This window comes from Anopheles marshallii, chromosome 3 (assembly GCF_943734725.1).
Source record: "Anopheles marshallii chromosome 3, idAnoMarsDA_429_01, whole genome shotgun sequence".
Classification (NCBI taxonomy): domain Eukaryota; kingdom Metazoa; phylum Arthropoda; class Insecta; order Diptera; family Culicidae; genus Anopheles; species Anopheles marshallii.
Genome location: NC_071327.1, coordinates 14006069 through 14142121, shown reverse-complemented (window position 1 = coordinate 14142121; position 136053 = coordinate 14006069). Strand labels below are relative to the sequence as shown.

General features: G+C 43.9%; 27 protein-coding genes, 3 non-coding genes and 1 pseudogene across 31 annotated transcripts; 17 read left to right on the top strand and 14 right to left on the bottom strand.

Moving 5' to 3' along the window:
- Positions 1-10008: 10008 nt before the first annotated feature.
- LOC128712283 (dyslexia-associated protein KIAA0319-like protein) lies at positions 10009-15522 on the bottom strand. The gene is made up of 7 exons (XM_053807178.1): positions 15330-15522; positions 13356-15256; positions 12991-13290; positions 12627-12932; positions 12321-12555; positions 12072-12239; positions 10009-10202 (listed from the first exon to the last, which is right to left on the bottom strand). Exons 1-7 carry the CDS (start codon positions 15520-15522, stop codon positions 10009-10011), a joined length of 3297 nt encoding a protein of 1098 aa, XP_053663153.1.
- On the bottom strand, positions 10318-10439 carry LOC128716562 (U5 spliceosomal RNA). The gene has a single exon (XR_008410045.1). It is a non-coding gene; the product is annotated as a U5 spliceosomal RNA (small nuclear RNA).
- Positions 11496-11617, bottom strand: LOC128716561 (U5 spliceosomal RNA). The gene has a single exon (XR_008410044.1). It is a non-coding gene; the product is annotated as a U5 spliceosomal RNA (small nuclear RNA).
- Positions 15523-16305: 783 nt separating the features above from the next.
- On the top strand, positions 16306-17094 carry LOC128711015 (histone H1-like). Its single transcript, XM_053805881.1, has one exon. It carries the CDS (start codon positions 16306-16308, stop codon positions 17092-17094), a length of 789 nt encoding a protein of 262 aa, XP_053661856.1.
- Positions 17095-17416: 322 nt separating this feature from the next.
- LOC128711761 (SUMO-activating enzyme subunit 2) lies at positions 17417-19733 on the bottom strand. Its single transcript, XM_053806647.1, has 5 exons — positions 19590-19733; positions 19300-19454; positions 18936-19223; positions 18339-18871; positions 17417-18273 (listed from the first exon to the last, which is right to left on the bottom strand). The coding sequence occupies exons 1-5, from the start codon at positions 19731-19733 to the stop codon at positions 17417-17419; spliced, it is 1977 nt and encodes a 658-aa protein (XP_053662622.1).
- Positions 19734-21419: 1686 nt separating this feature from the next.
- LOC128711524 (protein pigeon) lies at positions 21420-25325 on the top strand. The gene is made up of 4 exons (XM_053806404.1): positions 21420-21483; positions 21553-22991; positions 23078-24323; positions 24655-25325. The coding sequence occupies exons 1-4, from the start codon at positions 21420-21422 to the stop codon at positions 25323-25325; spliced, it is 3420 nt and encodes a 1139-aa protein (XP_053662379.1).
- Positions 25326-26998: 1673 nt separating this feature from the next.
- LOC128715135 (uncharacterized) lies at positions 26999-28780 on the bottom strand. Its single transcript, XM_053810015.1, has one exon. The coding sequence runs from the start codon at positions 28778-28780 to the stop codon at positions 26999-27001; it is 1782 nt and encodes a 593-aa protein (XP_053665990.1).
- A 430-nt stretch (positions 28781-29210) lies between these two features.
- On the bottom strand, positions 29211-31601 carry LOC128714112 (protein SDA1 homolog). Its single transcript, XM_053808987.1, has 4 exons — positions 30579-31601; positions 29976-30504; positions 29788-29882; positions 29211-29670 (listed from the first exon to the last, which is right to left on the bottom strand). The coding sequence occupies exons 1-4, from the start codon at positions 31598-31600 to the stop codon at positions 29211-29213; spliced, it is 2106 nt and encodes a 701-aa protein (XP_053664962.1). The 5' UTR covers position 31601.
- Positions 31602-32175: 574 nt separating this feature from the next.
- On the top strand, positions 32176-33695 carry LOC128712970 (zinc finger CCCH domain-containing protein 15 homolog). Its single transcript, XM_053807835.1, has 4 exons — positions 32176-32244; positions 32342-32785; positions 32860-33351; positions 33429-33695. Exons 1-4 carry the CDS (start codon positions 32176-32178, stop codon positions 33693-33695), a joined length of 1272 nt encoding a protein of 423 aa, XP_053663810.1.
- Positions 33696-35320: 1625 nt separating this feature from the next.
- On the bottom strand, positions 35321-39351 carry LOC128714268 (uncharacterized). Its single transcript, XM_053809142.1, has 4 exons — positions 39226-39351; positions 36756-37246; positions 35908-36618; positions 35321-35825 (listed from the first exon to the last, which is right to left on the bottom strand). The coding sequence occupies exons 1-4, from the start codon at positions 39349-39351 to the stop codon at positions 35321-35323; spliced, it is 1833 nt and encodes a 610-aa protein (XP_053665117.1).
- A 3342-nt stretch (positions 39352-42693) lies between these two features.
- On the top strand, positions 42694-48074 carry LOC128710837 (alpha-aminoadipic semialdehyde synthase, mitochondrial). The gene is made up of 6 exons (XM_053805692.1): positions 42694-42756; positions 42927-43073; positions 45250-45579; positions 45649-47599; positions 47670-47855; positions 47959-48074. Exons 1-6 carry the CDS (start codon positions 42694-42696, stop codon positions 48072-48074), a joined length of 2793 nt encoding a protein of 930 aa, XP_053661667.1.
- A 2020-nt stretch (positions 48075-50094) lies between these two features.
- LOC128712161 (ethanolaminephosphotransferase 1) lies at positions 50095-55470 on the top strand. 2 transcript variants are annotated; one of them, XM_053807056.1, is made up of 7 exons: positions 50095-50151; positions 53149-53401; positions 53482-53738; positions 53817-53971; positions 54041-54221; positions 54294-54542; positions 55399-55470. In XM_053807056.1, the coding sequence occupies exons 1-7, from the start codon at positions 50095-50097 to the stop codon at positions 55468-55470; spliced, it is 1224 nt and encodes a 407-aa protein (XP_053663031.1). The 2 variants fall into 2 exon arrangements, with proteins under 2 accessions (XP_053663031.1, XP_053663030.1); XM_053807055.1 differs by lacking the exon at positions 55399-55470 and having other exon boundaries at positions 54294-54656.
- Positions 55471-56665: 1195 nt separating this feature from the next.
- Positions 56666-62485, top strand: LOC128711012 (uncharacterized). The gene is made up of 2 exons (XM_053805878.1): positions 56666-56884; positions 61838-62485. Exons 1-2 carry the CDS (start codon positions 56678-56680, stop codon positions 62483-62485), a joined length of 855 nt encoding a protein of 284 aa, XP_053661853.1. The 5' UTR covers positions 56666-56677.
- Positions 62486-63748: 1263 nt separating this feature from the next.
- LOC128711009 (uncharacterized) lies at positions 63749-64686 on the top strand. The gene is made up of 2 exons (XM_053805874.1): positions 63749-63955; positions 64039-64686. Exons 1-2 carry the CDS (start codon positions 63749-63751, stop codon positions 64684-64686), a joined length of 855 nt encoding a protein of 284 aa, XP_053661849.1.
- A 194-nt stretch (positions 64687-64880) lies between these two features.
- On the top strand, positions 64881-65713 carry LOC128711005 (uncharacterized; annotated as a pseudogene).
- Positions 65714-65999: 286 nt separating this feature from the next.
- LOC128712193 (uncharacterized) lies at positions 66000-66952 on the top strand. Its single transcript, XM_053807089.1, has 2 exons — positions 66000-66209; positions 66299-66952. The coding sequence occupies exons 1-2, from the start codon at positions 66000-66002 to the stop codon at positions 66950-66952; spliced, it is 864 nt and encodes a 287-aa protein (XP_053663064.1).
- A 49-nt stretch (positions 66953-67001) lies between these two features.
- Positions 67002-71849, bottom strand: LOC128711004 (uncharacterized). Its single transcript, XM_053805871.1, has 4 exons — positions 71678-71849; positions 67771-68006; positions 67301-67710; positions 67002-67236 (listed from the first exon to the last, which is right to left on the bottom strand). The coding sequence occupies exons 1-4, from the start codon at positions 71847-71849 to the stop codon at positions 67002-67004; spliced, it is 1053 nt and encodes a 350-aa protein (XP_053661846.1).
- On the bottom strand, positions 68770-69190 carry LOC128713941 (uncharacterized). Its single transcript, XM_053808814.1, has 2 exons — positions 69078-69190; positions 68770-68998 (listed from the first exon to the last, which is right to left on the bottom strand). Exons 1-2 carry the CDS (start codon positions 69188-69190, stop codon positions 68770-68772), a joined length of 342 nt encoding a protein of 113 aa, XP_053664789.1.
- Positions 71850-72140: 291 nt separating the features above from the next.
- Positions 72141-73062, bottom strand: LOC128712615 (uncharacterized). Its single transcript, XM_053807505.1, has 2 exons — positions 72850-73062; positions 72141-72788 (listed from the first exon to the last, which is right to left on the bottom strand). The coding sequence occupies exons 1-2, from the start codon at positions 73057-73059 to the stop codon at positions 72141-72143; spliced, it is 858 nt and encodes a 285-aa protein (XP_053663480.1). The 5' UTR covers positions 73060-73062.
- Positions 73063-81327: 8265 nt separating this feature from the next.
- LOC128711266 (androgen-induced gene 1 protein-like) lies at positions 81328-82915 on the top strand. The gene is made up of 4 exons (XM_053806132.1): positions 81328-81525; positions 81626-81846; positions 81929-82260; positions 82854-82915. Exons 1-4 carry the CDS (start codon positions 81328-81330, stop codon positions 82913-82915), a joined length of 813 nt encoding a protein of 270 aa, XP_053662107.1.
- Positions 82916-84830: 1915 nt separating this feature from the next.
- LOC128712261 (protein smoothened) lies at positions 84831-88332 on the bottom strand. Its single transcript, XM_053807156.1, has 3 exons — positions 87666-88332; positions 87387-87600; positions 84831-87315 (listed from the first exon to the last, which is right to left on the bottom strand). The coding sequence occupies exons 1-3, from the start codon at positions 88330-88332 to the stop codon at positions 84831-84833; spliced, it is 3366 nt and encodes a 1121-aa protein (XP_053663131.1).
- Positions 88333-90301: 1969 nt separating this feature from the next.
- Positions 90302-93559, top strand: LOC128714805 (uncharacterized). Its single transcript, XM_053809685.1, has 8 exons — positions 90302-90352; positions 90415-90588; positions 90653-91320; positions 91398-92172; positions 92237-92744; positions 92811-93070; positions 93156-93373; positions 93457-93559. The coding sequence occupies exons 1-8, from the start codon at positions 90302-90304 to the stop codon at positions 93557-93559; spliced, it is 2757 nt and encodes a 918-aa protein (XP_053665660.1).
- A 627-nt stretch (positions 93560-94186) lies between these two features.
- LOC128715845 (tubulin beta chain-like) lies at positions 94187-95527 on the top strand. The gene has a single exon (XM_053810763.1). It carries the CDS (start codon positions 94187-94189, stop codon positions 95525-95527), a length of 1341 nt encoding a protein of 446 aa, XP_053666738.1.
- Positions 95528-96101: 574 nt separating this feature from the next.
- LOC128713614 (UDP-galactose transporter senju) lies at positions 96102-97582 on the bottom strand. The gene is made up of 4 exons (XM_053808474.1): positions 97489-97582; positions 97295-97412; positions 97014-97200; positions 96102-96950 (listed from the first exon to the last, which is right to left on the bottom strand). The coding sequence occupies exons 1-4, from the start codon at positions 97580-97582 to the stop codon at positions 96102-96104; spliced, it is 1248 nt and encodes a 415-aa protein (XP_053664449.1).
- A 796-nt stretch (positions 97583-98378) lies between these two features.
- Positions 98379-100944, top strand: LOC128713445 (phospholipase A-2-activating protein). The gene is made up of 3 exons (XM_053808305.1): positions 98379-98515; positions 98585-100147; positions 100212-100944. Exons 1-3 carry the CDS (start codon positions 98379-98381, stop codon positions 100942-100944), a joined length of 2433 nt encoding a protein of 810 aa, XP_053664280.1.
- A 271-nt stretch (positions 100945-101215) lies between these two features.
- On the bottom strand, positions 101216-102379 carry LOC128714319 (nucleoporin Nup35). Its single transcript, XM_053809195.1, has one exon. It carries the CDS (start codon positions 102377-102379, stop codon positions 101216-101218), a length of 1164 nt encoding a protein of 387 aa, XP_053665170.1.
- Positions 102380-102805: 426 nt separating this feature from the next.
- Trnad-guc (transfer RNA aspartic acid (anticodon GUC)) lies at positions 102806-102877 on the top strand. The gene has a single exon. It is a non-coding gene; the product is annotated as a tRNA-Asp (tRNA).
- A 347-nt stretch (positions 102878-103224) lies between these two features.
- Positions 103225-104301, bottom strand: LOC128711046 (26S proteasome non-ATPase regulatory subunit 14). Its single transcript, XM_053805913.1, has 3 exons — positions 104124-104301; positions 103449-104044; positions 103225-103386 (listed from the first exon to the last, which is right to left on the bottom strand). The coding sequence occupies exons 1-3, from the start codon at positions 104299-104301 to the stop codon at positions 103225-103227; spliced, it is 936 nt and encodes a 311-aa protein (XP_053661888.1).
- A 406-nt stretch (positions 104302-104707) lies between these two features.
- Positions 104708-105805, top strand: LOC128711001 (zinc finger and SCAN domain-containing protein 12-like). Its single transcript, XM_053805868.1, has 3 exons — positions 104708-104730; positions 104803-105433; positions 105500-105805. The coding sequence occupies exons 1-3, from the start codon at positions 104708-104710 to the stop codon at positions 105803-105805; spliced, it is 960 nt and encodes a 319-aa protein (XP_053661843.1).
- Positions 105806-106645: 840 nt separating this feature from the next.
- LOC128711984 (protein seele) lies at positions 106646-107272 on the top strand. Its single transcript, XM_053806877.1, has one exon. It carries the CDS (start codon positions 106646-106648, stop codon positions 107270-107272), a length of 627 nt encoding a protein of 208 aa, XP_053662852.1.
- Positions 107273-127964: 20692 nt separating this feature from the next.
- LOC128715665 (protein quick-to-court) lies at positions 127965-135463 on the top strand. Its single transcript, XM_053810573.1, has 5 exons — positions 127965-128552; positions 131853-132848; positions 132912-133151; positions 134414-134503; positions 135234-135463. The coding sequence occupies exons 1-5, from the start codon at positions 127965-127967 to the stop codon at positions 135435-135437; spliced, it is 2118 nt and encodes a 705-aa protein (XP_053666548.1). The 3' UTR covers positions 135438-135463.
- Positions 135464-136053: the final 590 nt, after the last annotated feature.

The following is a 136053-nucleotide window of genomic DNA, read 5'->3' as shown; positions in this document are numbered from 1 at the left end:
CGAACCTTAGAACAGACGACGCTTGCGGCGGAAAGCAGCATTACCCGGCGACAGCAACCGCATCGCATCTCCGGGTCGCCCATGTTTTTACGCAGGGCAACATGAATTTGGCGGAACAGTAGCAAAGGGAAAGGAAAAACAAACACACATCGAGGAAATCAACTTTCCCGCGCACAACATTGTACAACTTTCCGAAAACGTTTTGTTTGGAGCCGGCCGGGCGAGGCCGTGTCTTCGCACATTACGCCTTTAATGTTGGCAATAAGATGGCACGCTGGTTCGGGTATGTGTTTGGTGGGTGGGAGGGCAGAAAATTAACCTTCTTCCCACACCTACGAGCCGTCTCATCGCAAGGAAATTGGAAAAAGGGGGAAAAACCCCCGTTTAGGCAAAACGATTAAGACAGCTTCTAAGGTGTGGCTAATCGTCCCCACACCGTTAAACATGGTTTAGACACGCGATGGAAGCGATGCCATCTTTATTATCGCTGGCCTAGATTTTACGTGCCATAATCGTACCTTTAATCGATGCGAATCCAATCACGACCACCAAGAATAAAGTATGGAATCAATCATAATTTAGAATGTACACATGGCCGTCTCCCATCTCCCTGTGTGCCGCGCGGTAATTAAAAGCCTCACAAAACATGCAACTGTCCTCGTTGATAGGCGATCGGCCCGCCAGCCGGTGGTGGCCACGTGTGCCATGTCCCACATTCTTTTGTTCGTGGCGCTTCAATGCCAGCAAACAACCGATCGGCTTCATCTTCGCGCCACCTGATACCGACATTGCCCGATCGTTGATTTATGCCATACGCGATCGGTGATTGTGTGAGGTGGCCGCATTCCAAACCCAGAACCGTTCGATCCACACACACACCGTGCGTGCCGCGTAAGGGAGTCTCGGAGGCGCATTTGCGAGCCAAGCCGTCGCCAATTCGCCGACAAGTGTCCTGCGATGAGCTCATCGTACGCATTATTTACACCTCCCGCTCGGGAGCGGTGTTGGGGTGTTGGGGTGTTGGGGTTCCAACACAGGCGACACGTGTGGTGTGGACAAACAGTTCGCGTTCGTTATGGACTTCAAGCATCATCCAGACTAGCCAGCTGAACAATGCGCGTATGGAAGCAAGGAGAAGAACTTCTTCAAGGTTGTACTTCTAATTTACGCGCACTTCGAACCGTGGGTGACAATTTTGACGACGTTCGGGAGGTAAACAATAGGATTACACCTTTTTGTGCACCTTCATTCAGTTGCGCACGGTACGGCAACCGCACGAAACAATCACAACACGATCATTTGGGGGAAAAATCCATACCAAACCGGAAATGAGAAGAGCTTTAACAATTTGTGCCGAAGACAAACAAAAAAAAACCTTACTTTTCACTTAATCGGTAAGCATCTCATTGTGCCGTGGGTAGCAAATTGTCGCCCATACATTTATCGCCGGCTGCCGAGTGTGTCCAAACCGGCAGCCCCGGACCAAAACATCCATCATCGTTTGTTAGCCCCCAGCATTGGGGTCACACGGGTGACATCATCAGCAGCGTGTGTGATCGTTGTCATCACGCCGTGTCATGTGTCGGCCAAGGGCTCACCCGGTGGACGGTGTCCTTCGGCGTTAGAGGTTAGCATTGTGTAACGCTCTCCGTTCAAAAAAGGCTGTTTGTGAGAAATAATGCGTTATCAAATGACGCGCCACGCGACTAGGCGTTTCCTTCCTATTTTTTTTGGTTTGTACTTATCCAGCGATCTCGTGGGGTGGGTGGAATAAATTGGCATCATTTTCTAAAACAATAGGTCATTGTGAACACAGCGGAGCAGTATCACCGAAGCTTAATTGTTGGATGATTTTTAGACGCTGCAAACACACAAAACTTTTTGAATTCCAACTACTTCCCGCAATACTTCGCACACGCGGGTTTGGAATTAAAGTGAAGAATTTCGAAAGATGTGATAAGGATGTAACTGACAATAAGATTTGAGAAAAATATAGATAATAACGATCTTCGAGAGTACTAAAAGATAATTCTTTGCTCCATAACTTCAGGCTTGAGATCTTCGTCGTATGAAGATATTCTGTGGCACTAAAACCTCCAGAGATCTTGGCCTGCGTTATTGAAGGTAAAATGAAAGTAAATGTTTTTTTATCTCATAAGAGGAATTAAACAATATTCATAAATCCCTAAAGTAGACAACAAACATCTAGAGAAGGCCATCCGCGACTCGGAGGTGGAAACTTCTGAGACCATCTTCTATTAGGTCAATCCAGATATTGGCATACGCTGATGACGTAGACATCATTGGTTTACGGCTCTCCTACGTAGTGGATGCTTACCAAAGGATTGAGCAGGCAACACAAAAACCTCGGTTTGAAGATTAACGAGGCAAAACCCAAGATGATGGTGGCACAACCAGAGGCTCTGCTAACAAATCCTAACTTGCGCACTGCTGACGTACAAATAGGTGAGCTTCAGGTTGTTGGCGATTTACCGGGGGTTCTAACAACTCTCCCATTCCCAATTGGAGAAAAGGTCCCATTGCGTTGATCATTGACATTGACACCCATTGACCATTGAGGTGATCCAAATAGCCTCCTTAAGCTTGAGACGAATTGTATCCCAAACCGGTTGATCGTGATCGTGAACGGACTTGCATCCGAACTGGCACGGGAAAACGGGATTGGCTTAGATCTCGCAGTAGCACTGAATATCCAACAACCGGTAAAAAAGGTCAAGGAAAGCTAGAACTGTCAGACCAAGTCCACCAGATAAAGCAAATAAGATTACACTAGAGATTTGCAAAACGTCCATTAAGAATGAGTACAAACATGTGATTCGTCTTACTCATTTGATAAACAATACTTAAAACAAGTTATCTAACCACGCTTTATCTTAGGGAGATATTCATTAGTTAAATAAGGCTGAGCTAATGATTACATGGCCATATTTAATAACATTTTATCTTGAAGTCATCAACAGTCTTACACTATTCTGAACCATCTACCATTACTACTACCAACCTTATTACTTCCAGACGCACCCAACCAATGTGTGCGACACTGGATCAAAAACACTCGGCACACACCTTCGTTGGCCATAGTGTCACCAAGCTAGAGCAGAAGCGAGAAGACAAAATCCTATTTGATGCCCTTGCAACGCCGGAACGGTACACAACAAGTGGTAACCATTTACCCTGGCCACCCCATTAACCACCCGGAGACCCGGAGTGAAATTATTCCAGCAAAGCACAACCGCACCCACACCAGCCGACCATGCGATCGCGACCGGCAGTTAATTGCATCACCTACAGGCACAATTAATGCCGACCGCCGTGTGCAGCTGTATCAATCGGCTTAGTCATGCAGGTCCACCGGGCAGCGGTGGGAACACGGGGTGAATGTGAAGCGCTAACTGATTGCCGTTACCGTTCTAGTGCTGGCTGGAATTCCACATAGCCACCAGTCCTGGGTCTGTATTGTATTGTGTGTGTTTGATCCATATGGTACGTGGTGTCCCCCGAAGCCCCAAGTTGTCCAACGGTCAGACGCACAACTACACCGGTCCGGATGGGGGGGAGAAGGTACAAGAATTCAATCATTCACAAGACTGACGTTGATCTTTTGATCTTGAATTTTAGCTAATTGAATTCATAAATACTCGCCTTTCGTTCCTGCAACGACACAAGCGAGCATAAACGAAACTATTCTGACCATGGACGCTAACTACACGAAACAAGTATCTCAACCCCGTTGTTACCCGTTTGTTTATGTTTTCGCTGTCGCTCGCACATCCACAGCAGCTTGCGCGCAAACGGGGAATGCTCGCTGGAATGTGCACAGCGCCCAACAGCGAGTGTGATAGATTAAATTTATCGTTAATTAATGTCGCACTCTCGTGACATATAATCCACTTGGATGTCGTTTTGTGTCGATTCCGGGCAACGTTAACGGCCCGTTCCCGGGTTTGGGGGGGGGGGGGGGGGGGGGGGAGGTGACCTTTGTCTTCCGGGATGGGTCACCCTAGGTTCTGGCAGTACCATGCCATCCCATGCCAAGACCGTTGCATCTTGAGCACATTGGCGAGAACAGTCGGTGGAGTGATGCGTTTTTAATTGAGGCTCTGCAAGAAGATGCTGCAACGGGTTTTTGTCAATTGGCATCCCATCCTCAAGAGTGGTTGGAAACAATAAACACATTCGGGCAGATGTTGTTCTTGTAATAGGCACCGATTTTCGTAACCACTGCACCAAGCTGCTTACTTAACAAGGCTTTGGCAGATCCGGAGATGATCCTATCTGTCAGCATTGCGTTGAATTGAATTGCAGCACTCTAAGCGCCAGTGGAGTGCGCAATGAATCGTTCTTAATCGGCTGTCTAAACGTCGAAAGTGTTCTCAATTTCGGCACATTAAGCAAGAGCAGAACTTCCACCCCACAGGAGTACAACGCCAATCCAACGGTGGTGCTGTTGCCACTTCCAAACAAACACTCGACAAACAGCTTATTAACGCGCTGACATAGCTGGGCCGGGTTCTCCTCCGAAAACAATATTTGTCCCAATACAAACTGGGTACTGTTTGTTCGCAAAAGGTTGAAGTTAAGTGGAGAGAAGCGTTCCAGTTAGCAGAGGCAACCGCTCGGAAAACACTCGCGACGCAAGTGGCCTCCTGACAATCGCCATTTATTGTGATCCAACGTTTGTTTTACCTTCAAACGATCTACTGGGTGCTGTAGAATGGCAGTTTATTTGCTTTCATTAGACACGAGTTCCAACGTGCTATAAACCGGTACCCCTTCTAATTTCAGCCCGTAGTGATCCTCTCCTTCGCGTGGTGTGCATTTTATCATTTTTGTTTGGAAATTTTGTTAAAATTCCACCCCTAATTGCACACACTTGAAGATCAAGCTCCGGCTGTATGCGTCCAACTTTCAAATCAACCCACTTGTTTTTTTTTTTTTGGGAGTTCCAATTTATCTGTCCATTATTTATCAATAATTCAATGCGAAACTAATGCCATGGAAAGTCCGTGAGCGTTTCCTTCCCTTTTCGATTTCATCACGCGGTTTGATCGCATCGTGATTACACCGTTGGCCCCGAAGGTGATGCTCTCGGTAAACTATCTTCACGTCCGGCTCCACCCCTAGCACACCTACCTGCTTCGAAGCTAACCACCAGCAGGAAAGCTGAAACCAGCAGCACTGACACGAATTTGTTGGCCATCACGTTTGTTGGTGCTATTTTATTTTTTGTCTTGAATTTCCTTTCCTTTGGGGTCACACCGATGGTTGGGACGGTATTACACTGTGCACTGAAACCACCAACAGTTGTTAGTGTGTGTGTGTTTTTTTTTTGCTTCACGGTTGATCCTTGGGGGTTCGACACACAATCAACAGCAGCCGAAAATTGCACTCAAAACTTGAAACTGCAAGGAACGAGTATTGCCGCACAGTGCCGCTCGAATCCGAAGCTCGAAATGGGAGTTGCACACGAACAACAAATTTCACTGCAAGCGTGCTCACACGGTGTATTTCCGTTTTGCAAAGGTGTCAAACCCGTAACGGTTGGGATCGTAGCAAGCGTGAACGGGAGCGCGAATATACGTGCGTACGAGCGTAGATCTGTCAAGAGACTAAACATGGCGCGCTAAACACTTTTCCTAAGCAAACGCGCGCCCAGCAAGCTTGAAAGGGGGTTGGGAGGAGGCGTACGCGCACGCGCAACCCCTGTTCCCCCCGCTTCGCGCCGCACCCGTACGAACGCTGAATCGCAAACCCGTACGCGAAGCTTTCGCATGGTGGTTGAAAACAAAAGAGAGACGGAGAGATAGAGAGAGAGAGAGAAAAAGTGTCACACACACACACACACGCATGTCGGTTGTGTAGCGAGTGACGGTGAGTTACAAATGGACGCTGATCGATGTATAAACGGGGTGGCCGCAACCCGCTGGCGTTGTTATGACGCGTGATTTTTGTTTGCTTTCAAGTACACGCATACACAACAGCATCGAAAAATGCGCCAATGGAATGGGCAGCGCGTCCCTAGTAACGCGCGTGGTTTGCGGTGATCGTGCCAATCTACCACTACACAGGGAAGGGCGAATATTTATAGCGGGAGTTGCAAAGATTGGACGCAAAATTGTGGCAGATTTTTGTTTATTTTCTGGTTTTAAACTAGGGAAACTTTGATAAATTGCAATTATTTTTAGTAACAGTGAACGTTAACCATACTTTAATGTGGGTTTTCATAAAATTTATATGAATTTTTAATATTTTTATATTTCATTAACTATAGTTGAAATTACGTGCATAAAACTAATGCATTTATAAAACTTTATTAAAGAAAGCTATTTGTCCTGGACCTGTTGGGGGGCTTGAGCATTGAAATGAAAATAAAATCTCAAAATGGTCACTTTTGAAGACAACATTTGTTGCTTCTTTTACCTGCCCCCTTTACAGAGCCAAATTCCTCTACATCATACGGCTGGTCCGTTCCACAGCGCTCCCAGCGATGCCCGGGCCCAACCTGGGTCGTCGTACACGCACAAGTTTTGACGTCGTCTGTGCGTGGTTCGTAAATCATTTGACGATGATGTAATTTATGTGGTTAGAGCAGGACGCAAGAACAACAACGCGCTGGCACGTGCATCGGCAGAAGAACGCTAGAGCGAAGAGGAAAGCGTGGAACGAAACGCGTTCCTGCACGGCTGTATTAGAGGGGCACGAAACAAAGAGCTACAGTATCGATGGTAACAAAACCGAGATCGAAGCGCTGCCCAACCGTTGGCATCGTGCCAGCAAACAGTCTCCCTCACGATCATCCCTACAGATCGCAGTACCAAGGGTGCGATCGTTGACGATCGCGCGAAGGTCAAGAGGTATCCCAAAAAAAAGGGGCGAACAAACCACCTCACACACACACACACAAATGATGTTTTTAAATAAATGTAACAAACTGCATACCACGATGAAGTTATTCCACGATTGATGAAGTTGGTTTGATTTTCGGTTGTGCTCACAGTTGTGTTTTGACCCATTTGGGAAGCTGCGTGAAGCCACAACATACGGGCAATAAGTGTCGGAAGCAGAAGGAACTCAGAACGCCAGAACTCACAACAAATTGGGGAAACGTTCGCGTGCAACAGATCTGTTTGCTTGCGGGGTTAGTAATGTCTTTGCTGAAACAACATTTCTGCTTGCGCATACTAACTAGGCCAAGGGGCTGTGTATACCAGAATACCGTCCGAGGTTACAATTTCAGTGGGTGGGGGTGGGTGGTCTACTAATGAGTCACTGCTATAAAGAGGGGTTTAATTCAAAAAAATATGCACATGAACATGAAAATCGTTATTTTTGACCCATTTTTGTCGATTTAGACAGTGAAGATGACTACAAACATTAACTGCAATAATTCTGTAGCTTTACATCGAGTCGATAGCATGAATTTGATATGAACGTGAATTTGGTTTTAGCATCTTACTTACTTGCTTGCTTACTTATCTGGTGGTTAAACTCATCCACGGTCTTGGCCTGCTGCAGGAATCCTCTAAATCGCTCACAGGCGTACTTTCTTTTTCGGAGAAAGAACTTTAGGGGTTGGGTTGTCCGGTGTTATTCTCACGACATGATCTTACCACCGGACCCTGGCAAGTTCAATTCGTTGTACGACAGTGTCCATTCTCCTTCCGACACATACGGGACCAAAAATCCTTCTGTGCATCTTCCTTCATGTCTCCACAAAGTCCATGTCCCAGTGACGTGTGTGATTACCGGGACTATATAAGTTCTATATGGTCAAAATCCGGTTTTAGAATTCATTTTGCTTTCCGTAGTCAATTGAATAATTGAGACAGGTACCCCAGGAAGCAACAGGTAGTCCAGTCGTTCGCTTCAGGTAGCCCAAAAACTGGACTACACTTTCTGTTATGCCATCCGCACCCATTCGCCCAAGGGGTTGGGACTAGCCCGTGTACCCAAGCTTGGATACTCATGTTATCACTCTGCACGACGAGGACGTAACGGAATAGGAGTTGAAGAGCCTGTGGGAATTTAAAATAGCTTCGGATCCAACCCCATTGCATAGCTAAACTAAAACTATTTGAGCACATTCCTTCCAACATCAATAGAGTAAATCTGCAGTTTGGTCTAATAAAAAAGTGCTCAAAAAGAAGCTCAAGGCGAAATGTTCCAAAACTGTTTGAATTGCCCAAAAACAGGAAGCTCTTGTCGGCGATCCGTAAACAATGAATACGTCATATTCTCACGCGCAGCAATAGAACTACCATTCGACTCGGTTCACTAGTGACCGATATCGATACGATGATGCATTTGTAAGCGGGACGGTTTAATAAACCCAATAAACCATCACTAAAACTAGTACATTCCATCCGTTGGGTTGGAATTGGATGCATAACTATAGTCAGTTCTGCTGGCAAAACCTTGAGCGTAGTCCACTTCGTGTGCAGCTATGCGAACCCCTAGCTACAGAGCAATATTAACCAGTGCTAATTGATCATGAGCAGTTTAATTCGATGCTGGCTGGACGATCTATGTTTGCTTTTGGGTGGTTGAGGTTTAAAGTTACGCCGCGTAGAGCTTAAAACCACTGATAATTACCCCAATTACCATCGAAGCGCTTCCGTTTGATTGTGAGTGATGCGAAATGAGGGTAAGATTTATGCAAAACTATATGAACCGCACCGCGGTATGATTTTGGTTTAATTTGAAAGGTTGTACATTTAAGTACCCGTATGCAATGGGGTAGAACTAATGTTTAATTGAATTAATGGTTAATAGTTGAAAGATTCCTTCAACTTGAAAAGCGTTGGAGTTCGAATATTTGATGACATGCCCTGCAAATAGTCCGGAATGCTCTTCTTCGTGTGGTGATATAATCACTTTCCAGCTCGATTAATAATAATATAATGATAATATTTCTCGTCCTTTATTATCCTTTATCGCAACGTCCTTCACTCGTTCCTTATACCCAAATGACAGACGACACATAAGTACATCATTACTGCATTTCCGAATCGGTCAGACGCCAATTCGATCGCTTTGTTACCAATTTTAATACTGACCACACTGACTGATCCCCGGAGTTCGGGCAAATGCTTCTAATGCTCCCCCGCTACGCATCTCCACCGCCCCAGCATCTGATTCGGTTGTGTGTGGCGCCATTTGCTCACAGCCCGGTTTGGTACGGGTACGGCGTTATTCTTATGTATTAATACTTTACTTTTCACCTTTACAATTGCACGCCCCAGATACAATATGTGCGTATTTTGTATTGTGTTGTGGCTCTTACTAAAGGTACGGAATATGTTATGATGGAATACATTACAAAAAAAAAGGAACAACACTCATAAGCAATACCTTCAAAAGTACATACACCCTGTGTTGGCGTGGCTGTGTCGTGAAACAGTGGTAGGATTAATTTAAAATGCTCACCTACTCTCTCGCTATGGTAAATGCAACCACTCATAAGAAAGGAACAAATATTATGCATCGTGCTGGTCAATTATGATATCGTTCCTCTTGTTAATCGTACACACGTTGCATTCCGATACTGTCTTGATTAGTTCGATGGCTTGTGAATCACATTAGGTTATTACAATTACTTATACTTCATAAAGCACGTATCATACTGGCATGCTTGGACAGGAATGCGAAGACAGGTAAGCATAGATTCGACCTAGGTGTAATACAATTAACAGAAACAATTATATTAACAGAAACAACAAAAGCATTAAATATGGAATGGAAAGTAAGTTTTGGGTAGAACGTACCACCTCAAATGAATGTTCGTTATACATACTTCAAAATCACTACAAGCGCATTAGGAACGTATTGGTAAAGAAATTTCTTCAGACTAGCTGTATCCAACGCACCAGGTTTCTAGCCTCATTTCCTCAGCGGTGGCACTGTACTAATTATCGACTCTTCTGACGCGAACGACTTTTCTCGCGTTTGGCCTTACTATTTGTGGTTCGTATTCGTGCTTTCCCGAGCTTAAGCTTTTATGCGTCGTCCCAGGCGCGTAACACCGTACTTAGGGTGACCGCCAGCACCGTTTCGTAGCTCACCGTTCGGCAAGCCCCCATTGCCGGATCGTCCCGGCAAAAGGCCGTTTTGTCGTGAACGGCTCTCGAACAGCACGTCCGAATCGGTTTCGCTGTCGGAAATGGTTGTTCCCGCGCGATTAACTGCAAGAAGAAATAAAAACAATTGTACATTACTTCTATCATACATTTCGACAACTCTATTACGAAGTTAGATCTGTGATTCGATCGCTATATATTTTGTTATTCGATTAGGGCTCGACTCCTGATGGAGTCGAGACGACAAAAATTCAATTTAGACTCATTAGAGTATCCCTCTCCACGGAAATCTTTAGTAAAAGGCGAAAGATTTATTCGACAACTGAAGAGAGATCAGAGTAACCCTCACACGCACTTTCCCAACCACCACACCAACACGCGCCATGCTATGCTAGCGATGCGTGGTTGCCGCTGATGCAGTTGCGTACCTTTCATGTTTTGAAACACATTTTCGTGTGAGAAAAATGCAGTTCTGGACATATCATGTTTCACAATAGAAATAAGTGCTGTACGCTAATAGAATCGCTGTATGAAATAGTTTCCTTCCGTTAAATATTATCAATTTTACTTTTTAACTTCCCATATCGATGTAAACAACCGCACTGCCGGTTGTATTCTCATTTTGCTGCTCTTCTTCGCGTTTTATATTTCTGACAGCGTATGAACAAATGACAGCCCACGTGCAAGCATAAAACATTTGTAGGGCTTTGCACACGGATGAAAAATGTCTGTGGACAGGCGAAACACCCATACAGTGCTGTGTGCAAGTTTAACCCAACTCAATATGAAATGGAATTGCATTATGAAACATCGTTTAGTACAAACATTATCGTTAGTTTGTTTGAGAGTAAATAAATATCGTTGCAGATACATTTTTCTACAATTTAAAAGATTAAAATAAAAAATACTTTTTATCACTGATATCTTTCTACGGTCCCATAATGCGAAAATCGCCTTCATGATGCCTAGAGATTCTTTATGAATGTGAAAAAGATCAAAATTGCTTTTCAAATTTGATGATCTAGTGGACTTATTCTTATTCAATGATATAAACTACAATGTAGCATTTATGTATATCCAATTTTTTTAAATGTCCGTTCGGGATTCATATCTCTATGGTACCATGCCCGCTTCCGCAGGGCTAATTATTGAACTTTGTTATTATTATTATTATTGTCACGGGTAATTCCTGTAATTCCAGTCTGCGATTATCTAACTAATTATCCATGGCATTTCAACATAGACTACGGTTTTAATATTAAATTAGAAGACTAAAATATAATTCACTGTAGCGCAATCGACGAAGCTATCCTCATATTTTCCTTGACTAGTTGCATAATTCCAACATGCAGATTGAGCATCACATGTTTATCCAATTGATTGTTTACGGTTAGGGCTCGACTCCTGATGGAGTCGAGACGACAAAAATTCAATTTAGACTCATTAGAGTATCCCTCTCCACGGAAATCTTTAGTAAAAGGCGAAAGATTTATTCGACAACTGAAGAGAGATCAGAGTAACCCTCACACGCACTTTCCAAACCACCACACCAACACGCGCCATGCTATGCTAGCGATGCGTGGCTACACTGTACGCATGCACATCTCATGTCCTCTTGTCAATGCCGCCTGTTTATCGGGCGGCGGCACATCATCGCAAATAAAACCAACTTTCTTGCACTAAACCTCTCCACAAATCATTGAACTCATCAACACGTAACTGCCCATCCAAGTAATCACACTTTGCACAGGAATTTGCTACATTTTCAATTTCGTCGCTAGAATCTATCGCAACAAAAAACTTGTGTTGTTATCGCTGTTGCAATGACAACCATTAGTTCCCCATTGCGTAGCACAGCAAATGTGCATCACATTTGTAGCGCTTCACAAATGTTTTGTACGGTTTTATCATTGCAGATGTTTGAACCACATTATTCAATCCCTTTAAAATGCATTTTTTTTCATCAATACTCACATGAAGGCAATTCTTCGTCGTGCGTTTGCAGCAGCGAATACTTTTGCGGCTTTGGTCTCGTGCGTGGTTTCGCCGACCGTCGGCAAAAGCAGGTAATACCCCAACAGATTCCGGATAGCACAAAAAACACTATCAGTACACCGACAATCACGTACAGTATGGACCAATCTGTAGCAACAAAACAAACAAACCCGTTTTCCTTAGTTATTCGACTATCCATTACAATCTGCGTGTTCCCCGCATACATACCACAGTTTGCCTCAGCAATACCCCAGAAATAGAAAATATCCGGCATCCAAAAGCTTTGGCAGATGCATTCGCGGGTTTCCGCATTGCAAACCCCATGTCCGGAGCAATCGTTCTGGCATACGGTCGTGCGTATGCCGATTACCGACGTTCCCAGTATCGTATAGTCGCGCCAAAACTTTTCCTTCAGTATTCGCTCAACTTCGAGCGCTGGCATCAGCTCCTGTTTATCCTTTTCCTATCGAACGTAAACAGCAAAAACGTTACATTTATAACTTTCTACATCCTCTCCGGAAAAGTGGCTTTTACCTCGAGGCCGTATTTTTTCTGCACGTAAAATACAATTACCACCTGCCCGGTTCTTGGTTCCACTTTTAGTTCTCTAACGTGCAATTTCGCCATATTGTCACCAATGAGCAGGGTTAGCTTTTGTTCGATCGAATCCAACTCGGTTGCAGTTAGCACGGTCGCTTCCGTTGTAATCGTTACTTCAACCAGGCTCATGAGCAACGGATCGGGATGTACTATGATACTCACGGTATCAGATGCGGACAAGCCTTGTCCATCGTATACAGTCAACTTAAACACGTACCGTCCAGTGACGATGTTCGTTAACTACAAGTACAACATTATATACTGTGTGGCACCTTTGTGTGATTCCTTGTAAACTTACCATCAGAACCGGTTTGTTATCACTATCGCCGATTACAGTGCCCAATGCTAAACTGCTCGGTTCTCGCGTCCAACTGTACCGCGCGATACCAAGATCATCGCTCGATCGACTTCCATTCAGTACGAGTACGTTCGTGGGCAGTGTTACCGTCTGATCGCCACCCGCATTCGCTATCGGAGCTGTATTCTTTTCTTGCACCACCGTAATGCGAACTCGATCGCTTGCATTGTTGTTCGCTTCGTCCGAAACGATCAGCTCGAACACGTAGTCGCCTACCGTCATTGTGGTTGCATTTGCTATCTGCAACAGTTAACATAAAGGGCTCAGATTCATTACATACTTTCCACGGTTAGGAACACACTTACGGAAGCATTCGCATTCTCGATCAACGCCGTATTCGGTCCCGATATCTGCTGCCAGTAGTATGTGCTGATCTTAATATCATCGCTCGATTCACTCCCATTAAGCGCAACCCAGGTTTGGGGCAGATAGATCGTGGTACCGTTTACACCTGCCTTCGCCACCGGTGGACGGTTTGTTGGTGGTTTAACGAACACGTGCACCATCGAGGTGGAACTTTGGTTCTTCGCGTCCGTCACCTTCAACTCGAAGGCGTACACACCCTCCTCTAGGTTGGACAGCTGCAGAAACGGTGTCCTCGTATTCTGCATATCGACCGCCTTCGATTGGTTAGTGCTGATCTTGGTCCACTCCCAGGCCACGATCCCATTATCGTCCTTCGACAGTGACCCATTCAGTGTGACGTTATTGTTCGGAAGGTAAAGAATTACGTTCTTGCCTGCATTCGCTTCCGGTGGGTAATCGATCTCCTTCAGCACCTGTATGATGGCCGTCGTACTATTGCTCAGTCCCTGCTCGTCCACAACGGTCAGATTGAACGTATAGTTGCCAGCGATCGTGAGATCCTTCAGCTGGAGCGTGCTCACTTCGGGCAGCTCGGGTTGATAACCGAGCGGACCCTGCGCTAAAACCCACTGCCAGCGTATAATTTTTACATCGTCGCTTGATGCACTACCATCAAGGATTGCTTCATGGTTGGGCAATCGTACCGGTTGATTTGCTGGTGTTATTACCGCCCGCGGAGGTTTGTTAATTTTCTGCTCCGGCAGTACGGTAATGTTCATGAACGCTTCACCATACGAACCGTTCTGACCGCTGACCGTTACCTTGAACTGATACAATCCTTCCGCCAATCCGGACAACTTGGCGATCGATTTCGTCTGATCTGCTATCGTGCTGTTACTGTCACCTTTCGGTTGCGATACCAACGTCCACAGGTAGTTGTACTTGTCTCCGCTCGTTTTTTCGTCCGGTATTACGTATGCGGACAATGTCGCTTCGTTGGTCGGCAAACGGACATCCTTGGAAGCGACCGAAACGGTGAGTTCTTTCGTAGTGCTCGAACGTATCGGTGACAGTGGAGGTTCCACTTCCGTATCATCATTCCCAATACCCATGGTTAGCTTCTGGGCGGATAACATTTGCGGGACTACTCGGTCCTGTTGCTGCTGGTGCTGCTCCGCTAGTTGTTCTTTCGAGAGACAAACATCCTTTTCGCTTCGTTCGAATCCTTCCGGGCAGGTACATATACCGTGCCGCAGGTTGGGAACAACACGCAAACACACTTCGTTCCGTGGACATGATTCTTCGCGCGCCACATCACACGGTCTCATCGAACCGAGCGCTTTTGACTCGGAATAATACTTGCTCTCTTCCGCTTCTTCATCGTACTGATCGCGAATGTAGTTGTTGGCATACTTTTCAAACCCTGCGCCGGGTGTACCGTAGTCAAGCGATTTGTACGGACCCCGATAAATATCCTCTACCGATGGGAGTCCATACTTCTCCTCACCCCGAGCCCTCGGTACTCCGTTCGCAAGGTTATACATTTCCGTCAGCTTGCCCAACAAGTTTTCCTCCCCTTCGTCCTCCGGTATCCGAACCGGTGGAACTGCTCCATTCGCTAGCAGTCGCTTCTCCTGTGCTTTCTTTAACACCTCCCACCAGCTGGCTTCTACACGCGATGCATCCTCGATCGGGTTTACCAGCACCATGCGCAACGTGGAGGACGTTTCCTTTTTCGCCGGAAGGCACAAATCATTGCTGATGCACTTGACATGATAACAGGTCTGGTTAAATATGAATGCCGTGTGACAGTTTGGCCCCTTCACGCAGCAATCCCGCACACAATCTTCCAGCGTGGTGGCCTTCGAATTTTCAGTAAAGTTTCCGGCATTTTTATTACCTGTAAAAAAAAGAAAACAAACGACACAGGTGTCGTTAGTATTTCCCCGGAAAATAACTACATCGTATCTTACCAATCGGTGCATATCCTTCAAACACGTAATGCATCATGCGAGGACACTTTTCAATGCCGGATAGTTCCGAAGCTTCCGATGCCACTCGTGGGTCTTCCTTCCTTACCTCATCAAGGCCACAGTTGACCCACGGAATGGTGACCAACATCAGACATACGAAACGAACCCATTCGCGTAACGAAATACCATCCATGGCCACCTGTTTTTAATGAAATCCTGTTGCTATGCTTATTCTCCCGCGCTCCAGCCCGGTTGCCACTCTGCCTCCTTGATTGGCGTGTTTTTGCTCGGTACATTCACTTTCTCCGTCGTATTAACGATGCGTGTTGCCTTGGGCCGTGTTGCACTGCAATGCACTTATTTTCAGCTCGTTCGCAAATCTGTCCGGTGCATTGTAATTGCACCTTCATACAGCTCGTTAATGTCCTGGCGGATTCTTTACCAACGTTTTCGGTTCACGGGACGAGTGGATGTGTCGTATTATTGATAAAAAAGGAACTGTGCAAATTCCAGACGGCTGACAAAACACACTCGACAAAAACGTCAAACATCGAACGATTTGTTTTGTTATCATTGGATAATGAGGAAAATGCACAGGGTGACTCTGCGAGATTTGATTTGCAAAACACATGTTCGGTGATTTTTAAAAACAGTTTCATCACATTGCAGAACGTTTAACTTGCTAATATATTCTCGATCACAAAGAGATGTTGTGAAGAATTTAGCTAGACTTTCTACAATTTGAGATAATTTCGTTTTAACAACTTTTACTGAGTGTCGAAACTCCGATACAAAATCTTCATTATTCCTCGATGTGCTGTACACTCTTGGCTTCTTTTTACATTACACTCGTAAACGGTTCGGCTAACGGTGGCCATTACTATAACACGACAGAAACTCTCTTCCACCATTAGTATTCATTTGCCACCCAAGCTCGATGGTTGTGCCTCAACGTTTAACATTCGATTCTCCAGCGATGGCGAAAGAAGTAACACAATCCGTAGCTAAACCAATGGAGGTGAAAAAGATAACTTATGCCGATGAAACCGGCCCAAAAACTATTTCCGCTGAGCTTAAGAAGGAATCCCAATTCATAACGACTACCGTAACCAGTAACCAGCAAAGCAAAGCTACTAAAAAATCCTACGAGCAGATGATCATCGACGCCATCACGGAGAACGATCCACGCCGGAAGGGTATATCGTTTACATTGATTAAAAAGTTCATCAAAGGCAAGTACCAGATCGAAGGGGAAATAACGTCCTACGTAAAGAAGGCATTTGAAAAGCTTAGCAGCAAGAACACTGTCGAACGGGTGTCGGGAATGGCTGGCATGAGTGGAAGCATCCGGCTTACCAAAGCCCACATCGCGGAAGTTAGTAAGCAGCAGAAGCTCGCTGCTAAAGCAAAACCGAAAATTGCCAAACCGCCGAAAAAGCAAGCGACTAAGAACGAAAAGGACAAAAACAATAACGAAAAGAAGAAGGGTAAAGCGGTTAAGACGAAACCGACGCTACATGCTAAGCCAAGCACGAAGAAAACCGCCATTACGAAAACGAAAATTGCAAGATCCGGTGGCAAGGTGCGCCTATCGATCGTTACCAGTACGGATCCATCACCGAGCACGAGCGCAAAGACGGCCAAGGCAAAGAAGAACGGTTCTAAAACGACTGCTGCCGCTGAAAAATCGGCAAAGCCAAAGGGTAAGAAGAATGTTTCGGCTAAACCGAAGCCGGCAAAAGCGCACAGTGAGGAAAAGGAATAGTTTTTCGCATGGAATAACCGTCGATTTGACCAAGTTTTAATGAGTACATTCTATGTTTTGTGTGACTTTTTTACGTAAGATAATGTTTTGAAAAATAAATTAACCATTTCCAAAGGATACCACAATTGATTGCGTTGAACTTATCTCTAGATGTGATTCTTAAACATTTGCCATGTTGATTAAATTTATTATGGAGATTTTCTACTCATACAAAGGATACATTTGTTAGTGTAGTGATATCGATCATTATAATGAGATGGATTGATAAGAACCAGTGGCGCGTTCGCACTTTTACAACTAGTACACCCCTTACCACCTACGTTTAATCCATGATGATCAGGTCATCATCGTCTTCCGTCGCTTGTGGCTCGCGCGGGGACACTTTCGCCTTTTTGAGTGCTGGTTCATCCTCTTCTGGAGCATGCTTTCGTTTCTCCACGCTCTTGCTCGGTGTTGTGTCCGCCTTGGACGTGGACGGTTTATTGACACTATCCTCTTCCACAATTTCGCAAAAGTCATCATCGTCATTTTCAATCCGGTTGACGGTCGTTTTCTTACCATTCGCAGACCCATTCAAACCTTTGGATGTGGATGGTTGCGCATCATCAAGTGCCGGAGCCGATGGCACACTTTCCGTCTCCTCCTTCGGTTTCAGCGATTTAGGATTGGCAACGACTTCGAACGGTAACTCTTCGCGACCCGGATCCTTGTGCAGCACCGTAATGCTCAGCTCGTAGTTTTGCAGAAAATCGTCCACCTTCAGAATGCACCCGTCCACAATTTTCATCTGTTCCAGCGTTTTGTCATTGTTGCAATCGGTTTCTCCCTCTTCGGAAGAAATTACAATCGAATTCATGCCATCGAGCGTGACATCTGGGCTGACCATATTCAGTGCCTTGATCAGGATGTCGTCACGAAGCTCGCGCACGGTTAGCTTTTTAGTGTCGAGCTTCAGGACGACCTCCGGTTTGGCGGCACAGACGTAGCATTTCGGGTTCGGTGGAATGGTATTTACTTCCGGTACGATGAACTGGTTCCATCCATTGACCACTAACCGAACGTACACCGTCTTGCACTTGTCGTACTGTTCCTGCAGCAAACGGAATGCGCGCATTACGACAACACCGGCCGTAATAGCGTTGGTTGTCGCAATTGCCGGTATTATGTTTCCGGCCATAGCTGTAAAAAAAAACCCAATCATTAATTCAACTCCTCGTTTACACATCGCAGAGCCTCTCACTTACATTTGATCTCGAAACGACTCTTTCTTTGAATGTCAAAGATTTGCGCACGAATATTGGCACACGCGGCCACAAAATCCATCGCGTCCTTATCATCCTTATCCCAAACGAGATGATCCCCTTCCGGTAGCTTAGTAAAAGTCGTCTGCAACGCTTTCAGACTCGCAGCAAACAACTTCACTGTGTCCACCGCACTGAGCACTTTTTGATCTCGTACGACGCTATCCTCGATAATGGTACTGTCCGTCGCGTCTTCCTGCACCGTGTCATACTTCACGGGCTTTGGTGGGTTACGGTTCTGCCACAGGTTGGACATACTCAGCAGATAATTGATGTCGTCGTAGAAAAGTTTGTTAAAAATCTTTTCCGGATCGTATTCACATTGCTTCGCCCAGGCGCGCGTATTCACACGATCAACGTTACCCTTTTCGTTTGCATCTTTCTCCAGCGCGGCCTGACCAACCTCGGCCCCCGCTTCCGGATCGGCCGTATCAGGTGAGACGTCTTCATCTTCATTACTTTCTCCAAACAATTGGCTGCAAGTGACAGAAATGTTTTCGTACGTGTTTTTCATAATGCAATAGTGAAGTGAATTCTTACTTGAAGAGGTGTTTGGCCCATACAATGCAGTGAATTGGCTCTGATGGCGTGTTTCTAATCGTACATCCTGGGAAGGTTTTTTGAGTTGCTTTCGGGGAACAATCATAGCATAATGTGAGACCCCGCTTAATCAGCTCCACCTGACCGTTGTATCCGGCTGTACCTGATTCTATTAACGGCACGTCCGCCGTCAAGCACAAACGATTCACATGACTACGGGCAGCATGGTTATCCAGTGCACTCAGTACAACCGAAAAACGTTTAAAAAAATTTACGCCATAATTATTGCTGAAAGGATCATATTTATACGATTAATAAATGAAATGTATCGCGAAATGCGTAGACATTGGTAATTTATACATACGTTGTAATACTGTCATGGTACGCTTTGATGTTTGTATTCGGATTAAACGAGAGCGCACTCTCGCGGGCTACGTTCGCCTTCGATTTTCCGACGTGCTCCTTGTGGAACAAAAATTGCCGATTTAGGTTGCTCACATCAATCGTATCCAAATCGATCTGCAAAGAACGTAGAGAACAACCAGGGTAAACAGGTACGTGTAGATAATCCATCATCATTTTTTCCGTACGAATTGGAATGTAAGGTTATGTTTCCCGTGACGCTCTATTGGTACGACTGCAGCTAATACTTACGATCTCAATGTCCTGGAATCCTGTTAGCACAAGATTTTTCAATACTTCACACCCAATTCCACCGGCACCAACAACCAGCACCTTCGAATCGGTGATTTTCTTCTGCAGTCCCGACTCGAAAACACCATCAAGCTGGGCGGCCATATTTCTATCCGGTGGCAAACAGTCTCACCCTACACGCACGTATCGTTACGGAAATGGTTGCAATTAACAAACTAGTGTCGAAAGCACTACCGTGAGGACGATCGGACGAGGTTTTCAACCTAAAAGAGCGCTGAATTAACAGTAAAATCCTGCTTTTATCAACAAACCGGGTACGTAAACTAACAAACACAAAACAGCGTTCCGATTGTTAATTTTGCTTCTTTCCCCGAATGCCGCTCGTTACCTGTTTGACAGCAATGATGACTGTACTGTTTGACAGCGACCAACAACAGACCGGTTCCCAATTCGAATCCCTCCGTACCCAGGAGACAAACTTTTTAAGCTGAAATAACAAGCCTAGTAATGAACGATAAGGTATTTTAAGCGCCGGTTAATCAATAAAGGACGAGAGCTTCTTATTTTTGCGTTGATATTCGTATAAATAGTCTAAGAATAATGCAGTTTTCCAATGTAGTGCTAGAGAAAGAAATTTAGACCTATCTTGGGTCGAATGGTCTGCACCGACAACCGGTTGTAGTTTGAAGTTGATATACGTATTACCAACCGTTCTTTCTCTTCTCAAAACACCTATCGCGACAAAAAAGCTGGGACTATGTAGAACTTACAACTTACATGTAGAGCTCAAACCCTGTATGCGTGAAAGGGCCATTGAGAAGACCGCTACACGGTCATGGCATTAGAATGACACCGGACAACTCAGTCCGTTATGTCCTTCAAGTCCACATAGACAGAGGAGGCGTGGTAGAACCATATAGAGATGGACTGACGGCGTTGATGCGCCCGAGAGACACGTTATCCAATATCCCACCGGGATACTGGAGAGGCACACCAACTTCGCTCAACTCCGAGCGGATTAAAGGACTCCTGCAGCAGTTCAAGACTGACTGACCGAAAAGCGGAGTCCTTCCATAATCAGAATTCAGCGAGAACGGCGACACACCAGTTATGCCACGATTAGAATCAGGCCTGTGGTTAAGAGATACACACAACATGGCCCTTAGAAAATCTATCCCGAATACCGATGATCCGTTGCATCCAAGTAACCACAATTCCGAAATCAAACCCGTAAATAACCCACCTTTCAACTGTTGTTTACAATTGCATGCGCATGTGCGTTGTTCAAAGGCAAAAAAAAGCGTCGTTCATTGCTCAGTACGACAACGAATGCATACTGATAAGAAAAAGGGTACCGTGGGAAACGGAAGGGGATGTATTGCGCGAGGTGCGGGAAATGCCGACAACGCAAACGCAGTATTTGAGCATGCGACGAAGAAATTTGTAATCAGAAAGGGACCAAAGAAGATACGGGCGAGGTGGGTCTAACCGTAAACTTTATCAGCAGCACCGAATTCCAGCATCATTGACAGAGTGGCACAACGAACGGTGACGGAACAGATTATTGATTTCAGCAATGTGATGTGGAGACAGCAAGGAATTGAGAGCAAATAGCTTTAATCGGTGAATTCTATCGGACCGTAAATGGAATGGTTCGTTTGTGTGTTATGTGTACATGCAGTTTAATGGCTAATGGTTGATTTGTACAGTGAAACACTGCCCGGGAAAAGTGATTTTCGCGGATTTAATCAAATTGCATCTCCGAAAAATTGAACTGGACGGGTGCGTGTGTGCGTATTTTCAATTCGTGTGGCATAGCGGAATAAAACCATGCTAAAGCAGGAAAACTTGGCCGCTAATTTTTGCGGTTTACTATCCGTGAGCGGAAATAAAGGTATTGTCTGGTTTTATCAATTAATCGATTACAGATTCCCTAAATTGACGATTCCTGTTCTTGCTTTAGATGTAGCAATTGAATGGCGCATACTAGGGAAGGAGCAGGACAGTTCCCTGCTCGCCAGTTGGGTGTCATTTGATCCCAAAAAAGGCCGGGAGGAACAGCGTACCAATGTGGGCATTTACACGCCGAAACACAAAACCTTCGCCGTGCTGTACACCTTCCCGGGCAGGGAAAACGTTATTCAGGCTTCGGTCAATCTCACCCACACCCTGCTACTGTACGTAACGAAGGAAATTAAGCAGGACGAATCCGGTCGCAACTGTGACATTTATCGTGCGTTCTTGGTGGAGGTACGCCCCAAGGTGGAATCGATACGGCCCCATCTGCTAGTGGAAGTTGAGCGTAACCGGCAGGTTATGGTTACGTTCCTGTGGCGCAAACTGTCCACCTTCGAGAAGAATTATCAGGACAAATTTTTGCTGCTGGTGCACCACGAGCACGTGCTGTTGTATACAGCGTCGTTGAAGAAAATCGAAACATCCGCAGAAGATGGTAGCTATGAGAATGTCCTCGCTGCGGGCAGCAGTAGCAGGATCGATTACACCAACCCAAACGCCTGGGAGCTCGATCGGGATGCAATGAAAAGTGAAACGATAACAAAAGCGTTCATATGGGCACAGTGGGATCCGACCGTACAAGCGCTGTACTACATACACCTTAAACCAACGACCAGAACCATCTTCGAAAAGGAAGATGAAGCTGCCGGTGAGCAGGGGGAAGCATCCAAGCGGCTTCAACCGACCCTATCCGCGTTTCAGTTTCACGACGATCTACCGACGGAGACGGTACTGAACATACCGTTAAATTTACCCAAAATACCTTCTTCCAGCAGCGAGGACATTTACGAGGATGACACTGTACCATTGCGGATACATGATTCTTCTCTAAATCTGGTAATAGTGAGCGATGAAACGGGGATGCTGTTCGTCTGCCACTACTATCTTTATCAGCCTATCAAGCAGCAGGAAGAGGAAGCACAGCCCTCGAACGGTACGACGCAGAACATTTTCGACGTACACTTTGCCTACTCGGTAACGATTCTGCACCACGGGTGCGTGATACACTGTGTAATGCCGGGCATACCGTGGGAGAAGGCCAAACTGATGAAACCCACGTTCACGCTGCACGGTGATCATCACGTGCTGGTGTTTCAGGCGGATCTGTTTATGCATCTGCTCGATGTGGGACTGTCCCATGAGCCTTCGTGCCATATCGTGTGTGCACCGTTTACTCGTGCACCCATTACGCAGCTGGTTCCGTGTTTCGCCACTAACAACATTTGCTACGATTCGGCCACACTCGATCTGATCTCGATAACGATCCCGAAGTCGCATCTGATCGATGCATTCCGGAATGATACGTCGATCGATAATCGGCTCGCGATCGTGCACTATTTTCTGGCACATTCGAATGGTGGTGATATTATTGAAATATTTTCCGAGGTACGTTTTATAAGTCGTAGAGATTTTTGTTAAGTATTTGGCACACTTTTAAGCATGCGATATTTCTAATTTTCCAATATTTACAGATATTGAGTATCATCATGGAACGGCCACTCCATCTCGACACGGTTCCACTGCTAAAGGAAGCCTTGGTTGCCGGTACGTACGCCTCGGCCAAAAAAGGGCTCACCCAGGATCAGTTGGCCCTGTTCCGTTTGCTTCCACTGACAACCTGCAGCACGGCGAAACCAATCGAGGCCAAAGTGGGCAAGCTAAATGTGGGCCTTTCGCACGAAACGCTCTACAATACCTCGATGATGTTGCTCTCGCCGCAGCAACGGCTATCACCGTTTCGTAAAGACATCTGGACCCAGCTGTGGGATCGGCTCAGTGATAATGGTGGCAGTAGCAAGGAACGACCCCGCTTCCATCAGGATCAGGTGCGCGAAAAGCTAATGTACTCACTGGCCTGCTACCAACCGGAAGCGCTATCCCGCTGCACAACTCCCATGTCACCGGCTAACCCGATCGGTGGATCGTTCGGGGTGGACTTTATAACCGGCGCCAGCTCGTCCGCTGGTCGGGCACGGTTACAGAACGATCTACCGTTCGTCGAAACGGAAGCGTGCACCGCTAACAAACAGGAGCTAGTGCTGAACGTAAATCTGCGCGAACTGAGCATGCATTTGGTGAAGCACAGCGTGAAAGAGGTGACCGGTTTCCGGTGGTTAAAGAATGCTTTCTACGATACGAATCCGGCCACGTCGCACGTGCATGCGGTCGCGACACGATACGTTGCCGCCCAGCTGGAACAATCGCGAGCACTCTGTGTGCTTGTGTGCCGTACGGCGGGTCTTGATCATGCGCTAGCCGTGGAGGGTACCGAAAGCCGCGGGTTCGCACTGATCGATCAGCTCGAACGTGCACTGCAGGTACGATTGTTTGCCATGCTCGAACGGTACTGTTTGGCGGTGGAAACGCTGGCATTTCCGCTCCCGCTTGGGTTTTGCTCGTTCTTCTCGTACCTCGGCTATCGGGCACTGTCGTTCGACAGCTTCATGCAGTACGTGGAGCATCACGTATTCGAGCTGCAGATCGACGTGGTGAAGGTGATCTTTGCCGACATTGAGGATACGCAGGATGGGATTCGGCAGAAGCTGAAGCTGCTCATGATTTTGCCCCGATCGAGAGCTCGAAGGTTGCTGAATAGCTGGAACCATCCGGTGAGCGCGATGCTGCGCGGACGCGAACACGCCATGAACATCTTGTCCGGGAACTCGGTCCATCCACGCGGATCGGCACATCTGAAAAAGCGGGACTATCAACCGAAAGGTAGAGCCAGCAAGTATACAACTCGTTGGGAATGGCGTTTGCATGGATTTCCACGTATTTGTTGCTTGTTTTAAATGTTCCACTTTTGTGTTGTACCGTGAATATTTTCAATGTTTTGCATGTTTCCTACTAAGTGTTACTTGCGGCATGTATTTGAATTATTTTTTTATTTATTATCCCAGTTTTGTTTCTCGTTTCGTATTGTTCTGAATAATTCGTCCTGCCACTGGATCATGTTTTCTTTCCGTAAGTTTATGTATGTTCTTTTTTTCTAAATATTTCATTTTATGCATTTTTTTTTATTTCATTAATTTACTTGCTCTGTTTTCAGTTTGTGAATGCTTGCGTAACTATTGCCATCGTATTTTCATTTCATTTGGTTGCGTTCAATCAGAAGAAAACGAGTGTCTAGCATCATCACCATTCCGCACAAGTCGATCCTTCCGAAAGCCACCATCATGCACCTCATCCTCGGAAGCGTGCTCACCCGCCTCATCATCCGACCTCGATCATATGGAAAATTCATCCCGTTCGCGAAATTTGCGTACATACGCGAGCTTAAACGCTCTCCGTCTCGTAACTTCACCTTCGTCGCTGGTCGACTTGGAGGCCGGACAAACCGGCAGCGGTAGCGATCGTGATCGGGGAGATGACGGCAAAGAAGATCCCAATCCCAATGCTACTATCGGTAGCTGCTCGCCTACGCATTGGGCAAGAGCTCATGTGCAGCGGTTTCGCTGCACCTCCTCTACATCCTCCTTTCTAATGCAACTTTGTCGCGACACTCCGGATAAAGCTGTTCGCTTGTCGAGACGTAATGCCGCAACTGAACACAGTAATCGTGGCCGGGAGGAATCGTTCCGCACGGTAACACTGATGCTTAGTGTTGGTTATTTAATTGTGGCCAGCACGATCGTCGCTTTGGTCGTGTTTGTTATGCTAGAGTTCCGTGTTGCATCTTCCGTTGCCTGGTATACGCAAATGTTGCGAATGCTGTTTTAAATTTCCGTGTGGAATAATTCATTTCCATGTGGCATGTGGCATGTTTGGGCATTTTTTTTAATTGCAATTCTGAGCGAAAAGACATTTCGACGCTCGATACTTTCATTTCGCTTTGCATGTTTTCAATGTTTTAAAGTAATTCTTATCCCTTTTTTTTGTTTAAATCGTTTTTGTTATTAAATTTGCAATGCTTTTTCTTTGGATCAGTGTGGAAAATCGTTCGTTTCTACCAGTGCAACACGTTGTATTTAAAGTATGGTTCACATTTGTTCTAGATCTCAGCCACGGGCTAGGAGCTGCCCGGAAGCTTCAGCAACCGTTGGACAATTTTCTCGACCTGCTTACTGCTAAAGCCAACCTCAACGAACTTGACTTTAACCTGCTGATTGAAACAACGCTCACGTCGGTGGAGAACTTCCACGTGTAGATGACGATGCTTTGACAAACTGGAGCCCACAGTTCCGATACGATTTTGAGTCGTATCCAACTTGCTAAGCTTAACGGGTTGTTCCTGCATGAATTAGATACAATCGTGCAAAAGCACTACCAATGTTCTCATTGACGCATAGATAGGCCCTGTTCGTGTAGTAAAATAACTTAACTGATTAAGCGTAGATTCGTAACGAGTGTGTTCGGGTTTTGCACAAAGCTTGTTCTCTATAAACCCGTGATCAATTGTGTGACCATTATCGAAAGCGATAATTTGCGAATAAAATTCTGCAAATAGCAAGTACAGCCCTACCTAATTACACAGATGATACTCATCTTTCTAATCTCAGCACATAGGTCGGTAATAAAATCATTAAACTATCGGTTTCGGATATTGTCTTTTTTGTAGCATGTGGTTCAACTGTTCTAGGGAAGAAAAGTCGTAAATTAATTTTAGTCGGTAACCTTTGCTTTATTCCGTACTTATCAAGCTGTATGCATTGGAAGGAGAAAGGGCCGAGCTTTCTATCTAAATTAAGCAATACAAAGAATGTTAATTGACACCACTCGAGTGTACGTGCCAAATCTGGGAAGAATTTTGATTGAAGATCTTTTGGTTGAAGTACAACTGTATGCGAGAAAGTCACAAGAATTATGCAAGTTCATTCGATAAACAAACCGAAATAATTCGTACGAAATGTAAACAATACTTTCCCTTAAAAAGTACATCAATTTTTTTGCCTAACAATGGGTCAAAGAAATTTAAAAATAAACACGAAAACAAACAAATAATTTTAAGCCATATGAAAAATATCACTAAACATCGTATTTAATTAAAGGTTAAACTTTTTGTCTGAACCTTTCCGTGAGCAGTATTATCTATTCTCCTAACGGCGTAAATATTGTGCGTTTCTACATTTATATGGCCGGTTTTCGCGTACCATGAGCACGGTACAACAATACTACAGACCATTTTATATCGTTAACAACTGTTTATGTTTATCTGGTCCGTAGCTGGTAAACTTTCGTACAAAAATAAGCTCCCCTATACGTATTCCACCCTCAAGCAAATGTTATCACAATATTTGCACTAATACGCCTTTAAATATGTTGTGCGTATGTAGGTTGATTATCATTCTCGTTATGCAATTACACTTTGGCTACTTTGCGTATATCTTTGCCACAACAAGGCACTAGAACCGTTTGCTAAAGCTAAAATGCAAGGAAATCGTTCCTTAAGCTGCTCACTGACTTTGCAGGGACGAATTCGCTGACGCTAGTTGTGTATTGTCGCACGGAATCCACTGGTGTTGCGATGAATCCATACCTTGAGGATCCTCCTGTTGGTTGGGGCGCAAGCGACGTTTGATCGCAAACTCCCTCAGAAATACGTGCATCGCGGCCAGCAGGACGAAAAACACGGCGAAAACTACTCCCACGATAATCCACGGCGAAAGTTGGGTCGGTTCGCGGTATATGCCTGCGACGTGGGACGATTCACTTAACTGCACCTCGGTGGACTTGCCAACCGGAATGATGCGACTGTTGTCGTTCGAGCTACCTGATATTATTAACGATTGTTCGCGTGTGATCTTCACTGGAAGACTAAAGCCGTCGGAAACGGCGAGGCTTATTTTCGTTCCGCCTAGCTGTGGCACGTACTGTAGCAGCACGTCCATTGAACGCACGTGACACATTTGGAGGAGTTTTAGCATCCCGACACCGTGCAAGGTAAGGACCTTCTGCCGGTTGGATGCGTACTGTACGGTGATGACGGTAAAGTTCGGCATAACGTAAATCCATACGTTCGGATTGGCCAACTGTATCCACAGCTGGTTGCGCAGCTGCACCCGCGACAGACGACAGTCCGAATCGCGTTCCGTGGCGTTGAAGTACGTCGCTACGATACAATCGTCGGTGGTGGAAAGATTGCGCATCAGATGGTGAGCATTGCAGAGCGTAAAGTCCGTCAGATGGGTGCACTGTTTGTACTCATCGAACGTCATTACCATTCCGGTGTGAGATGTCTCATTGAACGCCATAATGTCTCGCTCCAGCAGGTACATTTTCATAACACCCTCGGACAGCATTGGAACGCTCGTTCCCTTTAGCGTACGGTACAGCAAGCGATTGCACAGCGGTATCAGTATGTTGACTACCACCCGGCACCCATCCACATTAGCGATCACCTTCGACAATGGGTACAGTTTGAGCATCTCGCGAAGCTTTAACTCGACGGGAAAGATAAACTCCTCCGGAAGTAATTTTTGCACCTTCTGCAACTCAGCAAGCAGCTGCGTTGGAGAGATTATGCTATCGCTCAATCCCATCGAGGTTGTGGTTTGTAACAGTTCCATGAACAACTTCTTCTTGGCTATAATTTTGTTTAGCAAAATGTCCATTAGCAACAGTTGACCTTCGCGCGTGAAATCAATCGTATGCGGCCGCTTTGGATCGACCTGGAAGGTGTTTCCCGACAATACGGCCAACGCTTCGTTGGTGGTGTTATAGAACATCTTGAGCGAGGTTGACTCAATGGTGAGCTGATGATTCACCTTATCGAAATTGTCACGAATATCGTTTCTATCCTCATCGTCCATCAGTCCGAACCAGGAACGGAAAATGCCTCGCTTCATTCTTGTCGATGTGGTTTTACCGTCTTCACAAAAACTAGCCAGCAGGACGCTAAAGTCATTCAGCTGCTTTGTCAGTCCAAGAATGTTGTTAATTCCATCGCAGTTCCCTATACGTTTTTCTCGCATCTCTGCACAGGCTTTCAACAGGTTAGCCACGGTATTGTTTGCCGTGGCGATTTCCTCTATGAACAACGCAATATCATAATCAGCTCGCAGTGTCCACGAGCTTACCTGCACTTTAATCGTTTTCAGTTCTTCAAAATAGATTCCATCCGTGTAGAGTGGAACGTTCGATACGGGACTGGTGTCATACGTTGGGAAGGCAATGCCATATTTGATCGATAGTATAACGCAGCCCAGCGCCACCACAAGGCTGGACGTCCGATACATGGCCTATATTTAACACTGCCAAGGAAGAAGGAGTTGAAAGTGATCGAAAACAACACGCAATTAGGGAGAACAACCAAAAATCGGAAAGTATAAAGGTAAACAATGCGATTTTTACGGAGAAGTGTCAAATATATGTCAAGGTATGTATACACGTATGCAAACAATCACCAAGGTTACTAGTCATGAGATGTTTTTAATTAATCAATTACACCGTTTTTTCCATTTCAAGACAATTTGGGATCAGAATCTCCGTCAACTCCAAATTGGTAATGCAATTGGGTTTCCGAATGAATGCTAATGTGGTATTAATATCTTCAACCTCCTTGCTCTTCGCGACGTGCGTGATCGCCTTGCATTCTTTACGACATTTATAGTCAACCCCGTAAAACTTCAACTTTGGGTGTACTTTCTAACAAAAGTAGTTCCCAGTTTATTTCATCTTCTTGACATGCAACAAATGTTTCCTCAGCGCTACCTGTTTGTCGCGGAACGACTTCTTTACCTTGCCTCGCACCTTGTGGCGTATCATCGAGAAGTTCTTATTCTTCTGCTTTTCACGGTTCGTCTTGGAACAGTGGGGATTCAACCGATTATCCTTGTAGCCAAACTTTTCCCGATCTTCACGACCCTGTTGCATGCTCTCCACGCGTGCCTGCTTGTCCGCCTTGCGCCGCTTGTAGATCATCTCGATTGCGTCCAGCTTTACAAACTCGCTGCGCTCCGTTTCCAGCTGACGTTTGCGGCTGTGATGCGTAAGCTGCTTCTTCACACGCTCCTGCTCGATGCGTGCAAAGTCGGCATCGGTAAAGATTTTGGTCAACGCCAGCTCCTGCATGGCTTCCGCCGTATTAAGTGTTTGTTCGCCATTTTTGGCCGTTTGTTCCGTGTCACTGCCGGCTGTTGCTGATTCAACGGCGGTTGCTTTCGTGATAGTGGGAATTTTCTTCGTGCGTTTTCTCTTTTCTCTTCGTTTCGCTTGCTTGCTTAGTTTCGGTTGCTCGACTTGCTTCTCTTCTTCAACCTCTTCTTCTTCACTGCACTCTTCCCACTCATCCTCATCCTCATCATCCACGTCCTCATCCTCATCACTCTCCTCATCTTCCTCTTCACTATCTTCTTCCTCCTCCTCTTCTTGGCTATGTTTGGAAGATTTAATCATAACGATACCCTTTTTGCCCCTTGCCTCGCGCAACACGGCATCCGTTTCATCCTCACTGCTGTCCACATCCACCCAGTCCCCATCCGATTCATCTCCTGCCGAACCTTCCTCTTCTTCCAGTTCCGGTGCATCTTCCCGCAACAATGCTTCCGTACCGGGGATGTAATCAGCTGCAACGATCTCACCGTAACGCTTCGGCTTAACCTCCACACTCGCTTCCGTCGGTCGGCCACGATCCTTCTTCGTCAGCATCGTGGGCATTTGTTCGCGGTACAACATTATCAACGCCTTCGATGCCATCATGACCGACTTTTCCTTGTAATTTTTGTACATCGTTAAATCGCGCAGCAAGTCTTCATTCATCGCAAGCGGACATCGGACGCAAATTTCACGGACCGCGTTCAGCCCGATCGCCATGACATCGCTCGAGTTGCGCTCGGTGACGAAATTGTTTACCAACGTTTTTATCACCGGTTCGATGATTTCCGGCGGGATTAGTTCGTGAGATGCCTGCGCGGCAAACTGAAGTATACGAGTAACCTGTCGTTGATGTGGTTGAATAAATCTGCAAGGGAAAGAAGATAAAATGGGTCATATATTAGTTTCTCTAGCGGTGCGGCAACTGTCTGGTCCACTTACCGAGCTATATACGGATAGAAGCTGAACAGGAACAACTCGTGAATACCGATCAAACGCGAAATTACATCCAGATGCATCAATTTCACTTCAAATCGTTCATTCCCATCCTGCAACTGTTTGAACAAATTTTCCGCCATTCCTTGCGGGTTGTGAATCAGGTGAATAGCGGAGAAGTTGAACGCCACCGGCTTTTTCTTCTTCTTTTGGGTCTGCGTGTACAACTTTTTGGCCGCTTCCACCTTCTTCTTGCGCTTCTTAGTTTTTTTGTTCACCTTGGCTGCCATCATGATACCCTTCAGGTCCACTTCGCGATCGCTGTCCTCCTCGTCATCGTCCTCGTCCTGCTGATCGGTTCCCAGGAAAAATTTCAATGACGCCACCGCCACCTTCGTGATCTTCGAAAAGCAACCAACGTTCGCTATCACGTTTACCGTTTTGGCATCGTTCCAAACCTGCTTCCGGTACAGCTCGATCATGATGTCAACCGACATTTTAGCCGCCTTTGGGTTCGTATCCCGCAGCATGGTGTACATGAAGTTTTGCAGCGTAGAGTTCAGCTTCATGTCCTTCTGCTTTGCGTTCATGTTTTTGATATCATTTATGATGTGATTCTCCAGGAAAGTACGTAATGCTTTGTCCGGGCAACGTAACAGCTGAAAGAACAATTCCAGTAGATCGAGCGGCGAAATCAGGTTCTTATTTCGCAGCAATATTAGCGCCCGGCAGAATGTGTTCCGCATCTCCGGATCGAGCGTGGTTGAGTGGGTTTTCAGAAGATCCACCAGCGTTTGTGGAAAAGTTTTCAACTCTTCCAGATAGCACTGTGCCACCTGTGCCAGGAACATGATCGACTCGCAAAGGTTTTTGTTTTCCTTGTCCGGTTCCAGGCGAAAGATGTCGAGCACGCTGTGGAAGTGGTGATACTGCTGCAAAAACTCATCCCGATACGAATCCGGATCGCGCTTGATGAGGTTTTGCAGTTGCGGCAAATTGTCCGGCAGCTGGTTATTGTGGCGCACCATTTTTTCGGCCGAAAGTTACACTTTTGCTAAGCAGGCCGTAAACAAACACGGCCACTTCACAGGCCCGACCACATGGTGAAGAAATACTTCTGCTATGTGTACCAAGGTTAGTATACATTGTCTGTCTCCTACACTAGACCACCCAAGTAACAAAAATACCAATCGCCAAGTCAGCAAACGGAATTTTGTGGCTTCAAAGTGAACGTACATTTGGTATATTTATGTACCCAAGTAAACAAAATCTTCAGAGTTCTACAGCTTCTGCATTCAAACGTTTTCTAGCCTGCTGATCGACGGAAAAATTATTTTTTTCTGTGGGAACAACATCGAATATCGCGGAATCTGTTGTCATCTGGATCGTTGAAAGTGGTCTTGTAAATGTAGGTACGTCAGCTTTAAAAAAACATCGCAAAATGTCAATCGGTTGACGGTCAAATGTCATCTTTCGGCAAGTTGGTCGCCGTGTGTGTTTTTGGCTAAATTGTTGCCATTCCATTGCACATTTGTTTTCTCCCCTTTTCTAATCAATATTTATTCAGTTGGACAAAAGTGTATAGGATTTTCCTAGCCGCAAGATGCCCCCAAAGAAAGCGCCCTCCACGTCGAAGAAAACGGAAACTAAGAAAAAGGAGAAAATCATTGAGGTATTTGATGACGAAGGACGAAGTGAACGCCGCAGTCAGATGTGACGATTCCATTGAATGTAACATTTATCTTCTGTGATTGGTGTTATTTTTGCAGGACAAAACGTTTGGATTGAAGAATAAAAAAGGAGCTAAGCAGCAAAAGTTTATATCCCAAGTGGAAAAGCAGGTGAAGAGCGGTGGACAACATAACCTAAACCAGAATGTAAACGCCAAGAAGGAAGAAAAGGAAAAGAAGCTGAAGGAGCAGAAGGAGCTGGCCAAACTGTTCAAACCGGTGGCGACCCAGAAGCTGGAGGTTGGTGCCGATCCGAAATCGGTACTGTGTGCGTTCTTCAAGCAAGGCACCTGTACCAAAGGGGACAAATGCAAGTTTTCGCACGATCCTGCCGTCGAAAGGAAATCGGAAAAGCGTTCGATTCACGTCGACATACGCGATGCCGATGCGAACGATACGATCGAAAACTGGTCCGAGGAGAAGCTGGCCGAAGTCGTTGCCAAAAAGCACGGCAAAGAGAAAACGATGCCCACTACCACGATCGTAAGTATTGCGCATTATTGCAGACGAAATTATCGCTTCGTTGGTTTACGATCGTTTTTAACCGTTTCCTATAGATTTGCAAATACTTCCTCGATGCCGTTGAACGCTCGCTGTACGGTTGGTTTTGGGAGTGTCCCAATGGCGAAAAGTGTATCTACCGTCATGCCCTGCCACCAGGGTACGTATTGAAGAAGGACAAGAAAAGGGCCGAAGCACAGAAAGAAGAGATATCGCTGGTCGATTTGATTGAACGCGAGCGAGCAGCTCTTGGGCCGAGCCAAACGCGCGTGACACTGGAATCGTTCTTGGCGTGGAAGAAGCGTAAGATACAGGAGAAGAAGGACAAGTTACAGAAGGAGGAAGAACGCAAGCTGAAGGACTTCAAGGCCGGTCGCCAGAATGGGCTGTCCGGTAGGGAAATGTTCAGCTTCAATCCGGATCTGGTCGACGATGGTATGGACGATGGTGAAGTGGCAGTCGAATCGTACGGTCGCAACGAGGATGATGATGATACGATTGAGTACAGGGAGCTGGATTTGAACATGCTTAGTCTGAACATCAAAGATGTGAGTTTCCTTACCGATGGACATCTATTTGCGTTATGGTGGATAAGATTGACTTTTGATTCCCCCTTTACCACCAGGTCGATAATACGGGCACGGTTGCGGAATCCGATCGGTGGGAGAAGATGGCAGCGGAAGCAGCCAGTCGAACTGCCGCGGAAGACGCTGAGGGTGAGAGTGCTGCCGCCGGAACTGCCAACGATGCCGCACCTATCAATGAAAACCTGTTCCTTGAGGAAGATCTCGAAGGATTGGATGACGAGCTTAGCGATGATGACGAAGACGATGACGACGACGAAGCAGATGGAGACGGTGGTGCTTCTAACGAAACGAGTGAAAAATCGTGATAAACCACCTGCGCGATACAGCTCACTCCAGCGAATCGGCCCCACTCGATCCTAGCACAAGAAACTGCACTTTGTCGGCCTCGTTTGTCAGCCTCCGATGTTTTCTTATGCTTCGAAATGCTTCATCGTTGCAAATCCACTCCTTACGTGTGGGTGTACGAGAATGTGTTGTAAAGAAGCTTTAATTAAAGCATAAAGTGTAATAAAGATAATGTTTACCTTTTGCTTCTGTAATTATCAATCCAAAAATATGACTATCTTCTTCAATCGAGAATAACTACATTTTTGGCCAGATTTGTTCCGAGCTATTCAGTAGGAAACCTAAAAGAACAAAAAAAACCTGGATGAAGGTTGGTCCACTTGCTTGTTTAGTAGGTACATCATTTAATGTATTATGTAATATCGTTTATTTTTTTGTATCAAAACACATTATGTTACTTTTTTGAATTTTTATTTTATTTGCATTAATACATCAATCACAAGGATTTAACAAGACGTAAAAATTAGGAAATATGTTAAGGATCGACAACACAATTCATTAACTTATTACACATACCATTTATTGTTTTTGTTTGTTTGTTTTTTTCTGCTAATAGATTTTTTTCTTTTGTTTTTGGTTAGTTCGTGCTAACGAACGAAATCTGTCCACTTTGCTTAAAGCTTTGTAGGTGTAACAGGGTATCGCTAGATCCATCTACTACTATATCCTTCGCCGTTTTAACGATGCGTGTAATGCCAGAAAATGTGAAAAAATCTACCATGCAGAAAGTGTGTTGTTGGATAAATTCAACTCGCTTTTTGTTATCGATTATTTCCCGTTTTCCTGATACTAGAATCGAATTGATAAACTTTCCCTATCCAGCGGGGAAGCAGCAATACACGAAATGCTAACGCAAAAAAAGAACGCAGAAAATGTGTTTAAATATTGTAGCTTTTTGTGTGTGTGATCAAAAGTTCCAACACGGCTTTCCTCAAATAGCACCACGCCACAACGTCTCGTTGCTTTGCTTTGCTCTCCACGATCAATGTTTTTCTACTAGCTTTAGTTTCTAAATAACGACTTTCATTCTACGTGATTGATTCTATACATCTTGCACAACATGCATGGCCGTTATTAACACAGATTAATTAAATAATATACCATGTGTGAAATTTAAAAGAAAAAGGGTAAACATAAACATAATTAGGTTATTAACAGTGAAACTACCGTTCGCTAGTGTCCTTCTTCTGCAAGTGTCCATAATTTACACCAAATCGCTCACATTCTTCATCCCCCAACGACCGTGGGGGAACTACCAACATGCCCTCGTCGGGGTATGGTAGCATCCAGCAAGCGCGCATTTTGTTTTGGCGAAAGTGTGTGTTTCGATGCTATGTGTTTTTTCCTAACCCAAATATTCCCACGTTATATGTAAATCTAACTGTACAAAGCTTCCACTTTTCGTTCAAGTTAATGCATCGGCCTGGACTGTGGACATAGTAATGAACGGAAACGGAACTGTGCTCACGCTCCCTTACTCTCTCTCTCTCTCTCTCTCTGCTAAGATAGGAAATTTTAAAAGCAGCAACACACAGCACCAACGAATTCTTACCGTTTTTTTTTTGCAACACCTTTTGCCCAAGGCTTACGCTGCAGGCGTATCGGGGATTATGGAGGTGAAGAACGTTATCACCAGCGTGCCGAGAAACGAAGTCATATCGTTGAATGTCATCCGCTGACCTTCAGCGGCCGGTTGTTCAGCGGCAGCCCCCGGTTCACCTTCGCTAATCGTCTGCTGCTGCTGTTCCTCCTCTTCAACCGCGTTTGCTGTGGTTGGTTCGGTACTTCGACCGGCAGAGCTAGTCCGTGGGCGCGAGACAACTGAAGCATCGTTACTGCTAGTACTGCTGCTTCCCTGCTGGCCAGACGTTCCAGCCGTTGCGCTATCCGTTTCACTGTTGCGCGTTTTGGCGACATTATCCACACTAGCGGCACCCGATTCGTTCGGTAGCTGCTGGTCTGGATTGTTGTGCTCAGGTACATTGTTGTTGTTTGGTTGAGCCACCGCTGGCTGCTGTTCCCGTTGAGCTGCGACGGCATTAGCATCTTGGTTTGCTTGCAACTGAGGTATACGTCGTAGATGTTTTTTACTAGAAAAAAAAAAACCAAACATATCTCAATAAAGCACGATTTGTGTTATATCATGTTATAATCAAATGGATTGCTACTTACAGATACAACATAAAACCAATGAAAAGTACCGTCAGGCATCGGATCGGAGACGAATAAAGATAAATGACCGTGATCAGAATTCCGAACCGACACAAGCTGAAGAAAACATCCAGCCAATCGTTGTTTTCCTGCTCCTCGACCACAATATTGGGAAACCGACGTGCTCGGGCTGGGGCTGCTGCTGCTGGGGCCGCATCTTGTGGCGTGCCCTGTTCCGCAGGTGCTACAGCAGCCGTTTCTGCACCACTTGCAGCTGCTGCCGGAGTTGTGGCAGCATTTGCCTCACCACCCTCTATCGATGAGCTGGAGGATGTTGGGTTTACCATACCTGGGATGTGTTGTGGTGAGGGAATTGGCTGACCGGAAGCCGATGCCACATCGGTGCTAGGATGCGTGGAAGATGGTAAGAAAGGGTTTGGGCCGGATTGTACGCCTGGGACACTTCCAGCATCGGATGAAGCAGTTGGAATGTTGCTGGTGGATGGAAACCCACTCGCATATGGGGCTGACGTCATGCAGGGATAATAGGCAAGGTTAGGGAAACCTCCAACCAGTGTCGCTGATTGTACGACCGGCACGAATGGAACAGCTGGAAATGGTTGATTTCCCGAAAGGGGATTTAAAGTCGATGGTGCCGTTTCGTTACTTCCATTAGCGCCTGGCAGACCGGTAGCAGAGTATAAAGCATTCGCATTTGTCTGTTCGTTGATTCTGAAAATAAAAAGAAAAATGTAAGTTTTTTTTTATTAAAATTCTTTTTTATGTAGACATAATTGATTACACCGGAGCATTATTATTTAACAAGTTATATAGTGCAACCATTTGGATGGCAAATGCGCAATACTTACAGATTAATATATTGGTTTAGGTATTGCATGTATGTTTGTTGCATGAAATTTTCAAGTGCGACGGTTTGCTCCACAAATTGCGACGGTCTCGGGTTTGTTGTTCTTGCCGTGGACCGAGCCTGCGAAACGGAACGTTGACGGAGCCCATCACCATTCGCTTCTTCGACGTTGTGTACACCTTCACGCGCACTTCTTTCGTAGGAGGATGGGCTAGACCCGAGCGAGGTACTGGAATTGTTGCTACCATTATTGCTGCTGCTCGTCCCGGCAGCGGATGCACTTGCATTCGAAACCATTTTGCTGTTGGCATTCGATTTGCTACCGCCGCTACTACTGCTGCTGCCGCCTCCCCCGTAATAGCTGTTCTTTGGCGTAAACACTAAATGCACCGTGTGTGCCTGCTGACCATCGTACTGGCGAAGGACGTCCTTCAGGACCACACTGTCACCGAGCAGCTGGCCGGAGTAGATCAGCTTCTGTTCATCAGTGCTCTGTAAAAGGGAAGATAAAAAAGCAACCTTTTAGATTGTATCGAAAAATGAAGATATTAATTGGAAACTAACGTTGTTTTCATTGGGTAAACATATTCATAATGAGCGAGAAAATGTTCTTATCTTAACTAACCTGTCAACAGTGAATTTGTGTATACGTGGTATCAATATTAAAAATATTACACTGGCGAAACTTATTGCGATTAATGTTGCGTCAGGTACTTTGAACTCTTGGTACACTCGTGACACGTCCTGTTCGAAGTATCATTTAAATCGCACTGTCCTGATGTGTAAATGTATTTTTCAAACCATTATGCTGCAGTCGACAATTTCTACTGTTCTACTGTGCCTCGTTATCATATGACGAAAACAGCATTATTTTTAAGGCTGTCCCACTACAACAACGGTTTGGGAGCTCAGCGAGCTTCACACAACCACTGCTTTCTGTTTTTGTATACATTCACAACCTCTTATCATTATCCAACTGGAAAGGGACACGTATTCACTGTTTTTGCCCTGTATACTTGTACAGAAAGTGACGAGATTTAAGTCTTTTGTAGTGTGTACGCTAAGGGTTAAGTTCTCACACAATATGCTTTAACAAAATCTGTTCCAAGTCTGGTGGTCTGTTTGCAGTGTCACAAGACATAAATGGGACACTTGAAAATTTTATGAGTTTTTATCAATTACTTCAACGGACACATAAGAAAATTATTAATAATTATTTTAAAGAAATTATATTTAAAACCATATCAACTGGTCGTTAATGATCACCAATTGAAACTGATCCTCCGCCACACCATACGTCTAAAGAGACAAGCAAACCAATCTGGCCCCTAATTAAGACTCTCTGTTGCTCTGGTTTGCGTTCAAACACTACACACAGTGAAAGCGGACTGAGATTAGCATTATCTCAGGGGCTCTATCGGTTTAATTATCAACTCGTCATACATAAACCACCGTAGGACGGGAATTTCCCCCAGTACGTACTACAGATTTTGCACGTAGATGATAATGACAAGTGTTCCTTTTAAAATGTATTCGAGAGTGATGCAAATGAGCAGTAGCCATAGCCGAAGATAAACTTGCAATTTTACGTTGCGTTTTGATTGACTATGTGTTTTTAAGCTTAAATTCAAATGTATTACTATTGCTACGTATCAAGCCACGAGCAGCATCAGGTTTTGAATGCAATAATCGATTTACAAAACAATGACGTGTCCTACCGTCAGCTCTGTAATTGGATAGCTGTAGAGAATTATTTCTTATTCTACCAAACACTGCGGCAATAATGTTGCAAACGGAAAGTCTAATAAATCAATAACATTTCCTTCCAATATGGGAAATTGTCGTCCTTCTTACAAAGAATGCTACATACAAGAAGAATGATGCAATATGACAAAACACTACCAACATTAGATGCGGACAATAAAGCTCCGTCCATCCATAGTTACGATTCTGCTTTCAATAGTCTGATGCAGTGGATGATAGAATTCGGTTGCGTTAAGTATTACAGACTCGTTAGACAAGTGCAATAATAAACACACGTCATCGAGTGTTTACACAACTGGTTTCTTGTCCCATTGCACGTGGCCAAACCAAAACCACATTGTTCGTACTCTTGCGTGGAGGTTATGCATGTGTTTGTGTGTATGAAGACGACCCGTTTGTCCCTTTCCGAAACCCAAACGTTTCTAGAACTGATCAGCTTAATTAAGCATGTAAACATTCCACCGTTCAACGCCAACGCGCTCGGTTTGTATGGTTCCAGCTATTTGTCACATGTACACCGTGCACGACATGCAATCGATACAGCTCTGTGTCTCTGATTCATTCTTGTATTAACTGGCTGCGCGCTAGATCCAAGTAGGCCGAGAGTTTTTGTGGTGCACCCTTTTCAAAATCGATATTACAGTTTCGCTAAAACGGACAGCTCGCAAAGATGAAAATTTAGTTTCGACAGCTACGCTACTACTTACCGGCTTGCCCGGATAGACTTCCGTCAGGTGTCCCTTTAGTCGCCGAATCGTCCAGGATGGTTCGCATTTGATGGTTAGATCTTCGCATTGCTGGTTGGAAGCTTTCACGATCAACGTTACATCCATTTTAGAATTTTGTGTATGTCCCGGGCCTCTGCGAAATGTTGTATTTTGCGTAGTAGGCGATGGTACTACGGGACGATATGATTCTGCGTTTCGTAGGATAAATTGTATGTCGCAGAATTGATGTCGGGGCTCTCTCCCAGCAAAACCTCCCCCCGGTAGTACGGTTCGTGCGACGGGAACTCGTTTGGATGGGAATATTATTTCACAACACTAACCGCCCGCAGTCGCATCCGACGATATGGTTATATGGCGTTTAACCAACACAACGAATACAAATAAACACCACTACTCTTGGTTTGTTTTTACGATGCCGCGATTCACACACCGTACTCCGTTTCTGCGCGAGAGTACGCGTACGCTGTTTGTATGTCTTTTTTTTTATCAAAGTTTGTTGTTTTCAACAATTTATTACGTTGCACAGTACACCTCCACCTTTCAGCGTCCGAAAGAAATCGGACAGGCAGGCAGGCTGATAAAAAGTATGGAAGTTTCCCGAAAATATATCAACGGTCAAATAAGGGCACCCGTGTTGATGGTTGAACGTCTGTGCGTTTACTCTACTGCGGCGTTCCGTGTATATGTGAGAGGAGATGCTCTGCCGATTAGCCCTTGCCACCTCTTGCTGCTCTTGCTGATAGAAAACCACTCTTGCCACCGCAAAAAACGAATCTATCTATTACGACCACCTTCCACCCAAGGTTGCCTGCGATTCGCGATACGGTTTTGTCTCCACTGTAGATTGGTTGGATTTTTTTTTGCTTCCTTATGTGAATGTAGTCGTCCCCAAATGGTTGAGGTATTTGCCAATATTGACCTCGCCTCGGAGATGAACAGCTAGCAGCTAAATTTAGACAACCATAACAAAGTATTTGTCTCGATGGAGTGGTTCTTTTCTCCGCTAGTGCACTACAATTAGTGCGCCGCATTCACGAATAAGAGTCAACGTTGCAGGGCAAACTTTAATTAACACTAACGCACACGTACGCATATACTGAGGCTACTTCCTGTAGTATGCCACGGTCAGCCCGACTTGTGACCGATTAAAGTTCGAGGTAAAAAGTTCGCGTTACAATCCAATTGCTATTTTTCCTTGGCACACACACGCAACACGCACAATGCACAAGATCACGGTGCACTGAGATTCGACTCGATTGTACCGCACAATAAACAATGAATGGCCAGTATGTCTTTCCACGCCACTGCTCCTGTGTGTAGCTTTTCACTTTTCGTGTAGGAAAAACACAAACCCAAAAACAACAACAAATCAAAACCCTCGAAATTTTCCGATCCTTTCACCGTACACCGGACACTCACGGTAGAGGATACTGCGTTTACCGCTAGGGTATATTACGTTTGCGTTTGTTAAGACGGCGCGACACTTTCTTCCCGTTTCGCGTTGATAGCAAAATTGAGAAAGTTATTCGTTCAGCACATCCGACGAGGCCATTGCACACACAAAGTTACTCTTGCTTGGTTCGGGGTTTGGCTCAATGTTTGTATAGTGTGGAAATTGTGGTGCTTCCTGATTGGTTGAAGCGGTTCGTGAACAAAAGGAAAAAAAACCTGTCCGACTTTGACAGCCAGCGTGACAGTTGTGCGCGGCCGATACATATTGGTTCCCTGTTGACAAAAATCGCTACTACAGAGCTTAACAAGGTCTAGTGGGCTCACGGTTTGGTTATTTTGTTTATCGTAAATTTATTGTTTCAATTGTGCGATGTTACTGCCATGCTGAAGAATTTTGTGAGATGTTTTATTATATTTGCTGTGAAACCTTTTTTCCTAGGTAATAAAAGAAAAATAATTTATACAAACAATTTAAAGAGATTCTTTCCTTTGTTTTAACTTTTAAATTCCTGAATTTTGATGGCCATAGTAGATAAATTGACACGAATGCCAAAGGTGTCCTTAACCTTCTCTACAAGCCGAGTGAGTGGGATTGTTCTGTCCTCCTCAATCCAGCGACGTATTTGCTGCGATACGTTCTCATCTATCGGTTTTGGAACCCTGGTGCCACCTCTTCTTGCAGCTGTTGTCTCGAACGTTGTTCTGTACTTTCGTAGAATACCATAAACCGTGGAACGATTGATATCTAGCACGTCGGCTATTTCTTTTATACTATGGCCACTTTCGTAAATCTTTATAACCATTGCTCTGTCCTCGTCGCTCGTGGTATTGAACTTTCTGGGTGGCCTTGCTGGTACCTTCTTTTCAACGGTATTAAGTGTTTCTAGAAGTAAACAGGTGAATTTTTCATTCGTCTCTTGAATTACATTCTTTCAATCTGGTTCTTACCATTTCCAGCAGCATCATTGTTCACTAATTCATCTGTATCCTCGCCTTCCGAAACCATTATTGGTTGCAGGCTCTACGATTAAAGTTTGTTTATATTTATGTTTTCAATGACGTTTCAACGGCTGATAGCAGTAATGTTTAAAACACTCGACTGAAAACTTCAAACAAACACATGTTTAGAAGAATGCATGAACATGTGGGTGAGAAGCATTCGAGATTCGAAAATGTTCGTTGCGCTGAAGCAAAAGCAAGGTAATACATCGCGGATTTCTAATATTTTCAACCTTTTTGATGCATTACCGTAGTGCTGTGCTCAACCTTACAATGCGAAATAATAAGCCATCTGAAAAAAAAAACGATTAACAAGGGTGATCGTAACCTTTATTCAAATATTTCCATAATTATCTAATTGGTGAACTACATTCTAATTCAACTTGTAGGATAGGTTAAAACATGTGAAACATATACTGCTTCCAGTTCCTAATGAGAGCTATACTAAAAGTTATCTCGTAAAAATAAAATTCACGTAAAAATTAATGACAAGACCAACTATCCTAAGCATAATCAAATAATCATTCATTTTGATACAATTCAACGCTGTGAAAAATGTTTGTGATATTTGTTTGTGTTGAACAGTTTTTTAACAATCAAAAATAAATTTAATTAAAAATGATAAAATGCAAACAAGAGTACATACAAATAATTTACAAACAATTCGACATTTACAAGTCTCGTAACGTAGTGAGTAACGTTCCTCAACTGCAAAACAGTTCCACAGCAAACGGTTTCAAGTGCAGTTAGATTTTTCTTATCAATGCATTCCTAAAGCCCACGGGGCCCATTCCTACCAGCGCACCAATGCTCGTACGCAACAGCAAGATGTCGAGCCCAGTGCGAATCTCGGAAGACTATCAATAATTCTCGATTCTACAGTGCTCGATGCCATTATCGCACTAGCGCGACTGCCTCCGGTATCCCTGATACGGTGCTTCAGTTCAGCGTGGCCAGAAACATCGTCAGTCCTGCTTCATCCGCCGAACCGCAAAGATGTTTCGTATTTTAAAATGTAGTGAACACTTATCAGTGCGACAGTTTACTCGTGGCAAACATGTAAGCAATCTTCATAATGGCTTCTCTCTGATTTGGTGCTGCTGCTGTTGGGATAATTTGGTGGACCAATTTCTGGAAAAACGTTTGGTGTTTGATTTTCGCTGTTTAGCATCGCGTGAAAATGAGTGTTTGGAAACCCACGACACCTATCCCTGTGCTCTCTTTTGCAGACTGGAAAAGTGATCGCTATTCGCCGAGAAGATCAATCCGTATGGGAACGGCGAGCTTCCTTCCCACCAGCGGTGGTGAAAAAACTCATCAAGCAGGGCGTCAAGGTGATAGTACAACCGTCCAACAGGCGAGCCTACCCGATGCAGGTAAGTGTCACTATCGCGCTGCTGGTGGTCCACTAGCATCCCATCCCATCGCATCACACTGTTACTAAGGATCTGCAGTATCAGGCGAGCGGTTTAGAAAGTTTTGTACGTCAACGTTTCTGCGTGGCCTTATCTTAATGGGTTGAGGTAATTCAACTTGAAGATCGTGACATGATTGAAGCACTTCAACAACATCTATTACAACCAGCACAAACTTTTCCACTAGACATTTAATGTGGTTCACATGTGTCCGTCTTATCGGCTTAGCTTCACTGATTCTGGTCCACATGGTGCGAGATAATGAGACACAGTAGGAGGAATTTTGTGTTTCTCGGTGGATTCTGGCGTCCTTGTGTACTTTCAACGTAGCATCCCACATTCCTCTATGAAAGGCATCCCGTGTAGGCTTTTCCGATAAGATCGTACTTGTTGCAAGTGTATTTCTTGTTTGTCCACCGTCGTACAAGGTAGTCCAAGATCATTAGGCAATCATACTGCAAGTATACCTTGGGAAATTAACAAATAGCGATAGTGGAACAACTTTCATTTCAACTACACATTGTAGGAAAGCACGTGACAGTAGTCCCTGTCGCTAGTTGCGCTTAGTACTTCATCTACCGAATTTCCTAAGTCTTTTTCCTGTTTTATTGCCTACTATCGACTACTCACTCCCCTCTTACTATGTTATTATCACATGGATTGGTACTTGAAGCCGTATCACCGGCAATATCGACATATCTTCTGAAGCTCATGTTATTATTGCAATTTGATTAAGCGTGATATCGCACAAAGGCAGATAACGATATTGTCTACCGAGTCGTCGGTATTGCTAGTGAGACTGCCAGCGGCGGGCGAAGGTGCGTACATGGCGTCGCCAACAGCGGCACGGACAGATCTGACCACACCAGCTGATAAGCAGGTTGCTGATGGTACCGTACACACCTCCCAGTTGTGTATTTGTTTTTCTTCGTTTCGCTTTTGCTTCTATACCCCGAGTGTGGAAGACCACGCGATCTCGATTGTAGGGCTTCAATGAATGGTCGATTGAATGAGAATGACGGAAAAGGGATTTCTATCAATGGTTGTCATATGCGCCATGATTCCAGATTAACATCAGCTGGATGTTTTGCCGCGAAGGAATTGTTCGATGCGCAGAAAGAATGAGGCAAACAATCTTTTCTCGTAATGCGCAGAACGCTGAAACTCGAACTCATTGGGCAATAGTGACGAAAATATTGACAACATGATTTGTACAAAACAATACGATGAATAACTAGGAGAGGTATTTACTATTGAGTAATATTCTTGAAAGTTGTGTCTATTCCTTGTATCTACATTCATCTTCAACTGACTCGAGCTATTGATCATGATTGTTCTTTTAAACATGACAAGTTTTTCTCGAACTCTTACGTCTACGAATGAGGATGGTGGATTTTGTAGACTTCTTCTTCGTCTTCTTGACCACAGGTTAGCATGCCCCTTCCACTCAGCCTAGGCCTTGGCCACCGTCAGGATTTCGGCTCCGCAAAACACCTCAGCTAGCTCGTGGTTCATTCGCCTTCTGCACACGCCCAATATAATCCCAACAAATAGTCAATAGTCCCGCCAAAGATAGTCCGTAGCATCCGACACTCGAAAAGCTGGTGAGATTATTGGCGTCCTCCGTTCGTATCGTATAAGACTTATGACCGTAATGCTGCATTTTGTGTCTTCTTGGAGTCTCCTGGAACGTAGGAGTTTGTGGAACTTCTAGTAGTGGAGCTCGATATCCCATCACAATTTGCCTCCAGATTTCCTTCAGAGAGTCCTATAGTCTCCAGCAAGCTATAGAAACGTTGAAGTTTCATCATCTATTCGTCGTATTAATCGGCAATCCAATCTTTAAGGCTTCATGGGCAGATGTCCGTCCGATGAAGTCGTCGTCAATCAATGGTCGATGGTCCACGAAGTTTAGAAGTTGAAGTGACCGAGTGAAAATCGTGCCCCGGATATCGAGGGCCGCGCTTCTCATGACACCTTCCAGAGCTACATGAAAGAGCAGAAGAATTTTGTAGAAACGAGCAATAATATCTAAATCAGTCTATTTCGGAAAACTTTCCCAATTCATCACTATCCATCAGACATCTATCACTACATCACAATCAATGTATCACTTTATGCTCCAACTTCTCCATAGGCATATCTCAATGCAGGTGCCACCGTTCAGGAGGACATCAGCGAAGCATCCGTCATCTTCGGTGTGAAGCAAGTGCCCGTTGATGCGCTGATCCCGCAGAAAACGTACTGCTTCTTCTCCCACACGATTAAAGCACAAGAATCGAACATGCCCCTGCTGGATGCATGTCTGGAGAAAAACATTCGGCTAATCGACTACGAGAAGCTGATGGATCGCAACGGCTTACGCTTGGTGGCGTTCGGAAAATACGCCGGTGTTGCCGGCATGATAAACATTTTGCACGGGCTTGGCTTGAGATTACTGGCACTGGGACATCATACGCCTTTTATGGTAAGTCGGAGCCGGATGTGTGAAGTTGTTGGATCTTTTTCATAATCGATTGTTTTCTCTTTGTGATAGCATGTTGGTCCAGCTCATAACTATCGAAACTCGTCAATGGCACGACAAGCCGTACGGGACTGTGGGTACGAAATTTCGCTTGGTATGATGCCCAAGTCGATCGGGCCTATTACGTTCATCTTCACCGGCTCCGGCAATGTTTCGCAGGGAGCACAAGAGGTGTTCCAGGAGTTGCCAGTAGAGTTCGTACCACCGGAGATGCTTCGCAAGGTGGCCGAGCACGGTTCGACTAACAAGCTGTACGGATGCGAGGTGAGCCGTTCCGATCATCTCGAGCGACGCGAGGGCGGTAAATTTGATCCCGTCGAGTATGATCAGTACCCGGAACGGTACACATCCACCTTCAGCAATAACATTGCACCGTACGCGTCCGTGATTGTGAATGGAATTTACTGGGCGGTCGGTGCACCGAAACTAATCACGATTCCCGATGCGAAAAATCTTCTCCGACCAGCAAATACACCCTGGCTGCCCACGAGCCGTGGTTCTCCAGCGCTTCCACATCGAATGCTGGCGATCTGCGATATATCGGCCGATCCGGGCGGTTCGATCGAGTTCATGAACGAATGCACTACGATCGATACGCCCTTCTGCCTGTACGATGCCGATCGTAACAAGGATCAGAAGAGCTTCAAGGGCCCGGGAGTGCTTGTTTGCTCGATCGACAATATGCCGACGCAGCTACCCCGGGAATCAACGGACTTTTTTGGCGATCTGCTTTACCCCTACGCACTGGACATACTGCAGAGCGATGCGTCGAAGCCACTCGCCGAACACAGCTTCTGCCAACCGGTGGAGGGAGCCATTATTTGCAGTAACGGAAGTCTTACGCCAGGCTACGAGTACATTAACGAGCTTCGGGAGTTGAACAGCCGATCGCGGCATAAGACGGAAGGATGTTACGAGGGCAAGAAGCGGGTGTTGGTGCTGGGAGCTGGATTCGTGTCGGCTCCGCTGGTGGAGTACCTTCACCGTGAGTCGAACGTTAGTATTAAGGTAGCGTCTCAGTACAAGGAAGAAGCGGATCGATTGGCACACCGATACCAAGGTGTCGAGTCGGTGTACGTTAACGTGCAGGATGAAAGTGCCAACCTACATAACCTGTGCGAGGAAAGCGATGTCGTGGTGTCGCTGCTGCCATACTCACTGCACAGCGTCATCGCAAAGCACTGCATCGCGGGCAAGACCCATCTCGTGACGGCCAGCTATGTGAACGATGATATCAGTGCGCTGCACGGTGCCGCCCAGGATGCCGGTGTGACGATCATGAACGAGGTCGGGCTTGATCCCGGTATCGATCATCTGCTGGCACTTGAGTGCATTCAGGACGTGCAGGAGAACGGTGGCGTAGTTGAGTCCTTCGTCAGCTTCTGTGGCGGACTTCCCGCACCGGAACACTCGGACAATCCGCTGCGGTACAAATTCTCCTGGTCACCGCGCGGTGTGCTGCTCAACACGGTGTCTGCTGCAAAGTACCTGAGCAAGGGTCAAGTCGTTGAGATATCCGGTGGTGGCGAGCTGATGTCGGCACCGCGAGAACTCGAATTCCTGCCAGGATTTGCACTCGAGGGTTTCCCGAACCGTGATTCTACCAAGTACCAGTCGCTGTATGGATTAACCAACATCAACACACTGCTGCGGGGAACGATCCGTTACAAGGGTTTCTCGGACACGATTAAACCGATGCAGCTGCTCGGACTGATCGATCCCAATCCACATCCGTTGCTGCATCCTCACGGACCGGAGCTGACCTGGAGGCAGCTGATAGTAAACATGCTCGGACTGGCCGATGCGGACATTTTTATCGAAAATCTTAAGTATAAGCTAGCGGAGCGCGTGGGTACAATTGAAGGATTGGAAGAGTTGGGACTGCTGGAAAACGCTCCCGTAGTGAAGATGGGCTCTCCGTTGGATACACTCAGCTATTACCTATCGAAGAAACTAGCCTTTGGTAAGAGGAAAGTACTGTCCGGTTTGTGTATCTCCATCTAACTTTCAAAATTCTGATCTCTCCCCTCCAGCTGACACCGAGCGTGATCTAGTCGTGCTGCGCCATGAAGTCGGAATTCGTTGGAGTGATGGACGACGTGAGGAACGGGGCATAAACTTCGTCGTGTACGGTCAGCCTGGCTCGGAGGGAGGCCACTCAGCGATGGCCAAAACAGTCGGATTTCCGGCAGCGATTGCAGCAAAAATGATTATCGATGGTAGGTATTTGCATTTCCCTCTCTGCACAATTCCGGTTTCCGGTTGACCGGCACAATAGCAAACCAAAACCGACTGATCCCTTCTCGTCCTGTTTTCTTGCAGGTGAAATCCAGCAGCGTGGAGTGGTTTTGCCATTCTCGGCCGATATCTACCGGCCCATGCTGGCCCGTCTGGAGCAGGAAGGACTAACGGCGACAACGACTACGAAGGTTTTATGAAAAAGGAATGCGAATAAACCGAAACTTCCACCAGACAGTGCACAAACGGGAAGGATAAATAGAATGTTTACGCTTTTTCGCAAATTAATTAAAATGTGCGCTGTTGAAACTAATTCTAGCTGTAATAAGTGAACACAAAATTTGTGAAACTGATTGAATGTGACAATAAATTCTTATTAAAATTACGAATGTGTTGACCCGACAGAGACCAAACAGAGACCGAAATGGCGTATAAATAATGAATCTAATCAATGATATAATTGAGCAATTAAGAATAGAAGCGGCCATCGTACTGAAACGCTAAACTTCGTACGTCTCATCGATCGATGTAGTTTGTGAAAAGTTATCATAAATTATAACGAGCTATTTAATGGAGAACAGCTTACTATTGTAAATAACATTAACATTACAGTCGGCTAAAGCTGATATGCACCTTTTTATTTGCCTGCAGTTGTATAGCTCTGCCCGTATACCATCGCAAGCTGTTGCAGGTTCATGCTAATGGGCTACGAAATGCACTTCAACCTCGCTAAGCTAAACTGCATGCATACGTTCATCTGTTTGAACACAACAAAAAAAACACCCATAAATACGCACTTTAAACTTCACGATGCTTATCAGCTCATCCGACGGCCGATGGTTGGTGCACACGACTACTAGTGCAACCGGTTCATTCATTCCTATGCAAACGGAACGTCTACACTTGCCGCGCCAATCGTCGCCGAGCCGAGCTCGCAGCGGAACGAGCGATCGGATTATTTATCGTTTGCAGTTCCGCTGTGCCACGGTAAAACCCGCATTCGTTAGCGAACCGTTGAGTGAAGCGGAAGCCCTCGCACGAACCCTTAGCCCAAGCTGCTGGTTGTGGTGGTGGTGGTTGAGAATTCAGTGCGTCGTACCGGCGGGGTGTGTTGCATTTACGGTTCCTTTTTTTTTGCCAGCTGACTTTTAACTCACACCCAGGTGTCGGACGGCCCACGAGGAAGGCTTCGCAAGCTAAGCTAATTACGTGCGTGGTACGATGTTGTGGTAAGCCGCTTGTGTACAAACAACCGTAACTTCGGCAGTAGCATTCCTGGTGAACTAGTGATTCAGCAGTTGGTGCACCGAAAGTGTGTCTAACTTTGTGTTCAAACGTTTCATCACCGCCGAACGCCTCTCGGGAGCTTTCAATACCCGATTGTGTACTGATACGCTTGTTCAACACCCAAAATAACTTCAACTGACTCCAAAGGTCTCGCACCCGGAATTGCGATAAGCTGCACAGCGGGGTTTGACCCCGGGCTAGTCGTTTTAGTGTGCTGTTCCGCGGTTCTGTGCGACCACTAGAGTGCGTTACTACGATTGCTCTACACGGCATGGATTACTATTAGCCTGCTGTTGAAGTGTGATTGATCCGATGCGATCTGTCAGCAAAACGGTGACGAAACGCGCGCGTATGATTGTGGCTTATCAGTAGGAGTGCCTGTTGCTCCCCGCAGTTTGTGCCGTGACCCCTCGATGTGTGGCGGATTAAAACCCACTCACAGTGCGAGTTCTGCCTGGAGCGTGTGTTTGTTATGCCCCTTATAATCCAACCAGTTGTTCCGATGCGCTGATACGGGCGGAGACCGCCGCATACGACTTTGGTATTGGTATGGTGTGCACATACCGGGTGATTTCAGTACGATGATGATTACGGCTTTTGCCGGGTGTGCGGTGCTGTAATTACTGTGCCATAGCTGAAGCGCCACGACCGTACCGAGGATCGTTCGTCACTCGCGCAAAGCAACGCAACGTGTCGCACGCAAAGTTCGCCGTGTAAACCTGTCCGCTATGCGTTAAGATCGTTTTTTTTTTTGCGAATAGAATACTACACCTGATTGCTTTACGTAAACGTTTGGCCGAAGACGAGCGCGGTACGTGTGCGGCCCGGTGAAAGGTCGCTCGTTTCTCACCAGCCTGTGAGTTGTTTGCTTACACGTGATATTCTGTGCCTTGCAAAGCGTTCGCCGTTGAGTCGTGCCTCATCCGCAACAACATGATCGGCATTAAATATCTCAACGATGCCCACCTTAAGGGGTTCGAAAAGTACAAGGTAGGTAGTTCCGCCGGACGACAGTGAGACACCGTGCTATGCTAACAATCGCTTCACGGGTGAAGGGTATCTACGTTCCGTCGCCCGGACGTACGCCATTTTTCTGCGCTGAATGTGATAAGTGGTTGCATTTGAATTGGATAACACGCGCGGTATCTCGGATGCTGGGCAAAGAGACAAACTCCAACACCGAAGCAATTTGTGTTACGCGGATTTTTTCCCTACCGATGTCTGAAGACGAGTGCTAAGCATGGCGTGATCTGTGACGATTATGAACAATGGATGACCACCACGAAAATCACGTTCGTATATATGAGATTGAAACCGGGGAATATCCCACCCGGTGCAATCGGACAACATTCGATGGATCATTCGTATCGAATGCAGCAACTGAGATCGAGATAAGTGTGATTTGTCGTGACGCAACGACGAATCAAATCGATTTAGAACGGCTGAGCTATTATGTTGTTATCACATCGGTGCCGCAGTACGGCTACGGGTGGTTTTGTTATCGTGTTATTTATTACCGCCAGTGGCGGTAGCAAAGGTCTTTAGATCTCCTCACTGACCCGCCCCGATAGGAAGTTTTTTTGTAAATTAGTGAGAATTTTTTAGGCATTTCATGGGGTGGAATTCGTTTTCCCCTTCATCAACGGATTTGGTGAGCGGGTTTGAAATTGAAAAGATATTCGGTTTCGTGAAGAGACTTGGAGTCGTAGTCGCAGTAGTCGAGTATTGGCAATTATGCTTCCCTCATGTAATGCGTCACTCACTTCCGCTTACCAGAAAGTAAGCAACATCGGTGAGGACTGTTTGTATTTTCACGTCACAACGTGGCCTGTTTTCCTTCTGTCGAGACTCCACGTGTTTGTTATTTGGTGCAGTTTCCCGACCTACTCAGCGCCCAATATACGGCAGTAGACCACCGTACTGTAACAACAGCTTGGAACTCTCCCACCGTTACTGTTTACCGTTCGTGGCACGCTTCATGTAAAACAATCGGCTCGTCTGTTTCTGATTCCATCATTGCTTTTCCAACCGTGCGACCTTATTCTTACACTGCCGGCAAAACGAAGATACAGCGCGTCATTTCACTTTCTATTTTCAAGCCCTTCGACTAGTACGTGTGGAGAGTATGATTTTCTTCCCCCGCTTATCGCTTCATAAAAGATGCCAACTGAGCTATTTGAACCAACCTTCTCCCGTCTGGGTGTCGTCTAAGTCGGTTTAGTGAACTCGGTGCACTCAATTACTGTACAACGAGGGCGCGAGATCCGCGATACGCTTCGTCGTATTAAGTTTAAACGAGCTAAGATTAGTGATGCAATGGTTGATAATGGGCACAAGCTGCTTTAGATTCGTAGCAATTGCTCTTACCGTGCTTCTCGCAGTATCACCAACGAATTGCACGAAATGTTCTGCTTCGTCAAGATAGGTCACGTTCGCAGTTCTGGAAAGCAGCAAAAAAAAACCATCTTGTTCTTTTCGTGATGTTTTATTTCAGTCTTTGCGAACGTCAATCGAAGCAGGAAACATAAACCATAGCAACCAAGCGCGACTCATCCTTGATCTCTCTTCGAATTGATTGTTTCTCCGTGGCCTTCCGTCGTATCGGACAGCAGGCATGTATAATGACCAGCGGACGACCTTTGCCCTATTTCTGCCACTCCAGAACCCTGTAGTAACTCCTTTCAAAATTGATAATCCCACCGCAAGAAGTGTGGAAAACAGGGGCTTGATTATCGTGGGTCGTTGATTGCTTCTCCGTTGGCACACTGAGAGATCACTTTCGAATCGTCCGACATGGGCAGACTACACGAATGGATCAATCAATCGCGTGTGCGTCGACACCAGCGTGCGAACGGTGACGCCTGTTTACAATTCTTTTGCGGCCAAAGGCTGTAACTTTTCCTCATTTGCCTTCCTGGTCCTGCTTCAAGCAAATGATAGAGGTAGAAAAGACAAGTTCTTGTACTCATTTGAATGGCGACTTCCCACTCGGATGGGATGCGAAAGAAAAAGGCCAAGCGAAAGCAGGGCATAAGTTATGAATAAATCAGATGCCATCGGCGCCACTATCGGTGGACCCTTGTGGCGTGACCTTCCTGAGGGAACTCACAATGATAGGGACTGAACTTTCTGAACAACAAAACAAGCATACTAGCGGCATTTATGTACATTATTCTCTCGTAGCAGGAGTATTAATATGCAGTCGATACTCTAGTTATTTTTGTGAATAACTAGAAATGTGGATTGTCTAACATTGTGTATTTTTTTAAACATGTCACAAACAAAAGACAGATTCTTTGGCCTACGATGGAATCGATCTTTAGTGTCGATGGAATTTGTACCTAACCTACTCTTCGCAATTGGTGAAGTGTCTATCGGAAAGCCAGTGTTGTGACGAAATATTAACAATCGACAGAAGCAAAGTTTAAGTCAAAAATCAACTTCACTTTTCAAATTTAAATTTTTAAGTAAAGTTCACTAATGATCTGTACGAAAGGATTAGGCAGCTCATAATACATGACACCCACAGCTGGTCCCACCAAATACTTCTTCGGCACAACAACCTCAATAGGTTGAGAAGTGACATTTTTTACTCGTAACAGGATAGTCAGACCTGCGCGGGTTTGGTCTGGATGGGATTTTGGTCCGGGCCGTTCGTGTGAAGACCGGCGCCACTACTATCATACCCCACCAAATACACAGTGTAATATTATCGTCATGAATATTTGCGATAAATGTGATGGATTATGAGTGAGATGTGAATTATGGCAAAAGGAGCCACTTTTCATCGCCAGCCACACCGTCAATTTAAATGGAAGTGTTGCCAGATCATCAAATGAGCAGAAAGCTAGCAGCGACATCTGTCATCAAATTAGCACACACTTTTTTGTTTAACGCCTACTATTCATTCAGTACTATTTGGTATGAAGAAGCATTTTGAATAGATATTGATTTTCCCCTTTTCCTCTTTTCCATTCTGCAATTTAGTACAACTGCGTCGATACTAGTATTCTTAGCGTTTATGTTATGCACCCGTTCTGGAACAAGGTCGTGCTATACTGTCCCCGATGGATTGCGCCCAACTTGCTTACCTTTACGGGCTTTCTGCTGACGGTGGTGAATTTCTTCCTAATAGCCTATTATGACTACGATTTCCGAGCAGCCACCAAAACTCCCATACCCGTACCGGACTGGGTATGGATCCTAGCGGCAATAAATCTTTTTGTAGCCTACACGTTAGGTAAGCTTACTACATTACTATCCGCATGGGTGATTTTAGCTGTCAACTATTTCTCACTTTCCCTACTTACACACCCACAGACGGTATCGATGGTAAACAGGCACGAAGAACCGGAACCAGTGGACCACTGGGCGAGCTATTCGATCATGGTCTCGATTCGTACTCGGCAGTACTCATACCGATCTACATGTTCACCATATTCGGTGCTGCCGATTTACCACCGGTGCGAATGTACTTCATTACCTTGAACGTGTTCCTTAACTTCTATCTACCACATGTGGAGAAATACCTAACCGGTGTGATGTTCCTACCGTGGGGTTATGACTTTGTCATGTGGGTAAGTAAAGCGGAGCTGCTCTGCGCATTTAGTAGACGCATCTTTCAAACAATTCAATGTTTTTTTTGTCTTTTCCAGGGCGTCTCAATAACGCTAGCGATCACAGGAATTTTTGGTGCAGAGTTTTGGCAAATCCCCGTCTTTGGTGTGAAACCTTGTCACATATTCGAGATGACACTCTACGTGTCTGCCGTCATCACTAGTCATCCTATTATTATACATAATGTCTACAAGTATGTACTGCGGATTGTAAAAACTGAGATTTTATGCCGATAATGCCAATGGCTTACTCCACTTTGTAGATCTTACCGTGACAAAACGGGCAAAATGCGATCATTCAGCGAAGCAATCCGACCATTGGTGCCGCTTAGCAGTCTATTTATTCTGTGCACCGTGTGGGTGCTGTGCTCCCGCAACGGAATAATCGATATGGAACCACGGCTGTACTTCGTGATGTGCGGCACACTGTTTTCCAACATTTGTGTAAGTGACATGTTAAACGTGTTTCGATTATAATTGACAATAATTACCGTTTGGGTTTCTTTTTTTTTGTAGTGTCGTCTCATTGTAGCACAAATGTCTGATACACGGGCAGATCTTTGGAACGGGCTGCTGAACTTGCTATGTGTCGTTGCGTTCTTCTGTATCCTGCCCTATCATTTCCTTGGTTTGCCCGAGTTAAGCATCCAGGTCGAGCGATACCTGCTGTACGGGTTGACATTCTGCGTCACGATCGCGCACATACACTACGGTGCAGGAGTGGTACGCGAAATGTGCCACCATTTCCGGATTCGTTGTTTCAAAGTAAGATCGGATGCTAGTAAGCTTACTGCGCATACTAATAACTTAGATGTTAACCGTAACGGTAGCTATCCTAACAAGCATCATCTTAACCACCGCCAGAACAAATCCAAGTAGAAACCGTGGTCCGTAGTCTGTAGCGTACCATGTGCAACGATAAGACCAATTTGCTAAAACGCTAACCAGAAAATGACTACCCGAATTACTACCACCTTGTTTTGCTTCGAGCAGATCGACCCACTGGAAAAGCGAAAAGCGAAACTAGCTCTGGTTTAGACTACGGTGTTTGGGTCAGAAATGTGTGCGGAATGTGTTGCGTCCACCATCACGTGTGAAGTGTCCGAGTGTGCGCGGAAGATGTGGTGTAAATATTACTATCATTCGCTAAGTAATCTACATACAGTAGTGATACGATCACCGGTAGGCTGTGTTTTATCATGCGTTACTAGGCATGGATTGTGCATAATTGTGCTGATTAACACTAGATACTCGTCGCATGGCGTTGTGTTTTGATTTCTTTAAAGTTCCCTGTACATTAGCCGTGTGTGTGTGTGTCGTCCTTGTTTGTAGATCCTTTTCCTTTACCCTTAGCAAACTTGTACATCCATTAAATTTTACAACAGTTCGAACACACTAATAACTTATGCCTTGATTTCTTTCCAACACTCACAATTAAATGGTCCATACTTCAACGACTACCGTCGACTACTGCTCAAAATACTCTAACTTTCACGCGCATTGAGGATAGATTGCGCCGCACGATAAGCCTTTACTAAGTTACTAAACTTGCTGCAATACTCGCTCTGTCTACGCACCTCAACTCAAACACATGTTTCCCAGAGATCAACTAAACCCTATCGAATTCAGCATGCCGTACAGTCAGATGTTAAGCCCCTATGGTCCCCCTTCCTCAGGAAAAAAGCGAGCTTAGAAACAGCAAACCCGCACTCACCGTCGGCCAGCAGCATGCGTGGTTATCGCGTGGTGATCGCACCCGATAGGATTGTGCACAATAACACTAAACGAATGTATTTCTGATCGCTCAACACGCGTACCCACAGATACCAACCACTCCGTTACCGCAGACAACCCCGCCCGCGGACGATATGGAGGACATCGAGCTGTGAATAGCTGCGGGAGTATAGCTTAACGAGTGCTTTTCGCAAATGGTGCTTTAATAACCTAGAACTACTTATGTTCAATCGCAACTGTTTCAACATCAGCTCAGGACAGGAACTACCTTTGTACATAAATATTCTCCAACCAAAAAGACACATTGAGGGATAGCAGAATGATGAGCAATCGGTGTACATAGTGATGTAATCAATTTAAGTACCGTTTCTTCTACAAATATAGAAAAATGACAGTGAAAAGAGAACATTTGTTCATGTTATATTTGCTTTTCATTTATCTTGGATAGCACTCTGCTCTTTAGAATTCAAGGCCTGGCGTTAGCTACAATTCAAGACAGGGTACAAGAATTTGTGAGAAAATTCCATCAAAAGTAGTTTGTTCTAAGGCAAGATTGTTACTGAGATATCTTCACCAAAGTTACAACAACTGCAAACTAAAAGCTGGTTAATTTAATAATAATAAACTGCTTGTTATAACATGATTCTTTTTTGGTTATTCTATTGCAAAGCATTCGAGGATATTCATCGCTGGATGTAACATTTAATGCTTAGGCCAGTATGAGCCTACAGCAAATGATGTTTGGAAAATCCCAAAATATAGCCTAGTGCTTGATACAATCAGGGTGGATAAGTATTTTATACATACTAAGAGCATATTTTCCTAATTTTACTAGGGTTTTTGCAACAGTAATCAAACAGAGCCACAACATATATTAAACAAATAATCAGGAACGGCCCCGCAAGTAGGTTCTCTAAAGCGTTAGGCTATGATATTATTTCTTCTATTCTAGGGTGTAAGCTATCGGATTTAAAGAAACCAAAAAAGTCAAAATTCGTTATTGATAGGCGACAAAGGGTGCATACACTCGGCAAAAAATAAGCATTCGTTGGTGAATAACATATTTCGCCAAGCTTAACGCTATCTTATCACACTGGTCAGCCAGTTGAGAACATGCTCGCAGCAGAGGCCGAGCCTGACTCGGAGCCAGTGTATCACTAACCGTCATGGCAGAAGATCGTTTGGTTGAAATCCCTCGAAACGATTGGGAAGAGTGGCGTGATTTGTACAAGCGTGATTGGCCGCGCCACGAGATAGCATTTAACTTGGTACAAAACTACATTGACTGGTCGAAGCGCGATCGTAAAATTAAGGACCTGGCACTATACAGCCTCAATGGCACCTGGCGGGAGAACGGAACGTTTGTCATAATCGTAAGTGATCGTGTATGTTGCTAGTAGCATTTGTGTTGGATCTTGTACAAAGCTTATCGATTTATTTTTATCACTATAATTAAAATGTACAAGGTACAATGATACGACCGACTAGGCTGCTGGCTAGGACGAGACAACGCACGATGCTCCCGCACGCATCACTAGGAGACCGATTACTGTCTCTTAAGAGCGGCACTCACTGCTTCGGTTCCAGGGGCAGGCAAGCCCTGATTACTGTATACAACATCTCCCCCTTTTAATACCGGCGGTATGGCTCAATCCACTGAGGCGGTCTACGAATCCTCGTAGAGCGACGTAGAGGCTGTACCGGCGTTGACGATCCGCTGTCGGCTGTGGCAAACCCTGGAGATGTCGCAGATCGTTGTTCTGCTGATGACGGCGATGATAAATAATCGGATGACGACGATGGAGATGATGGAACTGAGGACGTTGACAGCGATACTTGTTCAGATGATCCAGCTACCTGAGTGTTGCGTTCGATGGTCTCTTCTCTGCTTGATGTTGTTCCATCTATATTTATGTCACAAGCGTCGAGTAGCACGTCCAACATGCGAAACGAACGATTCGTTTTAATCTGCTTTCTCGCTCTATCGTCGGGAACACGCGTTCGCAACTGGTTGATGTGAACGCGCAACAATCGATTACCTTCTGTTTTGATCTCATACATCACCGTACCTAACCGTCTCTTTACTGTGCCGGGAACCCACTTCCACTTATTACGGAAATACTGCTTCGCGTACACAATATCGTTTAATTGGTATTCTCTCAAGACTTGACTATCTCTCGCACCTATGCCTAACTTCAACGTTGGTCGCAAAAGTTCCATACACGTACGCATTCTACGACCAAACATCAATTCCGCAGGAGATTGTTTCCGTTCCAACTGCTTGTGTGGTGTACTACGATATGTCATTAGGAAAATATCTAAAACCTCTTGTTCTGTCCTACCTTCCCCCTCCATTTTCCTTAAGGCCCGCTTAAACGTATCTACAAATCTTTCTACCTGCCCGTTTGATTGCGGATGGAAGGGGGCCGTACGCAAATGCTCAATTCCGTTGGTTGTACAAAACATTTCAAAATCCGCACTGGTAAACTGCAACCCATTGTCACTCACTAATACATTCGGCATTCCGAAACGACTGAACAGGCCTCGTAGTATCCTAATGGTTGCATTTGATGTAATAGCCGTGGTCGCCACTATCTCTGGCCATTTAGAAAATGAATCAACTACAAGTAAATAATATGTTCCGTTGATAGGCCCCGCGTAGTCCACATGTACTCGCTGCCATGGAGCAGTTGATTCTGGCCAAGAGATTGGATTACTATGAGCTGATGTCTTCGCAACTGCTGCACATTGTTGGCATTTCCGGACCTTTTCTTCGACATCACGGTCTATCCCGGGCCAATATACATAGCTTCTTGCAAGCGCCTTCATTTTATCCATGCCGGGATGACCTTTATGTAACTGCTGTAAGCATTTCTGCCTCTGAGGACCAGGAATCACTAACCGCTCGCCAAAAAGTAAACATCCGTTTACTGTGGACAAAGACTCGCTTCTGACTTGAAAGTTTCGCAGTTCTAACTTCTCCAATTTCTTCTTTGGCCAACCGTGTAGAACAAAATCTCGTACTTCTCTTAGTAACAGGTCTTTGTTAGTTTCACGCAAGACATCTTCAAACGTCAGTGGCATTATTTGCGTTATGCTGCCTATCACGGCCCGCACATCCCTTTCTATTTCGACGCTCGCAATCACGTATTCTAGATCCGGTTTCTCATGGTTCGCTATCAAGCGAGACAGTACGTCGGCATTTCCGAATTTCTCAGTTGACACATATTCAATGTTAAAATCATACATCAGCAATGTCAGAGCCCAACGTTGCAATCTATTAGCCGTATAGACTGGAATTCCCGTGCGCGATCCAAAAATTCGCAACAAAGGTGCATGATCCGTTTGCAACGTAAATCGTCGTCCGAAAATCATTCGGTGGAACTTAGTAACCGCATATATTATTGCCAATCCTTCGCGATCTGGTTGGCTATAACCCATTTCCGTCTTCGTTAGGGCGCGGGATGCATGCTGAATTATTTTCATAGTTCCGTTCGACATTTTGTGGCTAATTGTGGCTCCTACACCCACTGACGATGCATCGGCCGCTACAATTATCGGCTTCCTCGGATCGTAGTATGTCAACAAAAGATCTGAGGTCAGTATCCGCTTAAACGTTTCGAAGGCTTGTTGACATTCCGGACTCCATTGCCAATGACCATCTTTCTTAAGCAAGTCATCAAGCGGATAACGCAGATTTCTCATCTGGGGCACAAATTTTCCGTAATAATTGATCGCCCCTAAGAATGAACGTACCTCTGATGGATTCTTCGGTGTGGGCATATTCACGATCGCTTCTATCTTAGCGGGATCCGGGCGTTGACCTTCACGATCTAAAATGTGACCAAGATATTTAATCTGTTTTTGTAAAAATTTACACTTCTCTGGTCTGATTTTGAAACCATACTCCCGCAGCTTTGCTAGCACTGCACGCAGGTTCATCATGTGGGTGTGTTCATCCGCTCCGCCGATGACTATATCATCCAAATACACTGCAACATCCTTTATTCCAGCCAGCATGGTCTCCATTAACTGCTGAAAGGCACCTGGTGCAACCTTCACCCCCGGCGGCAGTCGATTGTACGCATACAATCCTCGATGTGTGTTTACTGTTAGCAGCTCTCTGCACTCTTGTTCTACTTCGACCTGAAGAAAAGCATCGGTGAGGTCTATCTGGCTGAACATCGCTGAATTCGCCAACGTTGAGAAAATCTCTTCCGGCAACGGAATTGGATATTGGTGGGGCTGAAGTGCATTATTTAACCCTGTAGAGTAGTCTCCACATATGCGTATACTCCCATTAGCCTTGCGGACTACTACTATAGGCGCCGCCCATGCTGAAAAGTTAACGCGGTTTATGATACCTTCTTTTTCCAGCCGATCTAATTCCTCGTCTATTGCCGGACGCATCGCATAAGAAACTGGTCGTTTCGGCCGAAATACGGGAACAGCTTCTTTCTTCAGCTCCATCCTCACTTTCGCCTTCGTGCAGTGTCCCAAATCATGGGAAAACAGGCTACCGAACTCCCTTCTAACAGATTCCATGCTCTGAGTTGCTACACATACACTATTACACACCGACGCTAGCGGTACATCCCACAACCCGAAAACATCCATCATATCAGCACCTAGCAACATTAATTGTTCCTCAGTAACTCGCACTGTACAATTCTTCGTTTGTTGCTTCAATGTTAACTGTGCACTAAATTCACCTATGATTCGCAGCTTGTTACCCGACGCTGTCTTTGCTTTCACGGATGGTGGACGCAATGGCGGCTCGCCGATTTTTCGCCATTGTTCTCTCGAAATTATAGAGATATCTGCACCAGTGTCCACCATCATCTTCACAGATTCGCCATTTAGCATCACGCTCACATGACCTTTGCCTTTGCTCATGACCCTGTTAACTACAACCGTTCGTACTTTGCCATACGTTTTTGATTTCCTATACCGTTCGGCTGCATTACAATGACCTTCCTTGTGGCCATACTTGTGACATTGCTTGCATCTGTAACCGCCATATGAACACTTCCGAGCAAAATGGCCTTCCCCACAAAGCCAACACTTTATCACAGGTATACTGACTTTACGCTGTGCTCCTTGTTCAACGCGGTTATTTTGCCACTTTTGAGCAATATGGCCTCGTTTCCCGTCCTTCACGACGTTTACATCTTTGTTCTCGCCCTCGATCATTACGGTGTCTCCCTTCAAATCAACAATCTGCTGACATTCCTCGACTAACTGGGGCAATGTGATTGATCCGTTTCCCCTAATCTGCTTAAGCAATCGCAATCTTACTTCGGCGTCGCTATCGTCCTTTAACCCGCACACGAATAGAAAACACTTCAGTTGTTCTTCCGTTAGCACCGCGAGTTCGGATTCCACCACACTTTTATTCACTCGGCAGCTAAATGCCACATAGTCCTCCAGCTTTGTCTTTTGCAGTTGAAGACACTTAAACCGTTTGCTCACCTCCGATTCACGGGGACCAAAAAGCGATTTCAACTTACTCACCGTCTCGGCAAAATTGAAATCCTTCGGCTTACTCGGCAGCACATAGCTCGTGTATCGTTCGTGCTCGGGTAAACCAAGCTTCCTCAGCAGCAATCGCACCTTTCCATCGTCTTCCAGTTTATGCGCATCCTTCTCAAAAAGGTCTTCGTACCGCGAAAACCATCCGGTGAAAGTGACACACTCTTCTGGGTTGAAACGAAAGTCTTTGATCTGGCCCGCCAGCACATCACTTATCTGTTCCACATTCACGGGATCCTTGCAGCGTGCTGTTTGCCAAATTTCTGCTATGAACTTTTCCTGTTGCTTCATAAACGTTTGTTGTTGCTCCTGCATCATAGTTTGCTGTTGTTTGAAAAGTTCATGAATCCAGCCAAATTCAGTTTCTGGCCGACCGACGCTTCCTCGATGGCTGCTGCGCGATGGCGGTCCTTCGGCGCCGTTGCGCGTCTGCTGATTGATTTCTTCATTGGTATGCATTACTATTTCACTTATGCACGTGTGGTCTGTACGTTAAATAAGTTAAAACAAAAATCCTCGTCGCCACTGTTGGATCTTGTACAAAGCTTATCGATTTATTTTTATCACTATAATTAAAATGTACAAGGTACAATGATACGACCGACTAGGCTGCTGGCTAGGACGAGACAACGCACGATGCTCCCGCACGCATCACTAGGAGACCGATTACTGTCTCTTAAGAGCGGCACTCACTGCTTCGGTTCCAGGGGCAGGCAAGCCCTGATTACTGTATACAACAATTTGAAACTTGTGCTGAGATGTAAGGTTTGCTATTGTTTGGGATCGTGTTGCAGGATCGTATCGATTTGTACATGCACACGCTGGACGAGTCTTTGGATACACTGCGCCGGGCACTGGAGCTAGTCGATTGGGACTACTACTACGTGGCCGTCATGTGCGAATACGAAACGTTGCTCTATAGTACGTTTAAGAAGCTAAATGTCCGCTTGTCGGTAGCATTCCCAAACATAATGTATTTCCTGCCCAAGGAGGAGGGCTTGAAGGTGAATGTAACGATTCCGGAAGGTCTCCACGTTGGACCACTACAACCGCATCATGCCAAAATTATTAACGACTTGTGGCCACACCGAGAAACGGGTACGGAGTTTGCCCTGGAGCGGTTAATTCGCTGGAATCCATCGATTGGTTTGTTCAACGAGCATGGAAATCTGCTTGGGTGGTGTTTGTTAACTCAGCCTGGTGTCATAGGATCGCTAGGTGTGATAGAGCGACGCAAAGGGTACGGCAGAATTGTCCTGCACGCGTTTATCAAACAGCTGGCCGAAATGGGCCGCAACCTGTATGCTAGTGTTTTGGTGGAAAATGAACCATCGAGAGCGCTGTTTGCAAGCGCCGGATTTAAACCCATCAAGGACACAACCTTTATTCTTAACTGCGAGCGAAAGTTTGTGGAGTGGAGGTGTGGAGCTCACAGCACCTAATTAAATCAGTAATATAAATAGAAAAGTTATGTACATAGCCAAAAAAATAAAATTAAAAAATCAAACTAAAAACAAAGCCTTGTTGCTATATCAGACATGAACAGATCCTCCGCATAGCTACCGTCGTGACATGCCTCAACTCTTCAGAACTACATCAAATATCTACGGAGCAACAGGAAAGCAAACGACATTTCCGTTGTATTTTTCGATGGTACACGGTGTGGTACCATAGCTTTTATCATACAGATAAGCACATAATGAACAATTAAAACATTCCGACAGTGGACCGCTATCAGCTGTTTTTCACACGGTCGAACCCTCGTACAACAGACTGACTCGACCACTACAGGTTAACGGCATCTTCCAGCCGTGAAGCATTGTGCTGAAACAGATCCTCATACCGAGCGTACCACGCTTCGAAGGTAATGCCTGCGTCCATGTCGTACTGACACGCCAACAACAACACACTCACACTGCCAGCGAGAGCTTCTAGGTTCAACTCCGGGTTACTGGGTTTGGCGAGTGAATGCTGCTCTGGCTGCTGCTGCAAAACCGTTACAGGTTGCAATCGTTGCTGCTGCTGTAGCACTTGGTTCACTAATTTCATGTGCTGCTCCATCTGTTGCTTCTGCAACAAACACAAAATTCTATTAAAATTACCTGAAGTGTCCGTCGTTGCTGCTTGTTGCGGTTCTGCGATGGTGGATGCTGCATAAAAACCGGTGGAAGGTTAACGACATTCTATGAAAGACGCCGTTCTTCTATCGTATGATCATCGGGGCTCAACATTCGTTTCCTTTTTCGCAGAATCTTGACGAATTCGTTGAATGTTGACGCTGGGTTTGTATAATTCTCGTCGCCACTTTTGTGTTCTTTGGTTTAGAACTTATTTATTAACATAAAACACAATTACAACACCACAAACTACAATGCTCTTATCCGTCCGGTCGGTCAACGCTTTCTCTGATATACGTCCCAAGTTGTGCCGCGCTCTTACTACCATGATAGTGCGTTACTGTCATTGAGAGTGACAGCGTTACAACACAGGGTGGTTGCCAACAAAACCAAAAAAGTAAAACTTCGTTATTGTTCCTTAGGTGATAGGCGTCAAAGGGTGCAAATACTCGGCAAAAAATAAGCATTCGTTGGTGAATAACATATTTCGCCAAGCTTAACGCTATCTTATCACACTGGTGAGCCAGTTGGGAACATGCCCGCAGCAGAGGCCGAGCCTGACCCGGAGTCAGTGTATCACTAACCGTCATGGCAGAAGATCGTTTGGTTGAAATCCCTCGAAACGATTGGGAAGAGTGGCGTGATTTGTACAAGCGTGATTGGCCGCGCCATGAGATAGCATTTAACTTGGTGCAAAACTACATAGATTGGTCGAAGCGCGATCGTAAAATTAAGGACCTGGCACTGTACAGCCTCAATGGCACCTGGCGGGAGAACGGAACGTTTGTCATAATCGTAAGTGATCGTGTATGTTGCTAGTAGCATTTGAAACGTGTGCTGAGATGTAAGGTTTGCTATTGTTTGGGATCGTGTTGCAGGATCGTATCGATTTGTATATGCACACGCTGGACGAGTCTTTGGATACACTGCGCCGGGCACTGGAGCTAGTCGATTGGGACTACTACTACGTGGCCATCATGTGCGAATATGAAACGTTGCTCTACAGCACGTTTGAGAAGCTAAATGTCCGCTTGTCGGTAGCACGTGCAAATATAATGTATTTCCTGCCCAAGGAGGAGGGCTTGAAGGTGAATGTAACGATACCGGAAGGTCTCCACGTTGGACCACTACAACCGCATCATGCCAAAATTATTAACGACCTGTGGCCCCACCGAGAAACGGGTACGGAGTTCACCCTGGAGCGGTTAATTCGCTGGAATCCATCGATTGGTTTGTTCAACGAGCAAGGAGATCTGCTTGGTTGGTGTTTGTTCACGCAGCCTGGTGTCATAGGATCGCTAGGTGTGATAGAGCGACGCAAAGGGTACGGCAGGATTGTCCTGCACGCTTTCGTCAAACAGCTAGCCGAAATGGGCCACAACCTGTACGCTAGTGTTTTAGTGGAAAATGAACCATCAAGAGCGCTGTTTGCAAGCGTCGGATTTAAAGCCATCAAGGACACAACCTGGATTCGAAACTGCGAACGAAAGTTTGTGGAGTGGAGTTGTGGATCTTACAGCACCTAATTAAATCAGTAAAATAAATAGAAAAATTATTTACAAAACCAATAAACTAAGAAGTTTTAAATTAATTTCAACTGGCCAATACAATAAAGATAACTCTTTTCTGAGTTGATTATTCTAAAGAGGGCCCGCTTTTACCTATCTTATCTACAGGCATTAAGCTCAACAATAAAAACTTCCCTTTCGGGCTACAACATATGTTAACCCAGCTGAGTATGTTTATCTTCTTCTCTGATTTAATTGTACGACGAAAATTCAATAAATGATAAAGCCAAAAGTTTCATCTTCTAAAAATAAACGGCTTGTTGCTATATCACACGTGAACAGATGCTCAGCATATCTACCGTCGTGGCAAGCCTCAACTCTTCAGAACTCTATTAAGTGTCTACGGAGCAACAGGAAAGCAAACGACATTTTGTTCGATAGTACACGGTGTGGAAACATATCTTTTATCATACAGATCAGCACAGAATGAACGATTAAAACATTCCGACAGTGGACCGCTATCAGCTGTTTTTTCACACGGTCGAATCCTCGTTCAACAGACTGACTCGAGCACTACAGGTTAACGAGCAGAACCGCGAATCTATCGGGTTTTTACAATTTCTACACTGGAATACGTTGACTGAGCAAGGAAGAAGCACTTAACGTCGGCTTTACCATCCCACACGAACTTCAAGGTCGAAGATGCTGTAATTTTAGCGTTAAAATCTTGCTCCAATGGAATCCCAACGGCCAACTGTTCGATGATACAACAAAAGTACTACTTTGTTTAGTATTTTTAATTGTCACCATCCGTAGCACATGGTACACCGCAGATAGCCTAGAAACACAAGCTCTAAGCTTCATGGTTCGTTCGTTACTAAAAAGCCGGATAGAATGATGATTGAGATAGACTGATTAATAAGCCTGCTTCCACACCACCAACGATCCGCTATGGGCGATGTTTCAGACGCTTGATTTCCAAAACGCCGATACCATACCCTGGACATTCAACGAAGTACGAAAGCTCGCCGAATGGGATAGTTAGCACAGCTGCCGACATCAGCTGTGCTGCTCGCACCCCCAAACGGCAAATGCACCTCTTCTTCCCGAAACCGTTCCATAATCTTCGCCTAGTCGGTGTTTTCGTCCAACGATTGAGTAATCTTATCAGCCTTATTCAAGACCTCAGCGCTGAAATAAACGCAGCGTATGAACCAACACCTACCTAAAATCAACCTAACACACCGTGCCCGCTTCTATCTTGTGTGTGCTGCACTATTTGCGCATCGCTGACGAGGGAACGGATTTAGTAGCACTCAAACAAATCAGCTATGCAGAACGACACGCTTGTCCGGATCCCTGCGAGCGCCTGGGAACAGCTGCGTGATCTATACAGGCAGGATTGGCCGCGCCACGAGATAGCGTATAACAATGTGCAGAACTACATACGCTGGATAGAACGAGATCCCCAGATTAGCGCAACGTTGATTGTGTACAGCCTAAATGGAAGCTGGCGACAAAATGGCACCTACATTATTATAGTAAGTACGGAGCATTTGCCCTACGCTTCTAATACAGGTTGGTCTAGTCATCTAGTCCGTGGTATAACACTCTGTCCCGTGTTTTTTAGGATCACACAGATGTGTTTATGTACACGCTGGACAGTACCGGTGAAACGCTAAAGCGAATGCTGCTTCTGCTCGACTGGCACCATAGCTATCTGATGAACATGTGCCTGTATCGTGCCATCGTACTGGAGGTGTACCGGCTGCATCGGCTCGAGATTGCCTTAGACAGTGCCGATGTCATCTATCATCTTCCGCAGCAGGTCGCGCGCCATTTTCGATACGATCTGCCGGTGGGCCTTACGCTCAAACTGATCCCACCACACTACGCGTCGTTCATCTACAACCAGTGGCTGAATAAATCCGTCGGCACAGAGTACTTCATCGAACGGATGCTCCGGTGGAACGTTTCGATGGGTCTGTTCTGCGAGGGTGCACGGGAACCGTTGGCATGGTGCATCCGCACACAGAACGGTGCGCTCGGGCTGCTCGGTGTGGTCGCCCAACGGAAGGGTTACGGTTCGTTGGTAATTAAAGCGATCGCCCGCCGGCTGGCGGAACAAGGATACAGTACGTATGCAAGCGTGCGTCGTACGAACCTGGCTTCGCGCAAACTGTTCGAAAAGCTTGGTTTCCGTATAGTCGGCGAAGCGTGCTGGTTGAAGAACATGAAGAGCACATTTGATGGTACCGAGCTTCTTAAGGTAATAAAAGCATGAGTGAAGTTTATTTCTACCAACAGTTGTGTTTAAAGAGGTTATTGAGTGGTCATTCATACGACACTTGTTTGTGAGCCTTTGTCCAATGCCACAGTGCGACAGCATCAAAACCTAAGCTCTCGAATAAACTGCGTGACGCCACATTGCATTCCACGATATACGCTTGTGGCAGTTGCCCTCGCTCATGCAGTTGCTTCGAAAAACGGTCAATAATCGCTCGACCCAAACCCTTGCGCCGATGGTCGGGAACTGTCTGGAATATGGCCAACGAACCGGTCTGATCACTGGAATAATACGAAAATGTTGTAAAGAGTTCCGTTCTACATGATCTACTATCGTTGTACTCACATCAAACACCAAGCTACCAACCGCTCATTGGCATCGTACACTCCCAGGGATGGATTACGTTGGATCAAGCGTGTCGGTAGGTTCGTAAAAACCGGATCATTATGCACCCACTGCCGTTCGACGGTGACACTATCCGCTGGGTCCACAACACTGAAGCGGTACTCGGATTGCGGTTCATTGTATATATCTTTTTGCTCTTCATATGGTACTAGCTGTCGGTAACACACCATTCGTTCATCACTATCCTTCACAAAGGAAAGACAGCTCAAAGACCGTTCAACCACGTCCCGAAAGCAAGAATCATACACCATACTAATACAGGCACTCAAACTACTCATAACCATTCGAAGCACCTTTTCCAAGCTATCGACCGTATTTTCCAAGGTATAGAAAAACAACTCCTTGCAATCCTGTAAAAAGAGCAGTTCCTTTGTATTTTGTACTAAAATGATCAACTACCTTGCAGGTACCTTTAGCACAAAAGTTCCAGTAGTTCGCCAATCTCGTTTCGGGTCAGTAAACACTTGCACCTCTCCATTTCGTACCCGATGGCGCCAGTTGTAAAAATTTTCCAGCATGTAGAACGTGTACGCATATCTTGGCCAATCGACACGATACAGCTCACACAATTCATCCAACTCTTCCAACGGAATGTTCTGGAGATTTGCCACTGATGACATATTTAGAGATATATAGGGGTCGGCTACTTACTTCCACCAGCGCTCAAACGTAACTAACCCGCGTACAATGAGTCGTTCCGTAAGCAATGGGCACATCTCAGCAAGATACGAGATGTTCGATTGTTGTGCATGTTTTACTGTTGTCAACCGCTTCCATAAAAGCCGACACGATGAGGTGGACACGCTGCTGCTACTACTCCATCGGCAATAAACCGCTGTTATCAAGAACTCTGTATTTACTCTGTATGGTTTTGAGTTACGTTCGTTGGTTGTTGCAGAATTACAGGTAAGATAATTAATTATAAGATTTATTTCATGCTTACAATTAAAACTAAACCAAATGTTTGGAACACTTTATAAGTGACGGAAGTCGACCAAGCGGTTACACGTGCTAATTTTAGTAAAACACGAAATAATTCAAGAAAAAAATAATTAACTGACTAGTGCCATGGCCTAGTGGAGTGTTCGTTCCACATTTGTCGGAATTGTTTTTATACAATAATGTAGCACAAACAACTACGACCGTACCCACAACTGGGTCTTAATTCCTTCGGTATAATCGCGATGCGATAAGCAAAATACAAACAGATCATCTGCATGCATAATCCATCTAGCGAACGGATTCCGGATCACACCTACGACCCGACCCTTTTCAATCACCACCGCAATACTAGCAATTATGTTTCTGCCGTTTTGCAAACGTTTTTCTTTGTCGGTAAATCAGTGCACGGAATCCATTTTGCTGAGAGGAAAAGGAGGTTTTTTTTTTTTATTTGTGTACGCTATGGCTTATCGTCCGTAAATCTCCACCAAGTAGTCGAGCGCGTTGCCGACATAACGAGTCTGGAGGGCCAAGTTGACGTATCGCTGATAAAGTCCTCCGCCAGTAACGTGAGCCTGACCGGTACGATTGAATGTACGATCGTAAGCACGGACGGCGGTGATGTTGTAGACGCCGGTGTAATTCACAGCGCGGCTTACAAGTCCACCAGGAATACCGGGTGCTACGGTCACTTGTCTACAGGAAGGAAAAAAATCGTTGTTAGTACATTTGCACAGTGGTAAGTACGTTGGTATGAGGTTGGAAGGAAACTTACGAATAGAGGATGCGATCACCGGTGTTGATGGTGCCAAGAATTAGATCTGAGGCATGAATCAAGCCGAACAGAGCCACGGCAAGAAACACACAAGCTACTAAGAACTTTGCCATGATTTTATCACAACTCACTACGAGACGGTACTGTTCAAGGCTAAGAAGATGTGCTCTGCGACGCTCGATCGACTGATTTGGTCTACTTTGGCAACTGAACACCACTTTTATATCGCATTCGAATGGTCTTCTATCAGTCGTATTGGCGCCTTCGATAAATGTTGGCGAATAAAATAGCGGAAGCTGTTGCTGATAAGATAAAGGAAAACATGCTTTTCCGTTACTAATCAGGAAGGTATACACGCGCAAACCGGGTAGAGGGGCAAACACGATGGAGTTTTATAGTCCTTCCATCAGTACAGTTCTATTGGTGTGGGTTGTGAGAAGAATGGGTTTAATGGTCATTATAAGGTTGAAGATTATAATGTCATCGTTTTAGGGCGAGGCAATGGGTTTGCCCTTAAACAATAAACGTGAATCACTGTTGAATTATTGTATGCAACAAGTTGTTTCCTGTAGCAGTTGCAGAGTCGAATTCAATTACATTGCGTACTAAATTAAACTGAACACAACACAAAGTGTAATAGAACAAGTTTATCGTTTAGAGAAAAAAAAAATAAGCAAAATTTAAACAGAATAAACTCGAATATGGACATATAACAGAACTCGAATAAAATGGAAAAATAATAAGAACTTTCATTTTAAAACAGTAATCTTAAAGAGCAACTAAATTAAACTGTCTTGAATTGCATGTGCACATTTTATGTAGTAAAACTAAATAAAATTACTAGAATTTCAGAAAAAACTAATTTTTCAATAATGATTTACACAGCTCATGCATATTGTTGGGTCATAATTTTAAACATGGTTTATTTTTCGCTGCATATAAAATATTGTTTATTTTATTTTTATGAGAAACAGTAGTTTCGATCATTAAGAACAAATCTTAAGTTTTGTTGGTTGTCCATAAACATGTACAATCATGTCTCCACTCGTGTAATGTCGTGGTGATGGTTTTTATCTTATCTGTAACTTGCCAAATGTTGGCGCTCCATCAGTATCGTTTGAAGCAATTGATTCGCAACACAACACATTGCACACTGCTAGGCTAACGTTACAGTTAATCACCTGTTAGGTTTTTCAAAGAAGCTCGCTATTTATTTTACTGAACGTATGTTGTACAAATATTAAGGCAAATTCAATTTTAATGCTGCATTTGAGACACTGTCTACAAATTCGTATATAATTATATTATAGTATATATATTATATATTATAGTAATTATAGTAATATATATTATATTATAGTAATATATATTATAGTAATTATCGGTTGTAGTATATTTATCTACTTGATTAAAATACATCCATATGTTATCAATAATATCGATCGTTTCAAAATTTCGTTCTGCAATTTATGTGTATATATATATTTTGAGTACATTAGATTACATTTTTTAATCAAAAAAAATATCTATGCTGATTTAATAGAACTATCAACAAAACACTTGTTACTACAGGGTTTTACGCTTTAGTTTTGACAGGCAGCACTGGTAGCACACTTCAGTTTTTAAGGCGCACAAGAGATCGAGTGCGGCGCGTCAAAAAATGTGTGCTGCCAGTCAAAACTAAAGTGTAAAACCCTGGGCTGTCATGCCTGGCTAAGCTAAAACCTCTATTGGCGTCATAGGCGCAATCATTGAGTCAATCAAAAAGTTCGTATCATTTATCGTTTTGCATGCACAACAACCCAATGCAGATTTTGTAGCTTTTGAAACCCTACACTCTCAAATAATTGTATCGATTTTTCGTTATCATGTAAAACATACGCTTTGGAATCCGATCCCGCTCGTGCTAGTCGTATTGCCAGTTCCATTACAACCATCCGCCCATATCCATTACGACAAAAGGCTGGCAATGTTTGAAGATCGGAATGGGCACCGGTTTGATCACTGTGGGAACAAAAACAAAACTCATCATTCCTTATTAACGGTGCATCAACCGCAGCCATACCTTAAACACCACGACACAAGCACGTCTTTTTCATTAAACAATCCTACATTTTCGTTCAATAGTATCAACCGTTTCAGTAGCCCATAGCCTGCTTCATAGCTGATGTGATTTTTCAGAGGCCAATGAGCGTAGATATTGTCTAAGTCCTTCAGCTGTAACTTTTTAATCGTGAACCCCTTAGGTATTGTAGATGTATGCAGTGTGAGGGATTCCTCCTTGGGCAGAAAATAGTAGTTTGCTAAATTACTACTTGCCACCGTTAGACATCTGTCACTGATTATTCTCTCAATCGCTGGATGATGTCTCTCCAGGTAATCCATACTAACTTCATACGTTGAATCCCATCGAACTAGAGATAAGAGTCTTATCAACATTGCGCAGTTATCGTTTTCAAATTTTGAATAGAAATATATTTCAAAGCCATCCTGAAATAAACAGAAGATGATTTAAATATAAACAGTGACAAATGATCCCCCAGCTCCAATCCACACTTCACTCACCTTTAAAACAAATGTTGCATTTTGTCTCCAGTTACCATTTAACGAGTAACATTCAATGTCCAATGCTTCTTTATGTGCCTTCCAATTCACGTAGTTTCCCAATAGATAGTAGGCAAATTCGTGCTTCGGCCAATCACAATGAAAGAGATGCCGTAGCTCGGTCCAATCTTCCGGCGGTATCTCTACCAGTTGATCGCAACCAGTCATTGCTAAGCGTTGATGTGAAATGAGATTGAATATGCAGAGATAATCGTTGCAGTATTTACTAGACCTAGATAGTTGTGACTGATAATGAGTCACCATTGCTACGATAAGGGTAAATCACCATAAGCAAAGGTTTATGAGTGGTTGTCGTGATAGTGAGATTTGTTTTTCATAGCATTGTCTGCTTCAGTCGCTAATAATTATTATCATACTTCTTTCATCACATATTCTGCAATTTAGTTTCAACAAAACTGATAATCCTATACCTATCCGTGACACAATCTTCATACATCTTCAATCTTGCCATTCGTTTGGCACAGTCGGTATTGTTCTTATCCAATATGCTTCCCCGCTATGTTTGAAGCCAATTCGTTCAAACATCCTCTTCGATGGGATATTATTCGCATTTACTAAAGCACAACAATCGTGACCGAGATCGGCTGTTTGTTTAGCCGTTGCAATTGCCACTACCGTACCAAACCCGCGTCGCAAATATTCCGGATCGACTTGCAGGGCTCCGAGAGGTCCAGCCTGCAGACGAAAGCACCACGCCACCAATGTACCGGATGAACGCTCGTACAGTCCCACGTTTGCATTCCATGCAGCCAACCGCTGCAAGAAGAACAACGAACCCTGGTGTCGATTTGGCCAATGATCGTTCGCCTTAGCAGCATCCTCCGAACGTAACGGCTTCAGTTCAAATCCTTCCGGTACAGTCAGACACAGTGCATCGCAATCGGCTTTCGGCATGTAGAAAAGTATTGTTTCACTGTCATACTCTTTCTCCAGATTTTTCGCAGTGATCACATTGATAACAGGCGCTCGATGACGGGCGAGTAAGGAACTCACTTTCAATCCCGTACTCCAATCAAGCAGATGAAGAGCCTTTTCCAGTACGCAGTTACTTGGTTCCAGGCTGTACGCAAACAGCTGATAGCGATCCTACAAAGAATGGAAGTTTACATTAGGAATTCAAAATGATCGATCCGTTGTATTAACGTACCACAACTAAATAAGTTCCATCTGAACGCCAGCTTCCGTTCAAGCAGTAAATGGTGAGATGTTTAATATTGCTATCCTTTTCATACCACCGGATGTAGTTGTCAATCGTTGTATAGGCCATGTGATGTTCGGGCCAACTTTCCCGAAACAGATCACGTAGTTCGTTCCACTCGTTCGGCGGTATGATGCAAAGTTGATCCGTGGTTGCCATTGTACACACTGCAAATGAAGATAACCGTTGCTCGCATTCGTAGAACGCTTCGTGCTCTGGCACGTAGGCTCTACACTATGGGAAATACGCATATACGGTGGGAATAAAAAGTGAAATGTTCGTAATAGTAGTACTATTATATCAGACGTAAGAGCCCGTTTATGAGAGCTAAGTTAAAATAGTAACAATGTTTTACTTTTTGTCTGATAGTGTTGATTCTTAGACGCATTAGATATCGACTCTAACAATAAAAAGCATCGATTTGATCATAAGATACAAAAAAAAATTACAGATTGGCATGAGCTACGGGCCAAGACTAAACCTTTACTTATCATATTACGCATACGCATGGTCGTGAATGGTCGATTGTGTCTACTTAACTGCTTCTATTTAAGGAACGCCATGTAGCATCATTATAACGAGACGAAATAGACATAACTCACGCAACTCATGCCTTTGCTTTCCAACATTCGAATTGACTAGCAGTAGACCTTCCATCTATACACGCCGTTAGTGATCTGTTGATGATCTCATCGTGAACCTGCAGTACACTTAAAACCTCACAAACGGTGGCTACACATCATAGATATTAGAGAAATTCCATAAAATGTGTGTTAAGGTTGAAAATAGTTGGCGTAATTGCCTTAAAATATTAAAAACTAAAAGAACATTATATCGGCTCGTGTACAGCACGGAGCTACTAACGGAAGTGTTTGCTATGTACTACGATTATTCGTACACCGAAATGCACCTAGCAGCGGTGGAAGAAAGTTTAAAGCTGTTGGCTGCAAGCGATCAATTTCAACTACCGCTCAAGGGACGGATCATATTTCTAACTTACTGGAATTTGGTGAGTACGGATATTAACATGCAGTGGCGCGCCGATGATCCGTGCTCTCAACGACTAGAAGGTTGCTGGATAACTGGACCACACGGTTAATAGGCACATCTTCTTTTTAAGATAAATATTTGCGTATAATGAAGGGGTGGGCTTTATAAGTGTGTAATTAATCTTTCCTGTCTGTTGCAAGAGAAACTGTATTTGTTTTCTGTGGCTTTAAGCTGATTTTATCAAATAAAATAGAGACTTTCCACTGTTTCATCAACGGTGTTTCAGGGAATTTGTCAAATTTCCTTTGGAATTGTCATTTCTGAGCTGCACAGATAATTGGGCACCCGGATAATCGGTGCTCCACTGCATATTTTTTTATCATTCGCTTTGACTTAACTGACAGGATTTATGTTAATTCTGCAAGGGAACAGAGCAAGTGTGCTTCGTGGGAACATAATTATTGACTGTTATTAAAATTACGAACTGAATTCTAAAGATTAGCGAAATGTCCAGAGAGCGAAAGAGAAATGGCTAGCTTACTACAGCTTGAACATTAGTGCCCTTGAAGCAGAAATAAACAGTGTTCATCTCAACCTGCAGCCTCTATTAAGATAACTGTACAAAAATAGTAGACATGCAATCTATCATTCATTGTTGTGATACCGCTGTGCGTGACATATGATCATTTGTCCAAACAAGTACGTCCAATCAATTTGTGTGTATTTAATGGATACTAATTACTGCATCAACTTCGTGTACCGTTTGACTATACTAAGCGAGATAATCGGTTATCATTTAAAGTGCATCAACTGTATTTTAAACACATATGACCGATAAATAATCGAACAATCTATTGGGAATGTTTGGAACTTGAACATCTTTGTATGGAGAAAGCTGGATAGCTTGTTATTACAAGAATGAACTGAATTATCTTTTTTTAAAAATAATGTAATCTTCAATAATGTTAATAAACTGCTTGTACAATTGTGCAGGGAGCAACAGAATGAAAGCACCATAAACCACTTACTTAAGCACAATACAATTAAACAAACACATTAACACAAAAAATAGATACACAATATGCAACGGATATCGTCATCACACATTCGGTCTCACACCGTAAATATCAAACAACGTCACTGAGAGCGCTCATTCGCTCTGTGATAAAATAAGCTCTCATACTACACTCTTGCCAACTCTTGGTTTCTCACGCACAAAATTCACATTTAAAGGCGAAAGTGTCATCTTCGCTCACTATCATCAAAATTTTTAAAAAAAAAAGGAAAACATCATCAAGTATGGGGCGCCTCCATCACACACAAAGAGAGCAAACGGTTGCGCAATGCTCTCCCACATTTGCTCTTCCTTTTCACAGCGAACCACACAGCACACTGCACTACAATACCGAGTAACCCGGTCGGTAACGTTTCCACACAACACAAAATTCATTCATTCGTGTACCATCGGTAGGCGCGTTCGCGTTGATTATCGAGAGCGAACCACCTCTACGAGTGGAGTTGTAGGCGTCGGGAAGAAAAGTCCGGTGTAATACGAGCTCCGGTTTGCACGTTTTCAACCGAGGTATACTGAACGCTAGCCGTGCGGTCGATTACCTTAACTCGTCCTGAGTTGTGTATTCAGTTCTTCCTTTCTCCAACGTGACGGCATAGTGTGCGGTGTGTGTTAAAGTTAAAGCTCACTTCCATCACTAACTTCAAGTGCTGACAAAGCACGTGTGAGTTGTCTCTCCATTGTACCACCCAACCCGTGCTGGAACTCTCTGAAATGGAAGCACAGTAGTAACATTGCTAGAGTGGCTGTTATATTCTCTTCTTCCCTCGAAAAAAAAAAAACAAACCACAAAGGGTTGGCACAAAATAACACCGACTAGCGCACATTTTCCATTTCGTTTAGGTTTTGCTTTGAGACATTTCTTCCTGCTTCCTTTTCCTTTTTCCACTCCTGTAATCAAACGTCGCAGTGGCTCGGTATTCCGCACTTCCGCGCAGACGTTTCCGTGGCCATTCGGAAAACTCACCACATCGTGACTGCATGCCGTTTTCGCAAATTATTACACTGAGGAACGTTTTGTACGTGTGTGAACTAGGTTCGTTCCCCGCTACTGACAGCAAAACGGATCAAAGGAAAAGTGACCAACAGAAGTTGCGATGTGTGTGTGTGTGTGCGTGTGTTTGAGTTCCAGCAATACGGCATAAATATATGTGTACGTTGCTAATGAGATGTTCCCTTTCCGTGTAGCTTTCCTTTGTTAAACAGTGTCGAGTGTAGACGGAATACGCAAGGATAAAGAGAAACAGAAACCACTTACTGCAGCAAAGCACGCCAAACAGCTGTCGCTGCGAACGTTTGTTGCATCTTTTTGTTTGTTCTTGGAGTGTCCTTTTTCCCTGGTGTAGCATAAGTGAGTCCTACCGAGATGTCCAGTGTGCAACTTTACAAGCTGCCAGCCTTCGTTATTACGTGGCATCTGATCGCGTTCGGCCAGTACGGTTACGCGATCTATTACGATCGCTTTTTCGTCCACATCCCGGATGATCTCGTCGTGCCGAAGATGATGCGACCGACCGAATACGGCGGGCGATCCAAGTTCTTGACGTACTGGTGTTTGGTTAGTATCATCATATTGTCTAACTTGTTAAAGTTCCTCGTAACTCGCACTCTAAGAAGATTCCCAAGCTATTTGGTCATTGATAAAATAAAGCAATTTCCGCCCACAAATGGCTGCTCTTTCGCTGCTTGAAGAAAGGAGTGTCTTCAAACTAATGGGAATTGCACTTTGGATAAAAGCTTCAAGCGTTTCAAGTCGAGCCTTATGAAATAAAAAAACTCTAATTTTAAAATATTGTTTAATCAATAAACTAACACAACAAACACGAAACAAACGCAAGGCACACATACACACAAGAAACAAACATGTTCTAATACAAATCTAGGGAGCTTTTTTAAAGTATTTACAACATTTACTTGGTTTAGTGGGTGGTGTATTGGCAGCGGCGACGGTCTTCGCGTGACAAGACTGGTACAAAATCCCACCCAGACCAATCCCCCGAAACAAGAACTGGGCAATACGGCAACGTGGTTAAAATAAGTTAGAAATGCTCAGAAGTCGTGGTAAAATAAGCTTGTTGCGCCAAACAGAAGAAGACTTGGCTCAATATTACAAGAGTTGTCCAGTACCAGCAACCTGGTTTGGAGTTCTGAGCAAATAATGTTATGTCTGTAACTGTCCAAAATTAGAAAACTTCCGAAGGTCACTAAATCGCAAACAAAACACACCCGAGACTGGTAAGGAAAACATTTCCTCACCGAAGGTTCTTTCCAGTCGGTAAAACATTTCATTTCGTACCGTCCTGTCCGTGGTGGGGTTGTCAAAAATGTGCATATGTTTTCCGCGTCTTCCGTTTGTAACCTTTCTTGCCTTCCTTCTCGCCCATAACCTCATCCCGTCATCAAAATCATCAACAACACATCAACTCGCGAAATTCGTTATTGCAAGCGGATCAATAAAGCGAAAGATTTATGGACGGCTTCCGTAAAAGTATAGGCGGATAAGGTTCCCCACAAAAAAAAAAAAAAACACACATTGAGAAGCGTGTACGGCGCAAAAAAAAAGTGTTCGGTTACGAATCCAAACGAAGCAACGTTAAATTTCCAGAGCTTGTTTCCGTTTCGGTGTTTTGTTGATGTTTAACGTTTCCTTAGCTGGGTGGGCACTTATTACACCCATGTGCGCTCTACTCCGTCCATGTTCGTATGCATAAAAATGAAAACACTTCGGCTGATGATAAAATGTGCGCAATTTGTTAAAAATAAAATGTAACATAAACAAATGCGCTCGCCGAAAACGCGAGGTCGAGGTGGCGCGCGTGCAAAACCCGGCGCTGGCAAATCGACAAGTATTTTGATACCGTTTTGCCCCAGGCTGGCAGGTGATAATGACCTACCATTATCGCCCTGTTGCTGGTGCAGTTGTTGTGCAAACGTTGTGTACTGGAGTTCGATGGAGCCGCCTGGTTGTTGATATATATATATATTTTTTTTTATTTATTCACATCAAATTTGTTCATCCGAAGAACGATTCAGCTGTTGTTTATCTAACTATTATTGTATTTACTCAAACAGTGCCATAGGAACTTTTTTAATTACAAATACTTGAAAAAAATTATTGCAAAATATTATAATTTGAATTTTTCTTTGGCTTACTGATTTGAAAAATAACAAGAAAATGTAAAGAGAAATTACGCAAACAAACATTTCAGAAGTATCATTTGCATGAAGAAAATGTGTTGCGTATGAGTACATCCGTTACTCTTAATGCAAATAAAACCTACGAAAACAAACTTTTGTAAATAAAACTTACAGAGCAGCTTATCACAAGCGATAACCTAGATACAGACATTGTCTTGCGGCGTAAAATAAAAACAAATTGCTCATTGTATAAGCAAGATCAAGCAAGATTAATAAGACATACTAGCTGATACCAGTGGATCTGATTCAGATTCATGAATCGGAATGAATCTTTGAACTGAACAAATGAATCTGAATCCCGATTTCAAATATTAATTAATCCTGTGAGATTCAGTACCCCCCGCCCCTCCTTTGGGCGGATGAATCTTCTGAGAGTCATTTATTTAAAGATTCATATGAAAGACTCTTCTCAAAAGATTTATTAATACTAATACTAATACTATTATAATTTATTAATAAAATATTAATATATTTCAATACTCTATTTCCAGTAGCACAAGATTAAATCTTGCGTGTTATTAGTTACTATATAAAATGACTTTTTTAATTCACTTAATCATGTCTCGAATGTTACCGTCCTATATTATATCTACATCTAGTCGACCTCCATACTATCCGAGGTCATTGGTAAAGATCACCTTCCAAAGACACTTGAGACGAAACGGGGTCGAAACGAAACGAATGCAATTGAACTGCTCCAAAAATCGATATATATGTACGTACTTGTTCCCTTTCTTGTACTGTCCGTCTTCCACCAGAGGTTGTCGTTCGTACGGAAAGATGGAGGGTAGGAAGTATGAAACAAATAACATAATCACTTTAACGACTTTGTCCCCACGATGACGGCACCAGTGGGTTACGCAAACCCGCTGGCAAACTTTGACGGCTTCCAGTCTGGGTTCCAACCGTATGACCGAAACCCCAATTGTTAGATTCCAATTAATTTACCCACTTTCTCCGTAGCGTAAGAGAGCTACTAAACGTTTGTCAACAATATTTTAGTTAGTTAAAGAGTATCATTTCATTCAATAATTGTTTTCAGACAGAGACCTTCTAGACTAAAACTACAATTAGTTTGGTATAACATGCTTTGTATCTCTTCATGAGCACCTGGCCATCCTGCTATTAAAAAACAGCTTCCAGGTATCTCCAGTTTATTTAACATGAAGAAGATAAGCGAATGGTAATGATGATGTACACTTTCTGATTGGTGCACTTACGTCCAAGGAAGAGCATATCTTCGTAGCGCTTGTCAAGAATGCACCTCGCACAAACAAACACTACGCCCGATCTACGACGGCAACACGACGGTTCGCCCACACTTGATGGTAACCATATGCTTGCCAGAAACGCCTCACCAACCTGACGTGTGTAAGCCAACACGGGGTAACATTCCGCACACCGAAGCGGATACCTGGTGTTTTATAGACTCTAATAAAATGTAGTACTGGTAGATTACGGAATGAAGTGAAGGAACGTTTTCCGTTGAAACAGCCACTTTCTGAGGACGGTGTAACATCAAAATAACGGTAAGAACGTTCCCAGAGTGCCAAACGAATTTTCCACATTTAACGCAGTTCTTCGTATAAACATTTATCGTAAATCGTATTCGTGGTAATCTTGGGGAACAATATTAAGAAATTAGCTTCGTAAAGCAATTGATATAATGTACTAAATGCTCTGAGGTAGACTCTTTATCTCTCCGAATCCACGTATAAGAGGAATCGCGTATCTCGGGGACTGCCTGTAGTTATGTTACATGGAGCTCTTTTTAACCTCATTAAAAAATTGTTATAATATGCATAAAAATATGTGACCCCTTAGAAAAATATATGTTTTATTCTCTATAACTGTGCAAAATAAAGCTTGTTTTTGTTATCCTTAAAAAACTATATATCGTATAGTTTTGTTACGGACTGTATTATCTATTCGATCATACGAAGGCCGAGTCCATCTGGGATATGGTGCACTTTCACTGTTCGGAGAATGAGATGTCTTGAAATTAATGTGAAATGTACTTTAAAATAAGATTCCAATAGATTTAACCTATGCGGTCAGGTCGTTTTTCATGACAAAAAAATACAATCATTCCATCGGATGGTTTTTAGTAGATCGTAAAAAATAGCTAAAATCAATATAATTCTGCACACCTCACCATCATGCAAAATCAGTCACATATAAATTCGCGACGCAACCTGTTGTCGCTATTTTCAATATAATTGCTCTGCGGATGCGGATTGTTCTTGGTCTCTGTATGATAGCAAGTATGGCCAAGAGGTAATCAACAAAATTGGTTCTAAAAATATCATCTGAAGCTGAAAAATACAGAATAACGTTCCCCTGAAAACCATAATTGAGTTTAATAATATTAAAAACAACACTCACCCGCTCTTTTTTAGCCGTTCACAAGAAATATCAACCGCGCGGGAGTTCAGCGAACTTCGAGTGCATTCCAAGGATAGGATCAGCTGATACGGTAGCACTACTATCGACGCTATGCCAATGAACTGTACAAGATGATGCAGTTCCGCACGCAATCGATCTGTACGCTACGTACTTTCATGAGCAGCTTTTACGCTCACTGCACTTTCTGAAGTATCGGTTTATTTTTAATTAGTTTTCAATCAATCTGCTGCAGTTCCGGGTCGCCAAAGAGAGCAGACGGGAGGGCTCCGGGGGGATTTACACTTTGTTTATTTGAGCAAGCGGGTGGTAAAGTTTACGAAACGCGAATTGCGCACGCCTGCTGTGATTCGCGGTTTGCTTTCGATCCAACTGGCAGCTGTCAAAATCTGGCTGAAAATGTCAACAATCAGGCAAAACGCACACACGGAAACCTGTGCGACGTTGTTTTTTTCCAACACCAGAAATCTTGCATCTTTTCTAGTGCGGTCAAAGTACGAAGTGGGGCATTTGATTGCTCTTCCTCGTTAACAGTCGTGGCAGTGAGATAATAAACCACATCTTCAACACGCGCGTAATAATGCACAGTCATCTACAACGCGGCACTCAACAGTAGTACACGCCAGAGAAGGCGCTAAGTGTTGTGCATTCGCCTCAGAGTTGTGCCGAGTAACAAAAACAAAACCCGATAGAAAACACTGCACGCTTTGCATTGTAACGTGTTCAGTTCAGTAACAGATTTACATCACCTTGCCCACACAAAAATGCCCAAATCCAAGTCCAACGATGGGTATCAGCGCGGTGTTTATGGTGCACTGCGTACGCTTATGCACCTAATCGCGGCCATCCAGTTTTCATACGGAATTTATTATGACTTTACGTACGTTCACTTTCCACCGGGAATGCTACGACCGGGTGGTGAGTTTGGTGGCAAACTAAAATTTCTCACTGTCTGGGATGCGGTACGTGAATAATTGTGTGCTCCTTCGAATTTTCAATCAATATACGATTGCTGGAAACTGTGGCCGATTAATTTGAACCTTCTTAAATTCTTTTTTACAGATACTACAAGCGGTTTACTTTACGATCTGTCTGCTAAACGATTTCGTCGGCACAAATGAGGTAGCTCCGAAGCGGATGCCACTGATCCGGAAAGTGAAGGATTACATGCTGGCCGCGTTCGCTTTCCCGGTAGCGCTGAATGTTGGCGTTACGTTTTGGACGCTGATGGCGATCGATCGTGAGCTCGTGTTCCCCAAGGCGCTAGATGCCGTTTTCCCTGGGTAAATACAGCGAAAGACATAACAAACGTTCGGATAGCGTTTGATTACAATTACTAACATCTGATCTTCGTTCGTCTTGCAGCTGGCTAAACCATGTGATGCATACCAACATCGTCATTTTCATGGTAATAGAAATTTGCACCAGCTTCCGGCAGTACCCGACGCGTAAAGCCGGTTTGACCGGTCTGGGCATTTTCATGGCATCATACCTTGGGTGGTTGCACGTTGTGCGACACTATGGCGGCATCTGGGTCTACCCGGTGCTGGAAGTACTGAACCTACCGCAGCGTCTCGTATTCTTTGCCGTCAGTCTTGGTTTTTGCGTAGGTCTGTACCTACTCGGGGAGTTCTTTAACAATCTGATCTGGACGAAGGAGCTCAAACAGCTTCGGACGGCCACTGCCGGCGGTGCTAGTAAGAAGACCAAATAGACGATGCAATTCGTCAGATTAATTCGTTTTACATTTGTAGCCGTTTTGCGCCACTGCATGCTGTTGTGGCCGCTGGGTTAGGAAAAGAATCCTTCCCATGCGTGTGCAAAAGCCTCATTCATTGGGGTGTGCATTTTGTTTTTAATTAATACAACATCGCGTGTTCGTTTCATCCAGTTGTGAGTGTTCCTTTTTTGTGTTTGTTTTAAGTACATCCGTTAACCAAATGGTACGAATGGCCAATGTACGTACATACCATGCTTCATCCTGAATTTTTACAAAACTCGGACCCGGAAACGGGAGCTTCTTTCTCCCTGTTCAGATTACTAACATTTACAATGCGTGACTCTTTGCAAGAATCGTTTCATTGGGCTGCAAAAGAAAGTTACGGTTAGTCTCGAAGGTGATTTGCATGACGTTTTTGTGTGTGCGTGTGGTGTGTGATATTTTGATTGTCGTTAGGTCTTGCAGTGCAATTAAGAAACAACAAAATTATTTAACACAATTTTCATTTCTCTTTTCCGCCACACAAAATATCGCCCCATTGTATTTATGCACACATTCCCGCTATCAAAGTGTCTCAACCGACGGTAGACGATGAACTATCCACAAAGCTCCATGCGATGAATATTGTGTAATGCAGGAGAGAGAGACAAAGTTTCTTTTCGGAGCATCGCTTAGCGTCAATATATATACATAGCAAATAAGCAAACATTAGCATATGCATTTACATCTAATATAATTGTATTTAATTCACAAGCTAACGCTTGGAAGATTCAAACAAGCACATACCAGTGCAACGGTGTCAGGTTTTTTTTAGGCCATAAAGCATCAGAATATGGTGGGTCAGGCAACATTTCATCGGTATAAAGTAAATCATCGTTATTAACGTATTTTGCCGCTCGCACTATTGATGTTTTTAGCGTAAAGTATGACCGAAGGGGAACAGCATTGTGTACACATTTAATCTGTATGGCGATTGTACACGCATTTAAACACAAGATTCACGTGCTCGATAACACATTTTTTGACGAATTTAGATGTGAATAAATTTTGCCACTCGTTTGTATGTGTGTGTGTGTACTTATGTGTAATGCGACACCAATAGGGAACAGAAATACTTACAAAATTTGGCAATTATAATCATCGATACTTCCAGTTTCTGTACTATTCAAACACTTTGGACCGAATTTGACCGTGATGTAATATTACGATAGAGGGAGAATAGCCGGGCGTAAGCATTATTAACGAAATCGTCATTATATAGCTGAAAATTATAGGGTCACCAATGTTTTTGAATCACCAATGGAAATTCAACAAGGACTCTTTCATTTTTTGGAAGTCCTTCCGTGGGGTACCCTCCTGTTCATTACTGTGTAGTACCAATTTAGATGTTGCGTGTGCGTGCGTCACGATAGGCATAGAACTTGTCCATCGCACACACACGGTCGTAGATAGAAAAAAGGGTTAGAATATGAAATGACAAATATTCAATTTTTAATCTACAAACAGCTCGAACTAGCGAAAAAAAACGAGTTTAGCGGTGGACTGGTGTACGGTGTCACTCTTTACAAGATTCATTCGATTTGCTTATAATACAAATGAAAATAAAAACTATAGTATGAAACAATGGATTCGATTTGTTTGTACGCCGAAAAATTGACTGTGGTATCTTTCTTTAGGTAAGTAAAATTACCATACTTTTATTTTAATCCTTTTACATTCATACTCTTCCAGCTGTTTACCATAAATTGATAAACTTTCCTATTCATCCATCCAGACATCGACACTAAATTTCCACTTTACACATGGCGTATATGTTTGGCATGATCGTAGGGAGAGACAAAAGGAGATCCTCCACAAAATTGAAGGCATAATCTACGCATCTACTTGTAAAAAAAGCACATCAAAACGGAAATGTGTTGACAATGTACAAAGTCGTCATATACACTTGTACACGTGTGGACGCTACGGAAAAAAATGCTTCCGTGAGATTCATATTGTGAATAATCATTAAATGTATGTCGTTGTTTGCATTTGTTCTTTTTAGTCTTTCAACACGTTTTTGTTCATTAGGAAGCATGCTTTTTACACTAACTGTGTTTTGTTGCTTCTATAATTGTTCTTGATTGCTGATGTATTGTTCAGTCTTGCTGTTAGTTTATGTTTTAACCATATTGATTCGTTTGTTTGACGTTTTACACACAAATATTGTAACATTTGCACATCTGGTGGTGAGATTCTACTGCACTTTGAGTATCAATCCTATGGCTTTAAATGCACAGTTACACAGCGGTCGAGGTATGCTGATATGAAATCAACGACATGCTTAAGCATTAAAAGGCACTCAGAAAAAGATTATTATCCTAGCTGTATTCCACAATCGAAATCAAACACATTCGCTCGATCCATTCTTTCGAAATGATCCCCTATATAGGTTCCTTACGTGCCTAATTTACTCATCTAAGTCGTTACCGGTTGCGCTTCAACACGTGTGCGCCCTTATCATTTTCCTTGAAATAAAAAAAATATATCAATTTTGATTGATAAACATTATTTCGATGGCAGCAGAAGCATTTTCAATTTTTCCGCATCACTCATGCCAGCCGATTCGTTCGTATCGCGCTGTTTGCGTCCAACCATGCCGGTCGGACCGATCGTTTGGATGAGTTTGGATGGAGCTTGTTGTACCACCATCGCTAGCGCTGGTAGCATCTGATGGTTTTCCGTATATATGTCCGCATTCTCCTCGTTCTTGAGCGCTTTTTCGTTAAACTCAAAGGAGGACATAGTCTGCGTGGCAATTTCGTGCGCATTAGTCTGTATGCCGACATCACAGCTACGCTTGGAATTGCGCGAATTGGTTTTAGCTATCGAAACGCCCGAATACGAGCTGTTTATCTGCAATGGGGACAATTCGGAACAGTACGACGTGAAAGAGGAATCGTTGAAATCGTACATCGTCTCAACACCAAACGTTCCAGCAGATGGAGATGGTGCGCGTTCCAACATTTCCTGATCCTTTTCACGCTCACGTTCCCTTGCTTTCTCTTTTTTTCTACGATTATGCTGAGTTTTCCTGCTCATCGTACCCTGACGAGATCCGGTTCCTGTCTTGCGACTGCGAACGCTCTTGGTCGTGCCGGTCTTACTGATACGCGATCCTCCATCCTTAGTGTGGCGTGTTCCCATTGGGGTATCTTTAGAATCAGTCACCCTCGTGAGGATATCATCCCGCCCAGAAGTAATCTGACGCAATGGAATATTCCTTCCGTTAAGCAGCGATTCTGTTTCCACATCATCATCGTCATCGTCTTCATCATCATCGCTGCTGCGATACTCCTCAATACGACAGCCACCTGTGGTGGTTACTGGCCCAGGTACACTAGTACACCCAGCGCCATCTCCCATACGGCTTGATCCATCAAACTGCTTCATAATAATGTCGAATTTGGAATCTTGTAGCTTGAACGAACCCACCGAAACGTTATCATCCTCCGATGTGGTCAGTCCTTGGCCTTGCAGGAATGGAAGCAACAGCTTGCCATTCGAGATCAAATCATTGATCTGATGTGCGTCCATGGCCCCGATTCCCGTGCGACGTTGCATGTTGCCTGCCCCGAACGTACCGGCCGTGGTTGAATGTCGACCTGCTGCACCTCCAGCGGACTTTTGAATTGCTGCCGTCACAATCTGCGACTCGACGGAAGTGCTGCTTTCCTTACGGCTATATCGTCGCCCAGTAGCAGCAAAATCATGTCTTCTTCGGCTTTGACGCGATTTATGGGCGTGTTTTCCACCTGCCGCACCAACCACTACCGTACCACGGCTACTCCGGCTGGCAACCTTCGTTTTTACTTCCGCAATTTTCACCGATACCTGCGAGTCGATCGAGTTCCGACGAGACTCGACGGAAACGTGCCGTACGCTGAAGCTGATCTCTGAATCTACCGAGTTTTTGCGTGGATCGTGACTCGAGCTGGTCGCGGCTCCCGTAAGCGCACAGCGACGATTCACAAACCGGGGTAAATTGTTTGCCCAGGTCGAGCTGAAATCGTGACTACCGATGGCGGAGTTAATATCGAACTTTAAACCTACCGGATCGGTGTGTGAGTTATGGAACGAGATTGATAATCGGCCCTGATTTTGAAACTCTTTTCGTTTGGCGAACGCCTGCGCTATGACCTTATGCTTCTGGAGTTTCACCGGTTCGTCGATGTCCGTACCGAAGCGCCTCCGAAAATACCGACCCCACGATTCGAGTGTGGAGTTGGTCCAAACCCACGATGACATGACTATTCCGGACGCGAACAAACAGATTAGATGCACCTGAAGTATGGCCACGCTGGGCCGTTGCTCGATACGGCAGCTGTTTGTAACATCATCGTCGTAAACGGAAGTTATTTGACATACGATAAAGTTCCGCAAAGCAGTAGCCCAGGCCGCACTGTGCCGGAACTCGTGCACGTGACAGAAAACGGTGGCAACGATAAAAATGAACGTAAAAGTGGTACAGATGCCCATTCGTACGATCGTTTGATGGATCTTTTTGCTGGCACGTGCGGAGATGATTTCCTTGCTCGATATTCGTAGACGAATCAGCGTCAACAGTCCTCGACCGAGAAAGTACCCACCGACCAGTAGCACGCAGAGCACGGGCGCCAACAGAAATCCGCCGCGGATCGGATGGTTTAGGTAACCGACGAAACAAATGCCTACCGTACTGTTGCCGTCGATTTCGCTCAGTGCCATAATGGTGATCGTCAACACGAGCGGCAAAGACCAGGCGATCAGATGAAAGTATGAACCCTTCTTATCGATCCGGTCCTGAATTTTTCCGATCGCTTTAAAACTCATGTGCCATACGTAGGTGAAAATGACGAACCACACCATGGCTGCGATGAGGAAGTAGTACACCAATATGAACACCACAATGCAGGACAGGTTTTCACCAGCACTGGGCTCGGACGTGCGCAGCGTACCGTCCTTACGACAAACGATGTCCTCCCGTCCGCCCGGAGTGAACTGTGCTAACCATCTGGGAGATAATGAAAGGGAAAAAAGCACATAAGTTTGACAGAGTTTTTCAACTGGTTATGGACGACTTACCCCAAACAGGATACAGCGAAGCAGAAGTTTATGTAAAATATTACCATCGCCGGATACTTGTTTGCATTTTGCCAATCGATAGCGAACGTGGCGAGCGTGAAGAGATTAAATGCAAGACACACGCTAGCACCCCACGCAACTAGCTTGTGTATCTGCCGATGCTCATGATCCGTGTACAGTGGATCCTTGCACTGTACACCACATCCGTCGATTTCTACAAAAGAAAGACGTGTTATCGAACCGTATCCAGTTAACTATCCCTCCCAGCATTCTCACTACCTTTATAATAATTTGCTGGCAAATCGGCCGCTACCAACGGTTTCAGACACTGGCCAGTGGCATTAAATTTCATTTCCTCTCGCACATCGTTGTTGCACTTCGCAGGGTACAGTGTTTCGTTGCATTTGAGAAACTCGGGAAAGAAGCTTGTATTGTAGAGTATGCGACAGGGTTCGAGCGTTATTTTACACATCTCCAGCGGCGGCAGATACACCATGTCCTGGCCATTGATCTTCTCACACTTGGGCATAAACACAGCGCACAGAAACGGTTGTATCACGGCCCAGCACTTCGGCACACTGATCAGTGCTTTGTACTGGAACAGCTTGGTGTGCGTTGCCTCTTGGCTGTATGAATCGGTCAGATCGAGACTGATCGATGAGTACGGGAGGGTCGAACCGAGGCACGATTTGTACCGTATCGGTTCACATTTTGCCGGTCGGACACAGTAAATATAACGCATTTCACGTCCATCGTACCAGGTCTTATCGTCCTTCCCCTTTTTGCCATGCATACGATAGTTGCGCGTACCGTTGATCGATTCCAGCATCGGTCGTGATGATTCCGGCGTTATAAGATTCGTTGTTGGGTTCGTTTCTTTACACTGGCAAGCGGTAATACAGAAAAACAGTACCAGGCAAATGATCATACTGATCGTTCCCTTCATCTTTGCGTATTTTCTGTATTGGGTCGTAAACATTGAGTTTGGTTAGAAATGCATTACAAATTGGTGAACAACCACATCCTTACCAGGTTACGCGTAGGTCAAATAGTGTTTGCAGCTATCCTCACAACTAGCGCAACTTCCAGCAATTCCAACACCCTTTGGCTCTGCGGGAGTCTGATGCATATATAAACTGCACATTTAACTTCGAACTTTCTACGAAAGTGTACAGCGCCTACTAGTTGCCATCGACAGGTATCCGGGGGCAGTATTATCAAACACACGGTATCATATGTTTTGAATACTAATGGATTGATTATAGTTACAATGGATGTCTCCAGCTACCCGCGTACCGTATTCCAGGTGCTGTGTTTAGTGGGTGGTTTCATAAAACCTCAATAGAAACGACCCATTCCTTCCTCCATTCGAGTGCTCCTGAAAAGCGCTTCAATATACCCGCGATCTAAAAGTCCTAAGACAGTAGCTACGAATTTCGTAATTGGCGAATAGAGGAGCTAAATTTTGTGAAGCGTATTTCATTGCTGTTTGTAAACGTAATAAATCTTTTACACTTGACTTTGTTGTGTCACGTTAAAAATCATCACTATTCTCAACACAAGGTACTTTGCAAATTGAATCTACACTGAACACAGGCACTAAACTGGCTCTTCACGATCGCGCATATTTTATATGCGGCGTTGCTTTTGTCAAAGTTTTTTTTTTGCTTGTATACGATCAACGCACGCACTGGCATTCATGGGGACCACCCATGATGACGATCATTGCAAGAACCAATTGCAAGAAGGGAATGAAGATGGCAGGTAGAAGAAGACATCGCATTCTCCGTTGTTTTGACGTTCCGCGCTTGATGCGTGCGGAATGACAGCAGACGCCCGACCACGATATTGGGCCAACATGGATTGCATTGTCGTATTATTCCCACTAATAAAACATTGAGATACATACATTTATTCTATCGAAAATATAACTTTTATTGTATTCTTATTATCGTCTTATTGGTGTGAAAAGGAGCACGAAACCATCCATGTACGCTGCGAAGTCAGTTGCTTACGGAAACATGTCCGCGTACTATCAGTAATCCGAAATATAATCTGGACATTTTGCGATGTGCTGTTTCATTTCTGTTTTAGGTAGTACGTGCATCGCATTAAATGGGCATGATTGCATCGTTTCAGATGTTTCGTGCTGCTTCTTGCATTTCACCAGATGATACGGCATGCGCTGGCGTACAATAATATGACTGTTGTCGTACGGACATACCATCATTTCGTTGGACATTTTCTTTTGGTACTAGCTACAATGGGGAATAGTATCGGTTGAATTAGAGGGTACAATACAATACGTACAGTGGGAAACTTTCTTACCGGTGAGCAACAGCAATATGTTTCCTTTTCTTGATTTGTCGAGGCACGATTCACGATGGGGGTACAGTGTGCTTGTGTCAGCTTGTGTTTCTGAACGTTTCAACGGTATTTCGTGACTTTGGTTACACAAAATCTCTCAGTATGTGCACCAACAACCATGCCCGTAAGTGCGCTTCCGTTCTGTATGTTTGTACAGGATGTTCCCGAGATACATTAATAAAGCGATCCGCGGAGATTCGCATATGTCGCATCCGGGTAATATGGTATACACTTGAAAGTAAAACACTCAATTTTGCGGGTCTGTTTGGAAATTTGGCCAGCATATGTAAAGAAACCGTGCATAAAAATTTCACGTTTCGTCTACATACGAATCCGCATATTTACGATGTATCTTGGGTGCTACCTGTATAAATGTTGTCGCTAGCAGCTGTCAATTCAAGTGATGACAATGCTGACGTCAGATTTTGGGCCACGATCCAAGAAAAAACGGCCGTTTGGTGTAGTTTTCCGCGAAACATACGTGCTACCGGTACCGGCGTCTGTGAAAACTTTTCCATAATCTTTATAACTATTGATAAGCTGTGAAAATGGACGATCGTTTGTACAATCTCTTCGTTTCTAATGCCTACAACCCCAAAGTATGTAGTTTCTCTGTTCAATTCATGTTTGGTGTTTTATTATTAATCTATTGTTCTCTCAGGATATCTACTATTCATGGTGGCAACTACTCCAGCAACAGAAAGATACTGGCACCATGCGCATACTGCAGCTTTTTACGGATATGACCGGTTTTGACTACAGTGTCGAGGCTGCAGATTTGCAGTTACTAAGCGAAGATGCTAATCACTTACTCGAGGAGAAAATAATCAAAGCGGTAAGTTCCAATACCAACAGCGAGCGTGGATAGTAATTGAAAGATGTACTTCATGTTCCAACAGCCATTCGAGAGAGTAAACATTTTGGAAGATAGAATATTTTTAGTCAACTTTGATAAATTCTTGGAATTTGCAATCGCACACGAATGGAAGGAACTAATGCGCGAGAACGACTGGTTCAACAAGAGTGTTATGTTCGTCATGGCGCTTGCCAATAGCGATTGTGACGAATGTGTGATGATGGGATCGTTGATTGCTACGCACATTCTTCCAAATCTATGCATGGTGCGGGTTAGATTGGAGGACGATATCGCAAGGGTCAGCTGCTGGAGAGATAGTCAACGTAAAAGTTCACTGCAAAAGAAACAGAACTACATTGATCAAATTTGCCAAGTTCTGATACCGGACATTAAGCATGGATTAAAATATTTGACTGTAGCGAACCATATAATGGATAAAATCTTCGAAACCATCATTGCGTTCCCGGAACTAATGATAATAACATACGGTCAGCTGGAACTGATCAGCGCTGGGTTGCACTGGAAGAATGCGAAGGTCGTTCATACAGCGTTAAAATGCTTAAAAGTTCTGATTGTTGATTTGTGCAGCCCAACAACGAAAGAAACAGTAGCATTGTTTATTCTAAAGATGGAAACCAAGCTAACACGTGTAATGGAAAAATTCAAAGCGACTGATATGAAAATTTTGAACCTATTTTTAGCTGCCCTGGGGTAAGAGTGCCTTCACATGGAGTATCTAGTATCTATATTTCCCAGCAGCGTAACATTATTTTCTTTTTATCTTACAGCGTTGTGGGTAATATACTTCTACGCGCAGAAACGGCAGAACGAATTGTTCTAAAAATGTTTAGCGCGAACGAAAATGTAGTAAATGCCGCAATCGATCTACACGGAATCTATTGCACCTCTATTAAACCGCCGGACGAGGTAGAAATCAGTGCGCTCATAGCAATATTGGACGTGTTTGAGCGATATGACTATCCGTTAGGGTCATTCAACACAGTTATTGAAAAGCTATGGGTGAAGGGGTTCTTCCGTAAATTTGATGGGTTGTTTGAGATGCTTTCGGAGACTAAGACACGGCCAAATGCTACCTTTATCACCAACTGCACAGCGCAAGTGATCAACTACTGCCACCAGCTACTAATGGACGACATTAGGACGAAGATTTCACCTTCGTATTATCCACACGACACAGTTGACTGGCACGTTATACGTAAACGCATATATAGCTTCATGAAAGGTTATCCCAACTGCTTGAAAGAAGCTTCCAGCTCACCTAATGCTTACATCTTGCTATTAAACTGTCTAAATCCGGAAAACAACGAGCTGTACCGTTTACTTGAAGTAGATTGTGAAGGATACCACGTGGAAGTTTTGTTCGATGTTCTCTCAAACATAGCTTTGAATGAAACTTCCTACTCGGTGCTTTTCCACACGCTGACAACCATCAACAGCTTCGACACCATTGCCCACATTACGGAAGATGTTTGGACCCAACTGACCGAGAAATACTACACCTTCTTCTTTCACACGCGCAGCCGTTTGAGAAGCTACAATTTGGTGAGTTGGTAATGGATTGCAGAAAAGATACAGCCCGGATTTAATCTTGTTTCACTTTTCACAGGGTATAGATATGAAGTTGATGGGAACGTACGCCACGGCCATAACACGGCTCTGCGTGCTCATAGAGATAAATAACACGTCCGAGGACGCTTTTACTCTTGCTGAATATTTGGCAAACGATCTACGACTTTTGGGGAAGATGAAGCTCACCAACGACTCGGAAGGTATCTTTTATCGGCTATACAAAAATGCACTGTACGCCGTCGCAAAATGTTGCCTGGAGCAGCCGTACAAGAAACATCCTGGGATAAAATTCGAGCAGTTCGGTAAACGAGTACAAGCATTTATGGCCAAATTGGTTGAACAGTTGAATTTTTGCGACTGTTCGTTTACTGTTGCAAACCACGTGGCGAATGCTCTTTGCAATATGCTAATCCTGACGCAGGAATCATACGCCAGCTTACTACCGGTTCCCTTGAAGCAGATCACGTACCGCATCGAACCAGAGGTATTACATAAGCTTGCTAAGTACATAGAACGTCACGTGTTCGTCATGAAGACGGCAGCAGGTGAGTATGATATGCGTTTTTCATGAACATGATGATGAAATGTTATAAATTTATTAATTGTTGCAGAAGAGGACACCAATTGTCTGTTGGCCAGGAAACTTATGCTCGCCACTTACAATAATGTATATGAGTTGCATCACGCATTACCACAACAGAAGGATACATATTGTATATTGAAATATTACGAGGAAAACAAACCGTTTGCCGAAGAACTGGAACAGCTCTTAAACGTACTGTTTGGGAACGATAGGAACGAATTTTACACTATTGTTGCGCAAGTAGTTACTGAATGTTGTGCAAAATCCAAATTTAACGCTAAAGTGAAGGTTTGTTTCAATAATCAATGGTATTTTGTAGGACGTAAAACCCCGTTGTTACGCTGGTGTAAGAAATATTTGGTTTTCTTTGCAGAAGTTTATATTCAGCCTGCATCATTTTCAAGCAAAACACTTACCAGTGGAGGATAAAGGAGATTTCTCATTGAATATCATACAATGTATCATCGATAAAATATTGATGGAAACTGATGCTGGAAATGGTATTCAACGCAGCGAAACTAAACTGCTTAAACTCTTTGATGTACTGAAACCCTGGGTTATTAAATTACCTTCGAATTGTAGCAATGAGCTGTAAGTAATATTTTCAATGGATGCGAACGATTTCTTCTAGCAACTGAACATTTTATAATTTACCGTATGATCCATCTTTTCAGATATCAATTTATTCGACAGCATGAAAATTTTTCAAATCTCACGGAGGCACATTCAGTTGTGCGCACTCATTTACTAAAATTCCTGAAAACAGTCAAGAAATAATCGTAGGTCAATCCTATGGAAAACCGTAAAATGGTGGTAATGGTTTAGAAATGGTTTCTTGGATTGCTTAAAAATTAAAAATATAACATAATGCCTCCATTTTGACTCATCATATATAGAAATACCTTTTTTTTAATAATAATTCTTTATAAAATACTGACATTTGAATAAACTCACACTCTCGGTATGATGATTATAATACCCGCGAATTTTTTTTGTCTTATTTTGTCTTGTTTTTATCGTTGTTGAAAACGTCAACCAAAGCAGTCTACTGCGTTGTAAAAAGATATAATCTTCTTGATACGCTCATGTTTCTTCTGAACATGTTCCTTTAGAATGGGCTTATAAATCAGCAGCCAATCGCAGTAACCATTGTGGGTGTTAGCTCTAATGGAATCATGGATTGCAATTCGACTCATTTCTTAAAGAACCCTGAGAGAAGTTGGTCATCATACTAATAGCAGCTGTAACTAGTTTATTCAAGGTACATCCGTAGATAGTATCCGGTTAGAATTCTTTGCCCGTTTATTTTCTTTGGAATACTAATCCATCGTAAGTATCATTAGTGTTATTTTCAACCACTATATTAACTAACGATCAACTTTTTTATGTTTCAAAAGCTTCAACATGCGTGAAATCGTCCATCTACAAGCTGGGCAATGTGGCAACCAAATCGGTGCCAAATTCTGGGAAATAATTTCCGATGAACATGGCATCGATGCTACCGGAGCCTTCAGGGGGGATTGCGGTGATCTTCAATTGGAGCGAATCAACGTTTACTACAATGAAGCATCCGGTGGCAAATATGTACCACGAGCTGTATTGGTAGATCTCGAGCCAGGAACTATGGATTCTGTGCGTGCCGGGCCCTTTGGTCAGCTGTTCCGTCCGGACAATTTTTCGTTCGGTCAATCCGGTGCGGGAAATAATTGGGCCAAAGGCCATTACACGGAAGGTGCAGAATTGGTAGATTCTGTTCTGGATATTGTACGTAAGGAAGCCGAAGCGTGCGATTGTCTACAGGGGTTTCAGCTCACACATTCGCTTGGTGGTGGAACCGGATCCGGAATGGGAACGCTGCTTATATCGAAAATTCGCGAAGAGTTTCCGGATCGCATAATGAACACCTTCTCGATCGTACCTTCTCCGAAAGTGTCCGATACAGTAGTCGAGCCATACAATGCTACGCTGAGCGTACACCAACTGATTGAAAATACGGATGAAACGTACTGCATCGACAACGAAGCACTATACGACATATGTTTCCGTACTCTGAAGTTGACAACGCCAACGTATAGCGATCTGAACCATCTAGTGTCAGCGTCCATGTCTGGTGTCACAACGTGTCTTCGCTTTCCCGGTCAGCTAAACGCGGATCTCCGTAAGCTGGCAGTGAACATGGTACCATTTCCGCGTTTGCATTTCTTTATGACTGGGTTTGCGCCGCTTACTTCCCGTGGCGCCCAGCAGTATCGTGCCCTAACGGTGCCTGAACTGACCCAGCAGATGTTCGATGCCAAAAATATGATGGCGGCATGCGATCCCCGTCACGGTCGCTATCTAACGGTCGCTGCCATCTTTCGCGGTCGTATGTCGATGAAGGAAGTCGACGAACAGATGATGAATACGCAGACCAAGAACAGTAGCTATTTTGTGGAATGGATCCCAAATAACGTAAAAACAGCGGTGTGTGATATTCCTCCACGTGGGCTTAAGATGTCCTCTACATTCATTGGAAACTCCACGGCAATTCAGGAGATTTTTAAGCGCATTGCCGAACAATTTACAGCAATGTTCAGACGCAAGGCATTCCTCCATTGGTATACGGGCGAAGGAATGGATGAGATGGAATTCACTGAGGCGGAGAGTAATATGAATGACCTTGTGTCGGAGTACCAACAATATCAAGAAGCTACGGCCGATGAGGAAGGCGAAATGGACGAGGAGGAGGAAGGAGGCGAAGATTGAGACAAGATAAATTGAATCATTAAATTACGTGTCAAATTTTCGTTAATGTTGAGGTCAATAAAATTATGAACTCTGTTTGATTCATGCTGAAATTGATGTGTTTTTTGTTGTCGCCAATAGCAGGGTTATGTGTCTTCTAGATTTTGAAAACTTGAAAAAGACAAATATGGTGCGAATCTTTATAGTTTAGCGTATTCGATATTCGAATGCAATGTACTCATAGCCTTGTTGGTGCCTATAAACCCTTCATCTGCGCTGATATCAGTGTTTTCGCAATTAGAAATAGTAAAAAAAGTACTACGAATACAACTTGATGTATATAAGTGTTTATTTGCCAATACGCAAGAGGGCTTTATTGTCAACCCATTATACTGAGGAAATAAGTTTCGTCCTGCATGCCTTGCATCGTTCTGTGTAATGATGTGTAAAGTAAATCCTAATCCGTATGGTCTAAAGAAGGAAATAAATATATTCTGCATCTTGTAGATTGCATTGCTAGTGTTCGCCATGATACAATCCTATGGTGTATGTTGCTCAAAGTCACTTTATATAATACACTACATTATCCCTCGCATCATACCTCTTGCAATTGAGGTGCAATGTTATCGTCCTCGGAATCGCTAACGTTTGCCCGTGAACGTGTTTTACCACTGCCGATTGTAAGCAACGTCTTACGATCCTCATTACTTCTGTGTGTTACATTCAAAGCCACCTTCGATGCAGCTGGCGTATTAGCCAAATTAACTACCGGATTCAGTGAATACAGATAGATAGCATACGAAACAACGGCGATTGCCAGCATCGTGTTCAGGTAGACTGGTATCGCAAACAGCAAGTAGCACAGAACTGCCGTAAACATTAGCTCCAGAGCACTGGCAAATGTTTTCAGTATGGAGTTCATGTACTTCAGAAAGAAACTGGTAATGATACCAATTGCAGCATTATTCAACATGATTATGATCACCTCGAAGCGTGCAATTTCGCGCAAATTCTCGCTCGTGAATGCACCGACCAGTTCACCCTGCAGCAATAGGATCATCATGTTGCACACGATCGAGTCCAGGTACATGAAAACGTTCTGCACGTAGATGTTGATGTCGGAACCTTTCTTCTTCAGCAGATACTCGTTGTACACGCCTGCCAGACACGAGCAAACCGTTTGTACCAGAATAAGCAAGGCACTGTAGCTTAAATCGAATCCGGAAATGTTTTTACCCCGAAAGGTACCATCCACCTCCGTTTCCTTCAGTGGTTCAGCAGCGTTTGCCCGTACTGTTGTATCGCCGTTCGCAACATTGCCTCCCGTAAGGGATTGAGACGTGGTAGAGAATAGAGAAAAGTTCCACTGTTTCAACATGCATCCGACGGTAAGAAGCAGTAAAGAAAACCATTGCTTTCGGCTTAGGTACTTTTTGAAGATAATCTAAAAGAGAAAAAGGCAAATTAACGAGAACCGGTGACATAAATATTTGGTACTTTGCATTACTTGGAATAATATGCCCGTTATAACGACGCGCAGCTGAAGCAGCAAATAGTACGTGGTTGGGTCGAATGTGGAAAGATTCACAAACGCCAAGTTGTTGTACAGGCAGTAGAGGAAAGCGGGCACAAAATATAGTAGCAACACGTTGCTTCCCTCAACCACGCGCGCGATAAGCGACTGAAAGCTATGTCTGAATAAAAACATAAAGAAGGAAAAGAACGCCACGGAACAGAGATATCAGTTTTTGGTCATTGCGTTATGTCCTGATATGGTTGCGTGCTTACTCTCTACAATAAAGTCCTGCCGATATCACAAGCTTCAGTGTTTCTGTAAGCAACACAACTAGCACGGTATTGTAGCTGTAGGAGTTATCGGAACGCTGTGAAGCGGTCACCAGAATGCCTGCAAACGTAACATAAGGGAAGATATCAATTTTAAGTACGGTAATAAAACACAGTTTGCCTAAACATGATCTCACCTTGGCTGACAAACAGTGACATGTAGGTGAAGAAAATGAATACACTCTTCCTGCTGGGGAACAGTTCGCCCCAATTCACGCGAACATTCGTCATGTTGTCGGAGTTGTGGATGTGTTTCTTCAGATTTTCGTTGCTTCAGACCCTTTACCGGTAACACCGGTCAATTATGTTGATTGTAAAGGATGCGTACGATATATGCAGCGGTGATTGGGTGTACATTTTTAACAGTTCATGGTAAAAACTTCGGTTTACGATCGTCTAGCTTACTCGCTAGCAGAGTATGATTGATGAGTACACAGCCAAATCCCAACACTACCCCTGAATAAACGACCACATAACAATAACAAACCCCACCGCTTGTCATCGACGGTGGCGATGTTTTGCCTTCGGTTATCATAGAAATTGAGCGAAAAATTGGGACATATGGCAAATATCTTCGATATTTTTTGAATTAAAAAATAACTTTTGTAGATAATGATAATGAACTTGCAAAACTATGCTCGCTTCAGTTTCATTCTATTCGACACAAGTGCAAAACAGAATTTTAATTTACAAGAAAATGGAAAATACCATTTCATAATGTCCCAAAAATTTGAAAGTCCTCTTTGACATTTGACGTACCTGGGTCTCATTCATGTAGCTTGCGCTCGTTCACACGCATCGCAGCAATTCGTACCATCCCTTTCTCTCTACCGTATCTGAATGCTGAAAGCTGCCGGCAACAGCAGTGAGTCGGTAATTTTCTTACCATCGTCTAGAAGGCGAAAAGGTTTGCGTGTCCACCAACAAAAAGGTAAACAGTGCTGCACAATCGATCCGATTTTGAACATCTTCCCATAATTCTTCTAACCGGTGGGCACGAACGGAAAGGAAAGGAATAAAGATCACTATGGTTAAAATAGAAGACTTCAAGCTGTCGTGTGAATTGGTTGGCCATAAGCTAGACGTTCGCGCCGTAGCGGAAGGTACGGGCTTTGTTGTGTCTGGTTCGCGTGATACAACGGCTAAGGTTTGGGAATCGTTCGGGTGAGTGTTCCTCCGGGTCTGATTGTACGCCAGGATTTATGCTAACACTCCTGCCATAATTGCCTACAGCAATCGTTACGAGGACAAGGAAACGTTCAAGAACCACACCAATTATGTCGGTGCGGTGCTGGTGGTGGAATCGAATGGATGGATCTGTACGGGCAGTAACGATGCGACGATTTGCATTTTTCCATTTCCCGGCAGTGGTTCAACCGAACCGATCGGTGTACTGAAGGGTCACACCTCCACCGTTTGTGCACTGGCAGCGGGTCACAATGCCACAGCGCTGATCTCGGGCAGTTGGGATAAAACGGCCAAAATATGGACCAATGCGCCCGGTTCAAACGCAAACATTACGTTGGTCGGGCACGAGGCAGCGGTGTGGGCGGTGGCCTGTCTACCGAACGGCCGATACGTGTCCGGTTCGGCGGACAAAAACATCTTCGTGTGGAACGAGCGGGGCGAGAAGCTGGTGGTACTGAAGGGTCACAAGGATTGTGTGCGCGGCCTGTGCCCGTTACCAATGGGTGGATTTTTAAGCTGCTCGAATGATGCCACCATCCGGCACTGGAACGATACGTACGAGTGTGTGAAAGAGTTCCATGGACACAGTAACTACATTTACAGCATCGGACGATCGGATGCTTGGGGCGAGGAGGTGTTCATTACCGGAGGAGAGGACAGCACCATACGTATGTGGCATCTGCGGGAAGGCGCTCTCGGTGATGCGCTTCAAATGCCAGCCCAATCGGTGTGGGCCGTTGCGGGACTACGGAATGGAGACATTGTTGCCGGTACGAGCGATGCGATCGTGCGTGTGTTTACGCAAAACCAAGAACGCACCGCACCTGAGGAATCGTTGGCCGCGTATCGCGTAGCGGTCGAGGTTCGCCAGTCCGAATCGGCCAAACAGTTGGGTGGAATGAATGTAAACGATTTGCCCGGTCCCGAATCGTTACTCTCGGAAGGGCGCGATGGACAGACGCGTATCGTGCGACACCCGAACGGAAAGATACTCTGCTATCAGTGGACCGGCGGAAAGTGGGATTGCGTCGGCGATGTTATGGGTGCTAGCGATGGAGATACGGGAAAGCAGCTGTACGAAGGGCGCGAGTACGATTACGTGTTTTCGGTAAATCTGTCGGACGATGCGCCCAACCTGAAGCTGCCGTACAATCGCGGCGAGGATCCATGGTTTGTGGCGCAACGGTTCATCCACAAGCACAACCTGCCCCAAGCGTACCTCGACCAGGTGGCTAATTTTATCGTGACAAACTCCGACAGTGCACCGGTGGCAAGTGCGGCCGCGAATAGTTACTACGATCCGTTCACGGGTGGTTCACGTTACGTACCCGGTTCGTCCGGTGGTCAGTTTCAACCATCCTCGGCCAATACAGATCCGTTTACGGGTGCGTCGAGCTACACGACACAAACGCCGAATGTGGCTATGGCGCCAAATGCGGGAAGTGGTGGAGCGGCCAATGGAAGCGGTGGCAATTTGGATCCGTTTACCGGCGGATCAAGCTATACAACCGGATCGACTGAGGTAAAGAAAAGCAACACACACTTTCCACACCGGCATTACATCTTACTGGAGAATGCTGATCTGTCCAAAGTGCTCATTAAGCTGAAGTAAGTTCGGAGGTCTTCCAGTGGAATCAAACAATGAATGTACAATCCCCTTTCATCTCCACAGAGAACTGAACGGTGTTATCGAGGATCAAAGCCTCCGGATGTCGGACGAAACGCTGAACGATATTGTGCGGTACACGGGCGAAGTAATGACGTGCGGGGAACAGAATTCGGCCTGTCTGACGGCACTGAAGTTCCTGTACACGACCTGGCCGACGGAGAAACTGTTCCCGATCATGGACATTACGCGACTGATCGTGCGTGAACCGCGCGCCTGCCAGGAACTGTTTGAGGACGCCTCCTTCATGGAAACGTTCCTGCAGCACACGAACCACCTGCCAGCGAATCAACTGATGTCGGCACGGTGCTTCACAAACATGTTAGCCCACCAGCCTGGCCGCAATGTGGTGGTGGAAAACATTCGCGCGATCGTCGATCGGTTCGGTTCGGTGCGTGGCGGATGCAGTGCGAATTTGCAGATTGCATTGGCCAGCTTCTATCTGAACCTAACGATGACACAGCTGGATAAGGTTTCGTCGGTGGACTTTTGCAAGGTGCTTGCCGGCACGACCGGTGAGCTGCTGTGTTTGGTAACGGATAACGAAGCGACGTACCGTGGCTATCAGGCGCTGGGCAATTTGTTGAGCCTTGCCGGCCCGGGCATGGGAGTGATTGCAGATACGCTCAAAGCAAACAGTGTCCTGACGGACAAAATACTGTTCAACATTAGCAGCGAGGTGCCGAATTTTGTAAAGTTAAACGAATGTGCAAGCTACCTATACGAGCTGTTGGTGTGAGGAGATGATCACCCTGAGGATCAATTAGACTCGATTTAGGGCAATGGCGTAAATAAAAGGTCGCTTTCGCTATGGCTACACGACGGAATTGGAAAAAGGGCAGTCTACCGTAAACATACATCTATTTAATTATTTCCATCCTGATGATACTCTTTTTGGCGATCATTTTACAATTTTATTAAGGAAAGTTACAAATTACACGTGCGAACATTGCTTTTTGCGTTTTTTAAATGGTCAAATGTACCGTGTCACGCATTTTTCCTACCGCTTATTACCATCCGAAGAATAGATCCATCGCTTTATTAACGATCCCGGTGCCACGCTTCTGTACTGGTGGTGTCGAAATGACAGCCTGCGGGTCCTGCATCGCCGTGTACGACATATTCATTAGCGAACGGACACGCCAAAGCGGTTTATCCGGTGACGAAATCGTTGGCTGGGTCGTATCGTTGTTCTCGTTGCCTTCGTTCTCCTTCCCGACGATGGCCGGATCGTTACAGTACTGTACCCCGATCATCAAACCCTGGCTTATTATGCGTCCGTTGTAGTTGAGCGCACGGTCACACTCTAACCGCGAGCTGTAGCGCAGATGCACCCAGTTCCCGTTCTGCGGTGACGGTGCCTGCTTGTCCACGATCGTACCGATGCCGATAAAGTGGGACAGAATTTTGGACGCAGCATTTTGCGGAAAGCCAAACACCGTCACCCAATTGCACGATTTGGCCGCCTGCTGTACCTGTGTTTGTGCGCCAAAGGGCGAAGGTGTTGGCGAAGAGCTAATGCTCGCGTTTCGATTGTAGTCCGTCGCTATCGGTATTGGTGACATTACGCGCGACAGGTTAAATCCGCTCTGGTTTAGCAAGGATTCGTTGAAGGGTTGGTTTTGTGGGGCCGTTTGATCTGCCGGATTGCCACCGGTGGTTCGTTCATTGCTTGCACGGATCGGTGTTTGCATCAACTGTTTCTCCTTCCGCCATGAATCAAACAACCCTTGCGTCGGTGGCCCAGTGATGCTGGAGTTTGCATCGAAAGATTCATTGCGGAAGTGGTTCGTCAAGTTGGCACCCTGCGCCGGTTGGGGATTGTGCAGATATCGCTGAGAGTGTGTAACGTGATGGCTTGGGGGTGTATGCGGATGCATGAAGGAGGAAGACAGCTGTTGATGATGATGATGATGCTGCTGCTGCTGATGAGGGTGCTGCTGTTGTTGCTGCTGCTGGTGTAGCATCGTCGGGGACCGCAACCCGTCCGACGGTGATCCCATCAATCCGTGCGAATAGGCAAGTGAGGTTCGACCCCGAGTCGGCGATAGCGTGGTCGGACGCGGCGTGGTAGGTGGATCTCCCATGAGAAAGGATGGTAAATAACCAGTTCCGGCACCGGTCACACCGGAAAGAGAACTGCCGCTTGGGCTACCCAGCGTCATCGGTTCCATGATGCCACTTTTTGGAGGGGGACAGAGAAAACTGGAAGAACTGAAACGTAGTCAACCGAGCGGACACTAACGTGTAGCTACACAATGCACAACACAGCACCAATTGTTTATTCTTGGGTTGACGCGTCTGATTATCGTTAAATTTAATTTCAGCCGCACACGGGAGGTGCTTGACATGTTGTAACTACAGTGACAGCTGTGTTGCCATCGTTGTTTGTTGCAGAGTTGCCAGGAAAAGCACACAATAGTGAGTAGAGGTTTTTATGCAAATGTGTAGAAAACAAATAATTTTGTTTCGCATTGCGCAAAAAATGCAAAATTGGTGCATAAGATAATGTGTCATCAACAGGTATATTTGTACCATGTTCCAGGAGCATCAAAAGGAGAGAAGATCTATATACCGGTTTTAGCAGCTACTTCTGCAAGTCCTCGATAGTATAGTGGTCAGTATCCCCGCCTGTCACGCGGGAGACCGGGGTTCGATTCCCCGTCGGGGAGATACTTTTTTCGTAGTTTTCCGTTTTTCTATCCAAAATATGGACTTTTCTAAACCGCTAAAAGTCATCATGTAGTAATTTGTACTTCTTCTCACAAAATACTCTTGGTATTTCAAGTATGGGCAGATTGTTTTTTTCCCGAAACAATTATGTGTTCCTTTTAATTACACAAATATGTCAGTGGGTTGGAAGGGCTGTGCGGAGATCGCCATTCCTCACAAAAAAACAAGATCAAAACGCATCATACAATAAGGGACAATCACGCACACGTGCCAGATTCGCACGATTCCGTGTACTTAAGCTGAATAAGAAGCTATTGAGCTTCGATTTCCACCGGCACGTTGAACATTATTTAAACACAATCGTATCCAACATCGCGCCAAGACACTGTACGATGTTGTTCGACATGAGCGTATCGACTTTCTCTTCCAGATGCCGCTTGGGGTCCTGTTTGCCAACGTTCTTGATAGCCAGCTGCTCGGGAGTCATTTTCTCTTCATCTTCCAAAGCCTGTGATAAACGGAATGGGAGTTAGATTGATCATTTTCCAAAGGTTTTTTGCATTTGCTTACCTTATTGTAGTTCTTAGCTAGTTCCAACATTTCGCTAATGGTGCTTTCGTTGATACTGCAGTGTTCCTGATAGTTGGCCAGCGTTAAACCATCCATCCACGATTTCTTATGCAAATTCAAGAGCATCTTTTGCTCGAGTTCATTCTTGCGATAATTGATACTGATGGAGTAGTAGTTACGATTCAACCCGTGGATCAGTGCCTGCACCGATGGCTTCTGCAAATGGCCCAAATTGGATGTCGTTTGTCGAGGCTCCTGGCACAGCACCAGCGTGTTGTGATTGATCAGTCGGAACGCGTCGATCACGACCTTTCCCTTGACCGATTGAATAGGATCGACGACAACGGCCACGGCACGTTCGGAAAGGGCTTCGAACGATTGCTGCGTGTTAATATCTACGCCCGACAACCAGCATCCGAACCCGGGATGGGAATGGTACCACCCTACAACCATTTCCGGGCGACCGGTTTGCTTCAACATGTCCAACATTTTCGCTTGGAACACCGGATCGACAGCTTCGACTGATACGCCGGTACCAGTTTGTGGCATAGCAAACACGTCAATCACCTGCACGGTATAGTCATCGACAAATTCACCTACGGAGAGAGAAAACCAACCATCCATCATCTCGATGTTGTTGCCATCGTTTGTGCTTGTGAGCCGGGGGCTACTTACCTAGCATGAGTCCCATCACTTCCATTGGCACTCCAGCACGACCGTGTTTCAGCATCTTCAAGAGTGCTAACGATGAGATATACACCTGCTCGGCCGTGTCCACGACCGGTGCATCCGACGGAGGTGGTGCTTGGCTCATTCCGGGCATGCCGCCACCGAGTCGCAACAAACGATCCATTGTAGCTAGTGCTGAAAGCTGCACAAGTTCCTAGATTTCAGCTGATTTCTACGCCCAAATACGGAGCACACGTTTGAAGGAATGTTTTCGACACGTTTCGACTGAGCTCGCTTGTTTAAATAATGCGGATTTCTGCTAAATTGCCTACATACAAAAGGAACCAACAATGACTTTCCGTTTTACCGTGGTAGTGCTCGAACAACTTTGGCCCAACTAACATCGTCGACCTGACGCATCATTTCGAGCTCATTGGTAGGTTGTCAGATATGTCAATTGCTCGACAAAGCTGGCTTGCTGGTTGGAATGGCATCCTCGTTCGGAGAATGTAAACAATAGCAAATCGGGTTCAGTTTCTGCACGTTTAGCTAGTTTGTTTGTGGATTTTATCGTTTTCCATGGTGCAAAAATGTCTCTTCTAACCGGATTCAGGTAATTGAACAAGTGGCACGTGTGTGAAACTTGTTTTCATTAATTCATAATGTAATTTACATCACTTTCCAGTGCTTTCGATATAAACGTAAATGCATGCAAAATATGCAAAGAAAGCTACGAAACGATGGGATCAATCATCTGCCCCCAAACGGATACCAAAATGTTGGAAAAAATTTACAAAAGCACCAACGTGCGGGTGCAACCACGCAAGGGAATCATCACACCCGTGTGTGAATATTGTCGAAGTCGGATCGATGAGTACGATGAAGATTTTAAGCCGTATATGGTGGAATATGATCTCGAGAGTGATCGTGTATCGGGAGATGCAGCAATCGATCCGTTAGCTTGTGCGTCGAGAAATAAAACGCATAGTGCTAATGATGTGCAAGACAAGAAACGTTTTAGCAAAACATCTTCGGACGATGGAGAAGCACTTGCGCTTGGTGAAAACTGGGGAAAGATGGCCGTTTTAATAAAACCAACCGAATGCACTATCTGCGGGAAGCAAGTAAAATCGATGGCGGATCATATGAGAATTCACAAATCCGATAAGAAGTACAAATGCACCTTCTGTGATAAATCTTTCGCGCAAAGCAACAATCTGACCTACCACATTCGAAAGCATACAGGCGAAAGACCGTATCAGTGTGAAATATGTGACAAAAAATTCATCACCAACGCGCACCTTCTGTCGCATGCGGTAAGTTTTTGTCTGCCTTCATTCTGTATAATTAATCACATGACGTATTATACTGGTTTTTTGTAGAAATTTCACAAAGATGTGGAATTTCAGTTTCAGTGTGAAATTTGTAGTAAACTATTTAACCATGTAGGAAATTTCAACAAGCATCAGCGAGTTCATTCCGGAGAGAAACCGTACCGTTGCGAGTTTTGTGACATGACGTTCAATAATATTTCCAACAAAAAGTTGCACCAAAAACGGCATCGGGATGAGCGAAACTTTGTGTGTCAGATTTGCTCGAAAGGTTTCCATGATGCACATCACCTCGAGCGCCATCAAACAGTCCATCGAAAACGTGGGAAAAGTGAAAATAGAAAAAATAGCGCATGAAACTGATGCACAATCTACATCGCATTAAAACTTCACATAATTTTGTGGACTGAGAGCTGGTAACAGTGAGATTCATATTGGCAAAAGAAGAAAATGACGAAAAGAAATTTAACTAATAGACGAAACAGAGCATGTTTAGTATTTTCAATTATTATCTAGACTTTAGACTAGGACAAAAGTGCAAAGAAATTCCATTTAAATGAAAATAATGTGAAATAGCTTAGGATGTTTTTTTTAAATAGAGTTTAGGTAAAATGAGTGTTGTATTCAATTTCGCGAGCATATGCAATGTTTGTTAATGCGGTATATTGAATTTGTTTAAGAAATTAATGCACCATTGAATTAATTAAACCGATTAAAACCGCAATTGAGTGGCGCAATTTTGAATGAGTAATGAAATATGTACGTGCGCAAACAATAGCATGGATGACAAACGGTACATTGGATTCTCTTCTCTTTGTTTGTTGCATATTGTGCTGTGAATTTATATAAATTAAAACTTGATGCGAATGTGACTGCTTCTGCGTTGGAATCAATAATTTACATTTCTTGTAAAATCCCTTCATGGCCACATTTGCGCTAGTGTGTTCGCCGTAAGGTTGTCAAAAAATCAACCAATCGGAGGCGAGAAACGTGTTTATTTTCATGACGGTCTGATAGCGGAAGCAACAAAACCGGTTGATATAAGTCGGAACGTTCTTTCGCTCGGAACTGAACTACATACCATTCCTCGACAAATCGGTCATTCTTTGCTGGAGACTGGTGCAACTTCTCCTCAGAAAGGTTCCTTGTAGGATTTGTGAGCTTAAGTGAAACGTACGTAGATATACACCAAGAGCCATGTATTCCGATCTGCATGCTTATCTGATCGTGGTGCTAGGGCTAGCGATCGTACTGGCACCGACGCTGACCAACGGTCAGGTAGGTGATATTGCGCGACCCATCGAAAGCAAGGAGCTAAAGTGCCTCGTGTGCAAGGCATCCATGGCGGAAATGGAGCTGGCCGCCTCGAAGGTGGATCCGAACAAGAAGGTCGAAGTTGGCGATTACCGGCTAGATACGACGGGTGAATCGAAAAAGAAGAAAAAGATCCTGTATGCCAAGTCGGAAATGTACCTGACGGAGATGATGGAGACGGTGTGCGATCGGATGGATGATTACGCGAAGGCCCGCTACAAGAAGAATGGCCGACCGGTGGTGATGAAGATGATGACCGATGGTGGCATGAATCCGGACATGGCAAACGTCAACTTCGTGCAGGAGGGCGATCTGAACAAAACGCTCAAGCATCTGTGTTTGGAGATTGTGGAGAACTACGATGAGGATATTATCCGGATGTTCCAGGAGGAGGTGGTGAAGGATACGGACATTCGGTTATGCTCGCAGGTGGCCAAATACTGCAAAGAGCAACCGATCGACGATGAGTACGAGTACGAAGAAAGTGAAGAGAATCGCGATGAGCTGTAGGTTTATAAGCAAAATGCATCTTATCATGCACGGAGTTACAGAGATACGTCCACGAACGCATGAGAAGGGCCAGTGTTCACAAGCGGTTCCGTTTGCAAAGCAAAAAGGAAACCATCGGGAAGAACTGTTAAGGTTCTGTTACCTCCGGCCTTGTTTGTTAATCAGTGTGTCGATCATTTCGAATGGGAGCATAGAATTATATTGTAGCATTTAGCTGAGATGGAAGAAAATAAAACCAATTTTGTACGTTTATGATAAATCCTTCTGTAGTACAGTGCACATTTGCACCAGAAAGGGCTTAATCAGGCTTGGTTCGTTGATACCGAAAATGATAACTCTAGCCCGATAAGCTGCATTCGATTTCTGTGCTACCGGTGCGCTACTGAGGTACCGGTAGTATGGAATCGAATTTTTAAAGTTATTACTTTTGATAAGCATTTGATGCAGGGTGACGTTATTTATAAGAGTTGATCTTTTGTTTTTTTTAAATAATTTTGAATTTATTACACTTTTATTATTACGTGGACGTTTGAGAGGTGCATGTTTTTTCATAAATCATTTACTATTAATGTACTTCAGTTAATTCTCAAATGAACAAATACAGTAGAGTACAGCCGTTGTTAAAAAAAGGTTCAAAAAGTTAAATTCCTACCGCGCTGTTTGGAGTATTTAATATTTCGTCAATGACGAGCTTTATGAGCTGTAGGCAAAGTTACTGAAGTACAGCGGATTAGACTCACCAGGATCCGGTGGGCTAGTCACGTCATTAGAATGAAACCGGACGACCCAGCACGTAAAGTCCTATTAGGTCGTCCACATGGGCAGACACGGTGTGGTAGGCCCAAATAGAGATAGAGTGATGGCGTTCACGAGTCCGCCAGAAAGCTCGAGATTATGGATTGACTGACAATGGCGCTCAACCGTGAGCGGTTTAGAGAACTCCTTTAGTTGGTCAAGATCGCGAAGCAGTTGTAATAAGTAAGTAATAAGCAATATTGATAAGTAAGTAAGTAGTAATATTTTACCACAAAGCACATTGTAAAACATATTTTTTTCATTTCACGGCCTGCAAAATTACGCAGTGTCATGCGAAGGTGTTTTATTATGCAAGACAGTTAGGTTTAAAATTTGGGGTTTCACATGGCATCCTGGGAATTTATAATGGGAGAATGAAATTTGCAGTACAATGCGTGAAAGTTTTCACAAGGTTTTGGCATTGTAATGTTACTTTGATTGCGTTTTAATAATACCTAGAAGAGGAGAATTCATTTTAACGACAGTGGTGGACTGCCTACAAACGTTTTTTTTTTCGCAGCATTAACGAATGGAAAGAAGAGATACATGTACTCGAAAATCTAGAACAATTTAAGAGAGATCAGAAATGATTCGCTAGAAATAGAATCTGCCTGAATCTATTTGAAAGGAAGTCACTGAGTACACAGAGTACAATTAAGTTTGAGCTTTTCTGCAATTCGTGGGCATTATTACTTCAAATTGCCATGATGTTACTGGCATTTAGGGACTAGCAAGTCATTTGTGTTCATCTGTGACTACGTTACAGCATATAGTGAAGGGTTTGAAAGTTCACTCCAAAGCCAAAGCCATCGGCCAATGAATGGTGAAATATGTCCTCGAGCAGTAGGGCGCTTTTGTCTCTCGGCACACATCGGTTGTGCTCTGTGCATTCTCTGATGCAGGGTAATGGTTTTAAATTTTGGGACAGGTTAAAGAGCTTAATGACATGCAGATGGTACGAATTAGAATTGCGTTCAAGCACAATGGAGAGGCAAGTCGTGCGAAATGCAATACAGGTCACTAAAGCACCGAAATATCCACGTATGCAAGGGCGACAAGGTAAAAATAAAATTGCTTGTGGCCTTTGCACGCCAATGGTACACGTACTACTGCATTTAATACAGCATCAAGTGTAATGAAGCATTATGTGTGATACGTACTTTTCGCTTATCATTGTTGGTGGTGTAGCGCCAGGTGTATTGTGTTGAGTTCTGCGATATTGTGTGCGTTTCATACGTGCTATCAACGCACAGTAGGATAATTTGGGCAACTTTGGATAGAAATGATTGTCCTCTTTACGAGCTATATTTTCGATCCAACTTATTATGAAAACCTGGAAAATTTTGAACCTCAAAGAAGAAGGAAGTTGAATTATGACATTATCCTTTGATTTTGATTGACTTACAAATATTATTTCTATATACCAAGAATGTATTATCAGGACTGATAGGTAATTACACTGTAAAATAATCAAATATTGAGAAAAAAATACACGAGTTCATCACAGATTTAAGCAACTTCATGCCTTTTTGGAATTCTGAAAAAAGATGGGATCGTTATCACATCGTTAGCTCCCCGCAAGCAATATGATCAGACCATCCTTTCTAAAAAATAATAAATTGATGCCCATTGATTCTCCCAAGGGTTAAACACATTAAGTATGCTGCTTAAGGTAGCAAAAACATTCAACCGATGTTCCACCTTATTCGACCATTCGGCAATGATCGTTAGGCCTATAGTGCGCCATTAGACAACGGGCCCCAGTGGCATACAGATTTGCTATCGACGAAATCGACAACAGCACCAACAGTACATTAGCTAAACTTGCCGGCGAACTTCAACCGTGGGACGAGTCTCGTCGAAGTGTTTGTCGAACGCAAAACATCTGTACAAACTCAAAGCCTGCAAAAGCTTCTTGGTGGTGGTAGCAAATGTCGTTGCGTGAGTTTAAAACGTGGTAAATTTTGATTGTCAGTCGAACGCAATTTGCCGGTGATTTTGAGTGTGAATCGTACTTGTTAAGTTCAGTTTAGCCCGTGAAGTTTAAATAGTAGAATATTTTAATGTCGGAAATGCTGTTGCGGGGCATGTAGCGAAGTGTGTTGATCGATAATATCACCTACGGAAAGGTGGTGCGCCAAAGATAACACAACAATTTTATGTGAATCGATTAGTGATAAGATAAGAAGGAAGAAGGTTTAGTGACGTTGAACAAAGTGTGAGTTTGTGGTGCAGTTGAATGCAGCCAATTTGGAAGACTTTGACAAGGTGATGCTAGGAACTATTCGGTGAAGTGTTTTTTTTTTATTTTCACTCTTGATTGAGTAAACTACCAAACCCAGGTAAGAAAGCATGGCCAAAAAACCCATCGACACTAAGAAAAAAAATAATCATCAACAAAGTTAGATCATGTAACGTACATTATGGCACATTAGTTTCGGCTCCAGCACACATCACATCCTCACATGTTTGGTGGAGAAGAAAACGAAACAACGGCCAACCACCCAACTCCAAACCCTCCCTGCTTCCCAACGATCACGGGTGATTGGGTTTGATTTAATTAATTTTCCCGTGACCTATAAACGTGTCGTTACAACAAGTAGGTAGTCGTAATCGTTTAGCTACGGAGCCGTTCGCAACACGATCACGATCACTCAATGCGTGATCACAGCTCTACAAACCGTTGTGATTGATGTTTTGTTTCGGCAAATCTTTAGCTGTTTGTTTTCTTTCGGTGCAGATTTTGGTTTTTTTGCTACATTCCACACAAACCGTCATCGAACATTTGGCGCTACCGCAAAGAGGGTAGCGGTAATTGAATTTTGTGTGCAGCATGTGGAAACAATAGCTTAACAGTATGATATAAATGTGCAAGGAAACATGATTGATAGTATGGATTATTACGGGATGTAATATTGGGCGGCCTGCTGGAGTATTTAGTAGCGAAGCCGTTCCTCACACGACAGGATCGGTGCAAAATCTCATCCCCAATGAAACTCAGAATGACGTCATTTACTTACTAAACAGACGCAACAACCGCTTTGCGATCTTTAACTGCTGCTGGAGCCATCTATACCACTCTCGGTTCCGTGCCGTCATCTGCCAATCCATAATCCTGGCCTTTCTTGGCGGCCACATCATCCCTTCACACAATTTGGACCTACCACGCCTCCTCTTGTCCTCTAGTGGACCTAAAAGAACTTTACGAGCTAGGTCGTCCGGTGTCATTCTAATGACATAACCAGACCAGCAGAGCATGACGTGACAGCTCCTTATTTGTAGAGGCTCCTATACTGGGATCCTACCAATTATACTGGACCAGAAATCTCTCTGAGCATCTTTCTCTCGAACGCGGCTAAAGATGGTTTCGTCAGTTTTGGACAAAGTCCATGTCTCAGAGGGGTATGAGAGTCTATATAGTTCTAGCTTCGTTGGTCGCGTCAGATGTGTTCGACAGAAGATAAGTTTCCTCAGACGACCTGTTGGAGGCCAGCACCCTAGTGCATATCTCAATATCAGGATTATGTTGTTAAGTTTTAATTTAGAATGTATAGCCTCAAATTACTAGTGTTGAAATAGTTGAGCATTTGGTTACCAAACCAGCAGAATAGCCGGGGGAAGACCCAGGAAATAGGATTACCTGGGAATCTTTGAGAATATCTTGCAGAGAAGAAGGCGGAACATGTGATTTATAAAACCGCCAACAATATCGAACCCTGAGTATTTTTTTAGTAGTATTATGAATATTAAACACCTGTTGCACTTCAGACCGAAACTACGACTATAGGCACTCCTCAAGATATAGATAATCATTTAGACAGGCTTTAGACATTACAGGTCATTTTATACCTACGAAGATTTTTGTATCGCAAAGTAAAGTATAATTCATCTTTACTATCTGATATCAAGGCTTATCTTGGAATCAAATATACTGTAAACAAATAACATCTTCAATAACATAATATACTTGGATCTAAAGTTCCAAGTTTTTCTAACGCTAGTCACCAGATACCTATACATCATAATTAGCGAAGATACCATCATTGATTCGGCTTTGGACGTAATGGTTATAAGAAGAATGAGTAATTAATCGAACCCTGTGAGGCCATTGCCGTCTGTCTGGATGAAGTCACCACATGGATCATTTCAATATCAGTGTCCAAAAACAGAGCCCTCAGAGTCGTGGTGTCGTGGATTTCTTTCATCTCACATCTACAATTGTTCCCGGATGTTCCGTGCCGTATTCGCATGTGGGAAATTAACCAACACCGGTACGGAAACCGTGCGTACTCGCATGCGTTGCGGCACAAGCAGCGAATGGGACATTTAATCACGTACCGGCCAGCAATGCGTGGTCGTGGTTCGTGGTCAAAATTCTCACTTTCCGTGCACGTCGAATGGAAATGAGGTTGGTATAGTTTAAAAGCAGTTAACCTATGTACCGCACACCGCATAACCATTGAGAGACAAACGCACACACAGACTGGTGGACAACAAATTCGCTCCGTACCGTAAGGAAAACAACACTTTCCCCGTTCTTCTGGTGGCGCGTTTTGCAACTGAAAGGTTGCACAAATCACTGGACGGATTTAAGTCCGTTTAAAGTGTGGCAAAATCCCACAAAAAAGAGATGGTATTTGCCCAAAAACGACAGCAGGGAAGGTTTGTTTTTTGTGCGCAGTTTGTAAATTTACATCCGCGTACGCGTGACCATCTCAATATATCACCGTAAAATATGTGGCCGGCTTTTGGTTAGCTGATGGGGTGCTTGATGCAGTTGACGAATGGGGGAAAAAAAAAGGAAAGTGGTTCACATCGCTTGACCAGTGAGCACAGATAAATGCGCTCCGACAGTGTAGTGTCGCCATAATTTTTGCATGATTTATCATACCGCTTTGAAGTTGTGCTTCACTTTCAGGAGGCATTGCACTACTCGGCATTACGCGAAACGGGCAGCGTGGTTTAATTTAGTTATTAAACATATTTCAAAGGTGTTTGCCATGTATTTCCCGGGGGGAAAAACACGCGCTGCTCTGCTTTTGCTAATTCAAATTGCAAATTGCAACGTTACGCTGCCATTTTGACTATCCGCCGCGTTGAAGGTGACAACAAATTAAGTTCCAGTCGTGCAGCGCTTTTTAAGTGTGATTGTTTCGAACAATCATCAGTCAAAGAGAGAAAAAAAACAAGCCCGATTCATACATCTTCTTCTTCAATGGTACATGCTTAACGATCCGTTCCACATCTACATTTAGCTTTGCATCGATGACAGGGACAGGAACGCGTGTTTTATCCACCAAATATCCGGTTGACTTGAGGTATAAAATAAAGCGAAAAAAATCCGTTCCTTTTTGTTTTGACTCCCTGCTAATTTGACATTGAAACAACCGACGATGGAACACATTCGTTTCGTGAGTACTTTTATCAATTCGAAACAATGTCTGTGTGGTTCATGCGTTCGGATTGTTTGTTGCGGCAAAATAGAGCCTTTGCATGTGCAGCAACAATTCTGTGCGTTTTTTTTTTATTAGCGACCACGATCGGCATGTTTAAGCTGATGCAACGATAATGTCTAGAGACAAAGCATTTTGAGATTAATTGATCCATTGCTGTGGGCCATTACACCAAAACAGATTGAGCTAATTATTTCATTGATTTGAATCATTCATTTAATTGGCTTGCCTGAAGGACGTTGCGATGTAGAAGAATCTTCCACGGGTTGCCCAAAAGCTGTGAAATATGAAATTTAAATTGCATTAACATTTTTAAATGTTTTCTGCTAACGTTTAATAAACTCTACTTTACTCTAGTTTTCTACCAATAATTGTCACCATCTCTAATATTAATCATGAAGGTGCCACTAACTCAATTTCTCAACTATTCTAACGAATAATCGCATAGACAACGGACGATTAATCGTTTATGACGGTGTCTAAAATGGATTACTGTAGCGCAACACGTGGCCGACGGATGTAATGATTTCGGCTAGCAAAGCATTCGTCTACCGGTTTTTTTCGCATCTCTGTTCAAGGACATTGGTTGTTCACTTTCGTTCGTAAAGTTACACGTCACGTGTAAGGTCAGCAACAAAAGCAGACAAACCCAAAAGCCACTGTCGCACTAAAAGGAAATGGGGCTTATTGGTGGGTCTTCTTTGTAATTCGAGTTTACTTGAGGGCATTCTCAGCTGTCTTGTGTTGCCCTGTCCTTAAATTGATTTTGGACCAAGTTTTAGGGTTTGCTGGGTAAATAGAAAATGTATACTTTGGGTGATTTATATGAAAGGGGACTTTACTTACTTTAACACCTGCTTCCTTCTTCGTTCGAATCTCGTGCCGTTTGCATTGAACCTTGTGGCGCTTGCTTCGAATCGCGTGCCATCTCGTTCGAGTGCGTACCACTACGATAGAATCATATGCCACTACGGTCGAATTGTTACCATGGGATTTTTGACATCTCAGGATGTTTGTTTACAACTGAAACTTTCCTTCGTTGTTGCTAGTGGGAAAACGTTTGTAAACTGCGACAAAAAATGTAATTTTAAAGTAAATTATCGCATAATCCACATGTTTTATGTATCTGAGGTTTTTGATTGAAAACTTTTAGCTGTCAAATGCTCGAAGCAGGATTTCGAAGGTAGTGGCACATTTTTCAATCGTAGTGGCACGCATTCGAAAGAGATGGCATGCGATTCGTAGCTAACTGCACGAGATTCGCACGTAGGTGGAAACAGGTTTATATTATTTTATTAATTGAATTAAATAATATGACACATCGGAGCTTGTTGCCATGTCAATTTTGAATTGAATTTTTAAATAGTTAAGCATGCTATGATCAGCGCGAATGGAATTCTTCAAAGCTCCTTTTTTTCCAACGGCCGGTTGCAACATGGAGCGCAGCATAACTGCAACCGTGGCGGTGGGATGATTATTTTTTCTCCATTTGCTTACTTTATTTCACCTTTATTGCTTCCCTTCTGAGCTAGTTTTTTCTCATCCTACCCTTTTTTTCCTGCAAAGGAGGGATGGAAAATCGTAACAGCAACTTGCACGTCACAACCATCAGCTGTGTACGCTCTGCTACCTTCTCCGGTGCAGTTTTCCCCGTGTGTGTGTGTGTGTGTGTTTGCGTGCCGCTCAGCAGGAATGGAATGGAGCCACAACAGCCGTGGGTCAACAACATGTGGATTTTTCGGCACAAAAAGGCACTATTTATCACACACGCGAGCGTGATAATTCCAGGGCTGGAAGGGAAGAAAACATGGCCAGAGTTTTTATGGTCCGAGCACGAGCACAAAAACACACAAACACACATGCGATGGTGCGAGGTTCTCCATCTTGAAGCAAATACACACCATCCCACCACTGGTTTGGGTTGGCGTTGGTTCACTCGCTTCGTTCGTTTTCGGTTGCTGCGCGGTCAGTTGCTTTTCGGTGCTCGGTGTTCCAGCAGCAACGGTCGAGGGCGAAAAACGCCCCCCCTCCCCCCGTCGCCTTCCCCTTGCCGGTACTGTTTGGTGTCGTTCGTTCGGGAAATCGATTCGGAAATTCAGGACATTTTGGTGCCGAACGTAAAAGGGCATCTCCCCGGGGTACGGAACGGTGAAGGAGACAGCGTGTGAAGGAGAGCGAGATCCCGAATACGTGGAAAATACGACAAAGGAGAGAAGCAAAGCGACGAGTTGTAGCAATGGTTGCCAAGTTCACCATCGTAGTCGATGCTGTGCGTTCGTTGGCTGCCGTTGACTAGCAGTATTTCTCTTCCAGAGTAGACTAGATGTTGAAAGTATTTTTTCCAAAAGCTTTTGTTTTTGGACAGTGGAAAATCAGGTTTCCTTGCATCCATAGTGAGCCCGTAGTGTTTGTGCGTTAATATGTGTGTGTAGTTGTACGTGTTTCGCAAACAGTTTTTTTTCCGGCAGCAGCAGGAAAAGTTGCGTAACACCTTTATCTTCCAAGCAAAGCTTCCTTGTTGCGGTGGTGACAAAAACAAGGCTCTTCTTAAAATCCCAGAGCTTCCACAAAGCGCCGATGGCACACATTTCCACTGGCCAATAATTCACCAGGCAACCATGGAAACGGTTGCCATGGTATCGATCTTGTCCGTGTTGCCGGAAGCTGCCACCTTCGCTGTTATGTGCGCGCTGCCGTGGAAAACTCTCCGCTTCGGGCCGGTACTGTCAGCTGGACGGTTGTGATGATAACGAGCGTGTAGACACGCGTAGTCGTTGCCCTCCCCAAAAAAGCAGTACGTGCAACGCAGTGAAATTAAAGGTAGGTGTTTCAGTTAACGCATTGTGCCAAAGGAAAAGTTTGTTGTGCATTTCAAGACGTCTTGTGCAGAAAGTCAACAAATGGCGGAAAAATAAATGTGTCTGTGGTCGGTTTTTTCGTCTCCAATTTAAATACAGCTTGAGCTTTTCGCCTTACACACACTCTTTGCCATTTCGGGTGGGCTGTTGAGGTTCTTGTGTTGTGATTTTTTTCTAGCTCAACACACCTGCATTTGCCTGAAGGGAGACGTTTCACGCAAGCTTACGGTGGTTTATGTAATCGGTAGGGGGATGCTTTTTCCATACCTGCAATATGGTGCCTTTTCCAAGAGAAATGGTTCTGCAAATAGAATCCGCTTGCGTAATATTTGAAACCTTGTCATACGCTTTGTGTTTTACTTTTCCCGTTTTTAACCTCTTTCTGCTCTTCTTTTCACCTTGATTTGCAGCTTGTAGGGTTTTATTGGTTGACTTTGTGTGTCATCAGTTGGAGGGTTGTTTCATTAAATTTTTTGTTTAAAAGAATTTTCGAATGTTCATTAATGTGAATAACTTTAAAGGATATAATAAATTTATTTTATTATTGTGTAGAATAATAGAATCATAAAACATGTCTCACGGTATTCTTTTTGAATGAAATCTTGTCCACAAATTTGATCTAAACAATTTGTTCCAGTTTAAAGAAACGTTTCCGTGTCAAAATTTGTCAACAGATAATTTAAATTTTAATGATTATACTGCGATTATACATATCCGCATTAGAAAGCATCTCTAATCACAGTTGCTAGCGTACAAATCACTCGTAACGATTGCTCGAGCTCGAAATGTTGCGGCCAGCCGGTGTGTAACCATGCTCGGCTTCTTGCAAAACGTTTCACGTGACAATTTGTGGAGAGAAAAAAAAAAAACCCCAGAAAATCAATCACAGTGCCGATGCAATCAACTGCACGGAAAGCTTCTGGAAGGCACAGCACAGCCGCGTCTTGAGTTTCCACCGAACGATTAGCTTTTGTGTGTGGAATTGTAAGCGGTTTGCGCATCAAACAAGCGAAACAACATTTTCCGTGCAAAAAAAAAAAAATAAACTGCAAAACGAAAACATTCGAGGCCTTCGGTGAGGTTTTTTTTTATGTGCATCAAGGTTGTGGGCAAACAATTTTTTCGAGAAAAATGCGCGCAAAACGATGGCCCCGAAAACAAAAAACCCCCCATGAGATGAATGTGTATGTGTGTGCGGCCTCGTATGAACTACCCTAAGACCACCATCATGGCGGCCTACTAAACAAAATATATGGTGAGAGAGACGATGGAGGAAAAACTACCCCCCGCGCCGACCTCATTTCGAAAGCACCCGCAAACCGTAGCGTGAAGAGAATTTTCCTGCAATTTATTGGAACTCCTACGGATGGGTGGAGACAGTGCGCGGGGAAGAGATGCGGTGGGAGGCCAATGTGGTGTGAAAAGCGTGCCATGTTCCGGTGAAAAGCCCGCTATTTTGATGCGGGACCGTGGTGATGGAAAGTCATTGAAAACTTCCACCGTTCCGCTTCTGGGGCGACCCTTTTGCTCGGGTGCCCTTTTCAAGCCGATTGATCTTAATTGCTGGCTGGATTAGGTTCTATCCGGCAATAGACATTGACCGACTCGGATTGTTCGTACGTATATGTGCGCTGAACTCGGGAAATATCTCATTAGCTGTGACCTCTTCGCCGGCCGAAATGTGCGGGGGAACTCACAGTAATCGGAGATGAACTAAAAGTTAAAGCGGAAGCGTAATGACCACCATGATGTAATGCACACACTGTTCCAACCGAAGCACCACGGAACGGGAGGTGGTCATTAATATTTAGCAGCCAAGCTAATTACTGATGATGGGATGCCTTCGTCGGAGCTACCGTATGACGATGAGAAGATGCATAAATAACAAATGCATAGAGATCCAATTGAGATCGCCTTCATTATTAAGAGTAAATATGATTGAATATGTTTGAGGATGGAGGCTATACAAAAATTATATTGCAAAATATCTCAAGTTAACATTAAAAAAGAGCTTAAATAAAAAATAATAAAAATCCAAGAAAAGGAGTATTAGTTCCAAAAAGACCTTTAAGGATTAAAAGATTTTAGAGTATTCGTGAAGGGATTGTCGTATGATTAGAGATGCGCATTTTGGTTATTTTTGGTGAACTGCAGCGATCCAGTTCTTTTTGAAAAAGAACGAATCGCGATCACGCTACGTGTTTTATTCCATTTTTCTGTGGTTAAAATCGACGCACCGTTCTTTGAGCTAACTAGTTCTGTTCTTTCTTGTTTTGATTTGACCAAATGCGAATTAAAATGTTCATTACGCGAACTAGTTCAGTTCTTGCTCAATTTTACGATGCACGGTTCTAAGAACGAACTGCTTAAGTTCTTTTTTGTTTTAATATGGTAAAATCCGATCCGAACTAATTGAATTTTTCCACATTTTTATATTGCATTACGTAACTAATTTTTATCACAGCTAAGCGTTTCGAAAAGAACTGTCCATTATTATTTACGAACGCAGTTCGTTCGTTCTTTTCAAAGAACTGCAAAAAGAGCGCGATTCCTTTTTTTTGGCACAACTTTCCATGTGTTCTCTATAATCCGACATTTTAGAATTGTAAATCAATTCAAATATTGTGCGAGCAAACGTCAAATTTTGACAGTTTTGTATTATTTGTCCATTTGAAAATGATCTCTCTTTATCTCATTAATATTATTGAACAATATCTAATGCTTAGTTGTTCCGTTTATGCTACTCTGTCCATGTGGACGACTCGTTGCGATTTAGTTCAGGTCGGGGCACCATCAGCCAACTGCTCACAGGAGAAAAATGGGACAACGTTGAACATGTTTGGTGTTTCACCCTTCAGTAATTGCTCTTGTTTAATATGCAATACTTGAATGATTAGGAACCATCGCAATGTTGCTTGCAGTGCACTGAATCATGGAGAGTGTTTATTGCATTTGCTGTACATTAACAGCGTTCCGTACCACGTCAGCCACACATGGGTGACGTGAAATATTTCCAGCGGCCCGCGTCACCCAAATATTGGGTGACGCTTTTGTGCACTTTTGTTTTTTGCAAAATACAATATTTGTTTGCATTTTGTGATGGGCATTGGAGTAAACTATAAATGAGTCATTCACAGTCATTACAGTCATTCTAAACTTCTATTCATGAGTATTTTGTTTTGTTATAAAAAAAATATGTTATACGTTTTTGTGACACGAATCTGTTCACATTTGCGAATGTTTTGTGCAGCTCAACAAGATTTTTTTTAAATATTATTTGTTTCTTCATGTTTAACAATTTTCCCTGACACCTCTGTTAGCCCTACGCGACTACGAAATAGGCGAATCTCAAAGATTTGCCAATACGTGGACGTGGAATTCAAACTTTTATCTCCTCTCCAAATTTTCCAACTTTTCTCGAAAACACGTTACATTTTACATATTTATAAAAAAACATTTTTGGTACAATTGTACTGTATTTGTCGTGATAAACGCTGAAATAACAATTATAAATGTGCTTCATGACGTGAAAAAAATATATTCGATCCCTGATCAGTAAATTAAGGATCAGTAAGGATATTATAAAGAGATCTCTCTATAGCTGTGGCACGCATTATTCGCGTAACTCGGGAAATGACTATTCTCGGGAAAATGACTATTCCCCCTATTGTGACATCTATTGCGATTGTTAGTGACGAAGACTTGCTTATTGTAGTGTTTTAGACCAGTGGTCTCCAACCAACCTTTAACCACTTGTGGTCTGCGGCATAAGTAAAAGTGATCCGCGAAAGAAATTGTTTAAAAAATCGATCATTATCGATATCGATATCGAGAAAATCGTTAAATCGATCATTATCACTTTGAGCGCCATGCCAAGCGAGTTTTTTAGGGAGATATAATTTACAGTGACACTTATATTTAATCTACTGAGCAAATTATCGTAAGTTATTTAGACACTTGGATCAATCATTTGCCATGTTTTATTGGCAGCCGGTGGAAGTAATCGGTGGTACTAAAAAGCTTAGGAAGCACTGTATTGCACTATTATAAACACATTTACAAACACATTAGTATCCCAAGCCATAAATTCAAAATTGACGATTTGTTAATCTATTTATTTATTTCGTGCATTTTTTTGTCAATTGCGATTATGAAATGTTGGACCCAGCAAGAAACATCTCTGATTCGCGCTGGGTGCGTGTTACAAACATTAATTGCATTCATTTAATGTCTTAAATTATAGCAATTAAACGAACATTTAGTCCAGTGTCGTACTGCTAATTATTGCACTTACGGACACACTAATTCTGCACAGTTTTCCCCTTTCATCAACCTTCTACGTTCAGCAGCCTGTAGAAGTGATGGCGGTTTAACCATGAAATATCTGCACCACCACACATCATTACCTAACTGGTAGAGATTGAATCTTTTTGTCCAGACTGATGATCACGCATACGCAGCCACGCTTTTGCTGCTCCGTTTTTTACTTCATTTTTAGTGCATTTTTCCCCCCCATTCAAATATTGCACAATATCTGATGACGTGCGTAGGCAAGTGCCGAACAGAACAAAATTGGCAACCAAGCAACAACTTTCGATTTTGTGGCTGGAAAGGAAAACATTTCTTCCTAACACTTTAAAATCGATAACCAAAATAAGCCTCACGAGAAGATATAAACATCAAACAAACCACAATGATTGAATGAAAAAATCCTCTTCCAACATAAAGGAAACTTCCGTGGAGATTCTGTCTGGGGAGTCTGGGGAGACTGTCAAAATTTGACAGTTTTGTATTATTTGTCCATTTGAAAATGATCTCTCTTTATCTCATTAATATTATTGAACAATATCTAATGCTTAGTTGTTCCGTTTATGCTACTCTGTCCATGTGGACGACCTTATAGGACTGTACGGGTTGGGCCGTCCGGTGTCTTTCTCATGACGTGACCAACCCACCGGAGCCTCGCGAGCCTAATGCGCTGTACGACAGTGAGTTCGTTGTACAGGTCGTCCACACATACGGGGCCTAAAACCCCTCTAGAGCATCTTTCTCTCTAACGCGATCAAGAGGGTTTCGTTAGTTTTGGACGTCAGTTCTTAAAAATTAAGCCTTTTCTAAATATTTGGACGATCAGCACATTCACCATTTACCACACATCGATTTTTTTCGATTTTCCATTGTGTGACAAAAAAATGCAACAACCGCAACGGGAAGCAGTAAACGAAACCAACGTTGTAGCTATATCTTTTTTGGCAACGCCCCAAATGCCCGCAAAACAGCAGATGCCTGCAGTTTCCTTTTTGCAAATCGCCTCACCAAGAGTCCTCTCGTTTGGGGTTCGAAATTTTCACGTTACATAAATTTTAGCAACTCCAGCAAGCATTTCCGCCGCCAACAACGAAAACCGTTGCAATGTGGATCACACTCGTCGCTCGTCGAAACACGGCGCCGGTTTTGCATTTCCCAACGACACTCCGCCCAGTCGGACAACGTTCGCCCAGTCGGACGCGGTGTGGTTGATGACTGAAAAGTCATTTCATTTATGTAACACCTCAATTGTTTGCCTGCTGCAAATCATTTGCAGAAGCACGGCGCTAGCTGTTTGCTGCTGCGGAATGGGTTCACCACGGCTTGGAAGGAAAATTGGTTTTTGTGCATTATCTTTGCGAATTGCAATTGCAGGTTGCAAAGATGTGTGTGTGTGGGTAGGTGTCTGTAACGAGTTATTATACCTTTCGCTTGTGAATGGAGGGCGAGAAACGAACGATGCAAAGCAATAATTGCCTTGCGCGGCCAAGAAGCATCATGGGTTAATCTAATCGGTACAAAATTGCTCGCCTTCGGGTTTTTTGTTTGTTGAGATGATCTATTTAATTAATGGAAACATCAGTTACCACATCTTAATAGAACTAGCTTTCGAAGCATTCCAGTGTGGCGTGCAGTAAGAAATTTAATTGTTTACCGTGATCGTTGCTCGTAATTATCGGTTCGGGTAAATTCTTTGGCAATTATGTACACGATTTAATAGCCGGATTAACTTGCATGTTAATTGTTTGTAAATCCTAAAAGCTTTGAGTCTTAATTAGAAAACTTTCGAAATGAAATGAAAATTCTAATTCCACTTGTACGAGACGCTTTTTCATAGAAAGTTTTTATTGTTGAAATGTTGATTAATTTTTTTTTATGTAAAACGAATAAAATATCTAAAAATTCATACAATATAGAAGCATCTACTACCAAGTAATACTTCCTAAAACTATTAACTAGAACGGTGTGAGCCCCCCACAGTTGGCGTTGTGAACCCCTGCAGATAACTTTTAATGGTCATCGGTCATCGGTGGTCGGGTAGATATAATTTCTTAATAACCAAAATGATGTCCGGCCTTGAAGAGAGGTTACATTGATTGATGTTTATGCCTACGGCCCGAAACTATTAAAGATGGCCATCAATCAGTGGAGAAATAGCTGATGTCTACAGGAAAATGTGCTCGGTTCCGCCACGCAGGTGTGCATGGAATGTGAAAAATGGAAATGAGCGTGGAAAGCGTTGCTGTCACGTAACCGCCTGAAAATATTCGTCCACACCCCTGGTGCGGAATAATGCAGCACAGCCTTAAGTGATGATTTTACACACGGACGAATCTCCACGGAAGTTTGCTTTATGTTGGAAGAGGATTTTTTCATTCAATCATTGTGGTTGTTTGATGTTTATATCTTCTCGTGAGGCTTATTTTGGTTATCGATTTTAAAGTGTTAGGAAGAAATGTTTTCCTTTCCAGCCACAAAATCGAAAGTTGTTGCTTGGTTGCCAATTTTGTTCTGTTCGGCACTTGCCTACGCACGTCATCAGATATTGTGCAATATTTGAATGGGGGGGAAAAATGCACTAAAAATGAAGTAAAAAACGGAGCAGCAAAAGCGTGGCTGCGTATGCGTGATCATCAGTCTGGACAAAAAGATTTAATCTCTACCAGTTAGGTAATGATGTGTGGTGATGCAGATATTTCATGGTTAAACCGCCATCACTTCTTCAGGCTGCTGAACGTGGAAGGTTGATGAAAGGGGAAAACTGTGCAGAATAAGTATGTCCGTAAGTGCAATAATTAGCAGTACGACACTGGACTAAATGTTCGTTTAATTGTTATAATTTAAGACATTAAATGAATGCAATTAATGTTTGTAACACGCACCCAGAGCGAATCAGAGAAGTTTCTTACTGGGTCCAACATTTCATAATTGTAATTGGCAAAAAATGCACGAAATAAATAAATAGATTAACAAATCGTCAATTTTGAATTTATGGCTTGGGATACTAATGTGTTTGTAAATGTGTTTATAATAGTGCAATACAGTGCTTCCTAAGCTTTTTAGTACCACCGATTACTTCCACCGGCTGCCAATAAAACATGGCAAATGATTGATCCAAGTGTCTAAATAACTTACGATAATTTGCTCAGTAGATTAAATATAAGTGTCACTGTAAATTATATCTCCCTAAAAAACTCGCTTGGCATGGCGCTCAAAGTGATAATGATCGGTTTAACGGTCAAACAATTTCTTTCGCGGATCGCTTTTGCTTATGCCACGGACCACAAGTGGTTGGAGGTTGGTTGGAGACCACTGGTCTAAAACACTACAATAATACAATAAGCAAGTCTTCGTCACTAACAATCGCAATAGATGTCACAATAGGGGGAATAGTCATTTTCCCGAGAATAGTCATTTCCCGAGTTACGCGAATAATGCGTGCCACAGCTATAGAGAGATCTCTTTATAATATCCTTACTGATCCTTAATTTACTGATCAGGGATCGAATATATTTTTTTCACGTCATGAAGCACATTTATAATTGTTATTTCAGCGTTTATCACGACAAATACAGTACAATTGTACCAAAAATGTTTTTTTATAAATATGTAAAATGTAACGTGTTTTCGAGAAAAGTTGGAAAATTTGGAGAGGAGATAAAAGTTTGAATTCCACGTCCACGTATTGGCAAATCTTTGAGATTCGCCTATTTCGTAGTCGCGTAGGGCTAACAGAGGTATCAGGTAAAATTGTTAAACATGAAGAAACAAATAATATTTTAATAAAATCTTGTTGAGGTGCACAAAACTTTCGCAAATATGATTCGTGTCACAAAAACGTTTAATTTTTTTTTTTATAACAAAACAAAATAGAAGTTTAGAATGACTGTAATGACTGTGAATGACTCATTTATAGTTTACTCCAATGCCCATCACAAAATGCAAACAAATATTGTATTTTGCAAAAAACAAAAGTGCACAAAAGCGTCACCCAATATTTGGGTGACGTGGGCCGCTGGAAATATTTCACGTCATCCATGTGTGGCTGACGTGGTACGGAACGCTGTTAATGTACAGCAAATGCAATAAACACTCTCCATGATTCAGTGCACTGCAAGCAACATTGCGATGGTTCCTAATCATTCAAGTATTGCATATTAAACAAGAGCAATTACTGAAGAGTGAAACACCAAACATGTTCAACGTTGTCCCATTTTCTCCTGTGAGCAGTGGGCTGATGGTGCCCCGACCTGAACTAAATCGCAACGAGCGTTTACTGGAGCAGTGGAGTAACTATGTCGATTGCGATGCAATTCGAACATTTTTCGGTGCCGGATTTTGCTTCGACGGGGTTTTCATTGGCTGATCATAACGATCGAGGCAACAAAAGGCAAGGAATGATGCCGCTGCCGGCAGTCACTTGCCGTGAGTGTGTGGGACGAGGAAGCGGTCGTTGGAGGTTAAAGCATTTTTCCTTGCTCAAAAAGCGTCAAAAGCGAACTCACTCACGTAAAAAACGAGAAAAGAAAGAAAATCTCAAAACAACTGTATAATCCGTGGGAGTTGAATGACCGGAAGTTGTTGGGGTGTATTTTGCTGCTGCTGCTGATCGTAGATGTACAATGTGGAGTGCAAGCGAGACATTGATTATTCGTAGGTGTTTTTTTTTGACAACGATCGTTATCACGTTTTGTTGTCCATTTTTGGACCTTTGGATGTGCGTCATTTTAGGAAAAATTTACATAATTACACACTGATGTTGAATGTAGCGCTGAGCTTGCTGTGGCATATGGGGGTTCGTGATAACATCTCGATGCGCGGGTGATTTTCATTTAATACATATTAAATAATTCCTTCTGCCGCTAATTCTTTATCTCACGATCGCAAAACATGACAAATGGATGTTTTAACCAAAGGAAAAATAAATAAGTAACGATGTAAAGGTACATAGCATAACTTATGCGAGCATTACTGTTACTTACATCTCAGCAGCCCAGTACGCGATCATATCGAAAAGAAAGCAGAAAGAGCAAATGGAAACACAATACCAAAACTAGAAAACAAAAGATGAAAAAACAAATCTTCCAAAGTAAACAACACTTGCGAGAGCGGTACCTCAGTGGTTGGGACGCAAATGCCCAGCGTCTTCGCGGCGTACGGTGGGATAATTTCGGCGGGGTCAATTAACATTTTCGCATCTGAAAGTAATCTGATGGGTTTGAGATTTTCTTCCATACTTTGAGGGAAGTTATGTTGTTTTTTTCGCTAATTTGTAATGTCTCTCTCACTCGCTCTTTCCTTGCATGCCGCATAACATTCTTCGTGTGGGAAGTAAATGAAGTTATTTCTTGTTTACGAAACTGCACACAGCAGGGCCCAATGTAAATATAATTGCAAGCTTTGGATAAAATATGTCAGCGTCGGACGATGCTGCGAAAGGAATGGAAATATGAATGTGAGAATAAACTTTCGGAATGTCGTCCCAATTTCCCAATCATTAAGGTAACGAATTTAGAACTTGATGAATTATTCCCCATTTGTCAAAAGGTTAGCATAGCTGTGATGTGAAATAAGCGCAACACACAAACAATAAGAGCGATTTCTCTTCGCCTTGTACTGAATTCGAGAGAAAGCATGGACCAGATCAGAATAATTAGCTTTCCCGAGGTGGCGTCCGGTGTTTTATGCAATCTGGCAGGAAACCGAATGAGGAATTCAACAATAAGGTGTAACTAGAATATGTTCCGATGTGGTGTGTTAATACCATGCCTGGAGTTAATGAGACCCTTTAGCAGCAATTGGGATAATGCTGTTGCTGTAACGATCGGAAAATTGCGTGCCTTGGACAATTCGGTGTGCCCTCGGTGACTTTTCGTTCGACGGTTACGATCGGGAAACGGGCGATTATTTTTGGCCGACTACCCAAACCCAAATCTCGCGGTACATCTTTTCCTCGCACACGTGTGACTAAGGCTTCGCTCAAGGTGATATTGGGACCTCCCGCTGGCACCGATTGGTTTTGTTGTGTTTTTCGTAAAAAGGCACATAAAATATATCGTCGATCGTATTAGTTCGTAGCGAGACCATCGCGGTAACCTTGAAAGTTTGGGCAATTCAGCGAACAGCACTGGCTGGGTGGTTTCAGGGGGAGGGTTTAGGAATGCAATCGGAAAGCGGAAAAATACAATTCATCAATGGCGTGTTGGCAATCGATTGCGCTAATAATAAATGATTAAATACAGTTGAGGTCCCAAAACGGTTGCCCAACAAACGACGAGCTTTTGGTGATTGAAATTAATCGATTGATAAAGGATATCCCATCACACAAGGTGTTAGAGTGGATAGAAAAACAATATACAGTCGATACCCGAGATACGCGGAAAATGCAATTCCAGAGATATCCTCTAACACACCGTTTATATGTAGTATTAAGGGATCGAATACTTAATCCCACGTTACGAAGCACATTCAAAATTGATATTTATACGTTTATGTCAAGAATTACAATAAAATGTTATGAAAATTAATTTTTATAATGAGTATTTTTGAAATTTGCAATTTAAATATTTAATTCTGCATGCAAAACTCCGTGAATTGTCAATTTTTGCAAGTCCGCGTATCTCCGAATCCGCGCAAGTCGAGAACCGCGTAACATGGGTATCGGCTGTAGGCGCATAATTTTTTTTTGACAAAACTTTGGATGACGGAAACAGCCGTGTGCTGTTGGGGGCTGTTGTTCTGCGTAACACTCTTATTCGCTTTGTACCCGATTACGTTACAGCTAGCGCCAAACGGCAGGATAATTATTATTGTCCATCCATTCATTGGTCATTCGTGCCGGCGACTTTGAAAGGTGACCTCTACAGGGGTGGCGCCTAATGATCGCTTTACACCACCACTTTCTAAAACATGTACTGCATTTTTTTTTGTTATGCTCTTTTGTGCCTCTCAACTACAACGTATTTCTTTTTTATCTTCTTTCATTGCAGGTGCACAATCCCACCAGCGAGTGTGTGGGAGGTGGCCATTTGTGTTGTGTTACTTTTTTTCTGTTAAGTCAGTTTTGTTTTCGTGTTTTTTTTTGCTCTCTATTGGTAATCACTTCACACCATTTGCTGTGCATTTCTGCAAAAAAAAAGTAAATGAAAAACCCGTTTGAAAGGAGCGAATAATTTTGAAAATTTACAACCGTATCGACGCGTTTGATGTTTACCGAGCGCATCCATTCGTCGACGGGGTAACGCTTGTCGTAACGGTCGATCCGGCCCAGCTGGAGAAATGTCGTCGAAACCGGTAACGCCGGTATCGCAGCGCCGTCCGTATCCTGGCGAAAATGAAAACACCCGGATCCCGCAACCCTTCTGCCGGTCCTATTCGCTGCGCATGCGCACCAGCCGGAGCTTCCATGACTACCAACATTACCGGAGCGAGTGCTGCGAGTGCGATTGTGATGGTACGCAGCAACAGCAGCTGGGCAACCATCCAAGCAATCTAGTCATGCAAGGATCGGGCGTGAAGACGAAAAATACGACCGCCGTATTGCACGGAGGTAGTAAATCGATTTCCCATGGCCACCACCATCAGCAGCAGCAACGTTCACCAACGATGGCCACTTCGAATCCTGCCACGGACGGTCACGATGCGGTAGATTCATTCGCCGTTCCAACCAGCACCGGGAAGGATGGTCCCATACCGAACGGTGTAATACCGCACGGCGGCACCAGTGATGGCGGTCATACACCGCACGGCCACTGCATCACATCAACGTCCCCGGCCGGGCTGTGCAAAGCGAAGGGAACGTGCCAGCAGCTGAAACAGCCGCCCAGCATCATCAGCTGCCAGCAGAAGCAGCATGAACGTGGCATGGTAAGTTGGACGGGCTGTTCGGTGGCCGTGCGTGGCTTTGTGTAGGGTATTACATAACGAAGGACATCGACACCCGGCGTTCCCGTAAGTGACCCAGTTTGTGGGTATGCGTATGTGTCTGTGTGCGGTAAATAGGGAAGTGCAGTTGAAGTATATTTGAATATTGAAGGAGGGCGAAAGCTTTGCCAAGGCTGGAAGGTATAGTGAGGTGAGTGAGCAAGTAGTGAGGTGTACCATTTAAATATAGTGAATTGCATGCAACTGTCAGATGGCCAAATGGAGTGGTTTTTCTCTTCTGCAGTTTCAAAACTTATCCGTTCTAATCTTCACTTCTTAAGATGTCCTGTATGAAGAATTGAAAAGAATGTGCACAATATCTTGTAGTTGCCAGTTTCCTCCCCAGGGTGGACTTGAATGTGAAGTCATTGAAGTTTGTCCTATCGTTTGTGACAGGTGTTTCATTGCGTGCACTGAGTGGGGAAAAATCAATATGCTGTGCTGGCGAGGTCCCAGAAAGTGGCCAAACATTTACAACCTGCAGTCTGCAGAAGAGGTCAATGATCAATGGAGTTTTATGGCGTGTTTGAGTAAAATATTTAGCATATATTAGGTAGTTTTAATAGGAACCTTTGACTTGTTTTTTCTTTATCGGCACAAAAACCTCAAAAGAGGTCTAGAATGCTGGCCATTTCTGGCTTTCCGTGACTTTATTTACCCGTAGACAGGACTGGAGTAGGGCTGGATAGGCAGTCCAGCGTTTGAGGGATTGGTCCGGATGGGATTTTGGTCCGGTCCGTTCGTGTGAAAACTGGGGCCGCTGCCATCATGTCATCGAGCCGCCGAAACCTTTGACAGTTGTATGTACTCCAGTACAACTGTATTGACATAAGTGATTTAGTTTTTTATGCTTATTCCTTATTTCTTTGGATTTTTGCACTGAAATCTCAATTAACTCAGAGTAAAGCCCCATATAAAAATTCCATTCGATCCGAAGTAATCGATCGATGGTTGCTGTTTGCAAATATGAACCGTTTTCTCTATCACCGATGATCACTCACCAGAAATATGCAACCCATGCGGTTAACAGACAAAAAAAAGCTAAACAAATCGAATGGGTTCGGTACCACGGACCATGAAGCACAATCGCCGGTATTAATAATCGGTAATCATAAATCACCCCGGGACCCTGGTGTGATACGGTACCCGCGTCCTGCCCGCGAACGATTCGCAATCGATGTGGTTTATGTGTATTTTACGCCGAACATGTATTGCAATCGCGTTCGTGCGTGCAATTCAGTGCTTATGGGGCCGAGTTTCCACCACATCAGCTGATCTACATTTAACATAAACACAAAACAAGCGCCGAGGTGGCCGAGGGGTGGCTTCCAACACCTGATAATAGAGGATGGCCAGAGGCCCCGTGGCGCATTGAACATCATTTACATGCTGCGAAAGGATGATTCGGCGATGAGATGAGGCTTTCGTGCAGGTTGAAGAAGGCAGAAGGCTAATAAACACCCTCCTCAATTACCAATCTTTCCCAGACTGTTGGAGGCATTACAAATGGCAAATCGTTTCGATAGCTACCCGGCCGCGCAGGCTGTCGATTGTATAGAAAGCAATGGAAAATATAATTACGTGTAAAGAAAGATGTTGTCCATGGTAATGGAGATGGTGTCTGGTGGGTGGAATAGTTTGTTGTTGATTGTTTAAAAAGAGTAAGCCACGAAAAAAAAGATCACTCGCGGCCATATTCAACATCCGTCCATCCATCCTCCATCATCAACGGGTCCAAGGTATGCGCGGGGGAGGTAAAAAATACAACTTTTGCTTTTCTTTCTTAGATTGGCCACTCTCAATTAAAGCAAAAAAAAAAAAATGAAACAAAAGAAGAGATGCGCCTGATTGCGTCGGATGCAATCGCTTGAAGGCGATTCGCATCGAAACTCTCGAGCGCCAGTGCCCAAAACATGCACCAAACGGGCTTATCAGTCCAACGAATCCACGATCCATTCATTCTCTTGCGGACATTCCGTGCGATCGGACGGAAGTAGCTGGCGTCGTTTCATCGCTGCTTTTCCCTAACCAAGCTCCCTCATTTTCCTTCGCGGTGAAATGATCAATTAGCGTCTAAATTGCCAACCCCGAAATTGTACTCCGTGGAATCAAGATTGTACAGCTGTGCGTGCGCAAACAGAAGAAAAATTAGTTTAGTTCAAGTGTGCACTGCTCCGGAACACAAAATGGAATGGAAAATAGACCAAAAACGAAAGAACAACCTGTTTTATGTGTTCTGAATGAGTGAAGATTGCTGAGAGACCAAGAGCAAGTTCTTTGCGCTACTCGCGATGAGAAGTTTCCCAGCGCTGGACAGTGATTAATTTGGAGACGTTCTACTAAAGCAGCTTCCATTCGAGCCCATCGAGTGTGCGGTTTAAAAACTGCAAAAGATCGCCCAAGTGAACGAACTGTGAACGACTTTTTCACCCCTGCAAAAGGTTCCACCGTTGCTGGTTACCATTGTTACAAGGAAAACTGACGTCAAAGTGACGGTCAGTGATTCGCTCTGCTTGTAGTAGGCGTACTCGGAACGGTGAAGACACATTGCTGGTGCTACCGGTGGTGCAGTGTTGCGATTGTGGACGTGGTTGAACTTGGCGAGTGTGTAACGGAAGCGCGTATCTGTTGCTGTTTAAAGCAATTCCGCTACCATTTGCCGCGCACAGTAAACACCCTTGGAGCGAATTCGGTGCTCCATCCGAATGTGCACGCGCGTTCGTCTAAGCGAGAGGCTTCATTTGAGGTGAAACTAACGGAATAGGTGGTTTAGTGTGCTACTGGGTGCCAACGAGTTTTGGAGTACAAAATACAGCCACGAACGAGCAGATTAATCGTGGTGTGCAGTGTGTTGCAAAGAACGTGCTAGTTAAGGTGTAGATTAAGGGCGATCGTACTCGTTAAGCTTCTCTTTTAGTAGAAGCTTGTAACAGAAGTACAAAGATTGGTTACGATTAACCACAAACGTGTTCTAGCCGTCGATGTTGATTTCGAAATCACTCCGGCGTTAGTTACTCGCAGCTCTCTGAAGTTTTGTGAAGAAAAACACTGGGAGTCCCAAGCAGGAGTAACGATTCCGCTCGTAACGCACACAGATTATGGGAAAAGGTGTCGAAAATGATGGTAAATTACTTGTTTCGACGAGCAACGCAGTGTTTAATTTGATGGGATTGAAGGGAGATGATTTGCTGCATAGACAAAAAAGCTGATTTTGTATCTTCAATTTCTTCTCTTCCTATTCAGTCTTTGAATTTAATCAACTCTGGACACAGTAGCAGCAGTCAAAGAACGCCGCGAACTCCGCAAACACCGAACGGAGGGCCTGGTATAGGATTACAACGCCAAGGTGGTGGAACAGGTGGAGGCCTTAGTCCAAAGACGCCACCCGTTTCGCCGGAATCACCAATCAACAGCTATTTGGATGATGATCTAGATTCCCTGCACAGCTACAGCTCGGTGGCGAGTGGCATGTCGTGTGATCATCCGTACGTGGCACGCAACGGAACCACCTTCAGTGGTCGCAAGATGAAGTACGTGGTACACTGCTCCAGCCATGCCGGACAAACCGGGGGCGACTATCTGACACCGACGCAGCGCGCCCAGCGTCAGATACGGCGGCTCAAGGAGCTGCTATCGCAGGCTCGGTGCGATCTGGAGCAGCGTGACAGCGAGATCCTGCGGCTCACGAAGGAGGTGGTAGAGCTGCGACTGTTCAAAGCATCGCTTAGCTCCCCGGAGGAGCGTAGCAACTCGAGCGATGCGGTAACGGTGCGGGAAAACACCACGAACGATGTGAATACGCCCAGCTCGAGCCAGGACATTTCGCCCATCGTCGATCAGATCGACGAGGGCGTTGCGAAGGCGAGTCCACGGCACCATCATCACCATATGCAGGCAGGCATCCATCAGGTGCAGTTCATCGACAAGCTGTCGACGTCCGAGATGCAAAGCTCGTTTGCCGATTCGGGTCATTTCGAAGACATTACGACGTCCTCGATCCACTCGAAGGATTCGTACGTACACACGCAGGACCGTGCGTGCGGAAGCGACGAGGATATGGACGCGGAGAAGAATCGCCTCATCGCGCTGTACGAGGAACGCATCGAGGAGCTGATCAAGCAGCACCAGACGGAAGAGCAGCAGCTACGAACGTCAAACAATGATCGGTTCGAGGTACTGCTGCAGAAGCTGGCCGAGTCCAACACACGCTACTGTGACTTGGTGCCGGACTACGAGCAAGTGAGTAAATGGTTGCGTTAAAGTTTTAGTCAGCAGCTTTAGCTTACTTTGCATCCATTGCAGGCGAAAGAGCGCATTCGGGATCTAGAGAAGCAGCTGGAAAAGCTGCAAGCTCAACTGCAGGAGCAGGAGGATAAGGCGAACAAGATGTATCTGCATATGTACACCAAGGGACAGGAGGCTGAACGGCAGGAACAAGCCGACCGTGTTAGTGACATGGCTCACGCTTCTCCGAGTCGCGTTTCTATCCCAGAACTGATGCAGCAGCTCCAGGTTACGCAGGATGAACTGGAAAACATTAGGGTAAGTTGGATGTACGACAATCACGGTACGATTACCGCAGTGTTGATCGCGAAATAGTAAGAACTCGTCACAAATCGTATCGGTATCTTTACTGGTGTGCCTATCATGTTTTGTCTGGTTGTGAAGGAAGCGCCAATATTGCCTTACCTCTGGATACACAGGGAAGATGGTCATTATTGAATGTTTATTTTTTCTTTACTGTGTAATACATTATTTTCCGTTCCAACCCCGAAAGAGCTTTGCACCGATTCGATGTTGTGGTTGTGCTGTGTGGATTGTGCAGACACTGGACGTTGTTTTGGCTTGTGGTTCCAATATAGACGTAGATATAACAACCTCTGCACAGTAAAAGTGAAAGGAGCTATGGATTCAACAGAGGAAAGAGCCGGCGATTGTGCCATCACTATTTGGCGATACGAAATGTGTGAAACTTATTTTTCTCGCTGATTTTCGTAGCCAAGATAAGCTCATAAAGCTATTGTGTTGGATTTTTTTTTTGCTTTTGGATATGAAAAGAGTTAGGGAATCTTAAAATAAATCCATGAACGGTAGAAAGTTCTGCAATTATGATGGGATTCTTTATTATATTTCGGGTTTGTCCAAATGAAGTCTCTGCTGAGATTCATAAAACTAATTCAGTTCAGATGTATAAATTTGTTCCATATCAATATCTTAAAATATAATAAGATATAAATTATTGCATTATTGCACAGAAGTTCTGGTCAACTCTTCTGGTTGCGTATATGCAACATATCCATATTCTGAAGATAAATTATACTTAGTAAGTTACAATGATTTAGTTAAATACATTGCAAAGGGATTTAAATTGCTTACATGCGTACATGCATTATTATTGGTCGTGGATCGTGTGTTTTTACGCTACTGTGCAAATCCGCCAACGTAGAATTGCCGAATTCTCCACACGCACTGTTGCTTTCTGTACTGCTCTTGCCTTCCTACGCCTCGACTGTCTTGTTTATCTTTCTCCTCTTCCTTCCTCAACATCAACTTCATTTTCCATAGTCTATTGTGAACTACTTACCGTTCACTGGTAGGTAATGCAAAACAATTTAAAAATTTATTCCATTTAGTTCTGAATAATCATGCTAGAGTTTGAAATTAAAGCGAACCACCTCTAATCGATTCGGCCTGTTTCGTAAATGTTTTGTTATTCAAAATGTTTAGTTCTTCAAAAACCTAAAAACATTCATCTTAACTCACTCTTTCTCCCCATGTTCCCTACTGTCGTTCACACACACCAGGATACGAACTATCAGCAAGAAAATGGCGGTACGCAGGTTTTACTGAGCGCAAAAGAAGCAATCTCACTCTGGCTTCTCGGTGCCCGTAAGGTTGGTAGCAAAAAAAAAAACAACAATTAAAACAATCCAGACAATTAGCATCCTTAGCTGAAGTTTAGAGCAATTGTTTGATTTTAATTCCCATAACTTTCGAAGCGTATTCGGCTTCGGGAATGCTCCAAGCTTTGTTTCTTTGGTGATTTGTTTACCTTATTGTACACTGTATGTTATTCGGACTGTTTAAGGTTGGTTTTTGCGACTGTTAATTCAAATCCTAATAAGCTGTTTAATACGTTTTTTAAGTTCATTTTTAGTGATGTATTAATCCATTATGGGGCTGTAATGCGTTTTAGCGAAGTTGAGTGGAGTGAATTATTCTGCTTTACATTATCTGTGCTTTTCTACACTTATGCTTTGTAGAAATTCAACAGCTGCATGCATATGATAAGTAACATTTTTTATTTGGGGAGGTTTTCGTTGCTAACCTTTTGTTAAATGTTAATTTAAAATTATTAAAGTTGCACAATGCCTAGTACCATTCATCGCTTAGTATCTAATTTTATCTTTCATTATGCACAACTGTTTGCTTCCACTTTTAAGCACTATTCACTTTTTTATCGTATTTTTTGCTCTCACCTGCTTAGCTGTTTTCCTCTTCTATGCTTGCTTGCTGCTTTTTAGCTTTTATTTCTCTTATTCGTTACTGTTTCATTAATTTTTGTTTTCAATAAGAAAATATGCGCTTAACGCATTCCATAATTTACTCTCATTTTAATTTTAGACCATGTACAAGCGGTTGATTGACGCCCAGCAGACGAAAAACAAAGTCGATCCCGAGGTGACGCTGCAGTTCCTGAAAAGCGCGATCTACTACTTTCTGACGGATAAGGAAAATTCACAGGGACACTTGAATGCGATTGAAAGCATTCTAGGATTCTCCGATGTAGAGCGCTCTAACATCGATAAGGCTCGAGCGTACAAGTAGAATCGTTTAGTGCACTACAATCTTAGTCTATGTTAATGAAAAACCTACACACAGATTAAAGTAAAATACAGCATTGCTATGTTTTATCAAACACACACACAGAAAACCACAAAAATATGTAGGCAACACATGCGTACTTGTAGATAAGATTTTAATGTCCTTTAAAACTGTTAACAAATGTTGTCGTAACGAACACGAATGATTTATAATATTCGGCGTACTGAGTGAGGAGAAGAATGAAAAGGGCCTATTACTTACTTCTGCATTGTACGATAGAGACTAGTACACGATACAAAGAAGTAATTAACGGATAATGAATATCACTTAGGGCAAGGTCTTATAAATGAATTCAAGGCAACGTAGAACGATGTGTCAGCATTGTGAAGACGTGACGAAGTTGATTTAAGACATTCTATTGAGTTACTCTGCTCGTGATTAAATATTTATTCGACAAAGATAGCTACTGGTTCTTGGGTTTTGGTATGATTTTGTCAACCATCAAAATTTTATAGTAAACAGTGCTAAGATAAATTTGAAAGAATTTCTTCTTTCGATCAACGATAGTTTAGCGGCTGGTTCTGTTCGTTTTCTAAAATAAAACACAAGAACTATTCCA

Bases quoted from the DNA above. Each gene is read 5' to 3' on its own strand.
- LOC128715665 (XM_053810573.1), top strand. From the start codon at position 127,965: ATGTCGTCGAAACCGGTAACGCCGGTATCGCAGCGCCGTCCGTATCCT. The intron at 128,553-131,852 runs GTAAGTTGGACG...CTTCCTATTCAG, and splicing joins AGCAGCATGAACGTGGCATG to TCTTTGAATTTAATCAACTC. The intron at 134,504-135,233 runs GTTGGTAGCAAA...TTTTAATTTTAG, and splicing joins GGCTTCTCGGTGCCCGTAAG to ACCATGTACAAGCGGTTGAT.
- LOC128714112 (XM_053808987.1), bottom strand. From the start codon at position 31,600: ATGGTGCGCCACAATAACCAGCTGCCGGACAATTTGCCGCAACTGCAA. The intron at 30,505-30,578 runs GTAAGTGGACCA...TTTCCCTTGCAG, and splicing joins TTCTATCCGTATATAGCTCG to ATTTATTCAACCACATCAAC. The intron at 29,883-29,975 runs GTGTTGCGCGAG...GATAGTGAAGAG, and splicing joins GTGAGGATGAAACGGATGCC to GAAGATGAGGAGAGTGATGA.
- LOC128711761 (XM_053806647.1), bottom strand. From the start codon at position 19,733: ATGGCCGCCCAGCTTGATGGTGTTTTCGAGTCGGGACTGCAGAAGAAA. The intron at 19,455-19,589 runs GTAAGTATTAGC...CGTTCTTTGCAG, and splicing joins GATTCCAGGACATTGAGATC to ATCGATTTGGATACGATTGA. The intron at 18,274-18,338 runs GTAAGTGAGAGG...TTTTTTTTACAG, and splicing joins GAGTCGTTTCGAGATCAAAT to CTATGGCCGGAAACATAATA.
- LOC128710837 (XM_053805692.1), top strand. From the start codon at position 42,694: ATGTTTCGTATTTTAAAATGTAGTGAACACTTATCAGTGCGACAGTTT. The intron at 42,757-42,926 runs GTAAGCAATCTT...TCTCTTTTGCAG, and splicing joins AGTTTACTCGTGGCAAACAT to ACTGGAAAAGTGATCGCTAT. The intron at 45,580-45,648 runs GTAAGTCGGAGC...TCTTTGTGATAG, and splicing joins GACATCATACGCCTTTTATG to CATGTTGGTCCAGCTCATAA.
- LOC128714805 (XM_053809685.1), top strand. From the start codon at position 90,302: ATGGACGATCGTTTGTACAATCTCTTCGTTTCTAATGCCTACAACCCC. The intron at 90,589-90,652 runs GTAAGTTCCAAT...ATGTTCCAACAG, and splicing joins AGGAGAAAATAATCAAAGCG to CCATTCGAGAGAGTAAACAT. The intron at 92,745-92,810 runs GTGAGTATGATA...TAATTGTTGCAG, and splicing joins CGTCATGAAGACGGCAGCAG to AAGAGGACACCAATTGTCTG.
- LOC128711001 (XM_053805868.1), top strand. From the start codon at position 104,708: ATGTCTCTTCTAACCGGATTCAG. The intron at 104,731-104,802 runs GTAATTGAACAA...ATCACTTTCCAG, and splicing joins TCTCTTCTAACCGGATTCAG to TGCTTTCGATATAAACGTAA. The intron at 105,434-105,499 runs GTAAGTTTTTGT...GGTTTTTTGTAG, and splicing joins CGCACCTTCTGTCGCATGCG to AAATTTCACAAAGATGTGGA.
- LOC128713941 (XM_053808814.1), bottom strand. From the start codon at position 69,190: ATGGCAAAGTTCTTAGTAGCTTGTGTGTTTCTTGCCGTGGCTCTGTTC. The intron at 68,999-69,077 runs GTAAGTTTCCTT...TCCTTCCTGTAG, and splicing joins GGTGATCGCATCCTCTATTC to ACAAGTGACCGTAGCACCCG.
- LOC128712261 (XM_053807156.1), bottom strand. From the start codon at position 88,332: ATGAAGGGAACGATCAGTATGATCATTTGCCTGGTACTGTTTTTCTGT. The intron at 87,601-87,665 runs GTAGTGAGAATG...TTTCTTTTGTAG, and splicing joins GCCAGCAAATTATTATAAAG to AAATCGACGGATGTGGTGTA. The intron at 87,316-87,386 runs GTAAGTCGTCCA...ATTATCTCCCAG, and splicing joins TTCGCTGTATCCTGTTTGGG to ATGGTTAGCACAGTTCACTC.
- LOC128711012 (XM_053805878.1), top strand. From the start codon at position 56,678: ATGGCAGAAGATCGTTTGGTTGAAATCCCTCGAAACGATTGGGAAGAG. The intron at 56,885-61,837 runs GTAAGTGATCGT...ATCGTGTTGCAG, and splicing joins ACGGAACGTTTGTCATAATC to GATCGTATCGATTTGTACAT.
- LOC128711984 (XM_053806877.1), top strand. From the start codon at position 106,646: ATGTATTCCGATCTGCATGCTTATCTGATCGTGGTGCTAGGGCTAGCG.
- LOC128711009 (XM_053805874.1), top strand. From the start codon at position 63,749: ATGGCAGAAGATCGTTTGGTTGAAATCCCTCGAAACGATTGGGAAGAG. The intron at 63,956-64,038 runs GTAAGTGATCGT...ATCGTGTTGCAG, and splicing joins ACGGAACGTTTGTCATAATC to GATCGTATCGATTTGTATAT.
- LOC128712970 (XM_053807835.1), top strand. From the start codon at position 32,176: ATGCCCCCAAAGAAAGCGCCCTCCACGTCGAAGAAAACGGAAACTAAG. The intron at 32,245-32,341 runs GTATTTGATGAC...TTATTTTTGCAG, and splicing joins AAAAGGAGAAAATCATTGAG to GACAAAACGTTTGGATTGAA. The intron at 32,786-32,859 runs GTAAGTATTGCG...CGTTTCCTATAG, and splicing joins CGATGCCCACTACCACGATC to ATTTGCAAATACTTCCTCGA.
- LOC128711004 (XM_053805871.1), bottom strand. From the start codon at position 71,849: ATGACTGGTTGCGATCAACTGGTAGAGATACCGCCGGAAGATTGGACC. The intron at 67,711-67,770 runs GTACCTGCAAGG...CTCTTTTTACAG, and splicing joins CTGGAACTTTTGTGCTAAAG to GATTGCAAGGAGTTGTTTTT. The intron at 67,237-67,300 runs GTGAGTACAACG...GTATTATTCCAG, and splicing joins TTGGTAGCTTGGTGTTTGAT to TGATCAGACCGGTTCGTTGG.
- LOC128714319 (XM_053809195.1), bottom strand. From the start codon at position 102,379: ATGGAACCGATGACGCTGGGTAGCCCAAGCGGCAGTTCTCTTTCCGGT.
- LOC128715135 (XM_053810015.1), bottom strand. From the start codon at position 28,780: ATGTATCGGACGTCCAGCCTTGTGGTGGCGCTGGGCTGCGTTATACTA.
- LOC128713614 (XM_053808474.1), bottom strand. From the start codon at position 97,582: ATGACGAATGTTCGCGTGAATTGGGGCGAACTGTTCCCCAGCAGGAAG. The intron at 97,413-97,488 runs GTGAGATCATGT...TTACGTTTGCAG, and splicing joins GTCACTGTTTGTCAGCCAAG to GCATTCTGGTGACCGCTTCA. The intron at 97,201-97,294 runs GTAAGCACGCAA...GTTTTTATTCAG, and splicing joins GCAGGACTTTATTGTAGAGA to ACATAGCTTTCAGTCGCTTA.
- LOC128711524 (XM_053806404.1), top strand. From the start codon at position 21,420: ATGCTAAAGCAGGAAAACTTGGCCGCTAATTTTTGCGGTTTACTATCC. The intron at 21,484-21,552 runs GTATTGTCTGGT...TTCTTGCTTTAG, and splicing joins ATCCGTGAGCGGAAATAAAG to ATGTAGCAATTGAATGGCGC. The intron at 24,324-24,654 runs GTAGAGCCAGCA...CTCTGTTTTCAG, and splicing joins GCGGGACTATCAACCGAAAG to TTTGTGAATGCTTGCGTAAC.
- LOC128712193 (XM_053807089.1), top strand. From the start codon at position 66,000: ATGCAGAACGACACGCTTGTCCGGATCCCTGCGAGCGCCTGGGAACAG. The intron at 66,210-66,298 runs GTAAGTACGGAG...CGTGTTTTTTAG, and splicing joins ATGGCACCTACATTATTATA to GATCACACAGATGTGTTTAT.
- LOC128712161 (XM_053807055.1), top strand. From the start codon at position 50,095: ATGATCGGCATTAAATATCTCAACGATGCCCACCTTAAGGGGTTCGAA. The intron at 53,972-54,040 runs GTATGTACTGCG...TCCACTTTGTAG, and splicing joins ATTATACATAATGTCTACAA to ATCTTACCGTGACAAAACGG. The intron at 54,222-54,293 runs GTAAGTGACATG...TTTTTTTTGTAG, and splicing joins CACTGTTTTCCAACATTTGT to TGTCGTCTCATTGTAGCACA.
- LOC128715845 (XM_053810763.1), top strand. From the start codon at position 94,187: ATGCGTGAAATCGTCCATCTACAAGCTGGGCAATGTGGCAACCAAATC.
- LOC128712283 (XM_053807178.1), bottom strand. From the start codon at position 15,522: ATGGATGGTATTTCGTTACGCGAATGGGTTCGTTTCGTATGTCTGATG. The intron at 12,933-12,990 runs GTAAGTTTACAA...TTGTACTTGTAG, and splicing joins ATAACAAACCGGTTCTGATG to TTAACGAACATCGTCACTGG. The intron at 10,203-12,071 runs GTGAGTATTGAT...TTCTTCTTGCAG, and splicing joins CGACGAAGAATTGCCTTCAT to TTAATCGCGCGGGAACAACC.
- LOC128713445 (XM_053808305.1), top strand. From the start codon at position 98,379: ATGGTTAAAATAGAAGACTTCAAGCTGTCGTGTGAATTGGTTGGCCAT. The intron at 98,516-98,584 runs GTGAGTGTTCCT...AATTGCCTACAG, and splicing joins AAGGTTTGGGAATCGTTCGG to CAATCGTTACGAGGACAAGG. The intron at 100,148-100,211 runs GTAAGTTCGGAG...TCATCTCCACAG, and splicing joins AAAGTGCTCATTAAGCTGAA to AGAACTGAACGGTGTTATCG.
- LOC128711266 (XM_053806132.1), top strand. From the start codon at position 81,328: ATGCCCAAATCCAAGTCCAACGATGGGTATCAGCGCGGTGTTTATGGT. The intron at 81,526-81,625 runs GTACGTGAATAA...TCTTTTTTACAG, and splicing joins TTCTCACTGTCTGGGATGCG to ATACTACAAGCGGTTTACTT. The intron at 81,847-81,928 runs GTAAATACAGCG...TTCGTCTTGCAG, and splicing joins CTAGATGCCGTTTTCCCTGG to CTGGCTAAACCATGTGATGC.
- LOC128714268 (XM_053809142.1), bottom strand. From the start codon at position 39,351: ATGGATGTAACGTTGATCGTGAAAGCTTCCAACCAGCAATGCGAAGAT. The intron at 37,247-39,225 runs GTAAGTAGTAGC...TCCCTTTTACAG, and splicing joins AAGTCTATCCGGGCAAGCCG to AGCACTGATGAACAGAAGCT. The intron at 35,826-35,907 runs GTAAGTAGCAAT...TTTTTTTTCTAG, and splicing joins ATTGGTTTTATGTTGTATCT to TAAAAAACATCTACGACGTA.
- LOC128711046 (XM_053805913.1), bottom strand. From the start codon at position 104,301: ATGGATCGTTTGTTGCGACTCGGTGGCGGCATGCCCGGAATGAGCCAA. The intron at 104,045-104,123 runs GTAAGTAGCCCC...CTCTCTCCGTAG, and splicing joins AGTGATGGGACTCATGCTAG to GTGAATTTGTCGATGACTAT. The intron at 103,387-103,448 runs GTAAGCAAATGC...CGTTTATCACAG, and splicing joins TAGCTAAGAACTACAATAAG to GCTTTGGAAGATGAAGAGAA.
- LOC128711015 (XM_053805881.1), top strand. From the start codon at position 16,306: ATGGCGAAAGAAGTAACACAATCCGTAGCTAAACCAATGGAGGTGAAA.
- LOC128712615 (XM_053807505.1), bottom strand. From the start codon at position 73,059: ATGGCAACCACGGATCAACTTTGCATCATACCGCCGAACGAGTGGAAC. The intron at 72,789-72,849 runs GTACGTTAATAC...CATTCTTTGTAG, and splicing joins ATGGAACTTATTTAGTTGTG to GATCGCTATCAGCTGTTTGC.